A 144,179-nucleotide genomic window follows, 5' to 3' on the forward strand; every position below is an offset into this window, starting at 1 on the left:
CTTCGGCGTACCGGAGGAGCTCTCGAGCGACGGTGGTCCGGAATTCAAGGCGAGCCACACTGAGGATTTCCTCCGCTTATGGCACGTCAAACACCGTGTGTCGTCCGTTAGCTTCCCGCAGTCTAATGGGAGGGCAGAAGTTGCGGTTAAGACCGCTAAGCGCCTCCTTATGTCCAACACCGGCCCGTCGGGCGGCCTTGATCAGGACCGCTTCCTGCGTGCTATGCTGCAGCTGCGAAACACGCCTGACCCCGACTGCAACCTCTCGCCAGCGCAGATCATCTTCGGCCGCCCCCTTCGTGGCTCGCTCTCCTTCGTGAACCGCCTCGAGAAGTTCTCGAACCCGCACATCCGCCTGCTATGGCGCGAGGCATGGGCGGCGAAGGAGGACGCCCTTTGGACCCGTATGTCCCGTACCACCGAGTCTCTGGGGACTCACTCAAGACCGCTCCGCCCATTGGCACTCGGCGAAAGGGTATTCCTCCAGAACCAGCAAGGCCCAAGCCCCCATAAATGGGACAGGTCAGGGATCGTGGTGGAGTCGCCGGGCCACGACCAGTATCGGATCAGGGTTGACGGTTCGGGACGTTTGACACTGCGCAACCGGCGCTTCCTCCGTGCCTATACGCCGGCCACACCCTGCGCCCGTGAGCAGCCGGCTGCGCCCTTGCCGCCGCCCGCTGCTCTGGACCATCAGCCCCCACCTATCCACCCGGGCTGGGCGACGCCCCAGGGGATCGCTCAGCGGCCGGCTGTTGGACCCCGCGACTCGGCTATGGGCGCTTCCCCACCGGCACCTGCCGGTGAGGCGTCCTCTGACCTCACCGTTCCTACGGGTGCCTTCCTGGGCGCACCGGTGCCGCAGTCGCCGCCGATGCTGCCCCAGCCTACTCGGCCAGGCCGCGTGAGGAGGCCGCCTGCACGTTACGAGCCCGAGTCCGGCAGCTGGATTTAGACCGTTAACCTATTCCGTCCCATAGCTTTCCGGTCTGGGGGGGGATGAAGAGTTTATCGCCGGCCACAAGAGGGCAGCGTCACTGCTGTCGCTGCCCGGATATGCCGTGCTTTGACCCGGTAGTGCTTAGCGGCCATTTTAGTTCACATGTTGTTCATTCACTCCGCCTCGAGTTGAGACGTTCATGTAATTTAATATATGTGTATTGGTCATGACATGCATGTATGTAATACTTTGTCAGCTTATCCTGCGGCATTGCTCTGTTTCAGGGTGTCGTCATCTTTGTCAATAAAGTACCAAGACTGACATTGAGGAGTGTGTTTCTTCAAACTCAAATAAAACTCCAAACATCTTTCATTGTGTTTCAAAGCTCTTTTAGTTTTAAACCTGATGTTTAAGCTTCTTGGTTTTTGCAACGGTCTGTAAATATACACAACTTTATAATAAAATGCACACAGTTACCTTTTTCTAGACTAAACACAGGTATGATCCTAAGTTAAAAACATATGAGGTTATCATGAGGTTGTTAACATCGCAATTTATCAGTGGATGTTTGCTGGAACTACTTGTAAACAGCGTGTTTCCTGACGGACACACACAGCGTGAGGGAGGAGACCGGTCTCAAGTCAGCACCGCTGCAGACTGCTGTTTGAGGGCTTGATAGCCCACTCCCCCTCCACACTCGTTGCTTTGGAACAGCCCTCAATATGGCGGACCCTCCGCGTGAACGCGCAAACGGAGGGGTAGGGTGTAGGGCAGGGATCACCAACTACATTTGTCCAAGGGCCGAAATGTAACCAATAGACACTATCGCGGGCCAGCGATTTTTATATAGCCCAGAATTTTATAAATAGTATTCAGATTACTTTTGGAATACTTTCTTTTTCCATAACAGATGGGTATGTTTTGGTGCACAGGAGACACTTATTTTACTGTTTTCATGGCTTATCAAGAACTCAAACACAACATCTTGGTGTCATTCTGGACAGCTCTCTCATCAGCACCACACATAAAAAACATCACTCGGACTGCGTTCTTTGTACTGTCTTAAAACCTTTCCTTAGAATATGTTATGAATTGTAAGGTGTCCTTGGGTGCTTTGAAAGGCGCCCATAAATAGAATGAATTATCATTATTATTTATTATCTGAAACGATGTAATAACTTTTAAAACTTGTTCCAGTCACTTGCCCCATGCATTCAGCAGCAGCAGCAGCAGGCCATTCACTTTGATTTCATCCCGTTATGAAATGTCATAATTTCGACAATAAAGAAATGATACATAAACGTTATCTTGCACATTTTATCTAACCATCTCCGTTTCTAACTTTCAATATATTTTAAAAGATCTCTCTCTCTCATCTGCGTGCGGGGGCGGGGCCTCACAGACACGCTGCATCTCTCTCTCGCTCACAGACATGCTGCAGCGCTGTGCTTGTGCAGTGTGCACACAGTTCTGCTGGTAATGAATATTACATTTTGAGAGGAAACTTTTCCTCCAATAAGTATTCCAAAATGTATTCACTTCAGGTTTACGAAAGTAACTGCAATCAGATTACTCGTTTTTCAAATGTAACGCCAGCTGATACAGTTAGCCTACTTGATTTTTGTATTCTGATTACGTAACGCCGTTATGTATTCCGTTACAACCCAACCCTGCTTCTAGGCTACTGTCCCGCAGCTCCAGCCTCTCTGTTGGACTGTGTCGCAGCGGGGCTACTGCTGTGGTGCGGAGCGCATTAACCAGACTCTTCACAACAAGGATCACTTCTTCTTCAGGGGAGGGAAGGTCTCGCAGTATGCAGTCTACTGTCCCGCAGCTGCTGCCTCTCTGTTGGACTCCGGTACTGCTGTTGGACTCCGGTACCTTACTCACGAGACGTTGTAAACAAAGAAATGGGTGGGGGGCGAACGCAGTAACCTCTCCGCCAACGCCACAGTCACCCGCGTCGTGCGGGCCGGATGAGAATGTCTGGCGGGCCGGAGGTGGCCCGCGGGCCGCCAGTTGGTGGTCACTGGTGTAGGGGTAGGGTGTAGGGGGCGGTTTGGGAATGGGCCTGTCTGATGGATATAACATAGGTAGCCTATCAAAACGGCCAATCCCAGCCCAGTGGGGTGTGGACCACACCCCTCCAGGGAGTGGCCGGAACACTTACAAATGTGGGCCGGTAGGATTTAGGCAAACAAATACATTATTATTATTATTATTTATTTATTTTTTGTTGTTTTTTTGGCCCTCCGGCCCACGCACAGCACCGGCCCACCGGGGAAACTCCCGGTATTCACAATGGCTAGTCCGCCCCTGCCTGTGCCTTCGAGGCGCCTCGAATAAAGAACCAGAAAGACAACTCTGTTTTACCAGTTTATTGATTGATCATTCTAATTGTATATCTCCACAGTATTGACTATAGGTAAAAGATTTCCATAACATCACACTAAAATGTTTGATTTAAAGATATATCACAATACAACGGCCCTCGTTGATATTCTAAAACAGCATGTTTTCTGAAATGTAAGAATGTTTATGGTTCGTCAACCAAATACCGTAATGTAATGTAAAGGATGTATTTATGTATGAAAACGAGGCATTATCTTACAAAATAATTATATATCAAGGAACAGAAATCTGAATTTTAGATTAAATGGACATACATGTAAGGTTCTGTTGCTGGAGTGGATATTTCTGCCTCAGAGTATGACGAAAAACAAAGCAGGCCTTTAAAGATATGTATTGTACATTTTGCAGGACAGTACAATAGGGTAAAAAAAGGAATAATATATATGTCTCACCAAAAAACTCCCACAGTCATGAAGCCATTATCTTATGCTAAATGAACACGTAAAGCTATAGTCACAATAGACAAAGGTTTGCAAAATTCACACCTTAATGTTTATTTTGTATATTTCTTTCCACTATTCTTAATGAAGACACGTTATAGAAGCAAACTTGCGCAAACTCTGCTGGAGTCAAGCTGGAGTAAATTTTCTTTTACAAATTCTGTAATATGCACATAAATATGAAGTATGAGGTGACTACAGGAAAGCAAGGAGAAAGAGCAAGGCTCACATTTAAGGATGTTTTTAGCTTTCATTTGAAACACAAGGTGGCAGCACTGTACATTCACCCATATAGAGTCAATCCATTTTTAAAAACAGTTGTTCAATGTCTTCTTTGGATTTGGAGAATGTTTGTCAGGTCCAAAAAAGAACGTCATATTGATGTCGTCATGGTAACCTCACCTTTCTAATACAGGGAGAATCTTATGAAAAACAGGTGCATAATAAGGTAGTATTGAGATAGACCAATATGAGGACCCGAAACTCAGAATATCTCAATCCCTTCATGGATTTAGACCAATTTTTGTATGAACATCCTAAAGTCTGCCAACTTGATATTTTTAAGTGGAAGACCCCTTCAAGACCTTTTTTCAATATGTAGACTCAACTAATATGAGTGCAGAAAAGTGAAGCAATATTCAATAACAATCATATTACCAATTAATAATATATCAATATAAGTTAGGTTGTGGTCACTTGAAAGTGCAGTATTATGAACTGTTATTCAAAGTGAGACATTGTGAATCCTGTTAAAGCAGATACATAAAGAGTTTGTTGGGATAGCTTATCGTCTACAGTTGCAGACTAATTTGATTCTGGGAGGCACAAGAGAGGACCCAGAGAGGTGAAGTGAACACCCAAAGCTGGTCACATACCATTTTAAATTGAAATTTTGGGAAGTCTACACAAACACAATGCAGAACCAAGGCGATGCTCAACACCTTGATGTTACATCCTCTGGGTGTTAGTCAAATAAACCATTCCAAACAAACGAAATAATCAAATTTTTACAGGAACTATAAACAGAAAAAAAGTAAATCCAAGAAACACAATCTATTAAATAGAACATGGCTTGTCCTATCTAAATGTGACAATTTTTTCTCATGCTATTATGTCGTGATTGTGTTTGAGAATTTCATTTAAGCTCCTTCCCTTTTCATGCCTCCAGCCTTTAATTTAAACAATAATTTCTGGTGTGATCAAGTTACCTTTTGAAAATAAAAAGCTAACTTGAAAAACAATGTCTTCATATGTGATACATGTGGCCTACACATCACGGACCCCTTTTAGTCTTCATGTGTTTTCTGTGGTCGGTGCCTAGAAAAACATGGCATGGATGGCATGTGTTTGAAAGCACTTTGTATTTCTCTTTTTCTCCTTGAAATTTGGGAGAAGTATTTATCTTTGGACTGTTTTGAATTTGACGAATTTTGTATAATAAGGGGCGTTGCAATACACTGGTACAGTAACACTGGTACATGTGTACAGTGATAGTGGGACTCTCTTTCGAACAGGCATGTGCACTCGTATTTGAGTGTAATTCATTTGTCAATAAAGAGACCAAATATAAAATAATTAAAATAATTAAGATACATTGCACTTATGGCATTATTTCTATCTTTTCTAAGGATAGGAATCCACATATCTTAAATACTTTGGTAAAACACACTTTAATGTGTTGATGTAGCTTGACAGTCAATCCACAATCTGGAATAGTCTTTCATTTATATGCAGATTGCAATTACATCTAAATATATTTTTTTGCAGTTGAATATTCAAACATTCAAGGTTGAAAGGTATTAAATTGACGGGAAGCCTGATGATTCAAAACTCAATTCAATTTATAGACAGTCATGCTGGTCCAGTGGCCTCGCCTTCAATAATGAGTTTAAATTAAATTAAGTTCACATGATTCTGTTAATAAAGCAAACAGCCAACATGTGTGTCCTTCACTAACCTTAAGTAACGCTGATGGTTTTATTTATAGAGTAATGGTCTTTATTTATAGTGTAATGGAGATTAGCTGTTTCAAAGCACTGGATCAAAGTTCATGGGACTCAAAGTGTAGGAAAAGGAGCGTTGAAGTTAGCCCGCCTGCTCAGATTCATTTTCAGGGGCTACCAGCGAGGTCCCAGCAGACTGGCTGAAGCCGGACCAGCGAGCTGTTTACTGGTCTCTCTCTGCCCAAAGGTTATTCACTCAATGTTCTCTTTAGGAAACTGTTTTTAGCACCAGGGCTGGAAAGCAGTTGGTGAAGCACCTCACTTCCTCTTCTGGACCAGTGCATTGAAGACCAGAGCTGGGATGTTGGGGAGTACAAATACTTCGTTACTGTACTTAAGTAAATGTTTCTGGTATCAGTACTTTACTCCACTACTTATTTTTCTGACAACTTTTTACTTTTACTTCTTACAATTTTAACACAAATAACTGTACTTTTAAATCTTACATTTTCAAAACAGGTTCGTTACTTTAGTTTTAATCTGCGTTTGGTGTCTAATCATTATTATTTACAGTCATTGCGATCCGTGTATCCATAATTTCCTGGTCTTCTCTAAAGAAGAGGGACCAATGAAAACGTTGTCATTTTGCCGTTGCTCAGCATGGAAACATTCATTAGCTAACAATGACGTTATTGTTCTATTAATATAAAGGGAGGTCAGTTACTCTTTAAAACAGATGGTAGTTATGGGCACTTTTTACTTAAGTACATTTCGAAGCCCATACTTCTTTACTTTGACTTGAGTAAAGAAATTTAGTCAGTACTTTTTTTTACCAGAGTATTTTTAAACACGAGTATCTGTACTACTTGAGTAAAGGATATGTGTACTTTTGCCATCTCTGTTGAGGACACAGTGTAAACATTTTTGTATTTTGTACTACTACTACTGATAATACCTCCGATTTGAGTTGTATATCACCAAAACATTTAAAGATATTACAACTACTACTACCGGTAATAATAATAAAAATTATAATAATAATAATAATAAAAAATAATGTTAATAGTAATAAGGACAATTATAAAAATTACAATAATGAAATAATAATAATAAATAGGGTATACTACCATGTGCATCTCAGAATCATGTTAGTGGAGCTAAAACAATTACAGTAATAGTTTGCAATACTGTAAATAATGGAGTATGTGTCAAAGGTGCAAGTAATTTGCAGAGGCCTTTACTTCAGTTTTGTATACAAATCCACGGTAACACTTTATTTTGATAATCCATATTTAACACTCTATAGGTCATCAGTTGACATTTAGTAGCATGTCAACAGCGTATTAACCAATATTCAACCTTACTATCTGTATATTGTGTCAACATCTTCAAAATTGACAATCAACTACTCAAAATCAGTCAGTTGAAAGTCAACAGGGTCATGTTGACTATCTGTTGATAATCTGTTGAGAGCCAAGATGTCAACTAAAGATTACATTAAGCATTAGTTGATGATCAACAGATAAGCAACTTTAGAGTTTAGTTGACTATCTGTTGATCGTCAACTAATCTAGAGTTGACTATCAGTATACTTTTAGTAGGCATTCTCCACTAAGCGTTTGTAGGCATGTGTTAGGACTATCCAATTAAAGTGAAAAACAGTTGAGAACAGTAGAAAGTCTATAACCTATCAACAGAACACATACATTAATCCACTAATGATATGCAACAGACATGGGAATAAAGTGAAATGTTTTGCACAACTGATCACAAACTTTATTTATTCATTATGTATGTAATGTTTGAGTTAGAAACACCTGTTCCTGTTTTATTTGACTAATATATAAGATAAATACAGAAGCCTAATGCATTCACTTGAGAAAAAAAGGTTTTTCACAAGAACTCACAATCTACAGATAGTAAGGTTGAATATCGGTTAATAACCTGTTGCAAAAAACATGTTGACAGTCAACAGACACTTTTTGTAAAATCTATAGATCAACACTTGAGATGTACCTTGTATTCTACTGGCAGTTAGTTAAATGCATGTTACTTGTCTGTTGAAACAGTGTTGTTGAATGTCAACTGATGACTTGTAGAGTGTTAACGATGGACTATCAAAATAAAGTGTTACCAAATCCACTTCAGAGGTGTTAAGGAACATGTCATATAATATGAAAATGATTTTATCTGTACAGTACTGAAGTACTCAGACACAGACAAACGGATAAAGCGGTATTATGCTGTGAACACATGGTGTCCTGTCAAAACACATAGAGCAAGCGGTGCAGTTCTGGGAATAGAACAAATCTTGGCCCATGAAGCAGCAGGTGAAACTCTAGATATGAGGAGACCGTTTTGCACAGTCAACCTCATGATGTGACGTCAGCCTGCTGTCCAGGACACCCTGAACTGGAGCTGCTGTGGAAAGTCACATGTGTAGAGGAATGCACACACAGGACTCGACGACTGAAGTGTGTACCCTGTCTAACACTTTCCATACAATATCCAGCCCTCTCTTTTTTGTTCTGGTAGTTTGCATGAACGGATAAATTACACGCAGATGCTTTGTGCATATAGTTAAATGCCCCATAAAAACATTTAAGGAATCCAGACAGGCCTCTCTTTCTTATTGGCCGCATATGAACCAATAGAAAGACATGGTAAGCTCATTGATGTCAGTGTAGTAACATGAGCTGGCATCCTGTTAAACCTCAAGTATTGGGTTGAAAACTTAAATATATTCATGTAACAGCCAGAATGTTTTACTGTAAAATTATCTTTTCAATGTTCCTATGCACTGATTACATGAGTCCCTGCCAGGCTTCCATAATGACACTGTCAGGGCTGGATCAACAAGTGCTCAAATATCCGGCTGCGTGTCACAGGCTGGTAAACATGAGATATGCATAACAGGTGTGCACAGTCTTGTCACGCTGCCCAGCAGTCATGTGCATAAGGTGTCTATAAATTCAGCAGCTTCAACAGAAAGCAAACAGAATGAGACAAGGACACAGAGGAGACTAACCGCCTGAAGGATTGTTTATTCCTACCTCTGTGCTGGACTATAACTTTCCGAGAAAACTAATTAGGTAAACCTTTACATGAAGATAACAGTTGTTTTTTTTAAAAGCATGCACCTTTTTATAAATTCAGACTCAACTGAAGTCACTTGATATTTAAGTATTAGATAAACAACTAACCCAAATGAAAAAAAATATTTTTGATACCTTTTTTACCTCTGAACATATGTATCACTCATTAATGAATGACTGACTTGTATGTAATGGCAATACAAATTGTCCTTTACAAGACAAATGATTGATACGTGCCTGTATTTGCAGTAAGTGGTGGTATGCTGGCTGACACGTCAAATTGAGTTTATGGCCGGAGGCATTTCCACAGCAGAACCACTTCAAAACACTTGACACATTTCTTTCACCTGTGCTTACAGGTATGAACAATGTTAAGCATGGAAATCATGTTATAGCCTGCTGTGTCCTCAGATGGACTTTCCTTGGTGTGTGTGTGGTGTGATATCTTTTCCATTTCTGTCATCGTATCTAGAAATGGTTGGCATCAAACCCAAAGACGCAGTGCCCTCTGGGCCAGTTAAGTTCTTCGGAGCAGGCACGGCGGGCTGCATTGCTGACCTCATCACCTTTCCATTAGATACCGCCAAAGTCAGACTTCAGGTTAGGAGCAGGAGGCTGGACACATTTCAACTACAGATTTTGTTCTAAAAATATCTTAACTGCGTCTAACAATCCTTGCGTTTCATCCTGTTGCCCAGATTCAGGGAGAGTCTATTAAAGGTGAAGGTGCAGTGAAATATCGGGGGGTGTATGGCACCATCACCACCATGGTGCGCACAGAGGGGGCCAGGAGTCTTTACAATGGGCTGGTGGCAGGACTCCAGAGGCAGATGAGCTTTGCCTCTGTTCGAATTGGCCTGTACGACTCCATGAAGCAATTCTACACTCGTGGCACTGAGAGTGAGTTGCATAACATTATTGTGTCATTCAAACGAGATGGTTTCACTCCTCAGTGCTACATTGTGACTGACACACTCATGCTGCACAGGTGCTGGGATTGTTGTTCGTCTCATGGCGGGCTGTACCACAGGAGCCATGGCCGTGGCTTTTGCACAGCCAACAGATGTGGTGAAGGTGCGTTTCCAAGCCCAGGTACGACTACCTGGCGGTGGCAGGAGATACAACAGCACGCTGGACGCCTACAGGACGATAGCCCGAGACGAGGGAGTACGAGGCCTTTGGAAAGGTGCTTGCCATGTTACTTCAAATATCTAACTTTTGCTGGGGGTCTCTATCTACTTGAGCTATTATGATTGACAACCGTTCATCCCAACTACTTCACACCTGCTGAGGAAGTGCAGTGTGAAGTGTGAAGTGGTTTGAATGAGTTTTTCTAAAGAACCTAAGGCACGGCAGTCAGCCTTGTTTTTGAGTTCCAAAGAAATTCATTTATTTCACTCACTCATCTATTGGTTGTGTATCACTAGTTTGATTGATACATTGAGTCTTTAAAGACTTTAAAATAGTTGCTGATATCACAAAGATTTTTCATTTGATTAAATTGGTGGGGCCCTTGATAGATAAACGTCAACATGATAATTGACTTACATTGATGTAATCAGATCTATTACCAGGCTCTTTCAGACATTTAAATAAAAATGATTAAATTATATGTATTGGTATTTTTACTTGGCAATAATGGTATTGAATCGCTGATCATTGAATCGATATATCTATCCAGATCAATTGACCCCTAATATCTAGTTTTTATTATAAAAAATCCATCCCCTGGTTTTGAAGTAACCACCCTCTCCTTTCTCTTAGGTTGTATGCCCAACATCACCCGTAATGCCATTGTAAACTGTGCGGAGCTGGTGACCTATGACCTGATCAAAGAACTCATCCTGAAGTACGATCTAATGACAGGTGAGTGGGTTATTGCAGACACTGGAGACGATAAGCTAATGTCTTTTACATCAAAGTAATATATATTGTGGAACGATGTGACTCAGCCTCTGTCCTCCTACAGACAACCTGCCGTGCCACTTCACTGCTGCCTTTGGGGCAGGCTTCTGCACAACAGTAGTGGCTTCTCCTGTGGATGTAGTCAAAACAAGGTTCATGAACTCAACAGATGGCAAGTACAGGAGCGCCATCAACTGTGCTATCATCATGGTGAGAAATGAAGGACCCTTAGCCTTCTATAAAGGGTAAGCACATGCTAACAGACAACCAAACAACAATAATACAGCCTGTTATGGGGACATTTCTTTACTTTGCTTTCCTTTTTTCGTCCTTCAGGTTCATGCCTTCTTTCCTGCGACTGGGGTCGTGGAATATTGTGATGTTTGTGACGTATGAACAAATCAAAAGACATATGACCAGGACACAGCAGTACTGGGAGACGCCGTGACCTCAGCTTGTCAGACTGGTTATTCACACACAGAACTGCACAGAACGTCTTACACCGCGATGGAGCAGTGGTTATGCGGGAAGAGAGAAGGATGTGATCAGGGTATATGGCAGGAAGCTGTAGCTCTTCAACTTCCTAAATGAACACATAGTTAGTGGGCATTGTTGCAATACAATACAAAAAAGAGACATTTAATGCATTGTAATGGTGTGTGCTTCCATTACAAAAATGCGTATTCAGGTGTAAAAGAGGCTATGAAGCAGTAATTCCAGAAGGTTCCTGTATGTGTTATCCATGTAACCTTGATAGGCTGTCTGTAACGAAGCTTTAAAGATTAATTCCTGTGTTTACAAATACTGTGAGATTATATAGACAACTTTAAGGCATTTCATGTGTTATTTAAAGTCGATTCTTAGACAGATTGAGTCTCACAACACAGACCTTAACAGTGACCATTTCTATGTTTTTCTCCGTACGTTTCATTCTGTTTCATGGTTTACAATGTTTACCATAGTTTGTGGATGTGGTCAGGAGTTTATATATAGGGTAATTCAATGTGCGGCTTGCTGTAAATAGCATGATTTATTGCTGGTCGATAAGTCATAAATGTGATTGTGAAATGATAAATTAAGTGACTTTCTTTGAATTGTCTATTATTGCATTTTTGTTTGTTGTCTCACATCCAACTACCCTGGAATATACAGTTTAAAATTGCAATTTAAAAAGAAAAAATATCATAGATTAAAAGATTTAAGTGGAATAGTATGTACGTTTCCTTGTTGTAAAAAAACGATTATATTCACCATTTGTCAAATCAGGATTGCGTAAAGATGGGGAATCCAGTTTATCCACCATTACAATACTTTATTCATAATGACATTTTTTTTTTTTTTTTGGGAAAGACAGCAGGTAGCAATTTTTTTTTTCTTCAAGCAAATCTAATACATTTTTATTCTGACATTCAGATAGAGGTATGATAGTACAACATGTACCCACACACACCAATATTAAACAATACATGTGACGTTCAATTACTAGAAATGATGTGATGGAACCAAACAGTAGTCGTAACATCAAAGGTAAAACTGGCTGTAACTATCACAAACAAGGTTTATTGTAGAATTTTGATTATAATAGCTCCAAGAGAACAAATCAAGATTTCAATCATGAAGGCGAGATTGAACAAGAATCACCTGAAAATTGTGAATGAAATGACGAATAATTACTTTTTAAATTTAGCATTTAAAAATAAGAATAAGAATAAGAAATGTCGATGGTACTTTGAATGGGTAAAATACATTAAGAAATACATACACTCAGTATTTTGGCCTATTGGCCTGCAATCAAAGATATTTCGAATGTATTATAATAACATATTGTCAGATAAAATGGTTGACGCTTAGCCTAAGAATGTTTATTTTCAGTAATTCATATCTTGTGTTTCTTATCAATGGAAAAACATTCATAGCATTTCCATTTGCAGTCCATTTATTATGACAATTTTCTTTTAAAATGTCAACTACCTTTTAACTAATAACAGAGTGTTGTATTGCTTTACAGAGCCCTGTTTAGATGTAGATTAATAAAGACACTTCGATAAACATAATACTGTATTTTGATCACTGTACATTAGAAGTAGTTTTCAATCGTCAATCATTGCAGGAACCACTGGTCACGGATCACGTTTTAAACAGAAGAAGCTGTGGTTGGATGTTAAATGGTCTCAACATAAGGATCCAATTTGTTGGTCTGTGAGTTCTTGTGTTTTCAGCATGACTCAGCTTTTACCCTCTTTCTGTGCTATAATGTGATGTGCAGGCCTTCACACAGATAACTGACTTATCTTGAATTCCAGTAGGTCTATCAATTTTCTAATGCAACTGTTACGGTGAGTGAAGCAAGCAGGACCCAAACGCAGATAACACTGAAAAATCCTTTATTTCTAAACGTCAAAAACCAGAACACTCCCCGGTGAACACAGTCACAGACAAACCACGAACCGACAATGACAGACAGGAAAAACAGAACTTAAATACACACAAGACTAATCAACGAAACAAGAGACAGGTGAGGAGGGAGGAGAAAACACAGGGGCAACAGGTGAACACAATCAAGTAAACAGGTAGGAGGGAACACACACACACACAGGAAACCAAAGACAGATCTAAACAAGACAAAACACAACACAGACGGATCGTAACAGCAACATTTTATTTTGGCAAAAATATTCTCAACATATTGAGGTCGTCCAATCAATTCCAACTTTGCTTTTTTTTATTATTGTTGTGTTGTTGCTAGTATGTGGACACAAAATGGGAGAAATAAAGAAAAATAGGTATTAACATATTCGCTTTAAGACAAAAACACCCTCAGGCTGTTTGTCACTCAGGCAGGTTTATAGTCCTCCATCCATTTGACCAGCAGGCAGCTCCTATACAGTAGATGTGCTGGGGGTGGGGCCTTGGGAAAACACATGCCATGATGTAACAGGAACAAGGCAGTATTTAAGGGGGCGGCTCTTGTGTGCACAGTCACACTACTGCTTGTTTGACGGTTTCATTTGGCTATTGTCACTTGGAGAGGCATTTCACCAGGGATTCCTCCAGGGATTTCACCAGGGATTCCACCAGGGATTCCAACTTTCTCAATTCAAATCAAGGTAAAATATATTTCCTGACCAAATATGTTGTTCTTAATACTGTTCCCCCTGCTTTTGTTTTCTATTTTACCTCATTTGTGTTCACTCCAGGATTTGGAGTATGATTTTAAGGTTCAACAATTCTGAAAAACCTTCTATGGAAAAACAAGGAAACCTATTTAAAGCTGGGACAACGTTCAGCCAGAGAGACACCTTTAGAGAATCCTGATCTCTAATGTCCAAACAGCTCCATTAAAGGTAAGACACATCCAAATTGAGAGTGGAAAATTAGGTGTACTATATTTTTAGCTCATGTGAGGTCAGCATGTTGTCTGCACATAATGTACTGAACAGCTTTCTTTCCTTTTAACATCAACAACTGCTCAACTTTAGCTATTGTGTTGCTTAATGGAGCTGTAACAAGCCAGCTGAGGGAATTCCTTCACTAAATAATCATTTAAATGGAATGTGTTTCTCTTCTCCTTGTCCTATCGGCATTAATACAGTAGGTCCCTCTTCATATTGATTGCAATCATTCTGGAAAATGGTTGGATTTGGACCTGCAGATGTGCCTCCATCGGCAGCTGTGAAGTTTGTGGGAGCAGGAACTGCAGGATGCTTCGCTGACCTGCTCACCTTCCCTCTGGACACAGCCAAAGTGCGGCTGCAGGTAAGCTTCTTTTCTTCCCATCAACACGTGAAATTCTCATAATGCGTGTGAGTTTGCAAATATTGTGTAAAAGTCCCTTATTGTTTCTTCTTAATCTCACCTCTCGGTACTGTTTATCCCTCACAGATACAAGGGGAGGCCTCAGCAGGGAAGGAGTCTGCAGTGAGGTATCGGGGGGTGTTTGGCACCATCACCACCATGGTGCGTACAGAGGGGCCCCGGAGCCTTTACAGTGGACTGGTGGCAGGACTCCAGAGGCAGATGAGCTTCGCCTCTGTCCGCATTGGTCTCTACGACTCTGTTAAACAGTTCTACACTAAAGGCTCTGATCGTGAGTATCTATGAACATATTTATCTAGTTTAATAAATTCCTGCAACAATCAGGCCTGACCCCTATCTCCCCTCTGCTCCAGATGTGGGTATCGGCAGTCGGCTGCTGGCAGGATGTACCACTGGTGCCATGGCAGTTGCTTTAGCTCAGCCTACAGATGTGGTGAAGGTTCGCTTCCAGGCTCAGGCCAGGACTGCTGGGCAGGCCAGGCGCTACCGTGGCACCATTGATGCTTACAAGACCATTGCTAAGGAAGAAGGCATTCGTGGTCTGTGGAAAGGTAGCTTGAATTTACAGATAAAAGATTTAAGAAATCTGCATCGAATTGTACAAAAAGGACTAGACTTGTGTTACCTATTTTTTTTTTTTTTTTAGATGTGTTCTTTTATTACCTTGAATTATAATTTTTTTTAATATTTAAAGTAACAGCACGCTTTATTCTCATTCTCTGCATTGGCTACTACTCCATCTCTGCCAGCATTTGTTATATTTTGACTTTTTTTCGGTTTAAAGCCTGAATTTTAAGGTGAAAAAATCCTGATCACTCCTACTATTTTGAAGGATTTGAGTTAGTTCTCAGAAAAACAACCTGAGCAAAGATTAACGGTTGGGTCGCAGAACCTCCTATATCTGATGGATAGTGGAGGAAACAGTGATTTTTAAGGTGAGACTCTTGTATTCAGTGTATATTACTGATTCAATCATCGGGTCCTTTTGTTTTGGAGCTAAGGAAACCTCTAAGGTAAATCTGTCTCCTGATAAAAAAACTCCTTGACAATGAACAATGAAAGAATTCTAACAGACAGAAACTGACTGCAGTCAATTTGTAAAACAGCTATCAATGATCCCACACTACTTCACAATGTCACTGACACCTTTTTCTTTTAAATCACGAGACCCCTATTAGCATTGTGCCTTTTTTAAAAGGATCATTTTAAACCATAACCTTTTGTCTCTGACGATAAATCTTTTCTATTCTCTCACACAGGTACAGCTCCAAACATTGCTCGAAATGCAATTGTGAACTGCACTGAACTGGTGACGTACGATTACATCAAGGACACACTCCTTAAGTCCACTCCGCTCACAGGTTAAACAAAGACTGCAGTACAACATAATGCCCCATTGTTCTTCTGTATGGAGAGGTAACGTTCGGTCTTCTCCTCAGATAATCTGCCCTGCCACTTTGTATCGGCCTTCGGAGCAGGACTGTGCACAACAGTGATTGCCTCTCCAGTTGATGTGGTCAAAACAAGATATATGAACTCTCCACCCGGCCACTACAACAGCGTCCTCAAGTGTGCTGCTGCCATGATGAGCAAAGAGGGACCACGTGCTTTTTACAAGGGGTATGCTCTGACTGCGAGGTCAATATTGAGAGGATTAATGAAGATCTAAATCAAGCGTTTATGAAGGAAGGAGGAAAGAAAAGTGGTTGTTAACTGAACAGCTATTCTTATTGCAATCAATAATGTTGTTTTTCTTTTTTCTCTTGAGGTTCATGCCATCTTTCTTACGCCTTGGCTCCTGGAACGTGGTGATGTTTGTGACGTACGAGCAGCTGAAGCGAGCCATGATGGCAGCGAATCACAACTACACCACTCGAGCGTAACCGTTATTGTCTGTCAGATGTTGTAGCACAGCTGTGTTGTCTACACGTTTTTTAACTTTTTGTTGCCTCCAAGTGCATATTTCAACCTGAAGTGTTGTACAAATGATGATACTTGATATTTCTCTCTCTTATGACCACTTTTATCAGACACAGCATAGCAACACATGTACTAGATAGGATCAGTCTTTCAAAGTTAGAGCTTGTCTGATTAGGTGCTTCCTCTCGGCGGAGAGCTTCTCAGGAAACTGGATTTCAAAAGTAATGATGAGGTTCCCTCTCTGAGAAGGATCCTGGGACCGAGGCATTCCCTCTCCACTCACCACTTTGTTGTACGAAGGGCTGATGTGTATGAAATAAAATCACAGAAAGGAAGATGGTTATTTATGCACATGACGCACAAACCAGAAACATATCCTTCAAAAACCTCTCTGTTTGAGTTTTATATAAAGTGCTTGAATTTCTTACAATCATCTTCCCTGTATTCATTCATTCAGCCATCAATATGGTAACAAAATACAGACTGATGAATGTTATTTAGTGCTACTTACTGTACAATGTCATTGATGGGAATAGTAATTAGCCTGCTGTCTAGAGTCTCCACATCCACAGAGAACCCAGTTAAAGCCTGTGGGAAAAGGTCCAGTGTTTATTTGACTTCATCTTAAGTATGACTCATGCTGAAAATGATTATTTACATGACTCACCATCTCCAGGGTGATCTGGGCCTTGTAGATGAGGTCATTGTGTTGTCTCACAAACAGAAGATGGCTCTTCTGTCGCACTATGAACACGATATCAGCAGGGATGCTGTTTGGTCCCTAAGGGTAAAATACAGCAAACTGCTTACCATGCATATCAGGCTCTTTCCCTAAAATACAGTTACTGTTACACAAAAGATTTTTACACATAATTTATTTGGACCAAATGTAATCAAATCATATCTAGCAAAACAGAAAAGCTAAGGCAGAGTAAGAGCAAGAATGAGTCCCTGTATTATGTGGCTTTTATTCATATAATGCAAAGAGATCAATGACGCCACCTACTGGCGGCAATGAAACAGATCTAGTGGATATCATAACCCTACAACTGAGTTATTATGCACTCTAAATCTTGCCCATTCATATTTAACCATAACTGCCACTGTTAACTTCCCATGATTCAAAGCTGTCAGTCACGCATTCTGTGGTCAACAGCTTGAGCAAGTTTCCATTCATCAGTATCATCTTAAATACATATTCATCAAACATAATGTCAATAAGCATCCAAACTTTCTAGAAGAATACATTCACTACAAAGCAAACGAATAATGCTTTTATGTTTGATCTATATATCCCAATCAGTTACAAACACATACTTATCTCACTATTCTTTATTCATATCATATTCAAATACACAGTTTCACTAAGTGGCACCAATAAGGTTACTGCAAAAATGTGTGAGACCCTGATGAAACCCCCTCCCCAAACGAAACCCTTTTTCTCAGATTTGCGTACACGTTATTTATTTTCATATAAAATGATACATGTTGGCGCTGTGGTCACTTGCAGGGCTTTCCTCTAAAGCCTGCCGCACACCAAAAGCTATGTAATGAAGTTGCAATACCTCGACCATCATTACAACTGTATTCGTGTCAATGTGTGTATTGTTATATTACCTGATCTCCTTCTTTAGCAAAAATGATCCTCATGCCTTCTTTCCATCCAGGCCTCACATCAATAGTCAGGATCTTGTCTTTGATACTGGAAGTGCATCCATCTTCATTCATAACCTGTTAAACAAATGAATAGAACATTCATTTATATTTGAAATAGCTGTGGAATGACAATAGATAGTCTCTCACGCACAGAAGCTCTTACCCTGCGAGATATCTTTATCTTTTTTGTGCAGCCGTGGTAGAGGTCATCCAGGGACAGATGCATGTCTCTCTCGATGTGAGAGTCTTGTGTCTTCAACACTACTGACCGCAGGCCGCCAAACTGAAGTGGCTCATCGTTTGTAAAGAAGTCTAACGAAAGAAGTGTAATGTAATTGGTATGATATTTGAATAAGAACATTCACCATATGGTCTGATTTTCTCACCTGCAAATGGGTTGTCGCTTCCAAAAAACTCCTTGAAGGTTTTGCCTGGGTTCCCATGGTAGGCATATTTAGATGACCAAGCCCCGCTGCAGCCAAACTCAGGTGGGATGCCCCCTTTGAGACCCTCCTCACCAAACTTGTCATAGGTTGCCTTTTTCCGAGCTGTCACAGACAACATCTTTATTTTCATAGACACACACTGCAGCACATATTGGTTAAAATATGGTAACTTTATAAAAGGTTTTCAAAAGCACTTAATTATAGGGATTTGTGTAGCATTACAAAAGTGAAGCTATTGAATATTTTACACAATAAAAAATCTCCAAAATGATTCAAATTGGTATTTCTTGACAATAAGTGTTGAAGTATAACCAGTAGGAATATTAAAGTGTGAAGTGACATTGTTAACACCACACTATATAGCCTAAAAGTAAAGATTGAATATTATACACCAGATATATTCACCTTTTTTTTCTTAATTTTTAGTGTAGTCTCAGTCTGTAGTGTAACCAACATACCATAAATGTGTTGGTTTATATTTCAACTTTACTTACGGTCGCTCAGCACATCGTAGGCTTCACCCAGCTGAAGGAACGTCTCACTGCTTCCTTTTTCTCTGTTTCTGCTCGGATGAAACTTCAATGCCAGTCCTCGAAATCTAGTAATAAAAAAAGCAAAACGTTGACAATAAACACATACAACTTCAATTGTTAACGTCTGTAAAGCAACTTCCGGAAACAAAAACGTACGCCTTCTTTATATCTGCATCTGTTGCATTTCTGTTTATTTCCAGAGTCTCGTAGTATTCGCTACCCATTATGGAATTCAATACTTTAAATTAAGTATAAAATAATCAAAGGACAGCTCAATATGCAGCGTTGGTGTTAAAAAACAAAGGTTTGATATAATAAATACTGAGTGCAGCGGTTGTTTCGCTTGGTTTCCAGGGTAACAGATTCCCGGTAAACTCTCGCGTGACTTGCAAAAACGGCTCAGCCAATCACGAACAAGGATCCGCTGCACACGTTGTTCAATCTGAGAAATTGACAACATTTGAATGTGTTCATGTAAGAAAAAGCATCATACAATTCTAATTTGGTCTTTTCGTAGGATGTTATAAAACAGAAGTAGCCTATAGTTATTATTTTCAGCGTCTCAGTTGCCTGTAAACTTAAGCTATTAAAACGGCTATACAAATACATTTTATTTGATTTAATTCCTTTTATTTGTTTTGTGATGACCAATGATCAGGATTAATCTAATTTTGGGTTTCGTAGGGGTATAATTCACCCCATTACAGACAGTAAAATTTATTTTTATTTTATTCAGCCTTACAACTACCACTTTGACACAGGATCCCTCCAAAACACAGGGCCACAAGACATTGAGGTACAATTCTACTTCATATTTAAATTTAATTTTCCTAATTCTAATTGAAATTGGTAGTTTATCAGATTATGTGAAACTAAAGTTGGGGCCCAATATAGCATGCTTTGCAATAGTGAACAACAGGTGGCTATATATGGCCTCATACATCCCTAAATGAAATAGCCTCCCCATGATTACGTTTGTCAAACCACACATTTAGGCATGAAAAACAGCAGCATTGTGTTTGATGGAGCAGTTATTAAGTTAATATGTTGTTGATAATGCTGGCTCAGTGGCATGGCATACTTTGGAGTCGTAGCCACATGGGCTTTTCCTGCCAGGTCAAAATGTCTCCTGTGAAATAAGCCTATTAGTGCCCATTAGTTCTGCTCCTGCAGGACAGCTTATTACTGTCAGGCCTTCGGTTCTCATGAGGGAGCAACACTGTTCAGGCCTTGCTCTTAATAACAGACTCTGCTGTTCTGTTCCTGCGCTTAACCCTTTGCTGCCACTGCTGACGATCTGCAGGTCAACAATACTCTTTTATCTTTGATTTGTAATTTAGATTAGAGCTGTCAGATCAGGTTCAAACATTATTACAGCCACACTTATTTCATGGCACAAAACCATCATTGGCACGTTATCTGTTGTATATGCAATTTTTTTCTTTTCCTTTAAATATTTGTAATAAGTGTGGGGCATTCGAGTAGGGAGAACACTACATTTTATTATTACTATTTTAATTACCAGCTTAATGCCTAATTCAAGTGTAACAAATGGTTCAAGGAAAATATTAAAGCTTGGACATTGAAAAATTCCAGTCACATTGACAAGTGTATTTTTTATTCTTTCATTTAAAATCATTCCAGACACAAACGTTAAGGACTACTTTGCTATACATACCAGACTCTCAAAAATTGCACTGTATTATCAGTAAGATCAAACTGCCATCTAGCTCTCTGCTGATTCAGTTAAAGGTGTTTCAGACGGATACATAATTCATTAGTGATTCACCAGAAGTGTAGATATTAACAGCCATAAAAAAAGAAACATGAATCCAATACAAATAAATAAAGTCATTGTGGATTAAATACACATGTAGAATAATCACTAACAAAAGATCAATGCCAACAGAATAAAAACAAAAAAAAGTATTTAAAGTGTTCATAAAACCACATACCAAACTAGTTTAACCCAAAAACCAAGGAAGCCCTCTACAATTAAACTCCAAAAAGCATATATATCTAAATGTTTACAGTGGGTTTTCATGATTATGACTCTTATAATATATGAGAAAACACTTCTCAAGCACTATCTTTAAAGCAGTAGTTTTAATCTATGATAGCTGTAGTCTTTAGAAAAAATAATTAGAGATCTATTCAAATAAAAAGGTAATAGAAAATGGAAGCCAAGGTAAAAATAACCAATCTCAAGGGACAAGTGTGGGAAGAGCGGAAGGACGGTAATGGGGATGACGTAGTTAGTGTTGCTCTTAGAGTTAGTGTGTTTGTGCTGGTGTGTGACCGCGTCCAGACATTGAAACAACAAAAAGAACAGTGTTATTGTTGTGCTTATTAAACTTAAAGCAATATTTAACAATGTTGAACAATATTCTCAATCTTGATCAGATACTTTAATGCATAAACACACATGTTCCTTCTTTCAGTTTGGTTCAAAGGGTCATCTTTAGACACTCATTACTCTTAAGCCCCCCATCTCGGTCTGTTTGAAATGACAGGCAACAGCTGTGGATACCGTTTCAACATGTGTGTTACAGTGCAAATATTCAATGTAAGAGATGTATGACTTTCAGAGCATCCACATCCAAAAGCAGCTTTCCACAGAGCGGAGGAGTAACGGCTGTAGTGTTCTCTCTTAGGCTGGGGAACAGGCGGTGCAGTTTAGGGTACAGACACACAAATTATTGAAAAAAAAGCAGGTAAGAGAAGTATTTAGCTTTATGTCATTATGACATAAGCCGGCATTAGCAGGAACAGCCGCCTTCGCTGGCCGGTAGCTCCGGTTGCTCCTTTAGTTTAATGTCAATCACTGAAGGGTTTAGGAGTTAGGGAACGTCACAGAACTGGAATAAAACAACTGGAAAATGTTCACGAATAAACTAAACTCCACAACTGCTGTCCATGCTTAGGTTATTGTTTAAAATGTGTTATATATAAAAATGTTATCTCATTTGTTTTCTACTGCAGGACATGCCAGGCTTGAATAAGTTAAATATGTTTTCCATACAAACCCAACAGCCACTGTGCGAGCTCAGTTTTAGGGAAGATTCCACACTGCATTTCAAATCAGATTCCATTCTAGAGAAAATAAATCATGTTTGATGTTCCTCTCATGTGACATTTAACCCCACAGGGAGTTAGGGCTATAATTAAGGTAGTTTATCTTTTTAACATTGAAAGCTTCTAAACTACCGGTAACCAATTTTCTTTATAATTATAACTTTTGGAATTCATGGAAAAGCAGATTATTTCCTAAAAACCTGGGGTAAACTTTGGAAATGGTGACATCGGTATCTTCAAAAAATGTTGACCGTTGGACTTCACAATGCTCGAGTTATTGGAAACGTTTGGAACGCACGAGTAAGAAACAATACTACGAAGTCAGTGCCAGAATCAAAAACGACAACTAATATTAGTCTGTATCTGTGCAGGGATACCAGGTAAGAAGATTGAATACACGGAAGTCAATGTTATAAAGGATGCCGAGCAAACTATGTGCTACAGTCCTAACTGCAGCTGGTGGTGAGTACTTCTCTCTGTTCTCACATTACGTGTCCTCACTGGTCAAATAAATCAAAAAGAGACACAAAGATCAAACAACATCTGTCTGTCCCAGTGCTGCGCTACATTCTCCCTCTGGCAGGAGCTATCCATATGACACAACATTAGAGACCCTCTGACACGCACACAAAGGATACTCTCCTCTCGGCTCTTGTCCTGTGTGGTGTCCATGCCGGGGAGGGCGGCTGCCACGCGACGGAAGAGCTGCAGGGAGAGACAACCAGATGTGTTCTGTCAGAGCAGGAAGTAGGCTCCCATCAGGACAAACGCACAAGATGAAGGAAAGATAGCGCATTCCCATTACATGATTTAGCTTGAAGCTCGCACAGAGGAAGACGGCCACCAGAGCTTTCACCAAATTAGATTTGTAATTTAGCAGCAAGGCTATATTTCTGTGGATTGGTGCCTTACTTTAACATTCATTGATGGAGCTGTAAAGTGATTTATGAGTTTTAAAAAGGGACCCCCGCACTAAAGAACATCACATAGAACTACACTTCATACACATGCAATTCAAATACTGCTAATGTGCTAATGAGCGTTTTGGTTTGCAGACCCCGACCCACCTGCACGACCAAAGGTTTGCCAATCAAAAATAATGACTTCTTTCAGGTGGGAGAGAGCTTCAAAAACAAATCCACACACCTCACTTTCAACCAGAGCAAGCCGACATTTGAAGCACACCTTAATGCACACATGGGTGTGTGAAACAGAAGCCAACCAGAAGAGAGAATGAGCACTATGAGCCCACACACACACGAGAAGGTGCACACGCTCTACCTGCTTGGCATTGTAGGCTGTCTTTGCACTCGTTTCAATAAACAGAACATTCATCTCTTTCGCTCTCTGCTCTCCCTCCTCTGTGGTTATCTGTCTGCGATGAGTCACAACACACACACAGGGGACACACACACATATCGCCACAGACAACACAAAAACACAAGGGGAAAGAAAATACAGAGTGTGAACAAGTTGCAGTGGAATAACAAGTCGTGCCCCTTCCTGATGCTGCGGCCACCTGGGATCTAGACCAAAAGACGGCTCGTAGAACTTCAGCTGAAAAAAAGGGGTGAAGGATTCAGCTGGTACGTTTTAGAAAGGCCAATGTGAGGATGTCTCAATAAATCCAGAATAACTCTTTACAGATATTAGATTTAAAATCCAACCCTGCCTGAAGCTCTGACCTTGATTTGGTCCGGCGATCTTTAGTTGTGGAGCGCAGGCAGCAGCTTCTGCATCAGGAGTACAGAGCACGACTCACACACACCCTCACCTGCTTTACGTTGTAGCCCGCTTTCGCACTAGTCTCAATAAACATCACATTTAGCTCTTTGGCTTTGCGCTCACCCTCTTCAATAGATACTTGCCTGCGGTAGATAAAGGGGGTTAGGAGATGCAGAGAAAACATGGCACAGCTGACTTCATTAATCAGGTGGATTGAGAAGATCACAGCACGTGGTCTTTCAGATCAAATAATATCAAACATCACAGCGGACAACTATCAATTTCTTTATGAGGTTGATTTGTTAAATAATCAATATCTTCAAACAATGTAGTTTGAAACAAAGTGTAAAAAAGGTCAATGGGGGCTTTGACATCCACGAAGGGCAGAGATGAGCTGCTCTGCCTGAGTATCGACAGCCAGCAGCACCGATCAATGACTTTATTAGTATGCTCTAAATGGAGAGGAGCCACTTACAGAGGCAGGAGGAAGGAAGATCAGATTACCTTTTGTCTGCAAGGTCCGTCTTGTTTCCCACCAACATGATAATGACATCACTTCCTCTCTCCGTCCTCACATCATCAATCCATTTTGTGGTTTGCTGGAAGGAGTTGACGTCTGAAAGAAAAGTGGGGTGAGGAAAAGACAGCGGGGCATCAGTATTCAGGGGATGTGAGAACGGTTTGTGACGGGAAGGAAGTGGAATTACATGTCCAGCACGTCATCTTCACCAAGTCTGATGTCTATTATTTGAATTAAAGGACTGTAATGTGTTAAAGGTCACCTATTATGCAAAATCCACTTTTTCATGTCTTTTATACATCACCATGTATCCTCCCCTCTGTGCAAAGAGATTCTGAAACTTTCAGGAAAAAAGATTCACTCACTTTTTGTCCTGATCCATTCATAAAAACCTGTCTGAAAATGAGCTGATCAGATTTAGGCCACTTTATGATGTCATAACGATTTTTTGGCTGGTGTAACCATTGTGTAACCCCCCCCCCCCCCCCCTTATCACCTGAATCTCCTCCTAGAGCACCATTATGTTATTTTTAACCAAATGTCTCTCAGAGGGGCGTGGGGAGGGACTCCTTGTTTTCATCTAAAGTAACAGACAGAGAATCAGCCCTTTTGAAACAGGGCTGAAACAGAGGGGATTATGGGTAATGCTGCCATGATCTGTTTGGTATTTGGAGCCAAACCCTTCAGAGACATGTTTTGTATATATCTGAGACCTATAATATATTGATGAAAACCAGTATGATATGGGACCTTTAAATAAGACAGAGTATGAGGTTAATGTGGCATGTTTATATAACGTGCACAGGTAATCCACGTACTTGTGATGTCGTACACTACGACTGCAGCAGCTGAGTCTCTGATGTAACTCGGGATCAGGCTACGAAACCTCTCCTGCCCCGCCGTGTCCCACAACTGCAACCTGATCTGAGGGGGGGGGGGGCAGGAAGGGGATGAGGGAGAAACAGAAGAAGAGAAAAACAAAGAAACAAAACAAAAAGGGATGAAAATAAAACGAGACAAAACCGATGTCAGAAATAAGGTACGTTATGGTGACAACGAGCACATGGAAAGAAAACTGAATGAAGTCAGATGGAAGGAAGTGACCGACAGAGTTAGCAAGCTGTCTGGGCCCGGTGTGGGGGGTGTGGGGGGGATAACTAAATAATCAGCCTTCACTTGTCATCAACCCTCCTCCTTTGATCAAGTAAGGTGTTCGATTGCAAAACAGGAATGATGAGAATAGATGGAGGGGTAGGAAGGAGGGGAAGAAACTTGTGTTGAGGGGAGAAACAAACAAAGGAAGGGAGGACAGTCTGTGTGTGTGCGTGTGCGTGTGTGTGTGTGTGTGTGTGTGTGTGTGTGTGTGTGGGGGTGCACTTGGAAGGCAAAAAAGCTGTGTGTGCTTGTTAGAAACAACCAAACTAAACTACTATAAAAAATGGTGTCTGCAATAAATAGTTAAATAGAATAGCAACAAACACTAGTTGTCAAAAATGTTTTACTCACTGTTCGGTCTTCAAGGTACATGGTTTTCGACAGGAAATCTATTCCTATTGTGGCCTGAAAATTAATGACAAGTAGTAAATAAACAAGCATAACCTTCTTTCAACTCATCAATGTCTGGTGATGAATGAACTTTTCATGAGTGATGAAATCAGGTGGAGGTGTTGGTCTCACTTGGTAAGTGTTGTCGAAGCTGTCATACATGAACCTGGTGATCAGAGAAGTCTTTCCCACTGAAAAACAAACAGACACAAAGAAAATGCCCTGATTACACTTTTATTGTGTAGCTTAAACAGCTCTTATTTGGAATGGCTAAAATAATGTGTGGCTAAAGCAAGTAGGGCTACGAGTCTTTGACTAACTGACTAATTATCCATCTCATCTATCCATTATCTTCTATTTTTTAGAGCCCAATGTGAGATCTTGAAATTACTCTACTTATATGCGAAACATTCCAAAACAAATGTATTTATAATGATACAAAACACAGACAATAATTATTCTCACATTTTAAATTGACAATGATCAAACAAATAACCTAAATGATTGCAGAACACTTTTCTGATAATTGACTTGGTCAGGTTAACCAACTATTCATTTAGTTCTTGTTGAAAATAAACAACATTGAGGACCAAAACAGAAACGCTAAATGATAATAACTTTAGGGAGAGAAATAATAATAATAATAATAATAATAATAAAGGAGGGGGGGTTAAGTGAAAAGTATATAGCGTCACGAGCCTCTCTCATTATGTAAGGTGCAGCCTGATTTGGTGACAATTTGAAATGTAAGAAAATATCATAAATAAAAGAGGGATTATAATGAACTGGTGGGTAACAGAGTTGAAATAAGAACTAACATCAAAGTGGTGTACAGTCCACGAGCCACAGATGAAGAACCCTCTAACTCAGTGTTTCTCAAAGTGTGGGGCAGAGATGTGATAGGTGGGTCGCGGGAAAAAAAAAAAATTATTTAAAAAAAAAAAAAAATAAATCTTTTTTTTTCACACTGGTGGAATATCAAAACCCCGGCCCGCCCGGAGTGCAAAACGCATCTACTACACAAAACAACAAACAAAACAACACCTGTAGATAACCCAATTTGTGTTCTTTGAAATTGAAAAGGATATTGCATTGTGTTTGTTACTTTCGTTGCAGTTGTATGTCTTAAGTGTAATTTGGCATGCTTTTATTTTGAAGGCGAGTTTACGCTGTTGACAGTTGTTGTTTCTATGGAAACAAGAAACGTTTCACAGCGGGCGGAACTTGTCATAAAGTCCGGGATAATAAAGCCCACCCATTTAGAGGGAAGATATGATTGGTCAATTGTACTGTCATTTGACATTACTCTCTCGTTCAGTTTAAATTGCATACATTTTATTTGAGTAAACACTGAAAACGGGTCCCACAGACCCAAACAGCACTCAAAGGTTAAAGGTAGCATATAATAATGTTAATATGTGCTAAATATATACACTGCAAAAAAACAAAAAAGAGGAGTAAAAGTAGCTCACGATTTGTTTTATTTTTTGAAAGTAGCTCTCATCCTAAAAAAAGTTGGAGACCCCTGTTATAGAACGGTACATTTGAGAATTTTAAGCTTGGCCTACCATTTTATTGGAGCGATGAGGAACAGGTGGGGCTTGAAAAGGCCCACCTGTTCAAAGTGGGGAATGACAGAAAAAGTTTGAGAACCACTGCTCTAACTGGACTGAAGCTGAGAGCAGCATGTCATGAGACTCTGCCCTCTGAGGGATCTGGTCCATTATTAAAGGGTGTGGTGCACAGCCCTTTGTAGGAGACATTTAAGGGTTGAGGAATGTTGAGAGACTAGTAGGGTTGGGAAACCTGGCTCCCCATTTATTAAGTTTCTAAAAAAGGTTTTGCCTAGCTCTTTAAAGGCCTAACTGATTGAGGAAGTTAGGTACTCCACGTCTATGCTTCTCTATACCTTCTCTAAACATGGCCCCGTTTCATAACATTTACTTCAACCTTGCTGATTTTCACCTGTAAAACTTTACGTGTACAACACTACAGAGAAATAGACACGGTTGCTATGAGCGCCCACATTCAGCTCCCCAGCCTCAGACTGTTTTTCTGAGCTAGAGTTACACTATCTGTTACACTGCACCTCAAGTGATGATGACATGGCCAAAGCCAACACTGCTGTGAACAACAGCTGATCACACAACGTCTGACAAACACCAAGTCTGTTTTATCTTGATGAAAGGCGAGAGTAATAAACCAGGCGACAAAACCTAGAGTAATAATCCCTGAAGAAATACTTAACGTCTCTACACTTTGAACACACCATTCAGATGGATCTGTATCGTACTGCCTTATTCAACCAAATAGATATTGTCAGACCAAAATGATGAATCCACATAAACTATAGCTTCTTAATTACTGTCATCAAATTCAGTGTTACCAATATCAGTTTTATTTCAGCAGGTCATACTTCCATCAGACAGAAATAATCCTATGCTGTGAAGTACACAGATTTTAAACTCAGGATTATATGTGTACTTGCCATCAGCAGATACCCAAGCTCAGAAACGGTATCAGGAGGAGGAGAACAAGTTCAATCAGTTCATCCCAATTCTAAATAAAACCCCAAAGTTCAGCTTCCACTATGTGCTTTGTGTTGGCATGCTAGACACACAGCTTTGGAAAGAGTAGAAAGACGTGGAAGTACAGTGCTGGAATATATAATGAACAACCAAACACCTTAACCTTTGAGAACAGACACCTGATTGTCAAGTATGGAACTATACAGAACCCTTCCAGTACAAGTACACCCTGTGTTACTCAGAGTTGCAGGAAAAAGGGAAAATGACTAGGGAGAGTGTAGGAATGCCACTGAGCAGGTTCAGTAATTGGGATTCATCCCCCTCAGCAGAAAAGCACCTAGGGTGGTCAAACTGATTTGACTGTGTAATCATACACATATTATTTGTGGACTTTGAGATTGATATTATTCCTTGGAACACAGCACCAGATACAATAAATCACATGTAACACACTTAGCGTGTAGCCTCTACTTAGGAAGTAACATTAATGCAAAGACAATATACAACCAATGTTTTTATCATATAGGATATAAAGTAGCCAATAGCACTGTATTTCACTACTTAATTGATACTTCTAACTTCGTAGTAGCGGCCACTGACTCCGCTAATAGCATGTTATTACAGCTCACAGCGGAAGTTAGCCAACAAGTCAATTTCCACACACATTACTCAACCTATCAGGAAAAGCAACGAAACGCACCCCATAAAGCTAGGGTGGATACCTTTAGAAACAAATTACTCTGTTGCAATACTTTTACTGTGCCAAGTGATACGCAGCAATGTTAGCTAAGCTAACTGGTTAACGTTAATCGCCCACCAAACTCTAGTGTTAGTGTTACGAACATTACGCATATTCGACATACAAACAACATCCGACGTTAGCATCACACTTACCACTCTGTTCCCCCAGAAAGACCAGTTTAAACTTTCTTAAAGGGTTTCCAAAGTCCCCGGCCGAAGACATGACTGAAAACTGACGATACTTCTCTTCACAGCTAGCCAGTAGCTAATGCTAGCTAACCAGCGGTTGTCAGATATCAACGATAATCAAGATGCCGGGTTGTCAACCCTCTACACAGGCCACCTGGTGATGTGTCGTGCTCCAAAATTCTTATTTTCAGCTTTCAGGAACGTTTTTGATAACTCACTAACTACTGCGGCCAAGTTACCATTCCTGTCAGTTGTCTGTCATGTCTGGAGCAGCTACCCACCCTGGGCTACTTTCTTCTTCTTCATACACAAAGTTGACTGTGTTCCGCATGTCAGCCTTATTGTTCTGCTGCCCTCTAGTGGTGGAGGATACATCAGGGAAAAGGTGAAACTCTTTAGCTGAACAACGCACTGAAGAATGCAACAAGAAATTACAAGCTTTTAAATCATAAACCACCTGTTTCCATTTACGCATGTATAGTGTACAGACATTAGGACCGAGGCATAACCAAAAGAAGCAGCCTGAAAATTAAGCGTGTTGTTTCTCGAAATTTCCACCAGGGGGCGGACCCACCCCACCACCTAACAACCTTTATATTAATCGCATAGATGATTTATTCAATTGATCCTTTATTTAATTTATATTTGATGAAAAACGTTTCCTCAGAATGGCCTTTTAATTATTACATTGACTTGAAACTGTTATGCGGTGTATCCTTGCCCTGTATACGTCTAGCACTTATAATAGTAAAGCATTTGCATATCAATTATATTATTCTATTATTGTTCAAACCTGGTATTAGACAGGAATGTTTATGTATTGACACTCCCCATTTGAAAATATTGAGCAACACCATCTGGTGTTGAAAGACTGCTGCCTCTTTTTTTCATAGCATGATTTGGAGACATTCCTGCAATAATGTGCACATACATTCTTGTAGCCGCTCTATTATTGCCAGGTTTGACTTGCAATGCTCTGAACACCATCCAACTGGCATGATTATCTTTGTGATTTAAAATAATAATCACAGTTGTGGGTAGCAGTGTGTAGGTGTGAAAGTGGAAGTCTTACTTGTCAGACACTTTTTAAAATTGGATCTTGCTGTGATGTTTACAGGAGCTCACATTCGATTGCTTATGACATTCAGCTGCTGTCCAGAAGGTGAAAGCCCTCAATATACAAGGTGACTTCATTTACCTGCTTCAGCCAGAGACAAACCAACAAATTAACAACTTATATTGACTCTATTCATGATCAATATAGTACTAATTTTATTTGACTGATAACAACTTGGTAGAACAATTACCTTAAAATGGTGTAACACATGTTTCGAGTGATGTTTTTCACATATTTAGAAATATATTAATATTTTTAATAATAATAATAGTTGCCTACTAATCCAAAGGAGTCAAATTGAATTTTTCTAATTTTCTTTCACTATTGATGTTTATTCAGCACAAGTTAGAACAAATGCATGGTGATATATCAAGGATGTTGCTGAGGCATTTACAGGGTCTGCTCTTTCATTCACACAAAACCATACTTGATCGTAATCATACTCACATTTATTAATAATCACCTCTGGTTTTCATAATTCATCAAGTGTCCTTGTCGTGACGATAATGCCACTCTTGCATAACTTTTAATTAACATTGCATGTATTTAAATATTGATTATTCCGAAAAGATACACATATGGGACACACAGAGTACTGTATGTTTACTTGGCAATCTTTAAGAGATCAAACTAAAATTATATATATATATATATATATATAAATATATATATTGGTTCCTTGCAGAATATGGTAAGCATGTCAGATTTTACATTTGCAGTTTTTAGAATGCCCTGAAGAAACCCAAATATAAAAATATATATATTAAAGTACCACTTATTTTTCCATTGATGTTATTAATCATGCTGCTGCTTTACAATTGTTTGAGTACAGTATGTGTGTTTTTTGCATGCTAGACGCTGGCTGTTCTAGGTCAATGCCGACACACCTGCGCTTCTTTCTCTCACTCATGTGCTATCTAGCTCTGAACTCTCCTCTCCAAGAGCTGGCTGGCTGATGCGAGTGCTTCAGCTGCTCTGCTGGTGAACCCAAGCCTCGCCAAACGAGAGCCCTCACACTCCACTCCACTGCACCGCCCCCCCCTCCCTGCTCTCCCCAACAGCACTCCTACCATATGTCCTTGGTGAGGGAAAGACCCCAAGTCCCCTCGCAGAAGATGCTGAACTAACAAAATCCTCTTTCACTCTGTCTCCCCCACTCAGTCCTTTTATCCCACACACACAGATGCAGAGGGATTTTGCATTTCTTCATGCAAACACAACTAGATAGATCGATTACACACTAATGCACAGTAGAGGTTGTTGTGTAGAGCTGTGAGTGTGAATTTGCCCACCTTGATGCTTGTTGTTTTCAGAAATAACACAGCACATCTTTGAGGATGTTGAATTTGTATCAAATGTTTCCAAATCGCCCCACAGGCATTCATCTTATTCAGCAACAAAAAAACTGTCAGCTAAAAAAGCACGTCATGCACAATCAAAGGAGTATGACGAAAAGAAATTGCAGCACAAATGAATTTAATTTGTCACCCCAAGCCATGACTTCATGCTAGTGTGCTGGTCTCATGTCATGCCACTGCATCATTTACTTGACTCAGTCTTCTAGATGGGGAAACCTTGCTGTGACTCACAACCTGGAGGGGAACAAAACCCTGTTCCCGTTCGTGTATTTCCTGGTGTCTTAGATGGAGACGCACATTAATTCGTCTAGGTGTGTGAGCATGTTACTAACACTCCATACATCTGCCTTTATCTCTCTGTGTAATGGAGGGAGACCATCCCGCTTCCACATCACCTTAATATAAATCTAATGAATGCAGCTTTCAATGTCATAGCAAAGTACAATACAGCGCTCATCTCTCCTGAGAGGGGAGAGGGAGCACGGGGGCTGTAATGGAGGATGGGGGAAATGGACAGAATGAGGCACTGATATAGAAGATGAGGAGAGGAAAAACAGGACGGGCGTGAGGGTTAGGTCAGGGTAAAATAGGTGTGTTGTCCTCCCTTATACATTGAGATGGAGAAAGGGAGGAGACAGATGGGGGGTGGGGTGGAGCAAAGCCACAATTCCCCGGTAACCCTCCTCCTGGAAGCATGGGCCGGATGGTCTATGACAATGAGTGGGGAAAGAGGGGAAGAGGTTTATTGAGTACGGGAAACACCACCAGGCTTACAGACTGAAATCAAAGGATTGAAGGGGAGACGGGGCATGAAGCACGCTTAGATCTCAAATGCCCTTTTTTCTGTGCAACATCAGGCAGGAACAGACACAGCAGTACGGTGGGAGGCATTCTTGCAAGCATAAGTAAAGCAGCGAGCAGGGTAGCAATCCAAGCACATTTGCCAGAGGAGGGAGGGAGGGAGGGAGGGAGGGAGGAAAGCAGGGAGGGAGGAAAGCAGGGAGAGAGAGCAGATCTATGAGAAGAAGAGGGGGGGTGTTGCATGCTCGCAGAGTGTGACAGAGATAGAGCGATTCCATGAGCGAGAAAGAGACACAGAGAAAGAGAGGGAGAGCACAAAGCAGAGATGGGGACCGAGCACTGAGATAGGGGGAGTTGGTAGGACTGAGATCTGCACACAAACGTGAGTAAAGGAGAGGAAGGAGGAAGAGCGGGGAGGTTGAAGGAGAGCAGGAGGAGGAGGGAAGAGAGGGATGCAAGATGATGGAGCCCAGAAATAGTCATCACAGGACAGCTTTTCATCCCCGCTCTCTGCGGCAGACATGACTCTGGGCACTGGACTGTGCAGACATTAGCCAGGGGGACAACACAGGACAGCAGGTCTGCAGCACACTGCCTTGGTTCAGCCTCGCTGGATGCAGCAAGGCAGCTGATTTATTACTGAGAGGCTGGGTGGCAGTGTGTGTGTGTGTGGTGTGTGTGTGTGTGTGTGTGTGTGTATGCAGGTTTTTATGGGTCCTTGTAGCGCTCAGGGCTGTGGAAGCGACCATTCCTCCAGTCGTAAAATGACATTCAGCAGGCAGGAGCTTCGTGTGCTGGTGTGGATCTACAGTCCTCAGTAGGAAGTGGAAGAGTGGGATTCCTAGCGGTCCTGGAGTGTGTGTGTGTTTACAGTGCTGTTCACTGAGGTGAGCCAAGGAGGATCAGCTGTATGCAGCGTGTGTGTGTGTGTGTGTTTAGGTTAGAGTAGCAAGGCTGCAGCAAAGGCAAATCTCCTACACAATGCAAGGACAAGCACAGAGCAACACTGATGGCAGGGAGTGCAGGTAGAGCACAAGGAGCGCCCTGGGGGTAGGGTGGAGGACGAAGGCAGGGACAGACGAGGAAGAGGAGAAAAGAGCAAGGGGACGGGCAGAGGCCAGTGGAAAAGAGAGGGTGATCATGGCTGTCATACAGTGAGCTATAGCATATGCTGTAGCGCAGAACAGAGCGGTGCGGCAGGGGGAGGACAAGCATCACCGCGCAGGGGAGGGGGAGAAGGGAAGGAAGAGACTGAGGGAAAGAGGAGGGGGAGGCAATCAGCTCAGCACCTCTCCTCCACCAGGAGGAGAAGCACAGCGGGACAGGCCCAGGAAAAGACACTCATTCTCACACACACAGTCAAAGACAAGCGGCCAGGTCAACGTGTAGAGGTCAAAAAGGAGCTGGTCCTGGGACGGGGGTCAGGTGCACCCCCGCTGGTCCGGAAGGTCCACAAGAGCGCAGGCTGGTCCTGAGAAGAAGTAGAAGTCCTTCAGAGGAAGAGGGGTTGGCTCCCCAGATCCTGTTTCTTCTGAGAGCCCTGCCACCTCTCCATCACCATGGGGGAATGGACCATTTTGGAGAGGCTGCTGGAGGCGGCTGTCCAGCAGCACTCTACCATGATCGGAAGGTAAGGCTCTGATGAGTTTTGTGTGTAAAGGTTATATTGTCTGGTTCTGTTTATACTGATAAGCTGGGAGTCTTAATGTATGTTTTCTGTATCAGTTGATGAATCCCCCTCCTCAGGCTTGTCCCAGTGCTCTCCTCTGTTCTACAGTCCCCCACAGTCATCACTGCCTCCCCCGTCCTTTCCTCCCCCATGCTCTCCTCACCGTTACCCCCCACAACCATCATTAGTTAAGAGATAAACTAATTGCATATAATCGATATCAGGCTTTACTGGGCATTATGGTTAATTCTGAGAGGTTCTTGTGCTGATACTACCTAATAGCCCAGCTATTGATGGATAACGCTTGATGCTGTTGGCCACAGACCAATAGGACAGAAGGAGGAGAGGGGAGTGGGGGGGAGGAGAGCAGAGGTGCAGAAGATGAAAGGATGATGAGCAAGCAGGTGTGGAAGGCAGAATCAAAGGGGAAGTAAATGGCTCTGAACTCTGTATGAACTTGGGACAAAAAACACAAGTTCATTCGATTTGTTCTTAACAGCAGACAATTATTTGCATCGTATAGTAAAAAAAGTCTGATTTGATCTTTTCTCATATTTTGTGTGAGAATGGTTTGTGGCGGAGGGTTGAACAGATGAGCTTTTAGTTTGATTAGCAGTGGAGACAGGCCATGGAGACATGCTGTACAATCTGTGTGAAAAATGTGTACCACATCATCTCTGTGTGATAATTAATTGCAAACGTGGATTTTTTCCACCCATTAAGCACAATTCAAATGTCATGCTGGGATGCTCATTTGGTTGATAAGTGTTTAAGCCTGTGAAACCCGGATGTATAGATTTGTAATTAGAAAATAACTGATCAGAACAAAAATCATGAAATGAAAGCATATCAATTTGACTGCACTGCTGTGCTCATTAACCCGACCCAGGTAGTTCGCAACAAGGGCATGGCCTAACCTTCTCTCTGCTCCAGCGGATTGGTGTGTGTGTGTGCGCGTGTGGGTTTGTTGCTCTTTGTGTAGATTATTTGGCTCATGCCTTTATTGACTACATTAGCACTGTGTGCACAAAACTATTAAACTATGTCTATATAGAGACATTGTAACTGCATCAGAGCAACAGAGATGATGTGAGCCGCATTATAGCAAAACGTTTGTTGATCAGGGATCTAAAGCCTTTTGTGATGGAGATTTTCCTTCCATTCAAACACTATACCAAGTAATTTCAATGGGTTCTTCTTCTGTGGTTGAAAATGCCTTATACAATGAAATCACCTGGTTTAGTCCTCATGTGGAATGAAAACCTGCGTACAGTCGAGCATGTTGACTTGATTTAAAGATGCATTAAGCAATATTTTGTGCCATTAATTATACGACTCCCTCCTGCTTATGGTGTTGGTAGTATTGCCGGTATCCTTGGGAATCAACATCTCACCAGGAAGCTACACAGCTTTCGACCCTTTTCCACTCATTGTTTTGGTTTCTGGAACGACATACAAAACTACGTTGGCTCTGACTTGGCTACGACTGTGGGCAGCTGCTCCCAACACAGGCCTAAAACAAGCTAATTGTATGCTAACTGCCCAGCGCTAAAAGGCAAAGAGCCGAAGTAACTTGTGAAGAAACTAGAACATATAGCAATCCAAAAAGAGACAGATATATATCTCATGCGCCGGAAGACCAAACAAGGGCTAAACGGCAGTGAATATTGGAATTACATTCAACAGGTGGCCAGAAAAAGGAGACCAAAGGGATGTTCGTGTTGCTCTGTTTCTGCTGGATTTGTAAGTAGGCAACTGTTTGCTAACATGTTAGCCATAACAACTTCATAAGCTAATTGCTAACTGTTGTGAACTTGTTCTGGAGTCTTTCCGCCCCCGAGTGGTCAAAAATTACTTAATGCAGCTTTAAAATCAATTCCTGGCAGCTAAATCAGTAAAACCCTGGGCACAGGGTAAAACGAATGCTGACAATCAATCTTTGGGTGATTCAATGATGTAAGCCACCTACAATTTTTCAGAGGCACAGAAGCAACTCTCAATTTGTCTGCTACCTCTCTCAAAAGTCATAAACACTCTGATGATGTAATGGCTTCCTCTTATATGCTTAATTTGAGCTATTGGTTGATCATACACGTCACTGGTTGAAGACTAAAAAGGGTTCCTTGAATACCTAAAACATATTAACTCCAATTAGCAGTCATTTGTTTTAGATTAATCCTTTGTGCACCCGTTTTTCATAGCCTACAATATGATCTTCTAGATTATTAACCTGCTGAGTCCAACTTCCAAATTCACATTACATTAAATGGTAATTTGATATTATGAACCAGTAAAGTAGTTCCCTCATATAGTCATTTGTTTTTGTGATGCCCAGGACACCAGCTACAAGCTCCTTTGCTGAATACAGTGAACTGCTCTGTAAATGATACCTTTGTGTTTTGGCTTCCCTCAGACTGTGTTTGTCCTACAAGGATCGGTAGTTGACCCTAGGGCATTAGCTGTAACATTAGCTTCTTTCCAATGAGGTTCCCTCTTTCTACTCTGCTTGTCTGTTGTATGCGAGTCAAGAAGCATTGTCTATACAACCACTTTGTACAGTTTTATGTGAGTATTTCAGGCTGTAGATCCCTTAATTTGTTTTACCATTGTCAAGCAGATCTTTATGTTATCCCAGTAAGCTAACTTGTTTGCAGGAAACATCAATAGCCTACAAGTATACAAGAATTCTTATGCAGTTTGGTGGATTAGGGTGTAGCAGTTTTTTTTTTTTTTTAAATGGTGTTTTCGATCTTGGCTTTTTTACCTGGAGCTAGACATTTTTAAACATAAGACATTCTTAGCAATAACACAAAAAACTACTAAAGATAAAGACTTGATTCCTAATCCTAAGCATGTGTCTGCATGGTCAGGAAATTAATGACACATTTAAATGATCAGAATGATGTTTTTGGATGTACCAGCAAGTTGGAGAATTGTTCACCACTGGCACAGTTTTGTGCTGTAAAGATGCCTCCTAGATTGTTAATGAGCAACTCCACACTAAATCATGTATGGAGCCAAAACTGTTGCACTGACCTCTATGGGTTGAAAGGTTCAAGTCTGTTGCACCACTGACCACACCCAACAACCCAGTTGGGTGTGGTCAGGTGTGGTCTGTTGCACTTGTGAACACAACCAACTGCGATGTAAAGTTGCACTGTTGTGCATTGTGAAGTCCTGCACTTCACAGGTTGTGGCCGGAGCATGCAGCAAACGCTAGATGGCATCACATGTACTACGTTTCAGCCTGTGTTTAGTTTCTTTGAAAGAGATGCATGTGTGCGCTTGCAACAATGCCGTTCCAAAGATCAGAACAGTGATGTCTCCCCATGGCTGAAAGGTCTCCCCTGCATTACAACTTTGGAACATGGTTGCATGTCAGTCATCTGTTTGAGTGACTACTCTCTTATAACATGAGGAGGTTGGAGCTCCACCATTAGACTCTGTCAGATCGCATTGTTGGATGTCTAGACTGTCTAATCCAGCTACAATTAAGCTGTTTCTTAATTGTAGGTTTTAAGCTAACCTATGCCCTGCCATAGGATAGATAATTATGCTAGGCATACGTAACAGTGTTAAAAATAGAGACGGCCGGTCTCTAAGCAGTGGCATAGGTTAGCTTAATTATGGTCTTTGAAAGAGACAAAGAAATTGAGAGTTGCTTCTGTGCTTCTGACTAACACAGGTGGCTTGCATATTATGACTCATTCAATGTGTGTGTATTGTGATTTTCATACGCCTGACTTCTAACTGGACAATGTACAGCGTGTGCATGGATAACCAATGACTGTAATAAAGAAATCATTGTCAAGGCTGCATTAACCTCTCTCTCCAGCCCAAACTAAATGTGTATATCACAGTTATAACGGCCTTTGGGCCTTGAGCATTAAATTACTAACACTTCAGTTTGGCCTGTAAAGTGTCTCAATGTAGATCACTAGGTGTGATAATAATAAATACAAAAAATAAGTTTCTGCTTTTGATCAACAGAGGTAGTAACCTGCTAAATGGTGAGGACACACGCAGGTTAAAGATATACTTGCATTTTATAAAAACAACTTCAAAACGATGTGTGGGTTTATTCTAGCAGAACTTGAAGTGGACCATACTCTTGCTTGCATATTTCTGCACATTTTCATCCGCATAGACTGTGTGTTGACTGAGTTTCAAAGCAGCATGTTGCTTCAACTTCAGATGAATACACTTTTTATAAACATCTATTTACCGATCTGTGTTACCAAAGTGAATAAAGGACTTATTGATGTGCTGAAGATACACTGATATACGTGTTTAATATATAACACCAGCAGCCTTGATAATGTTTGCAGTTTATTTGATGTTGTTCACATTATGACTTATTTAGTACGGCAAATACATTCAACAACAGGTTTGAAACAATAGGGTAGGTCTGGTGTGGCATTTTGGATAGGAGTCTTGTATAAATAGGCAAGTCTTGATTCTTCAATTCAATTGTGCAATTCCTTTTTACATTACATTGCTTATTAGACTGGTATTTAAAAGAACATGACATCATGAATGGACTTGTTTAATCCAATGGGATAAAACCGACTGCTTGTATATTTTGTCGACCCGCCAGATACAGAAACGTTTTTTCACACATCAATGCAAACAACTCAATGATAAGGTCATTCGTTTGGCTTCTAGGATAATCGAACCAGGTAGACTTGAGATGATTTTTTTTTCTTACATACATGGTTATTGATCTTTAAGGACTACCCTAAATACTGTGTATACAAATCTGATATGTGACATCATTCTGTGATGCATATTTCTTATTCATGGCGATAAAATGTATTATACACAACCCATTACATATTTGCTTCTTCACATGCCGTGCTCAGGTGTTCTGCAGACATCACGTGTGCTCTTGTGTGTGTTCTACCACGAGGTGACGAGGCCTTTGGGTTTGAGTTAAACACATTGCAGGTAGGATGAAAGGAAGAAAGGAAGGAAGTGTGTTGTGCATCTTCCTCTATACTGCAATGCTGTAGTGAGGCCAGTGCCAAAGACAAGTAGAGCGCAGAAAAAAAAGACAAGAGGCAGAGATAATGTAGCACCAGAGTGATCTAAGGAAGATCAAATACTAAAGCCTGCCGGATGGAAGGATCGAGAGGACAGGATTTGAGCTGTAGAACAAAAAAGGATACAGAGGAGGGGGTAGGGAGGGGAGTAGGAGCCGGAGAAAGGAAGAGACGTTTTTCCTCTGCAGAGGTTCAATGCTGCAAATCTGTGTCAGAGCTCCTTTCGCTGACTGACCCTGCTGCTGAGGAAACGGTCTGCACTCAATATGTGTCCTCTGCATTGATGAGGGCTTTTAAAAATACACAAGACCTTAGTGTCATTTTAATCTCACATGTATCTTAATGTAACGCTCTAACTGTAGCTCTTATAACAGTTCAGCACAATGAGAAATGACATGCAATGTTCAGCATCCTTGCAAACACAGCAGTGCAGCATTGGCTGAATAAACACCACCTGTAAGGTCTGCTGTTAAAGGTGTAATGAGCTCATCCTGTATGTGGCATTACCCTCGTGTCTATGGCAATAGTTTCAATCAGACATTGGGTCATATTTAATTCATTTACTCAATAATAATCTGTATCCATTTACCTGTTATTTGTTGTTCCTGCGGAGAGAGACAGATCTATTATTCACCATCTATCACTCCTCACCCTAGCATTATAAGCACTTCATAAAATCGTAATACATGTTATGAGGCCCATTGTTGCAACTGATGTCAAGTCATTCATTAATAATGTATTCAGATTTGTCCAGCCTTTTAATGTAATGGATAAAGTGGTGTACAAAGTACTTTGGTAAAAACAACAGGACTTGAATTGACAGTCTGAAAGGTTTGATACAACCAAATATATCTTCATCCTTGTGTTCCATCTCTAAAAGCAAAATAAAGACAACAGCCTGCCTAAAAGTGGTTCACTCCTGTAGTGCCTGTGCACATATTTGTATTCTCTCTCCACTTTGCCTAAATAGGTCAGGATACCCACAAGAAGGAGGTACCCTGCTTTGAGAAGGGCACCATACAAAAAGAATGTAAAATGTAGGAACGCTCTGCTTTAATTCAGGGCATCATCCTGTCTGAACCAGAATATATTTCATGTTTCATTAATGATAAACCTCCTGGAGGAAATCTATTCTGTCTTTGTGTTGCAAAGCAGACAAATGTGGAAGCAATACTTCAGCTTTTGAAGAAAGGATTAGTTATCCATCATCCTCGGGCGAGGAGCGGCACTGTCTCTCAAATTAAACCATTTCTCTGCACATCTAGTTGTCATTAGTTTATTTGTGTAGAAATCCCTGCTGTTGAATGTTATTGATTGTTCCGTTCGACAGGGGGATTTTTGCCGGTAAAGCTGAGCTCAGCTCTCATTCAGCGCAGGCTATTATTCATCTCAGCACCATATTGATGGTGTGTGTATGAGCTTTACCGGGCGTGTAATGCTTTCCTATACATAGCTTAAATGTCCTTTATTGCAACGATTTCCCAACGTGTTGAATTCACTTAATTAGGTATAGAAACACATATACCCAGATGTACAGTACCATGTGTTTGAGAATAATGTATGGCTCTATTTGACTATTTTCTCTACAGAGATATGGTCAGATATTGTAAAGCTCTGCAGGTTTGTAGTAATGAACAACACATAATTAATGTAGTCCAATGAAGACCAATCCTTGTGTCAGAGAATCAAATGCAATGATAGATTTTGTATTTATTTAGACAAAATAAATGTCAATTTGAAATGTAAAGAGAATGTAAGGGAATCTGAACAACTTCTTTATGTTGCATTCACAATGAAAAAATATATTTTCAATGTACAGTATGTAGCAGTTCATTAAGATTTAGAATGGGATTTAATTACAATAAGATATCTTCATAATGTAAGTACATAGTACATCAAGGAATTACAGTATCAAAAAGTGTCCCAATGGGTTTATTTATCAATGAGACCTCTTTTCTTTACATTTATATTGTATACTCAACTTTAGATCAGGATAGGTGGAAAATCAATAAAGGAATGATGGAATTAAACATATCTAACTCAATGTATGTTGCAACTCAGAAAAAAGCTCTAGCAACAATTATGAGCCACAACCAGGTTGCATAAATATGAAGAATTTTCCAAAAGTTGACCAAAGCCCAGAGAAGCAGGTGATGAAACACATAATTCAGCTTTATTCAGAACAAGAACAATTGTAAACCTTTCACATTAATGTCAAGTGGGATTTCCTTTCTTGATGTATCCACCCATGGCTTTTCTTCACAAGCCCACATTGGGGAATGCCTTTCATGACTTTCAGCCTCACATTCACACCACACAGTATTAACCACAACTCTTAGAAGCCTGCATCACCTGACCTGTAACCGTGTTAATAAATCATGACGACGCCTCCGCCCGACATGATACATGGACTGTGAGGTTAGCCATGTAAATTCCAGTTAACCACAACTGAACTTTTACCAGAGAAGCATTTTGCATTCACATCATCTATCGGGTGTGATGTATGTGGGTCCTATAGGGTTAACTAACATAATTCAAATAAATCGGCTCTGGTTGGTTACTTGTAATTGCAGGAGGATAGCAATTCCTTTTCAAGTGGTGAATACATGTTAAAGGCCTCAGGAATGATACATTTAAATCAGAATACAGCTCCATTGAAATATTTAAAATGTAAACTGTATTAACAGGAAACATCTTAACATGTTTCCTTGTGAGTCTGTTAGAATCCAAGAGAGAGGGATTTTCTCTTGTCTCATTGTTTCCTGTTAACTACAGACTATGAGTCACTGCAGGTCCGTCCTCAGCAGAGCATAATGCAATGCAGCAACAAGAGGATTACATTTTCTTGAAACATAATGCTTTACTGCAGCTTTAGCTACAACAAAAGTGCCTATAATAATTCCAGCCCTGTTCAAAGAAAAAATAAGTTTGAGGAAAATACTTTAATGAGTTTAATTTTTATTTAAGGCCCTGACACACCAAGCAGTCACCAGAGGACTAGCCGACGCTGAAGTCGGCTGTTGCCTGGCCGTGTTCTCCTGCGTTTTGGCCATGTGTCGCAGGGGAACACACCGCACCGACTTCAGTGCGTGAGTGGCAATAACTCTCCTTACCAGCAGGCGGCGGTAGTGTGTATTCGTCATTCAAAAGAGGCAACAACCGGAAGACAGAGAAGAAGAAGAGTATCTTTTCTCCGTAATATCATACAGAGCTGGCCTCTCCTGGATCAAGGTGATGAGCAGGTCTTCGTTTGCATCATTCCAGATCGCCATTATGAGATGAAAATGAATAGCAGTCTGTGTGTGCCTTCTTAAATCGTTTGTTTACGTCCCTCATTTCCGCTTCGCTTCTCATGCACTGATTTGCTAGCTGAACAGCCAATCAGAGTGATTATTTGGTCCGACTGCCAGACCCGATGCATGGCCGATTCAACATGTTGAATCGGCCATGCATCGGGTCTGGCAGTCCAAATAAGGCGTTTCACGGTTGACGGTGCGGGACACACCAACCTGACTACGGCGCCGCGAATGCCCGACAGCCTCTGACGGCCTCTGACTCCCAAAATCGGGTTGGTGTGTCAGGGCCTTAAAGATGCATGCAGATTAAACTTGGTTTTCATAAAACTTAGATTGTGAGTTAAATGGTTTTACAAACATAAAAAGAGTGGGTTGAATGAAAAAAAACATAATCTGCTTTTTGTCGTGCTGCAAAACAAATGATTTTCTCTGGGATGAAGCTTAGTCCTCCATCAAAAGCCCAATTAAGTCATAATTTTACGGCACCATTTTTTGCGCATCTCTGCAGAACCTTTCTGCAGATAAATATGGTCTAATATTTGACATCGGGGTGAACCTCTTCCTCTGCTTTTATTTTTAAATGTGCGATGCTCATGTAGCTGTCATTGCTGTGAATACTGAACAGCAGCGAAGTGATTTATGGAATATCCTGGAAACGCATATTGATGCAATCAGCAAAAATGTGCTGGTTAGGAAGCAAAGAGGAGTTGCTGATATCATGCATTTGATGGTTTACAAGCTATTCTAGATAGAAAGAATTTAACATAATGTTTGCTCCTTAGCTAGAATTGAGATGAAAGGCTAATTTTAAGTGGCATCGAGACAAATGGGAAAAGGGAAGGATGCATCTGGTTTACACTGACATCATTAACACGCACGGTTAGGCTGTGCAGTGAGTTGATTAAAAAGTTGGGTTTGGAATTTCTTCAAACACGATATCCTCCGGCCTTGGGCGATGGTTGTGTTATCTATTTGTTTCAACAAAGGAGTTCTGCTTTAAAAAAAAAAAAAAGGAAACAGAAGATTTGAGCACTTTAAGGTTTTATCATAACTCAAAACAGCCAAGGTATAATTTAGGCAGTTACCTGTAGCGTCTCCCCCAATTAACTTTCTTTGTCTCCTCCTTTATTCCTGAAAAACAGCTAGAAGTCATTTCCCTCAGAGTTGTTTGAATGAGCAAGTGGGATAATTGCTTTCTGCATTTTCTTCAGGCATTTACAGTTAAAAGGCCTTTATGATTGTTCAAAAACATCAGAACGGGCCTCTTTATACACGAGTAATGATTATTTAACTCTCAATTAAATATTGCTGATGAGTATTTAGTGACGTAAGTTAACCACCACACTAATGTCTCCGTCAAGACTCTTTGAGGCACCTCGGGCGGTCGTGCCTGATACGTGGTCAAGACCTGAAACTATTAAAACAGTTTGAGAGAGGAACAGTAGATGAGGGGGGGGGGGGGGGGTGAAATGTCTGCACTCTGATAATTAAGCTGCACAATTTCTATGTCTGGTTAGGTCTTTATTCATCATGTGCTGCCATCGGCAATCAGTGGAGCTTATTATTGAGACCTGAAGAATATTTGTACTGCAGATAACACCGCACTTAGCCAGTCAGAATCCTGTCCGTGTACCTATATGTGCAGACGTGTGTTTGTTGACTCAGTAAAGGGTCATTTATATTCACACTGTGTGCATGTGTGTGTTTGTTTCCCAATGCTGTCCTCGAAGCATTGTTGTCTCTGGAGGCTGGCGACAACAGCTGCTGTATGAATGAACGTACAGTATGTGTGTGTGTGTGTGTGTGTGTGTGTGTGTATAAAGCCTCTGGTCCAGTTGACACACCAGCAGCTAGCCTTACACTATACTCACAATCTCGCAGGTCAATCGGCTACGGATCACTTTGTATAGTCACACCGCAGCCGAGTATCATGTCCTTATCTGTATACTTACTTCCTCTCTGCACCCTATGGAAATAGCAGCTGTGACTGATGCAGCACAAGGAAATTGTGAACATTAGACAAATAACTTTCAAATGTGAGCCCAATCCAGGGATGCAGACTGGATTAATGCTCTTCCGAATCTTATTAAATCTCTGGCGCAGTGTGAGGGATTGAAAAAGTCTCTAAAAATGTGATTAGTCTCAGCTGAAGGGAGAGTAGGCGGATAAATGAGGTGATGAGTGGAGACTGATGTGGGAGATCCCTTACTGGAATTAAATGAACTCTAAGGAACCAAAGCACTGTAGTGCCTGCGTCTTTTTTACGTTTTCTTTTTTAAGTTAAATAAGCTAAGCTTGTTTTTATATTCTGCCCTAGGATATGATATGCTAAATTTCTTGGTATCTTTTTCATCATTTTTTGATGGTGGTTATTGAATATTCTGCAGCTTCAGGCTGTCCTGTCCCAATCTGCTCTATTGGCTCGTTACTCCGCAGGACTTAAAACACTGATGTTTGCAGATAACCTTCGTCCACTGCTTTCTGCTAATGCAGCAATCTGCCCCGTGCTGATTATCCTGTTATCCAGCAGTATAGCACACACACACACACACACACACACACACACACACACACACACACACACACACACACACACACACACACACACACACACACACACACACACACACACACACACACACACACACACACACACACACACACACACACACACACACACACACACACACACACACACACACAATACTTGCACCGTCTTGGAATTTTTAAACGACATAGATCTGACCAACAAACAAGTATAGACAAATAACTGCAGTACAGTGCTTAAGAAAAGTTTTATATCTGAGGGAAGTAAATCTTTAAACTCTTACTGCTGAGGGAGCCGCAGTGGAAACATTGTATGAAATGCAGAGTTGCAGCAATGAGAGAAGGGAGACGGCTGTAAGCTGTTTTGTTGCTAATCCCCACAGTCACAATCATTTACATACATTAGGATGGAGAGTTGGGAGTTACATCTTTATCAATTACCAAGTACACTGGTTGTTTTCCATGTGATGAGGCCGTGATAAACTAGGACATTTTTACTTTTGGTTTATGTTAACTTAAGCAGGTTCAGCTGCACTCAATTAAAAGGCTATGCATTTGTAGGTGGTGTCTCTCTGTGGGTGAATACACGGAGCATGTTTTATTTATAGCACCAGCATCTTTATTTTAATGTCATGTAGGGACAAGCAGAGAAAACTGCTTCAAAGTGCTGATGAGGGGTATTTAAACACTGTCTTATTTATATCTTTAGAGCCAAAGACCTTTTTCAGTACATCTTTACAACGTGGATTAGATATATTCAGTGATTAAGAGGTCTTTATCGACCTGGAGTTTGGATAAAGTCTCTAATAGACTGCATTATGGTTTTACTTCTTATATTTATATATCAAAGTTGTGTATAAATAGTGCAACGATATTTATTAGCGGCATAAACTGTGTATTTTCCCTTTTTTTGGGGTTCCTGGCAGCTTTATACTTTGACAAAATATAGCTGAAATGTGGTGAAAAAAAGGATACCATGCATGTGGACTATGGAGTTAAAAAGGTGCTACACAAAAACAAAAATGGCTGCTTAGAGAGTCACTAAAGCAAGCTTCAGATAAAGCAGTCTTGTGTGGGAATCAGGAAAGGACAGTGTCCACTGGTAATGAGGAAGTCACTGGTCTGCAAACTGCTTTCCATTCCAGTCCATAAACACATGTGTAAATAACAACACAAGCCATCTGTTATGTATGTATTTCAAAGAAAGTGATCACTAGTAGTGGATATATTACTATGACGTGTCCAGTCTCTGAGCCTGTGTCACCGTACTGAGATGTGGAGAGCAGGCAGACTTAGTGACATTTAGGTAATGCTATTATGATGTAGTAATTATCACTGGCACGAGAAGAAGCAGACCCTGAGTAGAAACAGACAAGGGAATGCAGATGTAAACGCTTTCTATTCTATGACTTTTGAATCAGCATCCGGAGCCGCTCTAAACATGAGCTATTTCCGTACAATCCAAACAAGTATTTGCATATACATGAGCAGTGTGGATTGCCGATTTCTATCTAATTGAGCAGCATGCGTCAGATGATTCCTTGTGGAGCAGAACACTATCAGTGTCAGCCCTTTGGTCAAATCCTCTGCTGTCAAACCACCAGTGAAGGCAGATACATCACAGCAAGGGATCAGAGAGTGACTGGATGTAAATTGCATACATGACCTGTTTTTAACTTCTGGAAAACCAAATTAGCAGGGAGGTTTTGTGTTGTTCTCTGAAACATACTGAAAGCCAGCGTAGCGTATGCGCTCACAGCTGCTCCAAGCAGTGACGAGCGGACATGTTTGTCATTTTGCACAAGTCACACACATGACTGACTCTCCCTCTTTGTCCTCGCGTGTCTGTCATGCTTATACACAAAAATAAACACACACACAAGTAGGCTCTCGCAGGTGAAGCAGGAATAGTCCTGCAGCGGCGCAATGCTCTATTTTAAGTCGCTAACACGTGTTTCTTTGCTAAACCTCTCACCTTTAAAGAGCTGCCTCCTTAATCGCGTCAATGGAAGACATTTCTTTTTTTACCCCCCAAGGAATAACATCTCTTCCTCCCCTCGTCTACAGATCCTCACCTTTCATTATAATCCGCTGGTTGCTGTGGTAACTGGCCATGGAAATAGGGCGTGGGCATATTAAATGCTACATTATGGAGTCTCATTTGACACAACAACATGAAGAACACTGACCAACTTTTCATCTTTCTGAAAAGCACTACATTACATCGCCTGTTTAAATGCCATTGCCATATATATATGCCGTACCACAGTGGCTGTAACCCACCTGGGGGCCGCCTCCCATCTTTCTCTGTCCCTCGGTTTGCCCTGGGTGGCCCTCATGTCCTCAGAAACAAGTGTGTTCTAAGTAATTGGCTCCTCCACACAGGGGGCATACACATCCACTGCATTGTGGCATAAATACCAGGGAGCCCCATGATGTGCAGGCTTTCCTCGCTCATTATAAAGAGCTGACAGTGCAGCCCTAAAGCCCCAGTCCTCCTCCGCAGTGCTCACGCTGGATCGACACCAGGAGATAACAGTACAGCACACCAGTCTCTCAGAGGCCTCTAAAAAGCAGCCGCACTGATCCTCTCTGGACGCTCCAGCCCCTGCAGCACTGCACTAATGAGCCTCAATGGGAAGATGACACCTGTATGGGTCAGCATTAAGTTGCTAATAATAAGCCTAGCTGTTATTCTATAATCATGGGAACAGCAGCCGCCTCTGTATTTTGCCAGATTTGAGGATTCTTTTGGTTTCCGATCTCTTTAAGCGGAAACACCCCTAAGACACTGTTTGGCCCACACATAATATGATACCAGCGAAAAAGAGGTCAAAAAAAGAGTTTATGTGTACAGCGGTTGAATGTTTGATAAATAGCTCTTCAGTAATGATAAGATTCATGATATCATGAGAGGCAGGAATTGATATTATTGAAAAAGTACTTACACTATTCCTTAAAGGGATAACTAAAGATTGTTTAAAGTGGGGTTTTAGGAGGTAGGTTTTCAGAGTAAGTGTATAACCTAAAATAGATGACGGTCGGCATGCCTTCAATTTGAAGCAAAGTACTGCTGTGGAAAGGGGCTGCAGCAAAACCTATTTTAGCATCCTAAAAGAAAAGCAGACGAAAATAATCCATATCAGTTTAATTGTATACTCTACCTAGAACCTTTTACTGATTTCACTGAATCCTTTATATCCAGCTGTGGTCTTATCAAAGCTACCAGCTGTGTCCATGGGAATAAAAACCCTGTAATTTTACCTTGAGGAGTTGTTGCGCTGCTTGATTGGTTAGTAAGTGTGTGTTATTGAGTCTGCAGGCATAGGTAAGATTGTAGATAACGGCTTCCTGTCGGCAAGGTCAAACAACTAAAGATATTCTTAATAAAGCTTACACAGATCGAGAATTTTTCACATGGCAAAAAAAAGTTTGCATCTGCCCCTCTCCACAACAGTTCTTTGCTTAGCTCATGTGTCCTAACTCATATCTGTTTCTCCAAACTGGGTGCATGCCGACCGCAATCTACTATAGGTCATACAACCTCACTTCAAACAATCCAAACTATCCTTTAAAATCAATGAATAGCATGTTCAAGCATGTATGTGCAGACACACACACACAGAAGTGTGCTGATGCTGTACCATTTTAACTCAGCCGTGAAGAGTTAGTATGAAATCCCCTTTTTCTTCTGACAACCCCTCCTGTTTTGTTCTCTTTTGTTTAGCGAGCTCATGTGTGCATGCCATCTAGAGCGCATCTCTACCATACTGTGGTGTTGTTTGTCACAGCAGCTGAGTGATAACTCGGGCAAACACACACACTCACACACGCATGAACATGCACACACACCCAGGAACAAAGTAAGTTACAACACCAGCCCCAAAACGGTTGATTTAGGGTACAACATGATCATAAACAAAGCAGTATCCAATAAGTTGAACCAAGACTTGCAAACAATTGTCAAAATTATACCCAGAAATCTCCTGAATCTCTGTTCATTTGGTCATTACTAACTGACATTGCCTTTCTCCCTTTCACCCCCTCCCCCTTTCTGCCCTTTCCTTCTCCTTCTGTCTCTCTGCAGGATCCTGCTGACTGTGGTGGTGATTTTCCGTATCCTGATCGTTGGCATTGTGGGGGAGAAGGTGTACGAGGATGAGCAAATCATGTTCATCTGCAACACCATGCAGCCCGGCTGCAACCAGGCCTGTTACGACAAGGCCTTCCCCATCTCGCACATCCGGTACTGGGTCTTCCAGATCATCCTGGTGTGCACGCCGAGCTTGTGCTTCATCACGTATTCTGTCCACCAGTCAGCCAAAGCACGTGACCGAAGCTACGCTCTCCTCCACCCCTACATGGATCATCACGGTCACAGCGGTCACCATGGACGCCATGACCATCACTCCCGCAAACTTCACTCACGCAACATCAACGGCATCCTGATGCACCCTGACAGCGGCAAGGAGGATCACGACTGCCTGGAGGTCAAAGAGATTCCCAACGGACCCCGAGGACTCCCCCAAACACACAAGAGTTCCAAAGTGCGACGGCAGGAGGGCATCTCCCGTTTCTACGTCATCCAGGTGGTGTTCCGCAACTTGCTGGAGATCGGCTTCTTGGCCGGCCAGTACTTCCTGTACGGCTTCAACGTGCCGGGGATGTTTGAGTGTGACCGCTACCCGTGCGTGAAAGAGGTGGAGTGTTACGTGTCTCGTCCCACAGAAAAGACCGTGTTTCTGATCTTTATGTTCGCGGTGAGTGGCGTATGTGTGCTGCTCAACCTGGCTGAGCTCAACCACCTTGGCTGGAGGAAGATAAAGACGGCCATGCGAGGGGTTCAGGCCCGAAGAAAGTCCATCTGTGAAGTGCGGAAGAAGGATGTTTCACACCTGTCCCAGACCCCAAACCTGGGCAGGACCCAGTCTAGTGAGTCAGCCTACGTCTGACAGAGGCCTTTCTGCCTGGGGGCTCAAGGACCTCTTACATTTTGGAGAAGAGCTTTTCCCTGGCCCAGGACCCCCGATCATTGGGCACAAAACTCACCTCTTCATTATTATTCAGGAGCACACACAGACTCAGTGCAGTCATGATGAAGCATCAATTCACAAAGTAGAGTCTTTGACACTTCAGGAGGGAAGAATCCCCTTCCTAAAAAGGTGACTGCCTCGCTGTATCAAAGCTTACACCTAAAGCTTACACCTAAAGCTTACATGATGTAGAGTTCTGCTCTTCCTAGGTGACACTAGGAGCCTTCAAAGAACCCAACAGCTAGAACTGAGCAATTACTAATTATAATAAAATACTGTAAAGATAGCCTGAGGTTGAGTTATCTGAAGTTCTTCATTATTTGCCTTTGCTGTAGGTCAGAAATAATCCCCTCATTTTCCAATGATGTGTGCATATGCAAAGGCTTACGCGTGTGCATGCATACGCATGTGTGTGGGGGGGGAAAAAGCCAATGTCTGACTTAAGTCAGAAAAATGAATGCTAAGCTAATCAGAGCTACTGAGAGAAATATATTGTTATTTCGCATTGTCCATGATTTTTCGAGTAAAGTCACTCAGCGGACAAAAAAGCACCTTTTTAAACATGTTCTAAGAAATGTACACAAAAACCAACAGCACTAGCAGAAACTGGAACACAATAGTTGTTTTCAGTGTGCCAGGCTTTTTCTTACATATTGTCACTCTTACTCATATTCTTTGTATCACTGGGTGCCAATCAGACAGCAGACTGACATTGCCCGGGAGCTTTTGTTCAAAGTGAGACACATGGTGCTTTGAAGATGAGTTAGATTTACTTTCCAACACTGTGTCACGCACCGCAATGCTCCCAATGCCCGCAAGGCATGCTGTTTACTCTAAGAATACCACTGAAAACAGTCAAGAAAAAGCGTGCCATTGTTTCCACTTTGCTCCTGAAGTGTGATCGCTGTCTAAGGGGCTGAATAGAGTTATATAAAGAGTTTTTCAGCTAAAAAGGAAAAAGTATTGTATTCACAAATATTTTAACGTGTAACCTCAAGCTTTTTTTCACAAGCAGATTTGGTGCCATATTTCAAAGTTACTGTACATAGATGAAATGTAATAGTTACACTTAGCCTTTTCCCTATGCGCTGTAGATGGGCTTCACACGGATGGGGGAGCAGGGGTTCGGGTGGTAATGAAGATTAATCATAGATTGCCAGCTTTAACAATATGTATTATTAATGTGCCCTTTGTTAAGCCCTCGCCCTCTAATGGAGACTATACTTTCCGAAAAAGTCCCCCTCCCTTCCCTCCCTTATGGACTTTGAAAAAGGCATGTTATCGAAGCATTAATAGAATGGATAGATTATGACATGTAACTTAAAAAGAGACTGTTTTATTTATTTGCATCCTGCTCCTGTGAAATGTTATACTCAGCATGCATGAAGATGAAAAATATAAAGAGATATGAACATAGAATCCCGTTGTGGGAATATTGAAGGTGAATACCTGAAAGGCTCCAGAACTGCAGCAATAATAATATATAGTATGTGAAAAAAATGATGTGAATAAATTATTATGCAAACAGAGATTTTGGCTGTGCTGTGTTTAACAAACAATCGGGAATTAACGTGTAATGCTGCCATTAAGCTTTCATCAGGATGTTGTGAATGTTAAATTACTATACACGCAGTTACAAATACCGAAATCTGACCACTGCTGCCGCTAAACTATGAACACAGTGAGAAAATACAAGCAAAAGTCTTTCAAAAGTGTAATCAGCTAAATGTTGTTGAAGTATCAAAAGTGAAAGAATGTGTTAATAGGAAAACATTTCCCTGTGAGTGTATGATTTTATATAATGTTATCTTTAATACAAATGCAATGTTTTATAATTATCCTTTTATTGCTGTTCTAATGAACAGGCAATCGGGTAGTAAGAATTCCTCCTACATTTCATATTTCCTTTCAAGTAAAGTGGACAAAAATTCAGCATTACACACCAAGTTGAGGCAGAGTGGGATAATTAGGTGAGCTCCTTTTTGGGTCTTAAAACACTATTTGGTGTGAGGAAAAATCCCCAAAGATTTGTTATTATTAGTCGAGAGTATTTCAATCTGGTATAGTCATACTTTGGGCTTGAAGCCTATCCATACTCTAATAACAGCACATTTAGATCACTTGTAAAATCAGAGTTAAACAACAGTCAAAGGCAGGACTAATAAACTACAAAAGACACTTTAATTGTGTCTATTAAACCTAAAAGTCTACCATATGATTTAAAAAAAATTGTAAATATCTTTAATAATTATCCTGTTAAAAGTTCATTGATAAGAAATACTTGATTGTGCTTCTTGTAGTTTCTCAGATAGACCAATGTACTATTTTTACTTTTTGGACATTTTTAAAAATAATATAATGAGATGAAAATCAGTAGTCCCAGGTGTCCGAGGGCATAAGGGTTAGTATTCATATTTGTGCTTAGACCCAGATAACACTTTAAGCAAAGGATATTTTATATTTCAGTGGTGGCACAGATGGGTTATACTGTAACAGTACTCGGTCAAAGCTACTTCTTTACGTTTGGTGTACATGGCAGTGTGGTGTTACTGCAATATAAAATATACAGAGGCTTTTCAATGCCGTATATCATACATAGGTATATTCAACACAGAGTGCAGCTGCACAGATTGAAAACCCGTTTAAACATTTATTATTCAACGCTGAGAAATGATACATCTCTGAGAGCGGCATTAGTCGACTCTCTCAGATTCAGTTTATAAAATATAGATATTTAACATAGTTCCATAATATAAGGGGGGAGATGTGTGGGGCGGTGAACCTTTTAGTGTTATTAAACCGTGGGCCGTGTCCTGGGGATCACTGAGAGCGTGTGGTGGGATATAGAAGAGGGACCGAAGTGATGGAGATGCATGTTAATAAAGCTGATTGTCTGATAGGATGGAGAGTAATGAATTTCGTCATTGTTCATTCACTTAAAGGCCAAGCTGTGTTCTTATTGACATGTGGGTAGCCGTGATCGACTCTCTGCTGGGTCTGATATACAATCACAACAACAAGCACACACAATGCTCAGTCACACAAGTCAATAAATGCCTAAACAAAAGCATTTTCTGAGGATGAAGTCAGGTCGGTTGCTGTGGTGACAGGAGGACAGTAATGACATTAAGCACCACAGAGACTACAGTATGAAGAGCAGAAACAGCAGCTCTGCACCATCTCTCAGCCCGTCGCTCCACAGCAGCTCCTCGACCCACAGAGCAATTACAGACTCACTCATGGTGAAAGTTAGACTTATAGCCCACTGTGCTCTTTCTGCTGCTGCAGTACATTAAGCTAACATACTGTATAGGTAAGTACAGTTATTACCTGCTAAACTGTACTTTTGTTTTAAGGAAGGTTCATCTGCACTATTAGTAGACTGGTCTTACAACATACCCTTCAGTATTTTATTCTAATCTATCCTACTGTTTCATTTTGCTATTTTCTTTTAGTTGCATTGTTGGAGGTGCTAAGGACTCAAGATTTTCATTGCCATAACTACACTGTAGCTACTGTGCATGTGACAATAACACCCTTGAATCTTGAATTAGTTGTAAAGTATGGATGAACAGAGCAGAAATAAAATAAAAACTAACATTTAAAAATATTTACCATTTAAAATGTAAAAGCTTGAGCTAGTTCAAGTTTTCAACATGCAGATTACTGTATTGAAAGTTATATTTTTTTAAATAAATATTGTAAAATGGATCATCTTGATGAAGTCACAGTTAAATTAATTTAATGCAGGGTAAACTGTTTGCATTTCACACATTTAGAAATGCATTTTTAATAACCTATGTACATTAAATGTAAACACCTCATGTTCTTCCATCTGGTGCTCAGTACAGCGTAGTTCAAATAACAAACAATAGCTGCCGCCTCCCTCCGCCTTCAGCATAATGACAATACAAGACAGTGTATTGTACTTGTGATCTGGAGGAGATATGCATGTGTTTCTATATGCTCAGATCACGGTTATTAACAGAGCTGTCACTCAACACCCACATGTGTGCGCTCGGTACATTTAGCACAGATTCATAACTACAACTTAAGAGTTCATCTGCTTACTCATGCGTTAAAGCTTGCAAATAAGCTTTCAACCCGCACCGTGTAATTACAGTGAAGGTAGAGGGCGGAATACAAAGTTTAAAATTAGCAGCGGGTCGATGCGAATAAGAAAAAGAACAAAATGTGAAGAAAAACTAGAGACCATCTTGGGGTTGGATCACAAGTGGTGCCAGGGGTGTGAAGTGAGTGGGCCTCTCCCCCACTTCCTACTCTCCTACTCTATTGCTCACATCAGACCCATCTTCAAACTAAACCTTAGATAGGATCTAAACTAAATACCTGTAAAGTTTCATGACTGCAAGTGGCACGGTTGAATTGCTATTGCGGTGACAAAATTGTCCACAAGCACATAAACAATACAACAACAATAGAATATGGATGGGCAAGCAGGTGCATCCCAACCAATGAGCCGTGTGCTGGACTCAGACCAAAATCATTTCTGCTGTAGTGGATAAGGAAACCTATTCAACCCAGTTATGAGCTATGAGATAATCAACGTTCAACCATCCTTTATACTTTTTCAATTTGCTTTAAATTAGAGTGCCTAAACCCAAAGGTATTTTCTTTTTCTACTAAAGTGGCTGAAATGAAACAGCAACATGTTAAACCCCTGTATGTTTGGTTATGCAGTACATTTCTGTATTTCTTTGCTTAGGGATATTGATGTAACACTGACATACTTCATTGCTAAACAAATTGTTTTCCAACATTAGTAAAAACAGTACCCATATGAATCAGTTTTTTAAATTTACAAAATCAAACAAAAGCTGAAATGCATTCATGAGCAACTACACTTCATCAGTTTCACCTTTGTTCACTTTAGTTTTTGTATCTTGATCAGATCAAGCAGCTCTGAAATGTCTTTTTGTTTCACTCTATCAGTTTGATCATTTTTTAATTATCATGTTCGTTTTCCCAAGGTGCACTTAGGAAGTCTGCACATAAGCTTCTTGAAATCGCTTATTTTGGATTGTAGATATAGAAAAGTCTCTCTTCGATTCATGCCATAGTCTATTACAAGACATTGTTTTGTCATCCTTAACAAATGAATTTCCTCCATGTTTAAGCCTTTTAATTTAATGAGAGGTGCAGCGATGTTTTCCTTTTATCCCACTGTCTTTTGTTGACCTTGACCATACCGCTAATAAGTGCATTCACGAAAGTAAATATATACTTTTTTCCCATGTAAGGACAATCAAATAGATTTCCGATCCCTTCGCAGACATTTCCTCCTTTTTCATTTTCATCTGCTGTGTGACCTACTCTCCTCAGCTGATTCATTACTACCCCTGTGATAAGACGGCAATAAGCGAGGAATCATTTCATTATTCATCTCCCTTGTTCCCTCCAAATTTCCCTCTCTGCCTCTTCACTCATTCATAAAGATGAAATTGGAGTTGGCTTATTCCTCTCCAGAGCCTGCTCCACTTCTACCCCCTTAATGTCTTGGCCCATCAATTTGTGTCAGTCTCCATTCGGCTCTCTGCAGGGCCTCGCTCTCTTTGCGTGATGTGGCCTCTCTCTCTGTCTCCATCTGCTCCTCTCCTCCACCTGACTCATTCGTCTCTCTTTCCACAGCTTCCTCCACCTCCACGTTTTATTCTGCCCTCCTGCCTTCTTCTGACCTTCTCTGTCCTCTTTCATGCAGGCTGGCTTTGTCTTTTCCACCTGGGTCTCACTCCCTTTTTCCTCCTTGTTTATATGTGTCAAAGCTGAAGCTGAAGCACTTCAGGAAAGCTCTTATTCACTCTCTGCACTCCTAAACCGTCTTTGACCCCAATTCCTTCCCCTTTTTCTCCCACCACAAAGGATTTTGTCTCCTCTCTCAAAGGGAACGCTGACAAAAAGCTGAGAGATCTTCTCCCGACAGCTCAGCAGCTATCATTAACTCCTTTTATAACTTGATGTCTGCACCTCTCTCATCTCCTTGGAAATCCTGAAAGCACGATGTGTGTGGAGCGGATAATGTGCAAGTTCTGTCTGATGTTATTATTTAAAGCTGTGACTTCCAGATCCAGTCGAGACTATTTTGACATCTTACTGGGTTAATCCATCTCTGGGGCTTGCTGTTAGTGAGAAAGATTTGAGTTTCATCTTTAAATTCCCACCTCCACGAAGTCCCTTTTACACTCTGCACAAATCTGTCTTTAACGTGGTTACTCTAGTCATTTTGTTGCGTTACATGGATGTCAAAATGATCACTGTATTGTGCTTTATTCAGATTGATGTTTCTAATTTGGTATATTTGTGATGACTGGGAGTTTTTAGCGGAAAGAAAAGTGGTGTGGAAATAAACATAATCTTTTGGATATTGCCCCTGCAAGTGGTCATCAATAATCCAGGATACCAAGGAAAAGGATTGCCAGTGTAAGAAGGTTGGTAAACTGGAATTTTCTACATGCAACCTGTGCATCTTGAAGGCAAATTATCCTTCTTCAGCTGAAGATTATATGTTAAAATCCATGTACCTACTTGCTGACATTCAGTTTGACAGCTCCCAACATATCTTTAAAGACCCTCTTAAAAGTATGTAATCCCGCACTAGGAGCACATAAACCTACATCACATGAAACTTCATTTGGATTATTACTGTCAAACTACTGCAACTAATACCTTGTTTTACAAGCATATTTTGAGTGATACCGTACAGCGGTAATGTATTTCAAATAAACTCCTCTTCCTGAGCTGAGGCGATGTCTGCATCTATATCATACACAAATCTCAACATACAGTAAAACTCATACTGCATCTGTTCTCCAAGACACACAGAGCAAGACTTACCCAGCATCCCAGAGATGTTTTAAGAAACCTTAAGCCACACAAAGAGGAAGGATATTTCATTTTAGTCGGTGCAATGCTGGAATTTAAGGAAGGAAGGAGCTGGATGTGACAGAAAAGCATTTGTCCAAACAAATATCCAAAAAAACAGGGTTACCCACGAATCTTAAACTCACAATTTGCCGCCTCTGCACCCATCCCCCACACATACACCTCTGCCTCCTGGATCAATAAACAGAGGTCATCAATTAAGAGGAAGTCTAATCTTATTTTTTGTAATTGCCTTAGATAGCATGTTGTTGGCAAAGAGCAGCGTTGTGAACTGAAGTCACAGAGAATGCAGATGTTCTCACTGCAGGTGGGACACTGCTTTAAATGTTTTTACAAAAAGCCTTAGCACACAGTCTCATTTCTAGAGGGAACAGTCATCAGATTTGGGCTTGAATGTAAACAAGTACTTACATGATTACTGTTTTGATTGACACACGCTCCACCTTGAACATGTGATTTGCACTGTAGATGTTTTTTTCTGCACAGCTGGTTCCTGTGTGAAAGCATTATTAGAGGGGGGGTGTGAAAAGCAGAAGATTGATATGGACATTTAGGGGTCACAGTTTAGAGGCTGAGTGTCAGCAGTGTGAACATTGTGTTTAGTGGTGCCGATCACACTGAGACACATCGCCTCCAAGAGGACCAAGCTGCACACTACAGCGCTCTTGTAAGAAAACATGCAAAAGACGTGTGTTTATAGGCAAGGCAAGTTTATTTATAGAGCACTTTTCAGCACCAGGCAATTCAAGGTGCTTTACAAAAATGAAAGACATTCAGACAAAGGCATTTAAAAACAGTAAAAGATAATAAAAGAAACATTAAAAGAAAAACAAAAAATGAAAGACATTAAGAAAATGGCATTTAAAATCAGTCCTTAAAAAGAAAAGCTAATAACATAAACATTAAAAGTTACAGTGCAGTCTAAGATATGAATAGTTCAATTATTTCGGTTCTTGATTTTTTATTTATTCACAGAACCTCCCTTTGGAAATCCGAACATTTCCGTCCCGATTGTTCATTTAGACTGATTGTTTTCACCATGTTTTGCTCGCATGACATCCACAATCGGACCCTCAGGAGGGTGTACTAGCCCCCTACTCTGCTTTGCGTTCCATAACAAAGTCTTTAAGTGTTACCTGAACACCCCGTGTTACCAAAACACTATTTTTCACCCGTCGGTGATGTGATACTTGTTCCTCAGTACAAATCACCCAAACACTGATCGTAAACCCTGGCTACGACGGATATCCCAAATATCCTACTTTCGAGCAGTCCCTCTCATAAATGTCATGGAGTTTAATTACGTTTAACTTTAAACAATTTAGACACTGTACATCTCACCAAGCATTGAAAGCCTTCTTTATTTGTACCCTTCATTCCATCTTCATGTTCTTGTAATTTATTCTTTAGGTTCTTGATTTTTAATTTACTCAAAGAACCTCCCTTTGGAAATCCGAACATTTCCGTCCAGATTTTTTATTTAGACAGACGGTTTTCACCATGTTTTGCTCGCATGACATCCACAATCGGACCCTCAGGAGGGTGTACTAGCCCCCTACTCTGCTTATAAGGTCAAATATGAAATCTAACTCAGAACTTAACCATGAAATCATGAGTTCTTATGTCCTTTTACAGCAGTAAAAGGACATAATGTTGTGGTAGAATTCTTCCAATCACAGTGGCCAGTGTACTTTTAACTTTTTAAAACAGTGTTACTGTCATATTCAGTATATTCTATCAAGCAAAAAAGTGTTCCATTTCCTTCTCTATATCTGAGGTCATACTATACAGATGTTATTCATCCAACTTCTAAAACTGTACAATATTTTCTTGGTTGAAACTGCTGCATTCACAAGAACAAAAGACTGTAAATAATTGTATAGTGGGCACCTGGCACAGATTCACAGACTGAAAGTGGAGAGAAGGTTGGGAATAAATGAGGAATCCCTGCTGCGTCTGACTGGTATTTTGTCCTAAAGGATCAGGCACTGCTGGACCACCTGTGGTCTTAATAGGCTTTTCTATTCATCCACATATCTCATCATCCGGTTCAAAACTTGTTCTGTTTATTAATACAACATTGACAGTGCGCAAGATCCGTTCTTTATCATTTCCCTTAGGGTTGCTTTTCAAACAAGGACATGAAATATTAAATGTATGATTTCCTTTCAGCTGACACGCTGCTCAGTTTGTGGAAACCCAGTTTCAAGGACCTACAGCACACAATCACCTTAGCATTTAGCTTCAAGCTGGCTTTTGGCCACAGGAGCTTTTACAGAAATATGCAAACATAATCAAGGCCTGCAGTCCCATGTCTAATACAATGTATGAAGGCAATACATTAACAGAGGTTAAAAGTATAAGAAGCATCCTGGGCTTGCCTCCAACATTTAAGATGTAATGATTTTACTCTCTTGATAATCTTATTCTTCAACTAAAAGGTTAAACATGGGCATGTTTTGGTTTTTCACATTAGCATCATGACATTTTAGGATGAAGGACAAAATAGACTGCCTTTGCATACAAATCACATATACTTAATATGTCTGTTAAGTGTTGGTCTCCACAGCAGATAAATATAATACATATTTATTTTATGATGGTGATCCCTTTGTTTAGCCAGTAAAAACACGTGTCAGCAGCTATGCTAGCAGCTCTGTGAGCTAAATGCTAAAACCCTCACAATGCTAACATGCTAAGGTTTAGAAGTTATGTATACCATTCAATTTGGTTATTAGTTCTGAAACAAAGTCCATCTGAGGCTGATGGGAATGTCATTAGTTTTGCATGTAAGGAACATTTTAAAAATGTTATCTGATGAAGGCAAAAGATGAAACGTTTTGGTAGAGGCATTAATGGTTGCATCCAATTTTGTGTCAATCTATCTCACATTACAGTCTGTTCCAAAGTAGTGGACCAGCCTAATAGCCGACCATTAGTATTGTCCAGACATTGTAATGTTTATTTTTGTCCACATAAAGCATACACCACTTAGAGTATTAACAACGCTCTAAAAGTCAAAAACCACATGACCCATGTGATGAAGCATCTAAATAGAGCATCCACATTTTGGGGGGTTTTATACCCAAAATAGGCTTGTACTTTAATAATTCAGGCTTAAAAACAAACAACAAAAACCTTCACTTTTCTCTGACTATCCCCCTTAGTGCTCAGTTACTCTCCTCCATGTGTTTATTTTCTATTTACGTGAAACAGCTTCAGATTTCACACCCTGATGACATTATAGTGTTGCGTCCACCATGCAGCACTTTTTCAATTAGCAGCTCTCAGCATGGGTATCAACACCCAGCAGTGCGTACCTGAAAATAAAAGTATTGTGTTCAAAGGACAAGGTTGATTCTAGAGGATTAAACGTGAAATAGTCCTTTTGATAAACAAAATCACATTTAAAGAATAGCTTGCTGAGCGTGGAATATAATGCTACATTTGGCTGTGTACACCCCTGCAGTGGAGTTAAGTGCACACCACAGAGGAAGAGGCAAAGTGTGGATGTCTGCGTTCTGCCCCCCTGAGCCACCAGATGTTGCTGTAGTGCAGGAGCAGCCTGTAGAGACTCAGGAGGGCTGCTAAGCATCTGGAAAGGAAAGCTGCAAAACAAGCTGTAATTCATATTTCCTGCAAAGGCAGCATTTTGTGGATGAAAAGGTTTGAGTGATTTTAGGTATATGGCAGGACGCCATCAAGTGCAGAAACAGGTACGTCTGTGGGATAAATACAAAACCAGAAGGAGGGAATTGCTCCTACTTCAAATTAGGGGGTAGGGTGGGTGTAAGTTTACACTTCGCCCAGAACTCAACCACATGTGGAATTTCTCATCTGCGTGTATTTCACCTTTTTACAAGTTTGCTGGATCATTTCCCCATGTTCTCACAGACACAGCTATCACAGGTTGAACATGAACAGTCCTCTTAGTAACAGCACCAGTGTCAACAGGTTCACTGTATTCACTATAATGGGTTGCCAGGGAAGAAGAACTGAGATCATTTAGTAATGCCTGAATGTAACAATAATCCACTACAGTTAAAAGTCAGATTCCAAATGAAAGTTACCAAAGTATTATTGACAAAATGTATCCAAATTAAAAGTGCTTACTATGGAGAACGAGCCCTTACTAGTATGCTATTTTAGCCTTCAATTATATTAAAACAATCAATGATGAAAATAGTTGTTCATCGCAGCCCTTTACTGTATCAAAACTGACCCTTAAGTGAAATCCACATAAAAGCACTAATGTCCTTATTTTAATAAAAATGGTAAATGCTGAAATATTGAAGATCAAAAATTCCTTAATGTAAAATAAAGCAATGAATGTATGATCAAATTAAATATTATTGTCAAATGACTTACCTTTTTTAAGCATGCATTTACTGCGTCATAATGACATGTCAAATGTCTATTAGAAGGACAGTTATCTAGCTTTTCGGCTGTAAGAAAGCGTTACATTTAGAAAAAGGGCATTCGAAGATCACAGACCTCAAGAGAAGAATACTGTGTGCATCTGATCCAAAATGTAATGGGTTCTTCTTTGGCCCGTGCTCCACTCTTCCACACAGTTTCATGACAAATTGCTCCTTGTTTTTTATTATAATCCTGCTGACAAACCAACAAAACGAACCAAAAACATAACCTCCTTGGCAGGGGTCAGAGGAAGGTGTGTTACACTGTAGTGTTGTATAACAGAGGGCAGCACGACTTCTTTCTTTGTTTGATTTGTGTTTTAACGAAGGCATTTTAAGGCTTCATAAGAGGCTGCTTCTGATTAACTGTATCTACAAAATATAAATCAAAAATCAAAATGTCATCACATGTTCATGATCACTTTGAGTTCTTTTTAAGTTCACTTGATAAAAAAAACATCCTAAACCCTCGTGTGATCGCAGTTTGTTCGCAGGAAAGAGGAAATGTTTTTCTGCAACGAAACCCCACTCAGGTAGTGAGAATGATTAACTCTTTAAAGCCCTGGTGGTTACACATTAGCCTGTAGTCCTGCAGTTGAATAACACTAAACAAAGCTGACATGGCCTGTCTCAGCTACATGACTTCACACATGCCAGCTCCTCACATTGTTATCACGTCTGATGTTTTATCTCGGAGCCCCGCCAAGTCCTGACATGCCTCTGAGGGAGTGTCTCTCCCTGTTGTCATGGAAACCGCCTAGATTTTCCCCTCTGTGCAAAAATGAATGACAAAGGGACAAGAGTCACTTCCAGATGTCTGTGTTTACATCTCCAACTATTAGGCAAAGAAATGCTGTGACGTGTCAAGACCTGTTTATTCCTCCTCTTTGTGTCTCAGCATGAAACTCAACAGAGAAGAAGAGATTTGCATTCAACAGCTGCCTGTTTATTTCAGACAAACAAACAACACCAGTTTGAATTAAGGCAATACATAAACTCCTACTCGTGCCTCACTGCTCTCTAATTACTGTAACTCCCTTCCTGGGCAATATTCTCCAGGATTTTTATCATCCCTCCCTCTTAATCCTGTCTCATTCTTTAGTGGTGGAGGGAGACATTTGGAGAATTCTTTTCAGTGACCACACCAAACTCCCCGGTCACATGCCCACTTTTTCCTTCCCGGCCTTCTCCTAAATAAGGAATTACAATCTGAGTGAGGAACAGGGAGAAAGAGCAAAGGGGCGGGCCCTAGAGTGAAATAAGAGGATGTGAGGCATCTCTCTCTCTCTCTCTCTTGAAGTCATATATTACAGACGAGGGTGTTTGCTGTATTTGTGTTGGCCGTCCTGAGTGGTGCACTCTGTACTGTGTATAAGGAAGAAGAAGAAGAAGCGCGAGAACACACCTATTCACCTGAAAGCTACTACACAACGTAAGTAAACGCTTCTTGTTGTTTTTTCTCAGCCTCATTCAACAATCTCAGCTTTCTGGTTTCTCGCTTCTTTGTTAGGCTAACTCAAAGCAGGAAACAAGAAAAAAACGAGTGTAATCTATCACACACCCTCCCCTCGCTCCCTGTCTCCTTCCCTCTTACTCTTGTTTGATCTTTGTTCTTTTTTTGTGTGTTTCTGTGTGGATCAGATGATTTCTGAACAGCCCACTAGTTTGTACATTCCTGTGTTATATAATCCTGTTTCTTATCTACCTTTAGTTTCAGCACTTACAGTGAGGCCTCATAGCTTCATGGGTTCAGGCTGTAGTTGAATCTCTAATAAGAGAGCTTTCAACATGTAACCAGTATGCTCTAATAATATGTCATTTTCAAGTTTAATGTATGCTGTGAGCACCAGGCTGCTGGTTCAGGATATGGCAGTTAAACTGCGTATGTGTGCATCACATATGTTGTTCCTTTATGGTTCATGGTACAGTTGTATGTGTAGGCGAGCACTCTCTGCATGTGACATAACTTGAAGGCTGTGACTGTTCTCACTATCTTCAGTGATAAACTGATAGATACAGAGATGAATTCACAGTCAGCAGCTGCTGCTCAAGTATCGTTAATCCATTGTGTTCACATCACAAAACTTGCCAAATGCCCTTTAGCCTTTAGCGAAAAGCAAATATGATGAGTTTTGATGCTATTGAGTTGACTCAGAAAAGAACTGCGATGATGCAGTTTTACGCAGCCCTGTCGCAATAACAAGAATCTTGTGAAACATCTTGAACGGATGACTGCGAGTTACTATGATACAAAGTGGAGAATTTGGGCGGGGTGGGATACGAGTTGCATCTGAGTACAACACTTAACCCTCTAATGACCCACAGGAGCAGATGAGTGTAATGAGGGAAGAGGATTTGTGAAAGTCATTCACATCAGTATGCAGCGGTTTTTTATTTCACTGTTGTTTCGAGTAAGGACACCAAAAAGAAAAGATAAAAAAGAAAACCTATCAGTGTGGTTTGCAGCGTATAGGCGGACTGTTTGACTTTTCTTCAGTTAAGTTGTTAATGCAGCTGGTGTATAGTAAGCTTTATATATAGACTTCCAGAATTTAACTGTGTGGCAATTATAATAAACTCTTTACTGTATACAGTAATACACATTATAATAGTCAAACAGTAACACTTTGTAAGCCATGTGATGACAGGTCGAGCGCTGAAGCATTGAAGTACGCAGATCAAAAGTGTATGTTGTAGAATAATTCATTACAACATATTAAGACACATTCATTTATATGTGGAAACTAAAGACACTCATTTAAAGAAATGTGGGTAGGAAATGAAAACGTGTAACTTTAGTTACTCTTTGCCAGAGCATGTTTGAGCAAGTTTAATAACAACACACATCTCTGTTTAATGACGCAGTGGTTTTTGTGGGGTGTTGTAGCTGCTACTCTATGATTACAAGATGTTCCTATTGAGTACTCTGCCACTCCTAGTTCAGTTCTAAAGTCTACATGTCTACACAATCTTCCAAAACATGCACTCAAACCCCTTTACACACTCGCCTTTGAATGGCTGTGCTATTATGCTAGTTCGCACCTTAAAAGTCACTTTAAAAGTACAAATCTGTCCCACAAATGGTAGATATCAGTGCAGAGTTACAGAGTTATGATCCAATCGGCAGTTGACATGTATCGTTCAGAGATCAGAGTGCAGGTTACACCTAATCCAAAAGAACAAATACTTTGACTTCATGAAACTCCCAGAAATAAATCTGGATGTTTGCAGCTGCTGGATGTTCTCTGGGCGTGCCAGGACAAAACAGATGGCAGTCCTCATGCAATTGAGAAAGAGGATATTGAGTATTAGATATTTACTTTACTCATGTTGTTGTCGTAAACTGGTTTTGGAGTCACTCAGCGGACAGGAAGTAGCTTCTTCTCCATTTAACCACTGCAACCTTAGACAATGAACAGAGCCACCCACAAGTGTGATCTATGGCAGCACAGGCTCCAGTGTGGGACTGTTAGACACAAGGAAGATTTGTCATACCATTACCACATATTGTTTAAAACTGAGAAGCCTCTGTTTTGCAAGATATGTAATAGATGAACATCTATATAATAAATCTGAGATTTTTGAACAATCTAACATGAATGAATAAAATGTAACAAACTAGTACAGTTTCCCTGAAGGGCAGATATACAGTACCATACATGTGTTTGTATATTTGGCAGAAAGAAAAGGCAATCAAGATGATTTTCCTATCAGCTAAAAACATCTCCATATTTTAATACACTTCCCTAGTTCTTCGGAAATGTGAGTGAATTGCATAACTCTAATAATCAGATCTGCAATAGCTGCAGCATGGTGGTTAACACGTACGTCTTGAACTTTCATGTTTTAACAGGCTTCGTGTTTTTTTTTCCTGCTTAAAGATTGTTCCCATAGTGATCAGCAGTGTGTTGTTTTGTTTAGAGTCATGTACACACACATTCTGTAGCCACCTTTGTCAGGGAGGGAGGAAGGAAGTGACAGCCGAATGAGCAAACAGGATGCAGGGTGCGAGGCAGTTCTGCTGAAGCCAACAGACTTCAGACTGCATTAATACGTGAGATAGGCCAACCATAATGACTAACAGCAGGGTAGTAATTCTTCAAGACATTAAGCATTGTTCAACATCCATGGTACAAAATGTCTTTGTTAAATAGAGACACTGACATGGTGAGGATAATGCCATTTCAAAGCTTCAATCTGTGGATGTTTACTTCACAAGGTAGTTATTAAATGTGCACATTGTAGCGTCATGATAAATAAAGAAGATGACGGACTCCATTATAATTAAATACCCTAATGTATTATAAAAGGCACACTCACTTGTGTATGTCCTTGTTCTGTCCTTTACCGTTATTTGGATTATTTCCCTATTGCCTTCACTTTCACGTGGAGAGTTGGATGAAAAGATCATTACCACCTGAAGGTTAGCTTAGCTTGGCATAAGAAATGGAAGCAGGTAAAAAAAACGGTGGTTTGGATCCAAAGGTTAATTTGCCTTCTAGCACCTCTTTAGCTCATACAAAAAAAAGAATTGAATGATTACAATCTAGTGTTTTCTGAGGGCTTATGTGCTATTGTTTGATTTGGAGCAGTACATTAGAGTTAACTGTACACTTTAGGCTTTTCCTGTGATTGAACAAACAATGTGTTTAGTGACCCTTGGAGGTTCTGGTTAGCAAACTTCAGACAAAGCTAGGCTAGCTGTTTCCCCTTTCTTCAGTCTTAATGCTAGGCTAAGCTAACCAGCCTTTGACTTTAGCTTCATATTGAACTCACAAATATAACAATGGTATCAATGTTCTCATATAACTCAATGACAAAGTGAAGGATTGTATTTTTATTAAATATTTTTAAATAATAGTTCAACCATGAGCACTAATTCCCTGATTTCACACTTACACCCTTAAAGGTGGGGTAGGTAAGTTTCAGAAACCAGCTCGAGATACACTTTTTGTTATATTCCATGGAATGCTCTTAACATCCCGATAGCAATGAATATCTTAAGTGCTTTGACAAAAAATCCATAAAAAAACATCATCTGTGGAAGCCGTAATACTGTAGAAAGTACAACCAATCCGTTTAGCCGCCTTCCATCTCGTGCACGCACAAATGTATCTCGTGCCCTCATTGGGCGTGCCCTCATTGGGCGTGCCGTCATTGGGCGTGCATTGCAGCAGTACTTCAATGACTCGCCAGCAACAGGCGGCCACTTTCACCAGTCTGCTGACGTCATGTGCGCGTTCATGTGTGTTGGAGGAGGTGCTCTGTAAGGAAGTCTGAAGGAAGGGGCGGATTCTTTTCGGCTGTGTACTTTCAAATTTTAGTGCACTCGAGCCGGTTTCTGAAACTTACCTACCCCACCTTTCATATATAAATATTATTAACCTAAGCTAACCTAACAGTTTGAACAGTAAAATTGCTCTTGGAACATGTGAGGACAAGTTAAACAAAAACAGAAAAACATATTCTGAACATTTTAAATCAATACGTTCCCAAAGAACAAGGTCTAACTCACAATAGATAATCATTAACACACGCATTAGGCACTATTTGTTCTGACCGCAGGCCAGGACTGTGGGTCTGGATAGGGCAGGGACTTCACTCTGAACGGTGTGTCATCTAATAAATATCCATTTTGAAAGGACAGAATTTGCTGCCAAGGAGTAGTTTGCTCAGCTACCTGTGTATCTAACAAAAATCTTCCCTCCCAACAGGGTCAACATGTCCAACAAAGGTCCTCAATTTGGTTTGTCCCGGGAGGTGCAGAACAAGATTGATAAGAAGTATGACCAGGAGCTGGAGGAGAGGTTGGTGGAGTGGATCATGGCCCAGTGTGGCTCGGGCGTGGAAAGGCCTGAGCCAGGGAGGACCGGATTCCAAAACTGGCTGAAGGATGGATGTGTGAGTGTTCAGTTTGCATATGTGTAAACATAGATCTGCATTGTGTACTGTATGTTTACAGAGATCTACAAAGAGGCTCAATTGTCAAAAAGACTCAAAAGACAACAAGACACAAAATCACTGCAAAGAATCTCAAAAGGACTCCAAAAAGATTCAAAATGACTACAAAGAGATTCAACGTTACAACTACTAAGGGACACAAAATGACTACAAAAATAAACAAATTGAAAACAATGACACAAAAATGGACTTTAAAGAGACACAAAATGACAACAGTAAAAAAAACAACTATTATCACTTTGTGTCTTCCTCGTTTGTAGGAAAAGTGGTGGGGCATTTACACATCATGAACCCATTGTCTAATAATGCACCTTTGCTTCATCTAGCTGCTGTGTGAATTCATTAATACCCTGTTTGGAGCCAAAAAGCCCATCAGGGCCATCAAGAAGTCCACCATGGTGTTCAAGCAGATGGAACAAATATCCATGTTTCTCAAAGCTGCAGAAGACTATGGAATCACCAAAACGGACATATTTCAGACTGTTGACCTCTTTGAAGGTAAGACATCCCGCAGCACTTCAGAGTAATTAGAGATATAACTGTTTAGGGTAAACATTCTGTATAGTAGATATCAATATGAAGAAGACATGTTTTGTATGACAAGTTCCCTGAAATGTTATGTTTTAAAATATAAATTGAGAATTATATTAAAGGTGGGGTAGGTAAATTTCAGAAACCGGCTCGAGTGCACTAACATTTGAAAGTACACAGCCGAAAAGAATCCGCCCCTTCCTTCAGACTTCCTTACAGAGCACCTCCTCCAACACACATGAACGCGCAATGCACGCCCAATGAGGGCACGAGATACATGTGTGCGTGCACGAGATGGAAGGCTGACAGACAGGGCGGCAATCCAATCGATTGGTCGTGCTTTTTACAGTATTACGGCTTCCACGGATGACATTTTTTTATGGATTTTTTGTCAAAGCACTTAAGATATTCATTCGTATCGGGATGTTAAGAGCATTCAATGGAATATAACAAAAAGTGTATCTCGAGCCGGTTTCTGAAACTTACCTACCCCACCTTTAAGGTTACTTTTGCATAAATGTTAAGACATATACAGAAAACTGAAGCAAAATTAACTTTAATGTCTTTTTTTCTTTCCACTTGTCATAAAGAAGACATGCTAAAGGCTCAGAATAGCCAATACTCAAAATGAACCATTGCATTAAAAAACCATGTTTTATTGCCTGTAGTGTCACACTTTAATGGTGTGGCAGATTGACCTTATATATATATATAATATATAATATTCCTATAAGCAAGGGAAATTAGCTTTATTCAGTGGTGTACAGCACAGGCCACTGCCCCCTTCCTTGTATTTGGTGTGTGCTCTGTTCATGTGGGACTGTTGCATGTCTTCAGGCAAGGACCTGGCTGCCGTGCAGAGGACCCTGATGGCTCTGGGCTGTTTGGCCATCACAAAGGACGATGGGTGTTACAAAGGAGACCCCAGCTGGTTCCACAGGTGAGATTCCTCAATAGAAGAAATGTGTCTCTTCTCTCTTTGTTGGTAAAACAAAAGAGGTTTTATTCCGGTGCTAAGGAGTGAGATTATGGACTGAGATATGTCTGTATGTGTGCAGGAAAGCCCAAGAGAACAGGAGAGATTTCTCAGAGGAACAGCTGACCGAAGGCAAGTGTGTTATCGGCCTGCAAATGGGCACAAATAAGGGAGCATCACAAGCTGGAATGACAGGCTACGGACAAGCCAGGCAGATCATCAACAACAACCCCTAAACCCTCCTCCAAGAAACTCCTTCTCCTGACTCCTACCTTGGCCATCTGGAGAAATGTAACCTGACTGTTTTCAAACATAACTGGACCAAAACCGGGACCAATGCACATTAATCATGTTTGGCACACATACATAGATCGATACCGTTAACAGTGCAAGTGAACAAGTAGACGGAGCATTTAACACAGTGAATTGTAAAGGATTTTCCTAAAGGATCATTCCAGTTGTTTTGCATGTTTTAACCCACTACCTAAAAAAGGAATGTGCTTTAGTTTTCTGAAAAACTTTTCACCAGATACGCAAAGGTTTCAGTTATTTTCAGTTCACTATAAAAAAGCACCTTGCAGAGACCTATGACTTGCTTGAGACACATTCACATTTAACCTAGTGTGCTTCAGTTTTAATTTCAACACCTACATTATTGCAGCAGGCAATTTCAAAAATCTGCCCGTTGGTGCATTCAAGGACACTCTGATATCTGACAAGGTTTAATGTTTAACTATGTCCATAGTTGCTTGGTTGCAATTATAGCACAAATGAATGCATCACTAAGGAGAGATTTGAAGAAGTCTGAACAAAACTGATATATAGCTAAAACCAAAAAATGTGCCAAAGGGAAAATGATACACTGGTTAAGTGAATAGTGATAATGTTATCAGAAGCAAGTTTGTCTCATTTGTTGTGTACTGGACTGGATTAAATTGCAACGTGGAAGGTAACGAGTGTAGTGTTGTGGTTTACAATCATTTTAAGCACACCATTTAAAATTATTAGGTTACAACAAACAAATCCACCGGTCTGGACAAGTGTTATCGTTAAATACAGTTGTGTGTGTTTGACCTGCTCCATAACACAACCTGCAGTTAGTTAATTCATTTCCAACTCATCAAGATGTCAGTCCTTCTTTTTACAGTTTAATCTTATATAAAGGCTTGGTTTTGAAATAAACTTAGATTTTCCTTTTAAGAAGACTCTTGTGTTGAAAAGGCAGTAGCAGGATTTGTCCACGTATTACTATTGATCACACAAATCACGGTGCTTAGTGAGGCATCAGGTAACCGTAAAAGTAATGTACTCACTAATGTACATAGCAACCAAAAATGTGAGTTTCTCCAGGTAACATAACACTGCCTTGTTTGCTTTAAACCTGAGCTGTACTCTATAAAGAGATACACAGATGTAATAATGCCTGTTAAAAAAGACAATCTGTCCCAAAGGAAGGAGAAAAGAGAACATGAAGCCTGGATTTTTCCGGGCCGGGCTTGCCTGGTTGGATGGATTGAGAGAAACAAAGGGGATTCAGAGGAGGGCTATCACTATATCCTGCCAAGGTTTTGTTTATACTGTACTTTGATTTTTAAGCTGTTCAGCATGAACTGACTCTGGAGAGGCCGGAGATGGAGAGGAAAAGCAGGAAGGAGACGACACAAAGAGAATTAAATCAGGTTTGTGGAGAGAAACAGATTACAATGAAACAAACAGGAAGAATTTAAAGAAGATATTTCGTACGATCAAGGTGACCGTCAGGAGAGCAAAGGACCTATCAAGTCAGATAGGAGTGATCATTGCAGAGGAAGGGCAAACAAAACATTTCCTTTTCCTCTTCCTTCCATGTCTGTTAACAGGATGCTGTGTGGATAACAGTTTGACACAAAGGGGTCAATTGTAAAATCAGGAGAAACAAGTATGAATTTGAAAAAAGTAGAAACAATACAGTAGACAGGTCTTGCTTAGTTAATCTGTTATTTTCACTATAAAAGCTTTAGAAAAAATGCTTCTTCACTGCAGTCACACTTATCCAACAGTTCATGAATATTTGTTCTAGTCTTTAATGGATGAAGACCCCTTAAAGCTGTTCTCAACACTATATAATATTTTAGTGTTGATGCTACAGGACATTAGTGTCTGTGGGACGGCGGCTCTGCTCAGCTCTAGATTAAATAATTAGAATTGTGAAACCGTGTTTATTATTTCAACACTAATATTTATTTCCACACTAGCGCTTTCAACACTAACTAATGTTCTTAGCATAAGTGAGCACTTTGAGTCTCACAATGCTAAACACAAATTTATCTCAGAGGTCCAATCAAATATCGTGCCAGCTTTTTGTCCCTAAAAGACCCTTCTACACTCTCTACTGTTTCTCTGTCTGCAGCAAACACACTGCGTAGGTCTGGTGATTCTACTGTATGTGGATAAAATGGTTTTAAACTGACATTTTCAACCTTTTATTTGTTATATTTTAGTTTTTTTATTACTGTTTGATTGCCATTAGGAACTTTGCAATCATAGGAGAAGCAGGATCTTCCATTCATGTAATCAGAAACAATGCTATACCTAGTCGTCCTTTATTGACTTACTGAGCTAACAACCTTTAGCATATAATCCACTCCCTCACAATACAATCTTATCAGCTATTGTTAGTTACACTGTAATAACACATTTATGAAACAAGTGAATCATGATAAGTGAAAGATTTGTTAAAGAGTAATAAATCATGAGCTATCCAGCCATGAGATAATGTAATACTTTGAGCTAGGTAAAGCACTGTGGTTTTGTAAAACTGCCTCAATTCTACCTCAAATATGTTCAGGTAAAACTGATAAATTCATATGATGGACTCATAATTCCCTTTTTACCTGAAGAAATGTAGAACATAATGTTCTTCAGATATTTTTCAGACATCAGACACATTTTCAGACACATCACTCACTGCCTCCATGTAGTATCTTTATCTCACAGTCGCAATGAATTAAACATTCCTACAGCTAGTTTTTTTTTTTTTTAACTGGCGCCCGGCCTTTTTGACACAGGAGCTATTTTTTCACATTCCATCAGGGTTTTAATAAAAGTGTGGAAGCACTAACACACCGCCGGCCTCACAGCAGAGGAATGCACTTTGCTGCCATACAGGGGCGACGATTAGACATGAGGTTAAAGAAATGGCCTTGTGACTGGAGAGATGCCCGTCTGATCCTTAGACTGTTGGAGAAAATGTGAATGGGGGAGCTGATGTAACACATACTCCTAACACTAGGCTTTAAACAAGACAAAGGAGAGGGGCTCCAGCAGACAGCTGAATGAATTAACACAAAGGAAGTACAACAGAGTATTAGGGACATTGTAGGTAAAATAAATAGCAAAGCTGGATGAGGGCGGTAAGATGTAGAGTTTAAAGTCTGTGGTGTATTGAGGTTGATCCAAACTTGTGTAAAGCAATGTGGGTTAGGGTTACGGTTAGTTCCTTTGCAATATAACAGACAAAACATTTATCTTTTTCCTGTACATTTGGTAAATGTTATACATTGTGTTTTTTTAATTTATTTTTTAATACTACCTTAATGTTAATCTTTATCCCAAGTTTCTTTCTCATATATGTTCTACTTTTATCTCTATGTAGTTTTTTTAACGTATTACACCCCTCACCTGGCTACATAATGTATTTATATTCAACATACAATGGCCTCATTAACACGTGCGTAACACAAAGGTCATTGAAGGTCAGAAATAGCTTTCAGCTGTGTCTCAATAGGAAGAACACAAGGTTAACCAGATGTTTACAGCAATTCTAGTCACGTATGTACAATAACAAGCACATAATAGGTCCCTAATGTGTCACTCTTAAACCACCATACCAAGTAATGGGGTACAGTTTAAGGTAAACATTTAAACCAGTTTAAATGAATGAAAGTAAAGGGCCTTTCAGTCTGATTATCAGGCTAGAACTAATGCTTCAGATGAAGTCACTAAAGTAGGACACTGATCAAGGCTTCTGAGTGATGTGATGGAAAAAGTTGTCGCCCGGGCAGCTTTCATTCTGGCTTGACCCGCAACACAACCTCTGAGACCGTGCCCCATGCAAATCCAGTCATTTCAGCAAGGGCCACATAAGGACAAAGTCAAATGGCATATCATGGTTTATGTGCAGTTCTAGATAGCATGAATTTACTTTGATTAATTTTGAGGATTTGTTGTGTATCTTTTACCAAGGAAAGACCTATTGCACTTTTAAATTGATAGTTTTTAGGTTTGAATTCACACATCTCAAAATAAATCTATTTAATTTTGAAAATTCTTATCTTGTTTTACAATAGCTGTCTTTCCATAAACAAGAAAGTACTTCAATTCAAATGTTCTTTATAGGCATGTTCTGTTTGTATAAATTGTAAGGAAGAGATGTCAGGCCTTAGGTTCTACTTTCTCAAAAAGTCATCATTTTTGTTGAAACATTCAAATGACAAGGGAGGACAAGAGGGACGTGAGAAAACCAGATGTGTAGCAGTTTAAATTCTGCTGAGGGAGAAAGGTTAAGACAGTTCTTGGAGCAAGAGAATTCCAAAGGGCAGCTTGTCCTACAGATTATTCTGCGCGGAACCACATTTTAACACGGAAAATAAGAAATGAATTGACAGCAAAAGCCATGTCAGGCTGCTTTGGTTTCTACTCAGCAAGGAGATGTCAGTCAGAAGTCATTAAGTGGTGCTAGTTAAGACAATATTGCCCGGGGGAAGTAAATAGGACAGCCTGACCTGAGACCTGCTGAATTAGCTTTGGGACAAACACAATTACTGTGAAGTGCAGAAATCAATGAGTATTCATGCATTTTGATGACCTAGTCAAGGAGTAGTAAGGCCCTCTGGAATCCTTCAGCACTGTGCGAGTGAGGTAAAGACACTCTTACACAAACCTCTCTGCGGGTAAAAAAAGCAGGGCCAACAATGAGCCAGATTGGTTATTTTCTGGACTGTACAGCCTTTGAATGCAGTTTAATTCAGGTGACATTTGCATTGGAGATCCCCAACGCATGAAGCGTTTTTGAAATGTGGAAAAGCAACTTGTTTGTGAAACATAGAAAAAGGATTTGAAACAACACTACGCAACACATACAATAAACATCGCCTCTGAATATGTGTGAATGACTCAGAGGCTTTTGTGGCTGATCCAGAAAATCACAGAGGAAGGTGCAGCAGTGTGGCAGCATGCGCCTGAAGCTCTCTGTGGCTGCATTGAATGACAAGAGGGTGAAAAGGTAGGTCACAGGAGTATCAGGTGGGTAATCTGAGTCAGGAATATGACTAGAAAAGGTTGTTTTAGAGGCCAAATATTCTGAGACCTGAAAGGTGAACAGTTCATTTAGACGCCATTAGAGGAGGACAAAGCTGTTAAGGCAGCGTGACAAGATGGAAGCTCAGAACGACAGGTAAATATCCACTGAAATCGCTCAAAGCTCACTTTGAAGAAATGCTGATCAGGTTTTTCTTAAACTTGCCAAAAACCCACATTTCATTTATGCTACAATTTATCGCCTTGTCAACCAATTATTACTGTCTGTATGCGGCATTGAAGCTGAAAAGCATTTGGCGTTCCTCAGGGAATGTGATGAGGCCTTTAGTCTGTTTATGAATCCCAAGAGGCGCAGTCATGTCAAATCATGTGCCAGATAACGTCCTTTCTGTTGACATAGGAACATGCTTTGGTCATGAACACGTACAAATAAATATACTCTATACTCTGAATATAGGGGGGGATGTGTGCATGAGAGTGTGATTGCATGCTCATTGTTTATATCATCTTTTAAAAAATTACTTAGTCACAGGCTGTATATTTAAAACTCAAAATGAAATGACTAAAGATATCAAATACCAATACTCCTCAACCTCCGCACTACGGCATTACACTTACTACAGTACGCTAATGAGAGCCCTCCCCTGGCTGGTACTGGTTACTACCTCAGGTAAGCCCATTACACATTTTCAAACTTGTTTTCATGACGACAACAATTTCTGTATTTAATTTCTTCTTAAATGATATGATCTGATTATGCAATTAAAACTTGTGATGGGCTTATTTTATTTTAACAAATAATTACTTCATCACAAGGGTTACATCACATGGGCCTTGGCACAAGTCTGCACTTATATTGGTTATTAGTTATGAAATGAGGACATCTGAGAGAAACAAAATTGCATGGACTTCAAAGACACTGAAACCCATGAGAAAGATTTGACTAATTTAAACTGTAGAGCTTCTTCTTTTCAAGTAAATTAATTAGATTAGACATCTTCAATTTAAAAATAACCAATTCCACAGTACACTTGCAATGCGAATAGCTTTTGAAATTCCGCGCATAATACATAACTTATGTTATACCGGGGCTCTTTTATATAGTTTTCATACTATACTGTAGGTCTCAAATGCATTTTCGTCCATGTATCACTTTTGCCAGTATATTGCACACCATGATCCCACAGGTTGTTCATTAAAGTAGCCCCCTGGTAGGTGAGAACGTATATATCTAATCAGAATGTAATGTTTCCCTTCTTGCCTTCTCAGTTCATTCAGGCCCTTGAGATGTCGTGTTACAGACACACCAACATTGCCCGGCTTGTTAATACTGAAGTCCAGCCAAATCTCAAACCGGTCGATAAAGCAGGAACGACAAACGGAGCCAGATATAGATTTTATCAGGGTGTAGTCTCAGCCTCTAATGCCTGTTGGGAATTGGAAAGTTATCATTTTACATTTTCAAACTGTGTGGTGATAGACCAAGCGGGCACATATTTATCTAGAGAGAACATGTGTGGCTTTAAGACTATTGAGAACATTAAGTACATCATTAGATTTGAATCTCTCGCAGTCTAAACATATACTGTGTTGCTGGAAATGTACAAGCCGTGGACTAAGTGTATACCATTATCTCTCTAAATAAAAAGGCACAGGAAAGTGCGTTGCAACGTTTTACCATTTCATTATGTGACATATGTAATGTTTTGTTTTTTTATTGTTAAAATAGCAGCTTCAATAGGTCAGTAAATCCAGCATTGAATAGATTAGTTTTGGGCTGAGCTTGGTGTGTTAACAGAGCCTCAAACTTCAGACTTAGTCGACAGTACGGGCCTATTAATGAACCAAATGTTTTAGCTACACCGGAGAAGCTTTGACTCAGTTACAATTAATGAGTGTAACATTTAACATGAACAAATGGTTTAATAACTACGCATTTTACAGCTTGCAACAATAATCATATACACTCCAGCACGGATAACTACATGTTAGCACAAGTCTACATTGCTTCTAAAGGGCTGTTTGTGAATAATTACATTAGAGATGAATGGATAACGTAATCTAATCAGGCATTAAGGAACTCTCTGGGAGGCTTGTTATTGTCTGCTTAAATGAGTTGTCTGATGAAATGGTTCCCTCTGCTGGTGAGCGTAACACACAGCGCTGAAGATCACTAGCCTTTATTTCAGAACCACAAGGAGAATAGAGAATCTTCCGTTTTTCTGAAACATTCAAACATCCCTAAAGAAGCCCTGAGAGGCAAGTGGGGGGGGGACCACATACATTTCCTAAATAAAAAAAGAAATAAAGGAAAATAAAAAGAACATCCGAGCAAAACCTCTTTCCTTGTCAGTTTGTTTGTCTTAAAATCACATACAATTATTTAGATGTTTTTTTTTTCTTTTCACTTTTTACCACTCAGGGCTTCCGTAGCCCACTCTTCAAAGCTATTGATAACAGGCAGAAATCGAAAAGACCACTCCCAACACATGATCAGATCCTTGTTTTCTTTATTGGAATGCTTTACCTCAACATGACATGAGCAAAACAGTGCACATGTTGTATTGCACCAAACACAGACTCCCACAATCTGAACCCCCTTCAAACATCATTTCCTCAAGCTTCACGTCTTATATACAGCGGGGGTCACAGTTAAGACACTCATATGTCCAACTTACACAATCCAGTACCAGACATACTGTACACAACCATCCCTAGGAACACTTAAGGCACACACACATACACCATTTATATATCACACAGCACGCAGGCGTGCAGAGCTTAAGACAGCAACATCGGATCATTTGACTCATGAAGAAACAGCTACAGCAGAAGCTAACAGACGTCATGTTTTTTTTAAGGTGAATTGTATTTGCTTATTAGCATTTCGCGCGACAATGATCAGCATAGCCGTGTTCAGGAGATTAAGCATGTGGCTACTTTTTATTCCTAAAAAGATTCAGTAACTACAGATGTCAGGGCCGAGGGGGAGAGTTGACTATAAATACAACAGGGAGAGAAGAGGAGGCGAGAAGCAGAATAAAGAGGTTCTTTTTAGAGAAAATACTGAATATCCATGTATTTAGGAGGGAGAAGGAGAGAGAGCATGTGCTTGTCAGTGTTAGGCTGCTAGTGTTTTAACATTAGTGTGAGATACAGACAGAGAAGATTTTCCAAATCCATCAGTATTTTCATATGGAATAACACGAGGACTGGAGCTGAAGCGAGAATCCCCATTTGTTTTACTTCATTTTGAAAAATTAAAATAAAATCAAGTGCTCGGTTGCACTGCAAAGCTTATGAAACAGTACGATCACAATTTTAAAAAGCCGGCAGGTCTCGGTTTTGGCAACACAAAACGTTTGAAACGCTAGCTTTAAGACATCAACTGTCACAGTAGATGTATCTGTAAAATGTACAAGTAAAATGTAATCACACGTTTTACACAAGGGTGTTTGTGTTAGTGATCAGGGATCATCATTAATGAGTAAATAGGACGACATGATTTTCACTTGATGTTCAATCACTTAAGACAGAAGCGTGGTGAATGTGTGGTTTGTCGGGAAGCAGTTATCTCCCCGGATATACACGGATATATCTGATATTGATAGGTTAAAAATGACTTCCAAGTATTGACTTAATTCAAAAGCAAACATTTAGAGTGCTCTTGTCTTGCTGAGTAAATGAAGTAATAAACATGAAGAGCTGGACAGACAAAACGATATCAAAGTAAATGTATATAATTTGTATGACTTTTGCTAGACTGGATTATTAAAGCAAAATCATCTAATAGTGAGATTTTTTTTTAAATAGTGCGATACCTAATTGTATAAAGACAGTGATTCCCGACCCTTGGACCAGGCGACCTTAAAAGGTTACTTTACTTCTCAGATTGTTTCAATTTGGCTGAAGAGGTAAGTGTATTTTCCCATCTTAACTCTTAACTATCTTTTGACCTTTAACATTTGTGGTGCCACCTTAGGGGGCCTTGACCCTCGGGTTGGGAACCACTGCTCTGCATCACACAGGTCAGACTCATAACATTGTTCAATGTTTTTTAACGTTCTCGTTCTGTATGTGTGGAGCAGTGCACTTCTTATGTATTAACATAAAGTTCACACAGCTAACTGTTTTGCAGTCGAATCACAGAAGAAGAAATGTCATATTTTTTCTGTTTTGCATCATACCTCAGATGGAAACACACTTTTATTGACTAATTAATGTGTGTGTTCCACTGCAGTCCTGCGTGAGCTCGGTATATCCGTCTATAATTCATAGTAGGCTGACATTGGTAAACCTTTTGCATTCAGGGTGTGTACGTCTGTAGTGAGGTCACTCTCCCTCTCCACACCCATCCCTCATGTATGTGATCCCACACTCCCTCAGGGCCCACTCACATCGGTGTGCCTCCCCTCCACCCTATGAGTGAGCCCTTCCTCCTCCAGATACCAGGGACATGTCTCCCACAGCAGCGAGTGAGACATACCTCTGGATAAATGTGGTGCTGGGCCGGGGCCCCTCAAACCAGGGGGGCCCGCCGCTCCCCTGGCTTCTCTTCCAGGATCTGCAGCAGCAGGTCACTGAGGGGCTTGGACAGCGTGCGGTAGCCTGTGGGCGTCAGGTGGAGGAAGTCAAACATGTCCTGCGGGCTGATGGCGCCGTCAGAGTGAACAAACTCCCGGCTCACGTCCAGGAGCTGAGCCCGGCCCAGCCGCGGCAGCGAGTCGCACAGAATTTCGTTAACCGCCGCGTTTTTCTCCCTCAGGGGGTTGGGTCGCTCTCCTCGAGGCAACAGACCCTGAGTCAAGACAAATATTTTTAACCCATTTATTCAAATCCATGTGTGTCAAACGTTGATATATATATGTTTTTATTTCAGTTGTTTGTTTATATAAAAAAGAGGGGTAAGATAGCATTTGATACCCAAGGGCAAGGATAGCCTTCCACATTATAAACCAACACACAAAAATTGAGGATCCTTGTATGTTCATTTGTACTACTACTCCAAGTATCATTCATTATTGCACACTAGCCTTTTAGCGGAGCATCAACAGTATTCCAAACTGCAATTTACCGAAAATATTGAAATCAAACCCCTTTGAATCTTAAACTAATATATTTGTTCATTATGGAAACCAATTCAGCTTCTTTTTCATTCCTGCATTTTTAAGATGGCAACTTGTGAGGGAATCTAGTTATGTTATTGTTTTTCTTTATCATGCAATGTTCATCATAAAAGGACCAATCGTTTGTGTCGATTTTAATAACAATGCTAAATCTTTACAAAATATTGAATCAAAGTTAAATTGGAAATGTAATGTTTTCTCAATGTGATAAGTGCAGAGAGAAGACCACAAAGGAAACTAAATAGCCAGTTTAAACGTGCCTCTTAAAAACAAATTGGAGCACTTACCAGAACAACTATCTTCGCCTTGGGTAGGCGGGAGGTGAGCAGTTGCGCAATAGCATGAACTCCTCCTGCAACTTGCTCTGCTGTGTGTTGGTGGTTATTGGTTCCTACCCACAACACCACCACCTGGACAAGGCCACAGACAGACAAATTGTTCATGTTTACTGAACACAGTTATGTAGCTGACGCTCAAAGTGCCCTTGTTTATTGTTTTGTATTTTTTGAAGAGTGCCTAATGTATGATTGAACTTTGTTAAAAATGATAAGAGTTTTCTTTCCGGAAGTCAAGTGACCTCTAGCCCGGATGTTTACTTTGTGTTTGTGAGAGAGTAAAGGGCGCTAAAAGTGTAAACGATGTATAATGTAATTCTACTGCTGGTCTACTAGGCGAAGACGTTTTCATGGTGTTTCATGATTGTACAAAGAAGAAAATAAACGTGATTGTGGACATCAGTTCGATGCGTAACGTTCTTTCAAGACCAGAGTAGTTACAAGTTAAATTGACAGAAGTGTGATCAAAGCATTGCATACAGTAATGCTAACATCCTGTTAGTTTTGACTGTAGGAATGAGTTGTCTTGGCTTTATATCTGGGTGATGGGTGAGCAATGCAAGCTGTTCCCTATGTCTATATCATCAGCACCACCATAAGCACTGTGAGGGGGATACAAGAGACTGTTGCCTCTGCTCCTCCTAAAAGGGATCCTCCAAATCTGGTATGTCACAATACCAGAAATGTGTTTATTGCTAGGAATACCAGTGAAATGTGCTATTCTTGATACCAATTAATTGTAAAAATCAATAAAACCCTGGCTCAACTTAATTATTACCGTTGGCATACTGCTTTTTGTCAGGAAGTTAACTATGTCATAATTCCCAGTCTTTTATCTCTTTTATATTGTAATAACTTGTTTTTTATTTGTTTCTTGCCAAAAATTATTTTTCACTATAATATAATTGAGCACATCATGGAAAGGTTATAATTAACCTTAGCCCATGTAGGTTTTTACTAAACAGAGCATGAACACATCATTTGGACTTGATCAACTTGGAGGAACCTTGCTACACCGACTGCTAACAGCTAAAGTTAACTAGCTCTCCTGCCGACTTAAACTAAGATTTGTTTTTCACAGTGTTACAATATAAAAGGAAACCGTAGGATGCATTCCCTGGATGTGTTGTGAGTGCCAAACCAAAACCTTCTCTTTTGCCTACAGGAGGATGATTAGAAATGATAAAGAGGGCAGGGAAGATCACATGCAAGATTTTTGTAAAAGGACCTAACTGATTTCTGAGTCGAAGAGACAAAAGAAGTGTATGCACATGGATAACGGAAATGAAATGTGTATGCAGAGTAGAGTCCTTCAATCGGGTCGGGTACCCGCGGGTAGAGATGTCCCGATCCGATCACGTGATCGGGGATCGGAGCCGATCACGTGATTTTCAAAAAATCGGGGATCAGGATTTAAATTTTTTTTTTTTATATAAAATATTTTTTTTTTATTTAATGTTACAAAACAAAAATGACCATGTTCACGTCTTAAAGTCATCCTGAGGACTTAGTTTTGGTTTAAAATTACACAACATCATGTATGTGTTGCTTTCTTTGGGCTTGTTTTCATAGACCTGGTTGCTCATTTCTCTCAAAGCTGGCAACAGAGTGGGCGCAGTGTCTAATAGTAGCAGTAAGCTAACGAGAGGCTACGTTCAGCTGGTGACTCGGGACGGAGAAAATGTCAGGAGTTTGGAAGTATTATAACATTGAAAGCGAAGGCAGTGTAACAGCCAGATGCAATGTTTGCAAGGCAGAGGTTCCGCGTGGTGGAAAGAACAGAGCTACGTTCAACACGACCAATCTAATACGCTACTTGAGAAACAAACACCAACAACAACACGACGAGTACACAGCGGCCACTCAGGTAACGGCACTGAAACAACCAACACTTTCAGAGACTTTCAAAAGGAAAGAGAAACTGCCCCAGAACAGTGAAAAGGCCAAACAAATAACAGCCAAGATAGCTGAATTCATCGCGTTGGATGACCAGCCGTTATCTGTTACCCTTTTTTTCTCTTAATGCATTGCATAAAGATCGGATCGGGAAAAATCGGTATCGGCAGATTGTCAAAATCAAATGATCGGAATCGGATCGGGAGCAAAAAAAGGTGATCGGGACATCCCTACCAACACAAAAAAAGTGATTCGCGGGTGGTATTTTTTTTAAACGCTTTTCCCCTGGTTCGGTTCTGGGTAAAACAAAGATAATGCGGGTCGGGTCGCGGGTGTTGCATAAAAAATATATTAAAATTATAATTATTTTGTTTAATGTTTAAATCCTCAGACCTCTCCCCCGCAGGACCGCGCATAATCATAACCTCTGCAGCGCATCAATCTGCTGCTGAGCGCGCCACATTCGAAATGGCTGAGGTGAAGCTCTAGCGGAGAATACAGCATTTTCAATAACACTTCCTCAAGAGCGAAATCCAACGTCTGGGAGGCTTTTGGTGTCATCCTAGAATCTAGATGGAGAAAATAACCAACATCCCACACTTTTTGAGACAAATATGCGTTTTCACTGCTCATATATATGCGGGTTCGGGTCGGGTTGTGGATCTTGTGCCGACGGGTCGGGTCGGGGAACTAATTGGCAATATATGCGGGTAGATATATGCGGGTAGCAGGGCGGGTTCGGTATTGCATGTTTTGCGGGGCGGGAGCGGGTCTTGAAAATCAGACCCGTGCAGGACTCTAATGCAGAGTATAGAGTGGCGAAGTCATACCCATCTACTTCCGGTCCATGGGACCTTATTTCGGAAAAATAATGTATTGAAGTCAATAGAGAGAGAAAGATTATCTTTTGATTCCGTTTGAATTGTGCCACGAATTACACATATGATGTTTGTCTATTTAAAAGATAATTTTGCAAGTCACATTTTTTAAAATGTGTCGTAAAACTGTGAAGTAACACATTTGTTTGTGTGAAGCGCTCAATGAACTACAACTCTGGTCTTGCATACGTCACCAATACCAAGATGGCCGTCACGTTAGCACATTCCACCTCTTTCTTTCAGAATGAAGTGAAAAGTATTAAAAGAGGTGAACATCACTACAAGTCTGGCCATGTTGAGAACTGTACATACACAAGGGGAGTTAGTCGGTTCCGTAAGAGCCAGCATGCGGACCGGCTATACAAGGTTTCAGTGAGTAACACAAGTGTAATGTGTAACGTTAATGTACGCGACTCTGGGATTTGTAGTCTTTCTAGTTGCGTATTTTCCATAGTCTTATATTTCAACAGTTTTAAGACAAACTGTGACTTTTTTGACATGGAAATGATTTTTTAAGATTGACAAACATCATATGTGTAATTCGTGGCACAATTCAAACAGGATCGAAAGATAATCTCTCTCTCCATTGACTTCAATACATAATTTTTTCAAAATAAGGTCCCGTGGAGGTCCACCGGAAGGGGAGGGACTTCGCCACTATTTGTTGTGCATGTGAGATGTAGAAGAGTGAACTGTATGCTGGAGGTCTAGGCAGGTGTTTCTCACCTTGGGACGGATGTTATCCAGCTCTCCATTCTGCAGCCTCCACAGCACATTACAGGTGTTGTCCCCTCCAATGCCAAAGTTGAGCGCATGAAGAGGAGAGAATAACTCCCTCCAGACCTGTGCGGAGGAAAACAAAAATCTACAATTCATATGAACATTTCTGAACTTTGGTGACTTTTATCAAGCAACTCACTGAGGCGGAGTAAATGTCAAGAGAGTAGCCATTACAAATGTACATTTACATTAGAGTTCTGATTGAAAATAATATGATTTAGTAAAAAACTACAATGAGCCTGTTTAGAAAGATAATGATCTTGTCTCACCTCATACTGCTTCATTAGTTGTATCATAGAATCTCCTACAAAAAGCACGTCTGGTTCAGCATCCTTACACTCCTGCACAAATCTTATGTGCTGTAAAAAACACCCAAAAACAACACAGCCTCGTCACAACAGAGTATGAGATGCAGTCAATAATCATGATCATAAAATACACTTTAAAGAAAACCATGCCATTTAAATCAGTTGCTTACTATGCATTTCAATCTGAATTAAGGCCTCAGTTTTCTAAACGTTTAGATAATTGTCCTTCCGAGTGAAACAAAATAATGCAACCTTATCGCACGACAAGGCTAACTGTAGCTTTTGAAAACTACATTTGAAAAGACAGACCAGAAGGTGCCACTAAAAAACTACATAAAGTGATGCTCTGAAAGAAAAACATCCATCTTGGGAATGGTTACTTCAATCTTTGCCCCACATTTGTAAATTATATAATTGAAAGTACTGTCAAAGCATTATCTCATGAGAATGTGTTTTTCTCGCCTCTAGCTGTGGGATCAACGGACAATATTGAAAATGAATGGTGGATATTTAACACAATATTAAATGTGTTGTTGCTGCATTATAAAATGTGTTTTGTATTTGTGGCAGATTAAATAATAAGATTTCCAAGAATATACATTCTAACAGATTCAAGAGACACATGAGAAAAAATATATTAGATAACATACGTTTTATAGTTATTGTGCATGTGTTTTAGTGGGAAGGGTCAGAAAGAGTTGCAGTGGTTTGTCGTTTAGACTGAGCAGAAAACAACAAACCACTGAGACAACACTAATATAAAGCATGCATAATAAAGACAATGCCCAATCAAATGTTCCATCTGATCAAGAATGGAAAAAGACAAACCGTTCAATGAAATAATGCCAAATCCTCCAGATGGTAATAATGCATTGTAAATAATGAATACATTTAGTCATTTTTATATGATATAGCTATTAAAAAAACAAACCTGAGACATCCACCGGTCATCTCCTTGCGCATCCTCTACTGGCTTTGCCACTGCAGCTGGGTTCACTTCATCACCACTCATCCTGCAGGAGAAACCACCACTTATTCACACGTAAAAAACAACATATAGCTCTAAATTAACAGAGACACGAGGCGTATATGAAAGAGGACGGGTTCATGTTGTGGTAGGTTGGTGGGGCTGCGTTGAAAATGGAAAGCATCAGCACTAGCAAGCAGAAACCTATGCTGTGATGCAGACGCTTAACATATCAGCAGCAGAGACACTGGCCTAATAGAGATACAGGCAAACGTGCTTTCGCTTTCCAGGCTTATGGATCACAGAGCAGGTGGCGATACACTTGCTGTGTGACAGTTTATATGACGTTAGCTTGCTAGCCAGCTAGCTATCCTGCTAATGACTGGAACCTGTTATGGCTGCACCTCTGATACTCAACGTTTGACAAGACTGTCATAAATATAACAACGTAAAAACATATTTCGTCCTTAATTTAAAAGATAAACTACCTGGCAGGGTGTCAGCCGTCACGTGTCGACTCCCTCGGCTTCCGAGTTGCTGTTTTGCCCTAACTAAACTTCACCGCTGGCGGGTGATGTTCGCTAGCTAGCAACGGTTAGCCAACTCTAGCTAGTAGCTAGACGAGACAACAAAAGGTGTGTCAAGAAGGCAAACTACAGAGAGTGTAATGCGAGAAGAGCGCCCATTTGATACCACTAGCCGTAACCATTCAGTCTGGCCGTTCGGGAGCACTGCAGTGAGCTAATGCTAGATGATGCAGTTTGTTCCCTGAGTATTGTCTGACAGGCAGGCATTTGTGACTGGCTGCATACATCACCAGAACAAAACTCTTATTTTCATGGCAATATCAATCAATCAATGTTTATTTATATAGCCCAATATCACAAATGTTACATTTGTCTCAGTGGTCTTCACAGTGTGTACAGAATATCAGTATGACAATACGACACCCTCTGTCCTTAGACCCTCACATCGTACAAGGAAAAACTTCCAAAGAAAACCCAGTTTAAAGGGAAAAATGGGAGAAACCTCAGGGAGAGCAACAGAGGAGGGATCCCTCTCCCAGGACGGACAGACGTGCAATAGATGCCGTGTGTAAATTGAAAAGATAATACATTTGCAACATAGGTAGTCCAAATGTTTGGAAATGCATGCAATACAAAGCTTATGTAGCTTAAACCAAACATGCTGCTACATTATGTAAACTGTGGAGGTTGTTGAGGTCGACACACAGCTTAAAGAGGCTCTTTCCTGACAGGTCATTCTCAGGGGAAGAAAAAAACCAAAACAACTGGTCCCGCAATGTATCATGGGTGTGTCGCTGGCATACAAATGCTGCATTAAAACCATAGACTCGAACTTTATAACCCTTAATAGAGTTTACTTCCGATTCACATATTAATCCGCGGTTAGACACTAAGGAGGAAATTAATTCGAAGTGTGAGGGTATGACTCTCTTACTTCCACTGTTGGCCCATTTTAACACCAGAGACCGTATGTTTAGAGAGCATCTTTGTTAATACACCATCTCTGATCTCAGCCCTGCCTGTCAGATTATCGCAATGCATCATGGTCACGTTTGATAAAATACTGCATTCCTGTGCAGTATGAAATACAGGAAATGTCATGAAACTATTATTTTTAGCAGTTGTTGGAAATCATGCTTTAAACACAACCAGCATTAATTACACAATTTCATGAATTAATCACTATAGATATAAACAATTGTGTCATGGCCTCTTTAGATCTTTTACCCTAAATTACAGTGACCATTTGAACATGGTTGTTGATGTCACATCAAATCTGAACTAACACATGATCAACCAGATCAGCACTCCATCCAGACTGTTGAGTTCCTCTTTATGCCATACACAGCCACCTCTGAGAGCGGTAACACCACAGTTCTTTGTGTAACTACTCAACCACTGTAACTATCTCTTCAGTTTATTTTGTAGCTTTGGTGGCTATATATCTTGTCTTGCTCGAGCAATCAATCTTTCTATATCTGATTTATAATGCCCCAACATCACAGGAAGGTATTGTTTTATATATCATGCACAGTACTGAGATGCATTTAGACTCTGAAACAAAAACAACATACTGTACTGTGCAACAAAATGTGTACAGACTCCTAGAAATGTGTCTTGCTTTGCCTAATCATCATTTGTGTTATGCAAGCGCATAAGGAGAGGTGTCAATATTCATCATGAGATAATCATGATAACCTCCTACGTCCTTTTAGGCTAATTTTACTCCGCCCATCAGAAACTACCAAACATTTTCACCACCAATATTTAGTCCTCCCCAGTTTGCTGTGAAGAACATCCATGACTGACAGCATGTCTAATACCATGAATCCGATGATTCTGCTTTGTGTTTTCGTGGGAGGGTTGTTGCTGCCTGGTAAGTTTAAATAACCCTCATCTTTCCTAAAGGCTGTAAACACTAGTTCTGATTAATACTTGGATACTATATAAATGTAGAACCTGAATTCAGTTCATCACCACAAGCATGTATATTTCATTCACAGAAAGGTTTGCTTTTTTTATTTGTACTAAATTATTACTTACACATTATTTGAGAGTGTTATACAACATATATATATTTCGATATTAATTCATTTTAAGTTAGGGTATTTATTATTTCTTCCTATTATTCTAATTATACCTTACCTATGCAGACTAAGTCCACTTAAAGGTGGTTGTTTGATACCATTAGATATAAACGTATTCTACTCCACATGAAGTGATGGTTTGGCAGTTAGTAATATTAAGCTGTAAATGCAGAAATGTCCTGTTACACATATTTGTGCAAATAAAACGTGTACCCAGTCTGGTCAGTGTTATTTGTCAAACACATGCAGTATCCAGTCAAAACCCTGAACTCTACACACCCTTACAATCATTAACCAGTTGTGAAATTAGAGCATTGACCAGAATGCATTACAGGCAATAAACAAGTCCTCTTGTTTTTGTTGATTTATAAACCTAATTAATATATCAATAGGTACAAAAACTGTTTATTTTACAATTTATATCTACAGACACAAGACACTCTTCTATAATTAGACAACCCATTCGAATCGAGAGCATTTGTTCTAACATCGTTTTTCCTTCTTTAGGGATGCAAGTTTATACTGCATGGGAGGTGGAAACATTGAACGGGACGGATGTGAAACTGAGGTGCATCTTCAGTTCCACATATCCTGTCACGTTTTTGTCAGTGATTTGGATGTTCAAACCCCTGCACGGAAGACCTGAGGCGGTGTGTGGCACTGGATGTTTTACGCTGATGCTCTAAAGATATTGAAGTTGTGTTTCAATGTCATTTTGTGTGTTTCGGGTGATGTACTGTGAGGCCGTATCCTCCGCCTGAAGGGCGTTTTAGAAACCAGGTTGTGTGGTCAGGGGATGTCGTGAAAAAAGACGCCTCCATCACCTTGCTGCAAGTGTCCCAGACTTTCAGTGGTACCTACACCTGCACGGTGTGCAACCCGCCTGATATACATGGAAGAGATGGAGAGGTTGTCCTCAGAGTGGCCAACAAGACAACAAGTAAGCCCTGTTTCATCCCTTGTTCACAAAGCCATGTTTCATTCTGGAGTCCCAGATTTGATACCTACTATTACATGCAAAATCCTCATGTTAACATTATTTTTCTTTTTATAATCAGGAATTAGCTGTAGGCCACTACACCTATTATCATCATGCAAAATAAAAAATGTTAGAAGCTTTTTCTACTATTTCCCATGATACTCGAATATAACACTGTCTTCTGCTTAAGTGAACAATGACTATTTGTGATATGACCCAGTTGCCACAAGTCAGCAGAAACTCCTTTAATCATTAAAACCTTAAGTTGTCCCTCAGCCACAGCAGTGGTGTAAGTAGATTTACTCGAGTAACGTACCCAAGTACAATTTTGAGGTACTTGACTATTTGAATATGTACTACTTCTACTACAGATTATTGATATAATCAACACTATAAGACTTTAGTTACAGCTTTGATAAACACAATAATACATCTATAGTTATAATCAAAACATATCAATTATATTATTCTGAAATAGGCCAATTTGCATAAAGAGTATAGGCCTACTTTTACTTTTGTACCTTTAAGTATATTTTGATGCCAGTACTTTTGTACTTTTACTTGTAACAGAATAGCCTATTCCTACACTCTGGTTTGCACTTTTACTTAAGTACAATATCTGAGTACTTTTCCCACCTCTGCCTATTTCTCATGACACTTTATACCACTGTCTAAAGTTGTGATACGACACTGTGGCCACAAGATGGTACCAGTCAGCAATTCTAACCTAATTCAAACTTTAAGTTGACCCTCGGTAAAGCTTTGACTTATAAAGCATACACCGAGTGCTCCTGCCCATACATCCACACTACACGCTCCGTGAGAGGCTATCAACGAGCCTGAACAGGAAGCGTACTGGCAGGTCGTGTGTGTCGGTATGTTAACAGGTTTTTACCAGAGGATAGGTGAGGCAGTAGACGCCGCCCCTCAGGTGTGTGCGCGCACAGTGACTCACTGTTTCACTACCGACACACGGCTCTTTCACTCCGACACTCCGCGGAGACGTTTGCGTTCATGCCTCCGTTCAACAAATGTGCACGAAGAGACTTTTAACAGAGTAACTAACCTGCCGGAGGTGACGCAGTTTACATGTTTTATCCCATGTTTCGGATATGGCCTCTGCTTCTGCTGGGAGGACTCGTGCTGCCAGGTGAGTTTCAACAACTTCCGGTAGAGGGTACCGTAGGCCACTTATTATGCAACCAAAAACAAAGTTAAAGAATGTATTTTTAGGCTCGTAACTATTTACTTCAATATCCTGCCGGAATGTAGGAGCTGTTTGGACAGGCAGGTTTAGACACACCTGTCTTGTATTGTGTTGTTGTGTGTTGTGTGCTTTTCTGGAAATGAGTCTTTGGCAGACATGGTAGACTTTTTACTCTTGTTGTTGAGTTGTTAGAATATCCACCATGAGAATGCTCCATACCTGATTTTAGTGACATTGTGAGGCTGTCTGTTTGATAAGCACTCTCATGGCCTCACAATAAATAGATAACATGGAGCAGGATTTGTAACACTCCTTATGTTCCCAGGCTTTTTCGATTGAGGGCAAAGGAACAACTGAAACTAAACTGCTCTTGCAAGTAGCACAGACCTCTTTTATTGGCAACACTCACCTGCAAAGCTATGCAATTGGAAAGTCTTTCATTTGAACTGTCATTGATATTTATTTGGAAAATTGCAAGTGTTAAATGTTTTTTATATTGTATTTCTACATCCAGTTGTGATTCTGCTTTTCGAATTTATTCCTCTTTCTTGTTCCTGATGATAGGCTGTAATTGGCTCAGTTTTATTGCTCAATGTGTGCCAGGCAAATACTGTTCTGATCTGTCTTAGTAAAAGGAGCTTCCATTACAGTGTCCACTGAATGCAAACTCCATAAACATCAAAATATTAAACACTTAATCACAACAAAACATTTGGTTGGAAATTGAAAGTGTTAAGGGGAATTTGGTAATATTAACAACGTACTTAAAAAATAATCAGTTTCCATTTTTTTTTATTCTGTGGAAAATATGTGCTTATCCTCTATGGATCTAACTTGCGGTATCTGATGAACTTGCGCTCTCCCATAACTATATCCTGCACGACCACACCCCTATGATTAAACTGTAAGGATTCAAAAATAAAGCTTGCACATTTTCCTGTCAGTCTTGGTCCAAGCAAATTGTATTCAAATGTTATTTCCATCTATGGCTGGCAATGGGCACGAAAACAAATGTCAAAAAGGTTGCTCTGGTCTATCCAGGTGCAAAGACATCGATAAGAGGAAGTGATAATGTTAAGAATATCAAGTTATCAGGAATTAAACAAAGAAACCCTTTCTTAATAGAAACTATACTGACTTCCAAACCTATAAATAGCTTTGGATAAATAATCCATCAAATCATTGAATAAAGTGACAAATAGGGTCTCTCATTGGCTTAAATGTGTATTTAATTAATGTGTGAAAAATATTCAGTATTTTTTATTTGTAAGTTCATTTGTATCTTCTTTTATTTTTCAATGTCAGTATAGGTAGGTCTTATTACAAGTCCCTGTAAGATTACCATACAGAGACACTGACCATGTCCTAAAGACTAGGGCTGGGTGAACTGGGAGAAATAAAATATCACAATATTTGACAAATTGCATCTATATTGATAGAGAAGACTTGTGCTATATCAAAATCAAAATAATATATCTAGTCTTATTTCAAAAAATGGATTTTAGTATCTATATCACGACCATCAATGTAAGGTTTCATTTTGGTATATAGAGGATTACAGAACATTCTTTCTTCTTCTTCTTCTTCTTCTTCTTCTTCTTCTTCTTCTTCTTCTTCTTCTTCTTCTTCTTCTTCTTCTTCTTCTTCTTCTTCTTGTCCTGGAATCATTGGGAGGAATGCTTTAATCCTCAGGTCTGCTCATCACTTTTTTTTAAAGGTTTTCCTTTTTTGTCATGTAAATATTATGTATTATTGAGCAGGTGTTAAATAAAACAAACATCCAAACCTGTTTTAGATATTTTCATACCCCCTGGGTTTCTGAAGGCACCTGTAAATGCTGTTTCTACCTAACCCTCTGTACTTGCACACACATGCAATCATTAACCAATAGGCGTATCAGCTTTTAGACTAGTTGAATTATTTGCTCTCTTGTTTGCTGTACCGAAGCCCTGAAGTAAAGTCATAGAGGAAAGAGAGAACCCAGCTCTTACAATTTCAAGAAGTGGCTGTGGAATAGCGGGCAGTTTGTGTCCCAATAAAGTACAAAACAATAAACACCAGATATCTGAGACTTTCTCTGTTCCTGTGCTCTCAACTTTCAAGGACATTTTGTTTGTTAAATACGCAGCGATAACTGTTTGCACCTAAGGAATGAAAAAAGTGTGTTCATTATTGTCGAGGAGTATTTATTCTTACTTGCTTGTCTTTATTACAGGGATGCAACATGTCAGTGGAATAATTATTTACACGGAGAAAGAGGTGGAAGTGGCCAACGGGACGAATGTGAAACTGAAGTGCACGTTTTCTTCCAATAGCCCAGTGTCAGCTAAGTCTGTCAGCGTGTCCTGGAATTTCAGAGCCCTGAACTCAAATTCAGATGAGTCGGTGTGTACAAACTGTTTGAATGTGTTTTTATTAATGTAATTATTTTTGAAACCTTCTCATTATTTAGTTAGGTCCTGAAAAGTTGTAATTGTTAAGATTAGTAATATGGCTTCTCCATTTTTGTAAAAACAGCCTTTCAATATATTTGCTGTAATTGAACAGATCTTGGTTAGGAATGTAAGAAAATATCAATACACTTGAGTATCACAACATAATGTTGTATGATAACCCATATATATATATATATATAAAAAAAATAGACATTTTTAGTTAATAGACAATATTACTAGCATTTTTATTAAATAAATGGGTTTTTCTTTGCAGAATAATCTCATGCTTTCTGATGTTAATGGACTTCTACATAATTTATGAATTGTGTGTGTGTTTATGTTCCAGGTCTTTTACTACCAGGAGCAATCATACCCTCCCATGGGAGGGCGTTTTAAAGGCCGCGCGGTGTGGTCGGGAGATATTATGAGAAATGACGTTTCCATCACCCTGCATGAGGTGCCTCCGACCTTTAATGGCACCTTCACCTGCCAGGTGCGCAACCCTCCAGATGTGCACGGCAGCAGCGGAGAGCTCACCCTCAGAGTCGTCAACAAAGGTTAGACTGGAGGCACGGCAATGTTCTACAGAAAAATAATATTTAAAAGATGTTAAACGGTTTATTTGTACAATGTATTACTCAGGCGTTTCTACAGGGAGGTCAGGGCTCAAGGTCTTCAATGGGACAGGTAGGGGTTCAGTGTCTGGCTCAAGAGCACTTTGACTGACCACGGCATCGTGTAAAAAACAAAAAATTAGCATTTTTACATATCAATTACTTAACCTGTGTTACCTTGAATTCTTTAACACTTAGGACTGGATCAGTAGCGTGAACTGTTGAGGCTTTAGACTGTATGTGGAAGTGGTATTATACATGCCCCCATTCACTTAAATTCATCACCAATTTTTCTGCATTTTTGTATTCTTCGTCCCTATGGAGACATGCAAGAAGAACAACGTTTTCTTTAAGAATTCAAGATAACACGGGGGTATGATTAATAAAGAAATCAATTTTTATGGGGGTGAAGTATTGCTTAAATCACTCAGCCAGCGTGTTTTTTTATTTCATTCTTATGGTATTTTGTCAAATTTCCCATTAGGTTGCACCCAGCTTTCACCCGTTGTGATCCCTGATTTGAGCTTATTGTTGCTTCTAGTTTCCCTCTCTGAGATCAGCATCCTGGCAGCAGCAGTTGGTGGCGCCTGTGGTGTCATCCTCATCCTCCTCTCTATCTTCATGGTGGTGAGGTTCTGCAGGAGAAAAAATGTGGAGTCCGACCCTGAGATGCAAGTGCGGGAACACGAGTGGAAGGACCCGACCGTGTGGTGAGGGCCGGAGAGGCAGAGCTCCTCTTCTTCTCGGGACTGGTGTCCAGCCTGATTGGCTGCTTGGGTCCAATCTGCTGGAAAAGACAAATGAATGTTGAGGGTGGGGATGCATCTTTTTTTCTTCCATGTTTGCTCCTCCTATGTGAACCTCCTCAGATATTATTATAGTTTGCCTCCTTCAGTATTAGAGCTTTAATATCCGATTTGTAGTAACGCCAAATTACCGTATACACTTTCATATGTTTTTTACCAAAAGTTTGCCAGTGATTGTAATTACTTGCTTAATTTTATTGAGAGTTTTATAAACTGTTGAGGAGGAGATGTACATATGGAGATTTGTCTTCCTTCCTAGTGCATGCTGTTCTTGGAGCTTGTTAATTGACCTCAATTCACTCCAGCAGTGCACTAGTTTACATTATTCTCTATTGATTATTTTAGCATATTACCGTGTGATTTTAAAAAAGATCATTAGTTGAATTATGTGTTTTATAGAATTACACTTAAATTAACTAATGACTTTAAACATATCATTGATCACATCCCTAAATTGCAGAAAGAGCATTTCAAACATGATACTGCTGCAGTGAATTGAATCTTATCTTCTCGACTGCCTGCTGTTTACGTTTTGAAGCTATGGAAGATAAGCTGAACAACTTTTTCCTGGCAAAATATTTCCTTCTAACTGTGAGCGGTAGCTGCAACAACAACTGGTGCTTCACAGTTTGTGCCACTTTGATTTGTGACGACAGGTGAACACTTTGAGACCCAGAGAACCATGAACTGGATTTGTTGGAGAAATGTTCACAAATTCATGTTATGGTCCTCTTTGTCCATGGAAAGAAGCAGTTCATCAATTCTCCGCGGTACTCTGGGTTTGGTTAAAGGCTAGGATTTTGGGTATTGTATTCTATAAAGCCTTTTTTACACTTTCCCTGCTGCCGGATACCCATGAATAGTCTGTTTCATTGTTATCGTGTGTGATTTTTTTTTTTGCGGGGTTGCGTCAGTTCACCTGAAGAGGCCATTCATCTAACCGTTTTCAAGGAGAAAGAACCTGTTAGCTCAGATGATGAAGCATCTGAACCCAGCAGTGGAGATGATGATGAGGAAGAGGATGGCCTTGACGACGATGACGACGACGATGACGATGATGACGATGACGATGATGATGATGATGATGATGATTAAATGGACACACTCAAACGATTATAATCGTCTTTCCCAGTATAACGTCTCAGCCTCTCATGAACATGATTTAAATGGTTGTGTAATTTATTGTACAATTTTCAGAGTATCGTGCATTATAGTCACCGAATTACAGTATAAATAAGAGTAGATGTTAAAGTAATGCCCACCTTAAAATTGCTGTTTTTCTAACAATAACTCACCCCGTACCTTCAATTCGTAAAGAAAAAGTAGTTCTTTATTGCATGCCTCAAGTGTGGATTAAGAACTCAAAATCTTAGAAAAGTTATGATGAATTAAAGCAAACAACAGCAATACTTTGTACAAACTAAATTGTTTACAAACCCTCAAACAACTATAAGCAGACTTTGACATGTACAATTGGCAGAGTTCCCCTTTTAAGTTCTGTGTGATGTACTCTATGGATGTGGATTGATTGAAGTGAGTTTGTTGTTGTTCATGTAACTTCGCTTATTTGTTGTGTTTTTTTTCTTACTAGATTTCCATACAACTGCTGCTGGAATTCTATTGCCTCAGATCAATTTAGTGAAAACTCATGAATTTTCATGTCAAATAAATGGTCTATGGATTTTCCAGAGAGAAGATCCAGTTTAATTTGGCTCATTGCTTAAACTTCCACTTGCTCGTGGATACATTGTTTTTTCCAACCTAGTTATGAATGTTTCTCCGGTTTAATCTTTAAAAGCATCAGCCGAGGGTACACAAATCCTCATTTCAGAGAGAAACGGTTTACCTGTGTTACCCATTTGAGTGATGAACAAAGCGTAAATGTGTTTAAGTGATTTTGTATTTAGATTTTGTACATAGTGTAAAATAAGCAGAACTTTACACTTTTTTTAAATATTAACCCTAGAACTGTTGTCATGTCTATCTATTTTTAACCTATGGAATAAAGAAATGTTTTTAAGATTATTGAGCAGTATGAAGTGTATTTTGATTATATACTTTTTAAAGAGTGTGTGTGTGGGGGGGCGGGGCGGGTCTGTAGGCTTACAGATTGGGTGGGTGAGTGTGAAATTCCATCAGCCACTCCTGTACTGTACGTGTGTCACACAGGAGAATGAGTAATAACACTCACACTTCCTGGCCTTTAAACAGCTGAGTGAATCTCAGTTTATTCACCTTTGGATCTTGCAGTGCAAACATGGAGCTGCCTGTGACTTGGAATTACTTTGTTTTCTACACAGGCCGAATGATTCTCACTATTTAAAAGGTTGAGGGATCTTTTAACACATTTTAACACCTACTGAACAAATATATAAATACCAGGCATTGATGTTTTGACACTTGCATTATAACTCACTGGAACATGAGCGTGTTTTTCCAGTGCAGGGATTTGAGCACTGAGTCATAAAAACAACAGTAGGGTCATGTAAAACACTCGCCCCCTGGTGGTAACATAACCTCCCCTTTTCATTGTCCTTAATATAAGGGGTGTTTTACTTAGTATTATTTGTTTACTTTGGACACAATCCATGCTTTCATATCCGTCCTACTAAAACAAAAAAACAGTGCAGTCAATATAGTTATTCAAGTCATGTTAGAAATGGACTCTGGCTGGGGCATGTGGGAACCTGCCTGGAATTACACAAATTCTCCTCACGGATTATTTAGTTCAGTCTGCATTGCACATAATACTTTGTATGAGATGCCGTGCTAACAAATTAAAAGAAGCAGTAGTTTACTCACTTTTTTCTTTATAGTACTCTAACAACTACTGAATAACAAAAATGGGTTTGGGTTTATCAAGCTGTGTGTGCCTTTATACTGTAGCTATAGTAGGCATAGGCCTATGTACAGAAAGGAAATACATATATTCTGCTATTTATCATTCTGGGTGTTTTTTGTAATTTGTGTAGCCTAGAGGTAGAATGTAACAGCACATCTGCTCAAGTGCCATCCTTGAGTACAATGTATGCTACTTGTATTAGGCTATACTTCAGTATTAATTCTTCTGAATAGCCTCCGTTTCACTTAAAAGTGCAATGCCTGTGTTAGCAGTTCCACCAAAGAGTAATTCCTCGTAACTGCTCAAATGTAATTATCTTGAGGGCAGCATAAAGAAGATGGGAACAGAACACTAACAGCTCTTCAAATTCTGAGTTAATATTTCGAGCTTCTTGGCACACGTTGCTTATTTAGCAGCATTAGTGTTTATAGCTATCTGATCAAGGTAAGTCCAATATTAACTCTCTTTTTAGCTCTATTAGTAGGCCTACCAGTAGGATTACCTACTTGCCCTAGAGTAGCACCAAATGAAGCCTCTCGTGTATCAAATGTTTTGTTTTCCTTTAGAGAAAAAAACATGCTGCTAACTGTCACCCCTAATGTAGGCTGATTCACAAACGGGGGCTAGTTCAGTTACTAAACATTTAGCTACTTACGAACTTGCTAGGATTTCGGAACTTTTTCTTTGCCTTTTGAAGATGACGCTATGGGTGACGGTTTGTTTGTTTGTTCGAAGTTATGTTTTGGATGAAGCCTTGAAGTGGTAACACATAATATAACATTTGGGGAGAGGTTTGTTTTTGCCGTTTCTGGGCACAAGCAGGTCACAGTTTGTGGTAATACCATAGACTGTATACGGGTAATACTGGATTTTAATGTTGGTTTCCCCCCAGGCAAAGATGCTTTCATAACAGATTCTAAACACATGGGCAATCTCTGAAACACCTTTGAAGAACTAATTGGTGCCAGATAACAGGTTCAAAACAACTATTTATGGTTATTGTAGTCTATGGTAAATGTGGTAAGAACCATTTTTACATTTTATTTATACCCATTATAGTCAAACTCGACCCCTAACCGTAAAATCCAATATTACCACAGCTGGCAGATTATTTTTAACAGCTTCTTTTTTCTTTTTTTTACAGTAATGCAGTTACTGTTAAATTATGCAATACAATTATAGTAGCCTACAAGTAGCAGAAACCTTGTGAATACTATTTCCACCACTGAATTGATATTTTCATTATGTTTTGCTCCAACACTCCAACGCACAGAGCGCTGACACGTGTGTCCTTGTCTCTTTCCTTTGGAGCAGCACACATTTTGCTGCAGTAAGAGCAAGTGACACCGACGTGCATTTAAATGCTGAGGTTGCACCTACATGGCATCTATTAATAATATAGGACACATGATAATTCATATATGTTTACTACATACCAAGTGGTTATGTTTGTGTGACTGTACATGAGCACTCTGTGTTGTCCTGCACAGGTCTGCAGCAGCACCCTGTCTTTCTGCAGCAAAATGCTTTTTCTTTTTTCCTTTGCAGTTCTGGAAGAGTTCCCACTGCTGCTGCATTAAAACTCCAGTGGAGGGGCCTGCAGAGGAGAGCGGTGAGCCTGCAGCCCGGTCACATGATCTCTCACTTTACAGTTTCACATACGTCAAACCACTTCCCACTCTATCTTTACTGTCACCCAGCACCACACCTACTTCTATATACTTAATATGAACCATATTAGTTATTATTGGTGTTTGTAATTTACAGCTTATTAATCGTGTTCAGGCCCAGGTTCCAGCCTCGATTAAATCTATTACTGTTTAATTAAACACAGATTTATTTTGTGCACTCATCAGCCAATTACACACATTCATTTCTTCTAGTTTTGCTTAGTGAGTTGTGTCAATACCCTCTTTTCCCCTCACAATCCACTACAACTTGCTTATGATATTGAATGCAATAGTATAACAGCTGACATCTGAATTAGATGTGTTTCACAAAATCTAAACAAATAATAGGTATTTCAAATGTTGCATGAGCCAAAGAAACAAGATGCCATTCTTAAACATCTGCATATTTGCATTATGACTTTCTCAATGAAAAACAGATTGCAGTGTAAGTATTTTCAAAGTATTTTACAGTATACTGTGTGACCAATACCTGCATCTATCTTTGAAACTGAAGTTAAATATAGCAAATTAATTCCATTTGCATCCTCTTACGAGTTGCAAACGTTACCTTTTCTTCTCATGTTAAGGAAAAAGCATTTCTGTAAGCTGAGAAAAATACATCAGGAGGTTAAGTCCAAAATGGATGTGTAGCTGTCCTCTTGTCCTCTGCCTGTGTAACTGTACCTCGGCTCAGATGGCAAGTCACATGGTCTCAGTTGCATCCAGTTAACACTCACAATTCTCAATTTTTCCCAATATGAAACTGATTAACCAGTCACCAACCTTTTTTCTTCTACTGAACTCATAAGACACCATTACTGTGTAGTCACCTTCTATTTCCAGTAATAGATGGAGTTAGACAGGCATATGAACTTAAGTGTATGAATGCAACGTTAGCCAGTTCTAACCTCAACTAATCAAATCTCTGAGCTAAGCACTTCCTGCGCCATGTCCTGCAGTGAATAGTGCAGACAGACGCTATTGGTCAGCTGTCGATGACTGATGCGTGGTTACATTTATGGGAAAGGAGCTGTCCCATTGTGAAATGACTACACACACAGCCTTGTATCATAATGTATGTGCTGCTGCATCACACTGATCACACTAGAGTAATGAAAGCCTCATGATGTACAGGACAGTTTGACCTTCGAGGCATTGAATGGGACACATATGCACACATCACCAGGGGACGTTGAGCCAGGAGAATATGAGTCCCAGCAGGGGCATGCCTTTCAGGGGAAGGGGGGAGGAGAGGAAAGTGCAATCATAAGCAAACGTCTCCCACTATCAATAATATAGAAGACAAAAAAAAAAGGGTAACAGCTTTCAGAGGTTCATCCCATTTGAATAGAGAGTAGCAACTGCATGGTTTATCCTGCTACTTGTAATTCTGTAAGTTTGTTCCTCGAAGCTGATGTTATCAGAGAGAGAACATGCCTATTTATGAATGGAGAGTTTTGGTGTGGGACTGTGTGTCTGGCCCCGGCCCTGTGGCTGCATCACTCCTCCTCCTGCTCAACCTGCACTGCAGAACTTTTCTCTGATCTTCACAAACACTCTGACAAAAGTGCCTGAGTCTGCATTCACGCCCCGAGTCAGGAGATGGGGAGGAGGGTGAGGCAGGGAGGGGAGCAGAGAGAGGAGGAGGAGGAGGAGAGAATAAGATGGTGCGGGGGGGGCAGGTGAAGGAGGGGAGACGGAGAGATGGGTGCGGGAGAGAGAGGTGGCATGCAGCCAACAGAGAGGAAGGGGAAAAGTTGTGAGGGAGCTGGGGGGACGGGGCAGGGAGAGGAGTCGGCGTCATTGATGCTCTGCTGAGGGGAAATGAGAGCAGCGGCTTTTCCTCCTGTCCGTCTGTCTCCCTACGTTTGTGTTTTTCTCCCCCCTCTCCTCTCTAATTGTCTCCCGTCCTGGCTGCCGCTGCAATGTGGCTGGCTCTGCAGTGAAAGTGCTGGCTGGCTGGATTCTCCTTGACTGAACTCTGACTGTGCGCAGTGTGTGTAACTCCGCCGCTGTCCTATCCACACTGACTCAGCTGTGCAGCCTGCCGGCCTCTGAGAGAGCACCGGCTGCAGGAGCAGGTAACATGACAAAACGTAATCTCTGCATGTGTTTTTTCCTTGAGTTTACCCATTTTACATGGGGTAAAGAGTAGTTTCTAGCATGCAGGAAACACACACAGACCTGTACCTTTACCTGTCCCGAATGTGCTTTTATAGGGACTTTATATCCTATGTCAGTTGATCAACTTTTTATTTCCTCCCTGCTCTCTCTCTCTGTCCCTTTCTTCTTCTTTGCCCTCTGTCTAACCTACAGTCTCTTTCACAGGAGTGTAGTGGGGGCTGGCGGGCAGGCTCCTCACCCCCAGCTGCTGCAGGGGCACAGCTTGGACTTGTTTGGGCTGAAGACACCCAGACAGCAGCTTCCAGATTTAAGTCCAGTATACCAGAGAGGATAAGTTGCTGTAAAGGATATTTTACAAGTTCTCTGGAGCCCGCTGGATTCTGCTGCAGCAATTCTTTTGGAGCTGATCTTGCTGCCATGGAGGTCCAGTGGGCCGGGGTTAAAGTCCCGAGGATGGGCCCTCAACACACAGCTGTCGGCCTGATCTTCTCTCTGCTGCTTGGTAATGTCTGGCTCTCACTTTACATCACCCCTCTTTACTTGCTATGGGATGCCACAGCTCATGTGCACCATGCCTCTTGTCTCTCACCTTTATTTTCCTTTAAACTTGAGTCAACATGAGCATGTGTTTGTATTGTTATGCCGAGTTAGATCTGACATTGACCTTCATCAGCTCCTGACATACGCAGGTGTTTTTTGTATTTTTATTTAGTCCATGTGTCGGTACACTAGGATTTACAAAAGAGGATTGTTTTGTTGATAGGACTAGTTTAAAAGCTGTGTGAGTAGTTTATGGGTTTCATTACATCAGTGCTGCTGGGTCTGCCTGGAAACAGAAAGGACACAGACCATGACGGGTTCATAAAATGCAGTTGTTTGGAGTCTTTGAGCGGCTGCACACTGATCTGTGATCCGAATTGCTATGGATTGGGATTGTATGTCCACAAAAGTATATGTCAGTAGAATAGATGCTCTTGTAAATGGAAAGCTGACAGACTATAGGCCCTGCCATGCACTGTTTATTGTGCTGGGCCAGAGGTGCATCTGCAGTGAAGTGCAGTAGGGCCACTTTAAGCAGTGTCTTGTAAAACATCAGGAGTGCTTTTGCAGTGCACAGACAGTAGGTAACTATGGGTGTGGGTTATCAACGCAGTAATAGTTCAGCGAACACATACTTAATAGATAAACATCCATCAGACCATGCGTGGTCACTGACATTATTGTCAGCTCTAAAACATCCATTCAACATGACCAGTCTTTCAAAGTCGATCACATTACAAATCAATAATACATTTAAACTATTACTGTCCCATTTACACATGTGACCTTCATTGTCAGTGGTGATGTGCTGCCAGGTTTACATTGTAATGGTATTTCCAGGATTTGTTGTTTGCAGGTGTTATCTTTATTTAGAATGAACACCAAACAAGATGGCGGCCTATAAGTTAAACTGCATGGTAGACTAACTAGCAGATGCAGGTGGCTAAGGAGCAGAAAGAAAGATGCTACAGCGGTTTCGTCAAAGCTTCAGCATTTGACAGGGCTGTAATGATATGTAGTGATCTTATGTCTTAGTATGTTTGGCTTCCAACAGGCTGTTCACGTTGAATTATGTTCCACTTTTAGAGACAATTTTTTTTTTCTTCGAAATCCTCATAATTCAAAGCAAATCACCTTTTACCTCAAATAAGATTGTTTTAGGACCCCCCTTGCGAAAATCTCAGTTTCAATGATGTGGGTAGCATAGTGATAGCATTACAAAAACAAGGTTTGTTCTTGTTGACATATTTAGGCTAGAAACTAGAGCATTGCTGTTCTACTTTTATCTGAATCACCATATCTTTACCTAGCAAAACAAAACTTGATTGGATACCTAAAACACAAATTCAAAACAGAGCCCTTACTGATTTAAGGGGGAGTAATGTTTTAATGTTTAGACACAATACAAAAGAAATGCAGGCTCATTGAAAGGAGAACAGATCAAGAAATTAGACTTGTTTTGTTCTTGGTCTCTTATCAACAGCTTCAGTACCTAGAGTAATGGTAGCATCATTATATTGTATCTTCATTGAAAATAAATATTTAAGTACACACAAAGAAACACAAGTTGTAAAGAATGCAGAATGCACATCTTGCATAAGGCTGATCAAAAAGCCAGCGTGACACTAAACATTTTCTCAAGGATCTAGACGGGAGGGGTTGTTTCTATTAAAAAAAATGTGCAAGCTCACTGTGCTGCATTGGACCAGCTGAAGAAAAGGGTTGGAGTGAGTGAGGTTTGTGAGATAGCCGTGGTGAGAGATGAGAATGAATCAATATCGTTTCCACATACAGTACGCCACAGCTCCGCATGGATGGAGCCGTATCTGCTGTTACGTTACTCCTCTTTGCTGCAGTGGTGCTTGTCAGACGTTGACCTTGACCGTGTTATGAGCCAGGCGTAACACACTGTGCCCAAAACAGAGGGCACAATCCTGGGAATGTTAGAAACAGCACCGAAAATACAGCTGCTCCTAAAACCATTTATCTTATCCTGGTGTCAGGTTTTTTTGTATTACCTCTGCACATGTGCACTAGTTCTGCACAGCATCTTTTGGGCATGCAGTTTACAAGTCACACACTAGATGGAAGCATTAAGCACTAGGAGCCTTAGTGGTGTGAGCATTCAGAGAATTGTAACAGCTGGTTAAATGCTAAGGTGAACCTATTTGTTACCTGTGATCTTGACACAAAACTAGGTGGCTAAATGAGAAGGTGAAACACCTGCTAAGTCGAGAACAAATAAGGAATAAGGCAAAAACATCTAATAAAAAAGACATGGCAGTTTTCTCTTTTGAATGGTGGAAGTCAAATGTAATTACAGGGACTTCCTGTCTGTGGTCCCTGGTGTACAGTAACAGTTCTTACTCTGGGCACAGCAGAGTTTCTCTTCTCTTATTTACATAAATGTCACAGGTTTTTGGTGTCATGTCACTGTGGGTTTGACTAGCCTAGTGCCTTAGTATATGTTTACCTAAAATAAGATTAAACTGGTTTCCAACAGAAACGTTCAAAGTGGGAGGCTGGAAAATGTGAATTTGTTCTAACGTTAGCTAAAAGAAGATCATACAGCCTAAATGTGGGTGATTTGTTTAAAGAGCAGGAGCCGGAAGTAATGACTATTTAAATGTTCAATGAATCTGCTTTAGCCAATTAAAGATAATGTATGTTCAGGATTTCTTGCTGTTCTGAAATTGTATTCTGATGGTTAATTGCACCTTTTGTTAGTCGGATTTGATAAATTGTCAGCTAAATGAAATGCAATGTAATGGTAAATGACTGCATTTGCGTAACACTTAATCCAGTCTTTACGACTCCCAAAGCGCTTCGACACTCAGAAGTGATCATTCACCCATTCATACTGATAGAAAGCCCACCACACTTCCTCACAGCCACATCACAGTAATCTGTTGATTGTTTCTCAATTAATTGTTTATTTTGAGTAATCTCAAATCTGTGAACATCTTGCTACAGCAAGCAAATGATTAACTTAGCTTAGCACAAAAACTAAAGAAAGTATCTGAGTGACAGCCACAATAAGAGCTGTTCAAATTCTCTAATTGCTAAGGAAAAGTGCTTAAATGCCTTCTTTCTCATCACCTTAAGCATAAGTAACCCTATATAGACCATCCTTAATGAAAAGAAAGAAGGAAATGCTATCCCACACTTCATTTATAGTGATGGCAGACCCACAATAAGATCCACATTCACATAGTTGGGTAGCCTATAGGTGCAGTCCAATTATCTTAGCGCTGTAGTTTTCTTTTCTTAGTCCTTTCCGGTTAGGAAAACAATTATATTATAGTATAATTTTTACTCTTCAACCGCACAGAAGACTTTCTCTTTACCCCAGGAAAACTTCAGGAAGTACTTTCTCATGATAATGACAAGACTTCTCAAACATGCACGAACACACAGGAACATCTTTGTTCAAAGCTTTAAAACAGTCTAGGACATAACCCCCTGTAAAATTGTATAAAGAAGCACATGATACCCATTTCTCAAAATGTTGAAAGCTTGCTTTAAAGTAGACTGACACTGCTGCACTGTAAAATGTAATTCTATTCCCGTTCATCCTCAGGCGCGTGGTATGTCCAGGGCCTGGAAATGTCTGTGGGGAAGATTCCCTTCCTGCAGGCGGTGAATGGCAGCACAGTCTTGTTGCCTTGCACGTACTTGAGCTGTATCGGCATTAAAGACCTCTACTTCAGCTGGTCGTTTAATGAAAATGGCACCATGCAGAAGGTAAGATCCCTCTAGTTGAGAGGAATGTTCAGGTAACTAACTGTTTGGAAGTTTTTAGATGATTGACTGCTTGTTGCTTCCGTCAGGTGTGCGATTCCTATATAGTGTCAGAGGAGTCGAAGCCAGATGTGAGTATATATCGAGAGCGGGTGGAGTTTATTGGGAAGAACATTGACCGCAACGTCTCCATCTTGCTGTGGAACATCACCTTCGAGGACGCAGGCGAGTGGACTTGTTTTGGACGCAACCCCAAAGAAAAGGGCCGGAACCACAGCACCATCTTCACCCTCATCGTGGTGGACGAGTGTGAGTGGTCTTAGCTGGTAATGTGCGTCATATATGTGAAGGAGGGATATGGTTTGTTTTCCTTTCATCATATGAATGGGTTCTAAGGTGAAATTGTATTCTTATTAATTTGTATTTACATTTAGTAACTGCCCAAATGATCTTAAACCAGTCCAACATAATCTCACCTTGAACAAATATTTGTCCCTTTCAGCAACAAAAGTGGACCTAATTAAGTGGAAAATGTGCCAATCTGACAACACATCCCCTTAGATTTGACTAGTTTAACTATGTGCCCTGACATACTGTATATTGGCCAATCACAATGTAGGACAACTCATTGGGGCTAGCTTGATAGCCCCATAAGGTGCATGCTGAAGTGCAAATAAACTAGAACATGCATTAATTGGTATGCTAATTAGATAAATCAGGCCACATATATATATATATATATATATATATAAGGCATATAAGGCATGTACTGCTGAGTAAAATAATGAAAATTACCGAAAATGATCAGATAAAGAATGTACATCTAACTTGTGTATTTCTCTAACAAATGTTTGAATGTAGTTGAAATTAATTATTTGGTTACGACCTCCGAACAAAAACAAAATTCAAAAGAGCTTATATTCCTTATGTTAAAAGTTGGAGAAAATGTTTATTTTTTGGAACCTCTCATTAAACGGATTATATATACATTTGTTCCCCCAATCATCATTCCTCTGGTGTTCTGTCCATGTCTGCAGTAAGGGTGGTGGACAACACACTGACCATCATCATAGCCTCTGCTGTGGGCGGAGGAATCGCAGGGCTAATGGCCTTCATGTTGCTCAAGAACTTCACTCTTTTTGTTCTTGCCAAGCTTGAGGAGAAAAAGTGAGTTATCACCACCACCTGCGCGTTTACCAGCTATGTCACTTTTTCAGACTGTTTGATCAGAGCCCACTTTTAGAGGATGTACAGTTCTAACTTTGTCTTCTTTTCCCCCTGACGCCACTGCAGTAAGGAGTGCCTTGTAACTTCATCAGGGATCGACAACACAGAAAATGGCCTCTCAGGATCCAAAGCTGATTCAAAACCAACACCAAAAAGGAAATGAGAAAGTGCACGTATATAACAGCATATAAGTACTTATAATGATGTACTGTTGCATATATTTGTATATGCACACGTGTTTGCACACAAGCAAATTCATTATGTTTAGGTAGGTTCTTAAAAACTGCCTGGCTGTGGCCTTCAAAGGTGAATACATACATGTGCACACAATGCTACTGCATGTGCACGGAAAGGTAGCTGTGCAGATGATATACAACTATAACTTGTGCAAGTCAATGCACACATAATTATTTAAAATGTGCTCATAACTTTAAAGAAAACAATATTTAAAGGATAATGTCACCTACCATAAACACGTATCCTCTATATACTGTATATAGGATTCATATGTACTGCCCACCTTCCACCTGGAATCCCAAAGACCCTTTGCCAAAACATTACCAGAAAAAACAACTGAAAGGTGTCTTTGTTTTTCTTTTGTGTGTGGTTTGCTGTATCTTATGAAATGTCCCAATTAAAGTTAATGTGCACTTTTACTTAATGAAATGTGACCTGGTGGCGCACAGAGCCTGTATATCAGGTCCAAAAAGCAACTAGGAAAAACACTGTTACCAAGTTGCCTCTGGTTAGTTAACAACTTAACTATTAAAAAAAGAATAGTCTGGAAATTCTTCAACTGATCGATTCCCCACTGTTCGGCAGGCTCTGTAAAATATAAACACATCAACATTGTATTCGATTTGTTGATTTATTTCTGGATTTTTGGTCTTTTTAAAGATTCCCAGTGGTCATCATCTGATACCTCCGCACCTAAAAGCATGCTTGTTAATGAGCATTAAGCTACGTGTCCCTGGTTGGTGGTTTCTTGTTGAATTGATTACATTAAAACCAAAGTACGCACACATTTTATTAGATTATGGGAATGTGTGTGTGAATGGTATTTAATTGTGTGTGTGTAGGTTTATTCAAGTACAAATACCTGCAGTTGTATATCATTTTGCACATATCAAAATATGTGGCCACAGTCAGAGTACATACACATTTAAACTTTGACTGTTTTCATCCAAAGTCAAAACAATATATTTTTTTCTTGAGACAGGATAAAATGCAATGTAGTTATAGCTGGGCTGAATCCCTCTTTAACAAAAACCAAATTCAAAGTATCCCTTTGAAGAGATGGACATCTGAGTCAACATCAAATTATATGATGTGATATGATGTCTGATTTATTCAAACAACTAACAAAACAAAGTGTTCTTTGTGACAGAATATTATAGGACTCAGCCCAGCTCTTCATCCTGTACCTTTCTGCTTGATATAAAACACAGGTGCCTGTTAGTGCTTCTATGCTCCTCTGCCAGCGGGGACAACTACATATTGCAAAACAATTTAAAGCTCAGCAAAGAAGTAATAATACAATAAGCTTCTGAACTGACATGATAGACAATCCCTTAAAAACAACCCCACCCCTAGAAAATGAATGACCCTCTGATGATGCTGCTTTTAAGACAAATAACCAATGCATTTTAAGCATGTGCAACACAAGCCAGATTTTAGATACAATGCTTGAAAACAAAAACACTTCCTTTTTGGAGAGGAAACATGCTCCGATGTACTAAGACTGATAGAGTCAGCTCTGAGGTTAACTGTAAATCCCATTGTATGCCATGCTAATTTCATTGTGCTAACCCTTGCTAAGGCTAAGCACTTTTTGGTGACGTCGCCCTGGACACTGTATGCCTTGATCAAACTCAACATATATTAGTACGGGCCACCTTGTAAAACATGACTTGTTTCTTCTTAAACAGAGACAAATCAGTCTGTGTTTTGCAATAAATTCACAGCAGTGAAAAGATGATCCTGCCCATGCATTCAGTAAATGAACACCCATTTCAAATGTTATCAACCCATTAAATGGCCGTTTATCAGTTGTTATCACTGCCATTGAATTGTAATGCTGTGAAATGGTCGCGATTTTAAACTATGTAAAATGTAACAAAAACACTTTGTTAGGTTTAGAAGATAATGGTTTGAGTTCAACTATGTACATTAGTCACATAAGTTAAGTTATACGTAAGTAAAGTGTGTTACCGCTGTTAAGGACAAAGCAGTATGTTCACTTTCCTTTATTATTAAATATAGATCAAGATTTGATTCAACAGAGGACTCAAATAGTAAGCCCTTGATTACAGTTGCAGACATTGTTGCTTTTAAAAAATGTTTAGTCCTACACATTGGCTCCTGTCATTATTACTATGGCTACTACGTGTTGCAACCTAACGATTTTTGAATGTCCCAGCGTTGGTCCAACTCATCAATAGATAAAAAAGGTCTACTGAGCCAACTATGAGGTAAATTAGAGCCATACCACCTCAGATAATTGCTTTGATGACAACTGGTACAAGGCATTTATTCGGCTAATAAGATTTGAAGCAGGTGCATAAACATCCGTTCAGCCAGCCACTACTTTTTGCAATAAATCATCTTTAGCAACTGCACTGCAGTGAAAAATAATTAACATGGTTGCGCTGACCATGCATACAGTAAATAACCCATACATTCATACTCTAAATGATCATGGGATGAGGCCTCAGAAAGCTGGCACGGTATGGGGGCTGTAGTTCAATCAGGAAATAAAACATGCCAAACGGGGATGATTCCTACTGAGCATCATGTTAGGAGATGAATGTATCTGCATCACATACTAAAGGTGAATACAATTTCACCTACATTTACTGTTGCACATTTAAGACACTGAATGTCTGACTTTAAAATAATTACCTCTGGAGAGTGGGACAAATGTGTGTGTGAGCTCTGGGTCAGATATGATTGTGCCTCCCCAGTTTCAGCAGGTGCTAGCTCAGCGTACTCACACTATGAGTTTCTGGTGGTGCCTGAAGCTAATTTTTATGTTGACAATAATGTGCCTCCACATTAAAGAGACTACAGCCTTTAGTCACTGGCTTGAAGCAATATTGTTAAATGGATGTGTGTGACATTTTTTTTGTACATGATTATCCAATGATGAGATCATACATGTGACATCGTGAGTACAAAGCTACAGCTAATATCTGCTTAGCTTAGCATAAATACTGGAAATGGGGAAACAGCTAGCCTGGCTCTTTACAAAGGAAACAATCCGCCTACAAACACCTTTAAATCTCACTAAGCATGACATATCTCATTTGTTTAATCTTAAGTGGCACTTAGAGGTGTTGGAAGTTAGATTTCATTTTTCAAAAGTGTTTGACAGGGCAAGGCTAGCTGTATCCCCTGCTGTCTTTAAAGCTATGCTCAGTTATCATTTCAAAAAATATCCCATTAATTAAGTTATAAACCAGTGGACTATTTGCTATAAAATGTTGAATTATTATTTAGAAATAATTATCAATTTTGGGCCTATTTGATGACACTGATGGAAAGGAAAAATTGCAGAAAAAGCTGAGGTCACTTCATTGTCCCAATTATTGGGATCTTTAAAAAAACAACAACAAGGTCATTACAGGTAGAAGGTGCAACGTGTAATATATACATGTATCATATTCCTTTACAATGTTAGACTCAAGAGAGAAAATCCACCTTGGCGAAGAACTGTATGAATTGGGTTTTCAAGATATCAGGTCTTAACCTCCGGCTGTTGCTTTAAAAAATGAATACAATGTTTAGCAAATTATTTTATGGCAATCATTTTTTTTAACTGTTGAAAAGTGGGTTTTCTTTGACTGGCTAATCTCTGTCAGTTGTTGTCCTGTTAGACTTCAATATGTGAATAAATTGAGAACGTTTTTGGGCAGTGATTGTGTCAGTGAGGGCAAATGATGACAAGCAACTCTATGCAAATCACAAAAGTGACAGTTTGTCACACTGCACCTTTGAGTTACTGTGACAGTTCTGTGAGCAATACAACAGTATGAGATGTCCTGGATTAGTGGAACATCCAGAGAGGAGTTTGGAGTGGACTGGAGCCCCTGTACTCGATCAGACCCTGCAGAGCGTACAGACTCACCAAGTCATGCTCCACCGCTGCTCTCTGCACGCTGTACATCTTTAATGCTCTTGCTCACCCTTAAATTATGTCTCCATTTTCAACCTTTCATCTGTCCATGAGCTCTTAATGTATTTATTATAGAAACACAAAATCTAATAAAGTTTTTAATCAAATCTGTTCTGTGCTGTTTGACTATAAAGATTACAACATCTATTTTGTTTGCACTTTTATTGTCATTACATAGTACAGGTAGTATGTAACAAAATGGTTTCTCTGCATTTGACCCATCCTAGTGTAGGAGTGGTGGGCTGCCATTATGAACGGCGCCCAGGGAGCAGTGTAGGGAACAGTGCCTTGCTCAGGGACACCTCGGTAGCACTTGGTCTTGCCGGAACTTGAACTGGTGACCTTCCAGTTGCCAAGCCAAGTCCCTATGGACTTGTTTTTTATATTTCGCATTATTAATCCATAGGCTATCTGTAAAGTAACTAAAGGTATGTAGTGATCACTGATTGACATAATTCACTCATGGAACTACGGGTTGGGGGTATTGTTCCGCACGGAGACATATGTTGACTATGTACTGTGTGCCCTCCTTTTCTTCTTCCCTTCTCTTCCCGGGCTTCAAGCCGACAACATGTGTCTTTCTGATGCTCATTAAAGCTAACTTTGTACCTTCGATGCACCGCCTCCGACTCCTGTCTCTCGGCACTACATTGGTGACCCTGACATAAGTCTCGCAGAAGTATCCGAGACTGAACCGAACATGGCAAAAAACGCAGTTTTTCTCGAACTGCCGGAGTTTTTGGGAGCCGTCTGCGGCTGCTTTGTTCGCACCAACTGAGCCTCGTTTCGCCCTCCGCGGAATGACCGATGACAACGCACGCTATTTCCACATAGTTTCGGCACTGGGGGACAGCAAGCCTTCCGACCACATGGAGATGATGCACGACCTGCTAGGTACGGAAGAACCCGACTTCTTTTTCATGGAACTGTTTCTTCGGGACATGCGGCCGCATGTCCAGTGTTGGAGCAATAAGGACGGTGGTCTGAAGCTCCGCGCGTCCCTTGATGAGCTGGTCAAATTGTAAAAGAAGGAATTCGAAACACCAGGATAAAGGATAAACAATCATCTGTTTTAATGGTAAAAGAACAACAATACAAAATAAGGAGTACTCCTGCTCGGTTCCTAGTGCTGGGAGATCTTACTATCTTGGCAGCAGGAGGAAAAAGAGACCGGACCAAGAACACAACAGGGCTACAAGTTAGAAAGGGAGGAGTTATACCCGTTGCTCCTCCCACAGGGGTCATCCATTGGGAGATACACAAACGATGGCCTGTCGCAACGAATCAGCGCGAGCCAGCCGAGGCGACCCTGAAACAAGAGTCTCTTAAGTTTGAGGTATTTTGCATAGACTTCTTTCTCTCCGCCCCCCTCCCCCATCAGTTCAATACACACAGCTCCACACACCCTTGGCATTTTTAAGATATGTCTAAGATATAGTTGTTTATAGTTGGCTAATACAAGTAATACATGTAAGTTACTTTAATATCAATAATAATGAAGAAAACATTACCTCTGCTCTTAAGCAGTCCTACAGCAATGCGAGAAATAGTAAAACTTTACAGAAAACATATATATAGGACTCTTTGACAGAACGCACACACATTTTACTCTGCTGCCTTCCAGATGTTTGCCACGCGGTGTCCAAATAAGGATATCTCATCTCTCACATTTCCACTACTCTTTTTTTGTAATATTTTATTTATAGTTTTCAGGTTTATGTAACAGTTAAACATGACAACAACAACAACAACAAAAAACATGTAGCATAAAAACGCAAAGCATCCCCCCCTCCCCCCAAAATAACAATACAAAGACAAACAAAAACAAACAAAAGTCAGTGCATAAATCAAAACACAACGAGATACTACACATACAGTGTTACTGTATATCCAGAGGCCTGTTGGCTAACCAGATGATATACCTATGGTGGCGTCAGTGATGCATCTATAAATTCTAAATAAGGCTGCCAGATCTTCAGAAAGGTGTTATATCCTTTTCTAAGACTATATGTGATCTTTTCAAGAGGAATACAACTGTTCATTTCTGAAGACCATCTATCAATGAGGAGAGGAGAGTCAGATTTCCATGTTAGTGTTATGCATTTCCTAGCCACACATAAAGCAATTTCCATACATTTAATTTGGGATTTAGTTAAAGATCTATTGAGACTTGTGAAATCACCCAGTAAGCAAAGCTCAGGATCTAAAGGGAAGGTAGATCCTGTGATCTTGGTTAAGGTGTCACACAAATCGTACCAAAAGCACCTCACTTTTGTGCAAAGCCAGGTACAGTGTAGGAAGGAGCCGACCTCGATACCACACCTAAAGCACATCTCTGACAGCTCGGGCTTGGATCTATGTAGTTTCTGTGGGGTGAGGTACAGTTGATGGAGGAAACTATAGTGAACCAGTCTGTACCTGGCATTAATAGTAGCTGACAAACTGTCTTTACATAAATCTGACCAGAGCTGTTCATCAATTGCTACATCCAGATCTGACTCCCATCTCGCTCTAGATTTGTGTAAACCTGGCTTTGGGCCCTCATTCAGCAGTAAAGAGTACATTTTAGAAATACCTTTGTATACATTTCCCTCATGAAGCAGTTTCTCCACATCAGTCAACACAGGTAAAGTTATCTCAGGGCCCAGGTTGGCTCTTAGAAAGGACCTTAACTGAAGATAGCAGAAGAAGGTCTTGTTGGACAAGTCATATTTCCTCTTTAATTGTTCAAAGGACATGAGGAGTCTTTTTTCGTAGCAATCTTCCAAATGTTGGATCCCCTTATGATGCCAAGTTTCCAGAATCTTGTTATTGAGAGTCATGGGTAGTGCTGCGTACCGGCAAGCCGAACCGGTACTGGACTTGTAAAAAGTTTCGGTTCAAGTCCGGTTAAAACCGGAACGTCGGGAACCGGTACTTGGACTCGCAAAAAAACTAGCACTTACGTATATTCTGGTGTCCGTGGTTATTTAAACATTCCCTGATAAACGTTATTCAGCGTCAACACATGAGTGCTAATCCCAGTGTGCTCAGTGTACAACATCACATGTCATTTCACCTTCGATTCACGGTTTGAAAACGTAGCCTTTCGCCACATGCTAATGCTAACCGGAAGTGAAGAATTTTCAGAATAAAAGTATTAGTTAAGTTAATAGTGTGAACTTCCGTTTTATTCAGAATAAAACTGATTTAAATTAAATAGTGTATTTAATTCAAAATTACGCCATATCAACATTGATTTTAATTTCTAACAGTATGTATGTACATCACTATGTATGTAGTATGTACTGTATAATGTACACATGTAGAGTTGTAGAAAATGTACAGACAGTACACTCTGCCTGTACAGTCAGTCACTACAGTGTAGCCTATACTGTATAGTAGGTGTGTAACAGTGTAATGCGTATAGTCTACTCTACACTCTACCTTTCAGCAACGTTTTAGGGATGTAGGCTCAGTCAGCTCAGGGACTGGTTGGTTACTTTAGTTTGGTGAATGAAATAAATGTTTGAACTTTGTAGTAGTTCACTGTAGTTGCTGTCATAAGTCATTTGTAGACTAAGTGGCAAAAAGTGTTTTTTCTACATTTGTACTTTGTAGAGAAATGTAGACACAAGTTGGAAGGGAGCGCAATAAACCTGACGAGTTTGAATTTGAGTTGATTATTGTTAATTTTAAATTGATAATTAGCTCACAATAAGTTCACTTTAGTTACTCACACAACTTGACACAAGACATGGGTTCAGGTCCGGACTTATAAGTCCGGACCTGAACCTGAACCTCTGGACTTGAGTCCGGACCTGAACCTGAATGTGAGTCCAGGTACGCAGCACTAGTCATGGGTATGAGTTCATTTTGTCTCAGAGGTGACTTTGGTGACAGTCCAACTTTCAGTCCCAGACTTCTATGAGTCTCACACCACATTTTAATCAAATGCCTTAAAATAGGGTTGTCTGTCTTCTTGGATATAGTCCTGGGGTTCCATTTATAAATAAAATCGCTGAACACTTTTTCTTTCAGGGGGTGCAATCCAATTTGTATCCAGGATGGGGCACCATCGCCCTCAAAAAAGGCTGAAACAAATCGCATTTGAGCCGCCAAATAATACTTTTTTAAAACATGGTAATCGAAGGCCCCCTGATCTGTAATCCCACGTTAATTTCTCCATAGATACCCTGGCCACCTTACAGTTCCATATAAACTGTCTAACATGTTTATTGAGGGTTTTAAAAAAAGTTTGAAGCAGTTGAATGGGTAAGGACCGGAAAAGATACTGTAGCCTTGGTAGTATATTCATTTTTACAGTTAACTCTGCCAATTAGAGTAATGGGTAAACTCATCCACCTTTGTAGATCACTTTCAATTCTACTGAGCAATGGGAGGTAGTTCAGTTTGTATATATTTGTAAGGTCATTATCTATAGTTATCCCAAGATATTTTATATTATTAACCCACTTAAATGGGCTTGTACTGTGATACTCAGTGTAATCAAAGTTAGTTAGTGGAATGATTTCACTTTTCTCTTGGTTTACCTTATATCCTGAGATAACACCATAAGCATTTAGCAGGGTCTGTAGTTTGGTGAGGGAGTTACCAGGGTCTGTCAAGTACAAAAGTACATCATCTGCCAGGAGATTAATTTTATGATTTGTCTGATCCACTCTAAAACCCTTTATATCAGGATCCTGTCTAATTGCTTGAGCTAGGGGCTCAATAGCCAAGACAAAAAGCCCTGGAGACAGAGGGCAGCCCTGTCGGCTTGATCTACTCAGGGGAAACGCAGCAGAGATCTGACCATTAGTACTAATTTTGGTTGATGATAAAGAGTTTTATCCCAATTAATAAACAACTGACCAAACCCAAACTTGGCCAAGACTTTAAATAAATATGGCCACTCCAGCCGGTCGAAGGCCTTTTCAGCGTCTAAAGCAGGGGTCTGAAACCTTTTTGACCAAAAGAGCCATTTTGCTCCTTTTTTCAAAACATTTTTTTGTCTGGAGCCGCAAAACATATTTCATAGTTTTTTATTGTTATATCAGACAAAAACTACATTTTTTTTGCATTTATTATGCTATTTATTACATGATATAAAACTGTTAACCTCTAATAAGAAACAAAGAACTCTTATAAGGAGAATTAAAAATAATACACAGGCCTACTTTAAAATAAATTAAACACAGCACTTGGGGAGTCCTCTGCACATTTGAAGGGGAAACAAATATTATTAAAATGGGTCCACTTTGAAATAAATAAAACATATAGCTGCACCCTAAAAAGAGTTAAAGGTAGGGTAGGTAAGAATGGAGAAACCAGCTCGAGTGCGCTAGAATTTGAAAATACACAACCGGAAAAAATATGCCTCTTCCTTCAGACTTTCTTACAGAGTCCCTCCTCCAACACACACGAACGCGCACATGACCAATGAGGGCACAAGATAAATTTGTGCACAGATGGAAGGCTGCAGGCAGGTAGAGAAGCCCCTTGTGTTTGAGACACATTGCGGCTCGCCTCGAAAGTAGACGAGAGTAGCCGATCGCAGCCGGGGGAGGTGTCAAAAAGCTCGTCTTAAGTCGGACAGCTCGGACTCGGAGTCGGCTTGACTGGCTGGGTTTGCAATGGCGGAAATTCCATTTTACCCACTGTAGACAAAGGTGATCTCCATTGCTTTATATAGGTTTGTTAATTCAGTCATGATGATGAACCACACCAGTGACTGGGTTCCATAAATAGAAATGCTCCTCCCTCTTAATGTTTGCAAAACTGATAGGTGGACAGGCTACAAATGATCAGTCCCTTCAGATCCGCACACATAAAGCTTAATGAGCATGAATTGAACAGACCTGCTGCTGTGTTAATTCTTTAGCTGCCACTTTAAGCTTTATGTTGTGTACAACATGGATGTAATTTGATTTAATCTTGCCATTTTAAATGATGTATTCAATAAATAAGGTTAAACCAAATCATTACATTACAATAGATTTTATTTTAATGATTTGGTTTAACTTAAAGAGAAACTTTATTGTTATTGCACATATTACAGGTACTGAGACAACGAAATGCAGTTTAGCTTCTAACCAGGTGCAACAAGCAGTGAAGTGGAAAGTAATGTACACAATCTACAGAATAACATATAGAATGAATTGAATGATGAATAAACAGTGGGGTATGAATACACTAGATATCAGCCTGTGAGCAGTATGAACAGTGTGTATGAATATGCTAAGATATATAAAGTATGAAAACGGTAAGCAGTATAGTATAAAATATATAGATATTAATTTCATGATGATAAACATTGTGGAACAATGATGAAAAATGGGAATGGATGTGGCGACGTAAAACTGACACAAAACAACAACAAACTTTTGCCAGCCAATTGGAGAGTTTCATCAGCAGCACGTGGTAAAAACCACCAATGAGCGCTCAGCTCGAGATACCAGCGAGGTTTCCCATCAAGCATTTCGCTTCCGCAGCTCGTGGAGAGCAACTGCGCCAACTCGCCTCGCCTCGCTCTCAAGGCTGCGGGCGTCTTTGTCCCGCGAGATTTCAAAGTCTCATGTGGGCGAGCCTCCAGAGCAAGTCGGACAAAATGACTAACCATCATGCAACGCACTAGCAAGACGTTGATCGCAACTGCGCAGGTCTGCGCAGGTCTTGCTTGTCTCAAACAAGCCTCCTCACTGCAGTGCACAGTACCTCAAGCCCCTCCTTCTCAACCTTTGAGGCACGTGACTAACGGCCCCTCCTGCTCAACCTAAGCCCCTCCTTCTCAACCTTTGAGGCACGTGACTAACGGCCCCTCCTTCTCAACCTTTGAGGCACGTGACTAACGGCCCCTCCTGACTAACGGCCCCTCCTTCTCAACCTTTGAGGCACGTGACTAACGGCCCCTCCTTCTCAACCTTTGAGGCACGTGACGAGCTTCACAGTTCTGTTCTGTTAATCATAGCGTCAGAGTATTAACTATTTTAACATATTAATATAAATATATATATATATACCTTTGAGACACGTGACGAGCTTCACAGTTCTGTTCTGTTAATCATAGCGTCAGAGTATTAACTATTTTAACATATTAATATCAGGGTTGCCAACTTTGGGTACCTGGCACACTCTATTTTGGCCTAGTAGAACAATAAGCAGCAGACTTTTACTTTTTTTATCATTTCTACTGGATCTTAGATCTGCGCTTGCGCAATACGGGTTGGCAGTTGCCAGAGAGTAGGGCTGCAGTCGGATAGTTTAAAAATCAGCTCCTAAATTCTAACCCTATCGTCTATTCCTTGACCTCTGAGTGAAACGTCACGGGGTTAAGGGATAGTGGATAGGAGAATTCAAAAGGACTTAGGAGAAGAGACTGCGGTACTTTAGAGAATCCGAATGCACTTTCACTATCCGACGTGTTTATGATGCGCCAGCGGACGTCATTTTCTGCGTCTGCTGCTGTGGGGAAACTATGGAAACCACAGTTTTCTATACAGCGGACTACAACATGGATGTTTAATAAGAACGAGGGACTGATGTAAACTCATCTAGAGACTCTGCACCGTGCTCTGATGCTGCTGCTTTGCTTTATGAACGTGGACAACAGAGAAACATATTCTTCATGACCAAAGTTGGAATTGAAATAAAAAAGGAAAGTGAAACTTATGCTCGTCACCCTCTCCCTCCGGTCCACATTAATACAAATGATCCCAATACGACGTATGATTGTATGAACTAAAGATCTAAAAATCAATACAGATGTATTTATTATAAACGTTAGTCCTTAACATCTATCACTGTGTATATCACCATTCAAGCATCTTTTAAAAGTTGAACAAACCCCACACAGCCCAGTAAAGACTGAAATGTTGACTTTATTTGATAATTTCAGTGAAAACTAACGTTCATATTTCTCTTTTTGAGTATAATACTGATGAACGTTCAAAACAAAGCACTTTGGCAACTTACCACCTATGTTTTAAAAAGCTTAATAAGCACCGTAACTCTCATGATATCATTTCTCGGTCATAATCGGTTGTTTCCGTGAACGGCCGACTGTTGAGTGACGGCAAATGCTGCGGCTGCAAGGCATTGTGGGGCAGCATTTTCGCTTCTCCTGTCGGTTAGGGAGGTCCAGTGGTTCCTAAGCTAAAGAAGGTTATAAAGGAAGTTTGAAACCTCCTTTCCTATCATTCTCATCATTCTAGAGAATTCGAACGGCACTTATCATGGCTGCCACTGAGGGACTTCCGGGTCATTTCACTCCTTTAGGAAGGTTCCTAAGCTAAATGGACTATTCGACTTCAGCCTAGGCTTGTTTGAGACACATTGCGGCTCGCCTCGAAAGTAGACGAGAGTAGCCGATCGCAGCCGGGGGAGGTGTCAAAAAGCTCGTCTTAAGTCGGACAGCTCGGACTCGGAGTCGGCTTGACTGGCTGGGTTTGCAATGGCGGAGATTGCGTTGGCGTTTTTCGTTGCAGATGAAGTGGATGCAATAGAAATGCTCCTCCCTCTTAATGTTTGCAAAACTGATAGGTGGACAGGCTACAAATGATCAGTCCCTTCAGATCCGCACACATGAAGCTTCATGAGCATGAATTGAACAGACATGCTGCTGTGTTAATTCTTTAGCTGCCACTTTAAGCTTTATGATGTGTACAACATGGATGTAATTTGATTTAATCTTGCCATTTTAAATGATGTATTCAATAAATAAGGTTAAACCAAATCATTACATTACAATAGATTTTATTTTAATGATTTGGTTTAACTTAAAGAGAAACTTTATTGTTATTGCACAGATTACAGGTACTGAGACAACGAAATGCAGTTTAGCTTCTAACCAGGTGCAACAAGCAGTGAAGTGGAAAGTAATGTCCACAATCTACAGAATAACATATAGAATGAATTGAATGATGAATAAACAGTGGGGTATGAATACACTAGATATCAGCCTGTGAGCAGTATGAACAGTGTGTATGAATATGCTAAGATATATAAAGTATGAAAACGGTAAGCAGTATAGTATAAAAATATATAGATATTAATTTCATGATGATAAACATTGTGGAACAATGATGACAAATGGGAATGGATGTGGCGACGTAAAACTGACACAAAACAACAACACACTTTTGCCAGCCAATGAGAGAGTTTCATCAGCAGCACGTGGTAAAAACCACCAATGAGCGCTCAGCTCGAGATACCAGCGAGGTTTCCCATTGTCACAATCCAGCTGAGGACCAAAGTGCAGAACACGGGAAACCAGGGATAGTCGGTAATCAGCTTTATTGATGGCAATAGGCTGGTAGGAGACAAAACGGCAGATAGTAGGCAAAGGGCTGGTCGGGGACAGGCGAGGGTTCCAGGAGAAAGCAGGACGGGAGTCGCAGGTACAGCACGGGTCAGGGAGCAGGCGAGGCAGGCTGGTCAGGGACAGGCAGGGTCGAAACCGGGAGAGCAATCTGAAGGGTAATGCGGGAAAGACTGGCATGCTGCAAAGTACGATCTGGCACTGAGGTGAAAGTGAAGTGGGCCTAAATACTAATGGAGCTGATGGGTGCAACAGAGTGAGAGAGAGACAGGGTGTGACTACCAGGTGACTAAGGAAAGTTAATGCAGAAAATAGGTGAGTGAGAAAACAAACTGTGAACCCCCCCCTTAATGGACGGCTCCTGACGTCTAAGAAAATGTCTAGGAGAAAAAGAGAAAAAAAAAGGAAAAACTATATATATATATATATATATATCTAAGAAGAATAGACAAAAACCCTACAGACAAAGGGTGGAAGGTGGAGGTATGGGGAAAGGCTAATACTCATCTGAGAATGCTCTCTCGGTTTCTCCCTCCTGGAAATCCTCGTCCTCCTCGACTGATGACGCTTCCCCCTCCCCCTCGACGAAGCCTCTGGTCTGTAGCGGACGAATGCCCCCTGGCTTAACGCCTGGTTGAGCGTGGGTCCTAGAAGGCTGCTCCGGGTAACGCAGGTGGAAGTCTCGGATGAGTTGAGGGTTGAGGATATGGCGAGCAGGAATCCACTGCCTTTCCTCGGGACCATAGCCCTCCCAGTCCACCAAATATTGAACTCCTCTTCCTCTGCGACGGGAACGGAGTAGACGACGAAGGGTGTAGGTAGGGCCCCCATCGATCATCCTAGGGGGTGGTGGTGGAGGGGCGGCGGGAATCATAGGACTCTCCCGGACCGGTTTAATCCTGGAAACGTGGAAGGTGGGATGGATCTTCATGTTCCGGGGCAAACTCAGTCGAACTGCTGCAGGGTTAATGACCTTGACAATCTCGAAGGGTCCAATAAACCTGGGTGCTAACTTTTTAGACTCCACCCGAAGGGGAATGTTCTGAGTGGAAAGCCACACACTCTGGCCTACCTGGTACACAGGTGCCTTGGTGCGTCGGTGGTTCGCTGATGTGGCGTACCGGTTAGCAGACTGAAGCAGAGTTGTTCGAGCCTGCCTCCAAGTCCTCCGACAACGTCTGATGAAAGCCTGGACAGACGGGCAGGTAACCTCCTTCTCCAATGCAGAGAACAATGGGGGTTGAAAACCGTATGCACACTGAAAAGGGGAAAGACCAGTAGCGGAACTGATGAGGGTGTTGTGGGCATACTCCACCCACAGGAGTTGTTTTGACCAGGTTGTGGGATGATCGGAAGCCATGCAGCGGAGAGTGGTCTCCATCTCCTGATTCTTCCGTTCGGTCTGGCCATTGGCCTGTGGGTGGAACCCGGAGGTGAGACTGACCGTCGCCCCGATCAGTTCACAAAACTCCCTCCAAAACACAGAGGTGAACTGGGGCCCCCGGTCAGAAACCACATCAGTCGCCAGTCCGTGAATGCGAAAAACGTGGATAAGAATCAGTTCTGCCGTCTCCTTAGCTGACGGGATCTTAGGCAGGGGTACGAAATGAGCCATCTTACTAAACCGATCTACCACCGTCAAGATGGCAGTATGTCCGTGGGACGGTGGTAGACCAGTCACAAAGTCCAATGAAATATGTGACCAAGGGCGACGTGGGACCGGTAATGGATGAAGTAGTCCCGTTGGCGCTTGATGCGATGGTTTGTGCCGATTGCACACAGGACAGGCCTTCACAAACTCCAGAGTGTCAGCCTCCAGCGTGGCCCACCAGAACCGTTCTAGAACCCTCCCCTTGGTACGTTTAATTCCAGGGTGGCAGGAAAGTCTGGATCTGTGAGCCCACTGAAGCACCTCAGCCCTCAAAACCTGAGGCACAAACAAACGCTTGAGAGGACAAGAACTCGGACCGGATTGGTCCACCAAAGCGGTCTTAACCCTCTCCTCAATCTCCCAAGTGAGGACGCCGATCACCCGAGGAGCAGGGAGAATAGTGTCCGGAATACCCCAGTTGTCTCCCCCCCTCTCGAACTGCCGGGACAAAGCGTCGGCCTTAACGTTGCGGGAGCCCGGGCGGTAGGAGAGGAAAAAATTAAACCGGGTAAAAAATAACGACCACCTGGCTTGTCGGGGATTCAGTCTTTGGGCCGACCTGATGTATTCCAGGTTCTTATGGTCGGTCCAAACCTGAAATGGTTGTTCTGTCCCCTCAAGCCAGTGTCGCCACTCCTCCAACGCCAACTTGACTGCTAGAAGCTCCCGATTCCCCACGTCATAGTTCCTCTCCGCCGGACTCAATCTCCTCGAAAAGAAAGCACAGGGATGGAGCCTCTGGTTCTCCCCAGAACGTTGCGACAGGATGGCCCCCACCCCAACGTCAGAAGCATCCACCTCCACCACCAACTGACCAGCAGGATCTGGTACCTGCAGGATAGGAGCCGATGTAAACCGGCCCTTGAGGTCCTGAAAAGCCTCCTCGGCTGCAGGGGACCATCGGAACGTCACCTTGGACGAGGTCAGGGCGGTGAGCGGGGCGGCCACGGTGCTGTAGCCACGGATGAACCGTCTGTAAAAGTTGGCGAATCCCAGGAAACGCTGCAGCTCCTTCCGGGAATCAGGGACCCGCCACGAAGTAACCGCAGAAACCTTAGAAGGATCCATCTCCACACTTCCTTGACCCACGATGTAGCCGAGAAAGGCGACCGAGGAAGTGTGAAACTCGCACTTCTCCGTCTGGACGAACAGCGAGTTCTCCAGAAGTCTCTGGAGGACCGTCTGGACATGATGGACGTGTTCCTTGAGGTTCCTTGAAAAGATCAAAATGTCATCCAGATAAACAAAAACATAACGATCCCACATGTCCCGGAGTACGTCGTTCACAATGCTTGGAAAACTGCAGGGGCATTGGTAAGTCCAAATGGCATCACCAGGTACTCGTAATGTCCTGAAGAGGTGTTGAAGGCGGTCTTCCATTCGTCCCCCTCACGGATTCGTACCAGGTGATACGCGTTTCGTAGATCCAGCTTAGTGAAGATTGTAGCCCCCTGTAGTAACTCGAATGCTGACGAGATGAGTGGCAAGGGATAACGATTCTTCACCGTGACGTCGTTCAGGCCCTGATAGTCAATGCAGGGTCTCAGGGTCTTGTCCTTCTTCGCCACAAAAAAAAAACCTGCTCCTGCGGGTGATGTGGAAGGACGAATAATTCCTGCAGCCAGAGAGTCATTGATGTAAGTCTCCATGGACTTCCTCTCTGGTGCCGAAAGCGAGTACAACCGGGCCTTGGGTGGATCTGCTCCTGGATGTAGCTCAATGGCGCAGTCATAGGGCCGATGAGGTGGGAGAGATGTCGCCTTAGCCTTGCTAAAAACCTCCTTAAAGTCCAAATATTCTGCCGGAACCCCAGTAACATCCGGCACCAGGTTCATATCCACAGATAGTTGAGGTGCGGAAGCCTGCTTGAGGCAAACCTGATGACAGGAGGAACTCCAACCTAAGATAGACCCAGTTGCCCAGTCAATGTTTGGGTTGTGGCGGCGGAGCCACGGATAGCCCAAAATCAGAGGGATTTGGGGGGACCGTAGCACATGAAACTGGATTGTCTCATGGTGGTTCCCCGACATGAGCATATGTACCGGCGTCGTCTGGTGTGTCACTGTTCCCAGTAGGTGACCATCCAAAGCATTAGCCGGTACCGGCTGGAGCAACCGAACCTGTTGGATGCCCAGCTGTAGTGCGAGCTCCTCGTCAATGATGCTGACATCTGATCCGGAGTCGATAAAAACAGCCAGAGCCTGAGATTTGCCTGTCAGGAGGAGTTGAGCATGGCACAAGGGTCTTAGATTGGGGATCAGCTCAGAGGTTTGGCCCACCAGTATACTCCCCATTACTGATGAGCTCTGCCTTTTACCGGACAACGGGAAACCATATGTCCAACCTGACCACAGTAAAGGCAAAGATTACCTCTTCGACGTAACTCCCTCTCCTCAGAGGTAAGACTGGTACGACCCACTTGCATGGGCTTGGCCTCCCTGTACCGTGAGTCAGAGTAGGAATGGGAATTCTCCGCCGAAACCGGAAGTCGAAATCTCCCAGAAACCGGAAGTTGTTGTCGGCGGGCCGCTGCTCGCGTCTGTTGCTCTCCTCTCCGGGTCTGGATTCGTCTGTCAATCCGAGAGGTGAGCTCAATCAACCCATCCAAGGAAGCAGGGAGATCATAGGAAACCAGCTCATCTCTCATATAATCCGCTAATCCTCTCAGAAATGCGTCACACTGCGCCGGCTCGTTCCAGCTGCTGCGGCGGCTGCTGGTGCGGAAGTCAAGAGCGTAATCCACCACCGTGCCGGAACCCTGGCTCAAACTCAGCAGACCCCCGGCAGCGTCGGGACCCAGACGAACGGAACCGAACACCTTCCGCATCTCCGCGGAAAATGCAGCAAAAGAGGCGCAGGCTGACGTCTGCTGCTCCCACTCTGCAGTTCCCCATAACCGGGCTCTTCCCGTCAGATGATTAACGGTGAAAGCTACACGAGCCGCCTCGGAGGCGAAGGTGTGGGGCTGCAGTGAAAACAATATGGAACAGTTTGTGAGAAAAGGACTGCATCCCTCCGGCTCACCAGCGTAGCGTTCCGGCGTTCCCACACGAGGCTCCGGAGCGTATCCCGTCGGGCCCGGAGCTGGAGCGGGCATCGGAGCTGCGGGCGGAGGGGCGGTAGCAACCATGGTAGCAGTTAGCTGTTGTACCGTGGCGCCCATCTGTTGCATCTGGGAGGTAAGGTAATCCAGCATTTGTCCCTGGGTTGAGGTTGTCTGGTGGGTCTCGGTAGCTAAGGTAGCTATCGTGACCTCCTGTCTTTGGATGGCATCCTCAACCCTTTCAAAGCGGTCTCTAGGAGACCCGGTGTTTGCTTGGTCCATTTCTGGCCAGATCGTTCTGTCACAATCGAGCTGAGGACCAAAGTGCAGAACACGGGAAACCAGGGATAGTCGGTAATCAGCTTTATTGATGGCAATAGGCTGGTAGGAGACAAAACGACAGATAGTAGGCAAAGGGCTGGTCGGGGACAGGCGAGGGTTCCAGGAGAAAGCAGGACGGGAGTCGCAGGTACAGCACGGGTCAGGGAGCAGGCGAGGCAGGCTGGTCAGGGACAGGCAGGGTCGAAACCGGGAGAGCAATCTGAAGGGTAATGCGGGAAAGACTGGCATGCTGCAAAGTACGATCTGGCACTGAGGTGAAAGTGAAGTGGGCCTAAATACTAATGGAGCTGATGGGTGCAACAGAGTGAGAGAGAGACAGGGTGTGACTACCAGGTGACTAAGGAAAGTTAATGCAGAAAATAGGTGAGTGAGAAAGCAAACTGTGACACCCATCAAGCATTTCGCTTCCGCAGCTCGTGGAGAGCAACTGCGCCAACTCGCCTCGCCTCGCTCTCAAGGCTGCGGGCGTCTTTGTCCCGCGAGATTTCAAAGTCTCATGTGGGCGAGCCTCCAGAGCAAGTCGGACAAAATGACTAACCATCATGCAACGCACTAGCAAGACGTTGATCGCAACTGCGCAGGTCTGCGCAGGTCTGCGCAGGTCTGCGCAGGTCTGCGCAGGTCTTGCTTGTCTCAAACAAGCCTAGTATTTTTGTTGGGTAATCTATGGTAGGGCTAACCCATACAGTGGTGGGGTGAAGTCAGTATTTGCAATGTAATTACATACACGCTCCCCCTTCACAGTGAAACGCCACGCGTGAGGTTTAGATTATTTCCCTGTCTCAATCCAAATTGAACTGTATGAAATAAAAAGGCACATTTGTCTTGTAGTAAATAAAAAGGGCGACCTGGAGCCAATCCTGCAATTTACCCACAGGTGAAAGAGTTGACATGCTGAAAGCCCAACCCCTGTAGGGGGGTCTGGGGGGATTCTCCCCCACGAGATTTTTTGAAATACTAACATAAAATACACATTCTGGTACTCTCTTGAGAAGAAAAATAAATACATCTATTACTACACGACATATTTAAACAAATGAATGCCATTTTAGTTTTTTGTTACTTTGTTCTGAAAGCTGAACCTGCTGCTCCTCACAGAGAGAGAAGAGGGAAGAAGCTGTGTTAATTACTTTACATTGTGGTTAAGGGTTGATAGCCCCCATTGTTCTGTGTGTCTACATGAAAGGCGTGAGAATAGTTTGGGCAGCGTGAGAGCGTGAGATTGAGAGTGAAAGCGTGTGTCACACGCCAGATGCGTGAGAGTTGGCAACCCTGTAATATATATTAATATATATATATATATATAATGATACCAATGATGATGGCGAGTGATCTGTCGCCATGGCAACGGCATTTAAAAATGTAAAACTCAAATTAAACACATTAACAGCCTTCAAAGCATATTTTAATGTCTATTTGAATGTTAATTGCATCAATTATTTCAGTTATGACTTCAAGAAAGGGCCTTCATTTGTTTTTTAACTTTAATTTTATTTTACATGCCTCAAAGGTTGAGAAGGAGGGGCTGTTAGTCACGTGCCTCTAAGGTTGAGAAGGAGGGGCCGTTAGTCACGTGCCTCAAAGGTTGAGAAGGAGGGGCCGTTAGTCACGTGCCTCAAAGGTTGAGAAGGAGGGGCTTGAGGTACTGCGCACTGCAGTGAGGGGTACTACGGCAGGTAGGCCATCCAGTTATTTTAGCCGGGCCGAGGCAGATGATTGGTCGTGCTTTTTACAGCGCTACGGCTTCCACAGATTAATTTTTGTATGTATTTATTGTCAAAGCATTTAATATATTCATTGCTATCGGGACGTTAAGAGCATTCCATGGAATATAACAAAAAGTGTTTTCTGAAATAAATTACATACCCCATTGAATTATGACTGAAGATCGTCAGCTGGCTTCCTCTCCCTTGTTGTTCCTCGATACGTAAAGGCTGCACCACCGTTGACAACTTCTCTCTACATATCAAACATACCGGTAAACCAGCATCGTTTGCTGTGAAAGCAGATAACTCTGTCCACGCAGAATTAAATCCTGTGTTCCTCCGGTACTTTTCTTTCGTTCATCGAGCCGGAGGTCAGGTTATTCGCCTCCAAGAAAAGGCGCTCGCGCGGGACCGTAGCAGGATGTGACGCATATTTTAGTTGACCTAATTAAAACCGTTTTGTTTTTTATTTATGTGTCACAGTATCACCTCAAAATACAAGATACGAAACATTTTCAACCATGCAACAAAATATAAATAGTCCTACAAAAAAATACTTTTATTTTATTTCCTTCTTATTTTTGTCTAACCTCAAGGGAGCCAGAGCAGAGGGCTTAAAGGGCCGCATGCGGCCCGTCGGCCGCGGGTTGCCGACCCCTGGTCTAAAGCTACAGCTATACTGGGCTCAGTCTTTGACTTTGTTAGGTGGATAATATTAAAGAGCCTACATAAGTTATCAGCTGATGAACGTTTAGAAATAAAACCACTCTGGTCCGGATTAATTAATTGTGGCAAATATTGGCCAAGCCTGTTAGCCAGGGCCTTAGATATTAATTTATAGTCCGAATTCAATAATGAAATAGGTCGAAATGAAGAGCACTTTAATGGATCTTTATTTTGTTTGTGGATCACAGTGATTATGGCAGTAGAGAATGATTCAGGCAGAGTTTGAGTTTTTGATGCTAAGTTAATTACATCCATGATGAGTGGGGTGAGTAAATCCTTAAATTCTGGTGGGAAACCATCTTCCCCCGGCGATTTATTAGATTGCAATGAGCACAAAGCCTTTTCAATTTCTGTGTAGGGAAGATCAAGTTAATTTTGGTCTTCCTGATCAAGCTTTGGCAAGTCAATAGTGGACAGGAATTCATCAATTTTAGTCAGATCTTCTGGTGATTCCGATGTGTATACATTTGCAACACACTCTCACTCCCTAAGCGTCCAATAGCGACGTTTGGTCAGTGTCCGTGGCGTCCAATTGTGACGCTCCTAGGCTCCTTCAGCGTCATAAAGAGACGCAAATAGCTTTCAACTCATTGCAATGTATTCCCATCTGCGTCGGGATTTGACGCTCATGGAAGCACGGCATTCGTTTATGTCGGCTGCCCTTAAAGGTAATGTGAGCATCCATTCCCAGGAGTAAAGGATGGCAGAAGACACTACACTACCCAGAATCCCCAGCTATCGTTTGGACTACACCATGTGCTCTTGACAAACCCCGTGATAGTCCTCAAGCTCTGTGATTGGAGAGGGTGCTCCGAGGGTTAAGCCGATTCTCGAACAGCACTTGAAATGGGATGGAACCACGGAAGACTGTCCAAAAGTGGATTTGAACGGGTCCACCGCGTCCCCCCTCCCCCACCCCGTCCCCAGAACTACACATGCTGGCTATTCTGTTTCGCAACATGTTCTCTATGGCACGTCTCTACTGGGAGTTGTAGTTTTAAAAGACGTTTTCGTATTTCCCATAATAAGAAGTTGCCAGTATTAAACTGTGTACATCCCTGGAGGTTTAGGGGAAAGGAAACACTCACATTTAAAACATATAATTAATAAATGGGTGAAAATTGCTTGTGCCCATTATGGGCAGTATTACTATATATACCCACATGCCAGCTAAGGTCAGAAGAGCTTTATTTAACAGCTGGTCTTATGTGTGTGACCTGAAGGATAAAAATAAGGCAAAAGTAACTGTGAATATAAGATATAGTAAATTCTGTAATGGAAACGCTAAAAACATTGAGCTGTCTGAGTGGAAAAATAACGTGTTAAAGTTTACTGTTGAGATGCCTTAGCAGTTTGGCCGGCTACATCCTGCTATCTTCAAGGACGAGAACACCATGGTACGGTATGTGGGGCCCTGATCTTCACCAGGCGCAACTGTCTTGTGAGAAAACCAGTTAAAACAGGTAATTAGAAAAAAAAAGGGAGTATGGCCCTTGCCTGACCTTAGCTAAAACTGGGTGTTGCTGGGCAGAAAAGGCAGACTGCAGCACAGAGAGCACCAACGGTGGGGGCTTCACAGCAAATACTATAAAGAACAAGATATATTCAGAATTCGAGGCTCACTTCAACTGGGATCTCACACTGACGAGCTTGTCACGGTGGGAACTCAAGAAGGGGTCCAAGGCGCTGGCGTTTTGTGGTATAGTATGGATTGATATATCTTTGTTGAACTGTGTAATAAAGTGCTTATTTGAAGAAACAATTCATTGGAGTGCAAAGTCTAGTATTTGTACAGCTAACAGAGAATAGTGTCGAAGGACACAATTCCTTTCCCCTCAGAACTAAGAAAGGTCATCGGCAGATCCGGACGGCGACCCCGCTCTGGCCATATCCAAACGATCTGCGCGGAGGACGGACCTGGTCCGGTAGACTCCAACAGCTTGGTGACCTCGAGACGTGATGGTCTAGAGCGGGAAGTCCGGACACCGATGACTTTCTGAGAGGACACCAAAAAAAACATTGAGTTTACGGCTTTTACAAGAAACCATCTCACACAATCAAAAACCCGGGTAACTTAGAATCAAGGTAAGCATCTGCCTGTTACAACAAATAGATGTGTTTGAAATACCACTAAATTTTAGGATTGTGTGAAAATGGCAGAAATAATTGTCTCAGCTAAAAAGTAAAGATAAAACGTAAATAAAATTGTGTGCACTAAATAGATCAACAAGGGTATAAACAAATATGTGATGAGAAGCGGGTGAAACCCGTAATTTATGAGGATCCGCCGCGGTCCAAAGGGAAGGTGTCAAACTAGTAAAACTAGTAGCCAATAGTACAGTGTAAAACTAGGGGAGACTCTAGTATCTAAAGGGAAGGTGTCAAACTAGTAAAACTAGTAGCCAATAGTACAGTGTAAAGCTAGGGGAGACTCTAGTATCTAAAGGGAAGGTGTAAAACTAGTAAAACTAGTCGCCAATAGTACAGTGTAAAACTAGGGGAGACTCTAGTATCTAAAGGGAAGGTGTAAAACTAGTAAAACTAGTAGCCAATAGTACAGTGTAAAACTAGGGGAGACTCTAGTATCTAAGGAAAGGTGTAAAACTGGTCGCCGTATCAGTAGCTAATATATCTGTGTAGGCCTACAATGTTTGATTGTTTGAGAAAGAATAGTTTGTGGGAAACCTTCCCTGGGAACTTAAAGGAGTTGTATTGATCTATTTGTTGATTGTTCTGTCTGTTGGTTGTCATTGTTGATTCGTAAAAACCTTGTTTTATGTTGGTAAATGTTTTGGTATACCAATAGTTTGTTGTTAGTTGTTGAAAGAAGCCCCCCTTCTCTTGAAAAGGCTGAGAGCTCCAGCCGGAGCCGGGGTGTCAGTATTTGTCTGTGAAAGAATCTCCCCCCACTTTCGGATTCTGTAGAAGAGTACTCTTTGTTTCAATCAGAAAAAGAGCAAGCTATTCATCACAATTGTATTTTTAGGTTATGAATAAAACAAAAAGTAGTAGCCTAAGTGATAAGCAGGAGGGTTTTTGAACGCTTGTCAGTCAGAATAATGTTTATATAACAGGGGAAGCTCATTTGTGGTCAGCTGCCCTCTGTTCTTCAATATTCTGTGTTGCTCCACGGACATTCAAATAAATAAGAATAAGGACAATAAGAGAAACGACAAGATTTGGCCAGTGTATTAATAAATACAAGTGAACACATATTAACCTAGTCAGATAAATAGATACGAAGTCATTCTTATTTCAAGGAAGCCCCCCTCCTCCTGGAATGCCTGTTCCAGCCGGGGTGTCTGTGAGAGTACCCACACCCCCCTCCTTCTTTTTTCTCTTCTTAAATGCATGAAGAAAGAGCATTGAATTTAAAACAAGGAGTGAATAACATTGAAAATGAATAGATCAATGTGGGAGCTGAAGTAGTAGATATTGAAATAAATAAGAAACTATAATTTGCTGTTTTTAGCATAGTTTTTGTAGGATACAGTTACGTCACTTTGTGGTTTTATGAGGGGTTTTGAGAACTGATTGGTACCATTGCATTACATTGTGAATGTCATGGTATTTGTCATTAACTAAGGATTGTACTTAATTATATTTCAAGGAAAACAATTATATTACAGACAGTAACGTTAAGGGAAAGTAAAAAGTGGTTCACGTTAAAACAGAGCATTGGTGGCATTTTCAGTTCATTGCTTACTTCCACACGCCTTGCCCCCTCCTTGTCTCTTTCATGACTTTATTTAATGCATTAGAACGATTGTTATCGTAACTTTCCGTGTTTATAGAATTCAAACTCACTGTTCACATTACGGAGTATATTTCCGGAACGGCCTTTCAAAATAAAAGCCACAGGCCGCTGTTCACCAGAGATGCCTTCACAATAAAACAGTAATTAGATTAACAATATATTTAACTTATATTACGTCCTTAAACATTGATTTTAATTCATTACAGCTTTCAAATACGGCGCGGATTGAATACAGTTATTTGTATTATGTTACAACATCACCATGCTTGTAACACAACTTAGATAAACAATTTGAAAATGAATAGAATTAACCAAGTAGATAAAAGATTAGTATAGTGGTTAAGGAGGGTGTCTTTGTTTTGCCTATTAACTTAGAACTGAAGTAATAAAGAATAGGCAGACTACTATCATTAGTTTGTTTTAACACTCACATGTTTCAGCATTCCTGACCTCAGCCGTTTTATTTTGCAACCCGTTGGGAGAGAGATTTAAATTGAGTTTTTCTCAGTGGCTGGATGTGATTACAACAGCATTGGATAGTTCTGCACCACCTTTTGGGTTCTCTGAATCAGTGTGTTGGTGAAGAGTTGCTCACTGCGAACAGAAGAAGTGTGCAAAGAACGCATAGGAGATATTGACATTATGCTTGTGCCTCGTTGTCAAGGCAACAGTGGTGTGAAGAGGTACTGCGGTTTTGGGGGATTTCTGCTGTACAGCCGACAACGTGTGTCTGCCAAGTGATTCCTTCCCTCATCCCAAAGCCAGGGAGAGTTTCCTTGGAGCCCACTGACCAGGGCCGGTCCTAGCTTTTTGGGGACCCTGCCACTGACTACAGCTGCAGAGGACAACGTATGTCTGCTGATTGTAGCACATTGATCCAGAGGTTCCTTCCCCCTCAGGACATCCCAGTGCAAGAGTTTCATTGATCCTATTGACTACAGCTGCAGAGGACAACGCATCACTGACTGTGCTCATTATGACAAGATCTTGAGACATGCTTGTCTCAGATTGTTCTGGAGGAATGATGCAATGATTTTACAGCATAATTGTGCAAGAGTTTCCCAGGGGGTGGTGTAGAAACCTTAATGATTAGTGTTTAGATAAGAGGCTGCTTGTTTAAATGATGGTCTGGAATACTGAAAAGATTAAAGTTTAATATTCTTGTTTAGCAAACAAGACATCTGATTATTATGTCACACATAATAATCTTGTTATAGAAACTAGCTATGGGTAAAACGTGTGGTTGTTATACCATTGTTATCATGAACAAAAGATAAATAAGGAAATAGTATCTGCTTAAAGATGAACGGATTTCATACCCTAGAGAGGATTAGTTATTGTGAATACTCCACAAGGTATCTACTAATGTATTGTAAAGAACTTGAATTGACTTGATAAATAAGTGAAGATAAGAAGATGTATTAACCATGAATTAATCAATTGGTAAATAAAAAATAGCGGTAAAGAGAAAACTATTAAAGTGAAGTGAAAAATCATCCTAAAACACACTGAAAAAGGAGGGGGAGGGCATGATGGAGGTATGCACTAGACTTTAAGTAGTGGGTGTTTGGGAGTTAGGAGTACAGAGTAGAACCCTTTTCATCATGTTTACAAATTATTCTTTTAGAGTTTTTATTCGTGTGTGAATTTGGTAGTGTTTTAATTTGTTACAGTATTGATCAGTTCAAAGGGAGAGTTTTAGTAACAGCTCTATAAGATCAGACAAATATTTCTTTATATAGGTCATGTTGAAGGGAAAGCTAGTTCTAAACAAAATATAGTATTTCAATTTGAGGTACTGGTTTTACCATTGTGGCATAGTTATTACCATAGGAGGACTTTCGGATGGACATACGAAATGACTTCTGTTTTTAAATCCTTGATAAAGTAGGGAGTAATTGTTGCATGTTCGGACACCCAAGGTTCCACGCATTGTTAAAGAGGGTAACATTGTTCTTTAAGTGCACCAGAATTGAAGATAAATTAATATAATGAGTTATGAAATACATAGCAGAGCTTTACAGATCCTGATAATGTTTTGACTCAAGAAAATAATTATAGACACAAGTTTCTGAAGTGAGTTTTGTACCAAGTTGCAGGGAATTTGGGAAACAGCTGTCCCAATGAAAAGTTAGAGATATCTTGAAAAATATAGTTGTAATTGTGAATTAATAAATGATGGCGCTCCATATATGACATATTTGTGTAGACAAAGGATACTGGCCTATGCTGACATGTCAAAGTCTCTGCAGAGCACGACACATGGCCAAAAAGACTGAGACCAAATGACCTTTGACCCTGACCGACAGTGTAACTTGAGAAGGCACTGACAATGACTGACTCTGGGGTGAACCTGACCAAACTTGACTTTACAACCTGAAAGTGTGAGTGTATGTCTGCATGTGATCAGTGCAACTGCATGATTTAAAACAATGACTATCAAGCATGCTTTTGGACTAACACATTATTTTAGGGGCTACTGTGAGAGATGTAATTCCAGAATGGAATACTGAAGAAGTTGACCTGTGATAATGAAACCATTTTGTAATATTTCAACAGGTATTAAAGTAACTGAGGTTTGAAATGTAGAAAGAACATATTACAGTTAAAGCTAAAACATAGTAATGTAATGACACAGAATTTAATTTAGACAACATCATGTAACTAGCCTGGTAAAGAAGTAAAAGCCATAGACTTTATTGTTTAGGTCATTATGGGGATATACATTTCATCTAAATTCATAATAGAAAGACATTTGATGATAGTTTGTTGGAATTCTGTATTCATACGCAGTGGAGGATCAAAAAAGCTGAGGGCCCAGGAGCCCTGAGCGTAGGCTTGAGGGATTTGTATCAGATTTCTCCACACAGGTTGCTGGCGCCAAAAGGGGGACCCAGGAGGCCGACACAGCGGAGTTCGTCTGGCTGAAGGTCATCAGGACAAAGTGGCTCTCCGGCCCCGACCGAGTGACCCAGCGGACCTCTCAAGCCGTCTGCATAGGAGGAAAGGGGGACAGCTGGTGCCAGTGTGCGGCGGGGAAACCACCTGCTAGGACCAGGGACGACATCAGGACGGACGGGGCCCTCGCAGAGGAGGTCGACTCGGAAGGAGCCATCAGTGGACCGGAGAAGGAGGATCGTGAAGACATCTCTCCAGCATCGACCCGGAAGCCGCCATCAGCTCCTGGTCATCTACTTGACGATCCGAAGCTGTGTGCACTACTTGCTGGTCGTAACTGTCAGACCTTTTATTTTGTGTTTTAATATGTCTGTTTTTAAAGCACTCGCTGGAGCAGCAACCACGAATCTCGTTGTATATATGTACAATGACAATAAAAGCTTTTGAATTGAATTTTGAATTTGAGGATCTGAAAGACATCTCTCTAGCAGGCAGCCCAGAAGCCGCAGTAAGCGGATCGGGGGGACAAAGACACGGCAAGCCAGGACGGCCTAAAAGGGGCCTACGCTGTGAGTTCGCGGACGAATCCACAGCAGCCAGAGCCAAAGGACACACAGAGGAAGCTGAGGGCAGCAGGGACGCTGAATACGTCCGCCTGAAGACGTCCGCCTGAAGACGTCCGCCTGAAGACGTCCGCCTGAAGACGATCAAACCCAAGTGGTGTGCTCCAAGGTTCTCTGAACCACTCAAGGTAACCCAGCGAACAGATCATGCAGTCAGAGTAGACGAAAAAGGAGACACGTGGTACCACTGGAGCAGGTGTGTGGAAGCACCAGCACCTACCAGGACCCTCGCTGACACCATCCAGGACCTAGGCCAACTGAACATCAGGCAAACAACCGAAGCCCCCCAACCCCCAAATGTGGACATCGACTCAACTTCCGAGGAGGAGGAGACAACAGGAGAACCAACGACAGCCCAGGAGATAACAGCCGGCGAGGAGGCACAACAAGGGACCGCTCCCCCAAAGTAGGCGGTACACCACACGCATCACATACACACACCACACAAGAGACACTCACCTACACTGATACACCAAAGAACTTTTACAAGAAAAACGAAGATGAAGAAGAACTCAGGACCTAACCAACACCTCTATTGTTTGGCCTTAACACTTTGTTTTTTCATCATTGTTGGAATAATCATTATCATAGTGGGTGAAAGGGGGAGGCAAATCATTGACCAAAGTAATAATCCAAATTCCCCACAAAATGAAACTACACAAGATATCAATGGCCGTGTTTGCAGCAATTTTGACCTTGTGCGGGTGCTGCTGCATCCCATGTATCCGCTCAATGGTGGACAAAATAATTAGTACCGCCATAGCACCTTCTACTCCCCTGGGCCAACAACTCGCCTTGCTATCCTTAGAAAACAACCCAGACATTGAGGAAGGCGAAGAAGAAGCAGCAGCAATGGACACTTTCCCGACAGCACCATCAGTACCACCGTATGGCAGAATGTGGGAAAGAGAGACAGAAGCCTAAAACAGCTGACATAAATGTACATAAACAATAGCGTTGTTTTGTTGCCCCAATCATTAGAATGGGGCAAAAGGGGGATTGAAGGATAAAAATAAGGCAAAAGTAACTAAGGTAAGTAATATAAGATATAGTAAATTCTGTAATGGAAACGCTAAAAACATTGAGCTGTCTGAGTGGAAAAATAACGTGTTAAAGTTTACTGTTGAGATGCCTTAGCAGTTTGGCCGGCTACATCCTGCTATCTTCAAGGACGAGAACACCATGGTACGGTATGTGGGGCCCTGATCTTCACCAGGCGCAACTGTCTTGTGAGAAAACCAGTTAAAACAGGTAATTAGAAAAAAAAGGGAGTATGGCCCTGGCCTGACCTTAGCTAAAACTGGGTGTTGCTGGGCAGAAAAGGCAGACTGCAGCACAGAGAGCACCAAAGGTGGGGGCTTCACAGCAAATACTATAAAGAACAAGATATATTCAGAATTCGAGGCTCACTTCAACTGGGATCTCACACTGACGAGCTTGTCACGGTGGGAACTCAAGAAGGGGTCCAAGGCGCTGGCGTTTTGTGGTATAGTATGGATTGATATATCTTTGTTGAACTGTGTAATAAAGTGCTTATTTGAAGAAACAATTCATTGGAGTGCAAAGTCTAGTTTTTGTACAGCTAACAGAGAATAGTGTCGAAGGACACAATTCCTTTCCCCTCAGAACTAAGAAAGGTCATCGGCAGATCCGGACGGCGACCCCGCTCTGGCCATATCCAAACGATCTGCGCGGAGGACGGACCTGGTCCGGTAGACTCCAACAGACCCCTGTGATAACATTACAGTAAATTAATTGATAAGCCTGAAACATGCACTTGTCAAGGTTCAGAGGCACATTGTGCAAATATGGCAGTAGCCATCGATCAGCTTAAGATAAGATATACTTTATTGATCCCAAGTTGGAACATTTGCGTTACATCAGCATGTGTAACAGTTAAATATGCAGTTGTGTTTATTTGAAAATCATTTAGTATAATCACACAAATTCTGTGTTTTATATTCAACAATTCTGTGTTCTTTATTTATTGATTGTTCAATACCTGACAAGGCCGGAGATGAAATATCTACATACATCTATAAGAGTATAATACATTATGTATAATATCAGTTAAAATAAGTGCTTCAACATAGTTAACATTGCTGGAGGTATGCACAAATATTGATAGATGTCTTGTAATGCACTATTGAGGAACCTGCAACCCAAGTTTTTCATTCAGTGCAGAACTACACCACAGTTGTGTAGTCCTATATGATATGTCAATAAACCTTAGAAAATCTTGAAATCTTGAAAGGGATGTGCAAAATAGTCATTACATACAGTCTTTAATTAACAATTAGTAGAGAATAACGAGTAATGAATATACTTTATAGGGATCGTATTAATATCTAATAATAAAAATATTGAAATTCAATAACATGCTTTAACCACCAGGTGTCCCTTTATATCAACTGTGCACCTTTATGGTGTAAATACAGCCTATCTACCAATTGGATCAAATATAAAAGTGAGCCGAATTAGTGTTGATACTGCAAGGAGACGCATTGTGTGAAAAGAAATGTAAGATGTTGTTTAATTGCTGATATATTTATGATCCACGTCACGTTTTCAGTTCCTCATGTTTGTCTTCTCATCAGGGCTCTATAAATACAGAACTACGGCAGATATGTAATATGTAATGCAGCCGAACCGTGTATTACAATGCCGTTATGTGATGACTTTCAAAGAGAAAAGCAAGCACACTCGGAATAAGGTATTATTATTATTTCGGTCTGTTTCCGGTATTTGTTAATGACGGTGTGCTCTGAGATGTGAGACTGGAATTGCACAGGGGGGAAATAACGTAGGCTATCTTTAGATGCGGATTTTGTTAAACTAATATGTTTAGGCTGTGGACCAACACTATACATTGACGGGGAAGGGGGTAGCAATAAAGATAACACCATTAAACAGTTACACAACATAACAGAAATAATATCGATAGCAGCGTCCCTAGCAACCACCTTGGTAACAATGAAAACGTCGCGATTTCCTGAAGTAATCTTCGTAATAACTAGCAAACTAAAGATCATGTACATCCACTGCACACATAATCTGAAATAACAACTCATATTTCTCGCATCAAATGACATCAAAACGCATTTTAATGGCCAAACTAACTTTAAAATAGGCATTTTCCACCTAGAATAAAACGAAGTTCGGCCATGTTTTCTTTTTCTGCAGGGAGACATTTGAAGATCGTGACATAGACGCCAGCCATCGGAATGAATGGTGAAAAAAACGGGGTTTGTCAAACAGAGCACATGGTGTAGGCCAAACGATAGCTGGGGATTCTGGGTAGTGTAGTGTCTTCTGCCATCCTTTACTCAGAAAACATATTTGTTTCTCCGAATCGAAGGGGAAAAATACAAAAGCATTGTACACAATTTAAACCAATCAATGTTGTGTAATTAACAAGGATAATCTGGTGTTTTTTAGTCGATGAGTAGTGCAGATATCACTGTAAAATCAATCGACAGTAAGAGGAGTACTCACTTCCGGGTGTAAAATTCTCCGTTATCCAATGGGAATGGATGCTCACATTGCCTTTAAGCGCAGCCGGCATAAACGAATGCCGTGCTTCCATGAGCGTCATATCCCGACGCAGATGGGAATACATTGCAATCAGTTGAAAGCTATTTGCGTCCCTTTATGACGCTGAAGGAGCCTAGGAGCGTCACAATTGGACGCCACGGACACTGACCAAACGTCGCTATTGGACGCTTAGGGAGTGAGAGTGTGTTGACATTTGCATAAAACTGTTTAAATGTGTCATTAATTTCTACCGGGTTATGTGACACTGAACCCGCTTCAGTTTGAATTGCGTTAATTGTTCTTGAGCTTTCCTCTTTCCTCAGTTGCCAGGACAGAATTGTATGTGCCTTCTCTCCCAATTCATAATACCTTTGTTTAGTTCTTAAAATGGCTTTTTCAATTTTATAAGTGTGCAGCGTATTGTATTTGAGCTTCATGTTTAACAGCGATTGGTGTAATACCTTGGACCCAGATTGTTGAAACTCCTTTTCCAATTTCAAAATATCCATTTCCAGTTTTTCTATTTCTGCCATATATTTCTTTTTAATACCTTTTGTATAAGAGATTATTTGTCCCCTTAAATAAGCTTTAAGTGTGTCCCATAATATACAACTATTGGGGGAGGAAGGACAGTTAGTCTCGCAGAATAGCTTTATCTGGTCCCTAATAAACAAAAATCTGGTTTTTGAAGAAGGGTAGGGTTCAGTCGCCATCTATATTTCAATCAGGAGAGACATGATGTATGGAATACATATTTATTATCGGTCACATTATATCAATGAAACATAATGATGACAGTTCATCACAAATGAATGAATGTTGTTTTGGCGATTAGGCCCAGGTTTTAGTAGGATATCAATCGGGAAGGGAAGAACCGTTTCCGATGAACCCCCCTGGGTCTAGACACTGGTGGTGGTGATAAGTGGTTAGGTCCGGTTGGAAGGGAGAAGGTTAAGCTTGATCCTGAGTTCAATCAATCGATCAATCAATGTTTAGTCATATAGCCCAATATCACGAATGTTACATTTGTCTCAGTGGTCTTCACAGTTTGTACAGAATATCAGTATGACAATACGACACCCTCTGTCCTTAGACCCTCACATCGTACAAGGAAAAACTTCCGAAGAAAACCCAGTTTAAAGGGAAAAATGGGAGAAACCTCAGGGAGAGCAACAGAGGAGGGATCCCTCTCCCAGGACGGACAGACGTGCAATAGATGCCGTGTGTAAATTGAAAAGATAATACATTTGCAACATAGGTAGTCCAAATGTTTGGAAATGCATGTGTGTGCATGCATGGAGTAGAAAGCAGGAGGCGAAGGGGTGGAGGAGGGTTGCGCGTTGACACCTGGAAGACAGCTGATAGAACAGGGGAGAGCATATATAGAGAGATTAACAGGTGCAATCATTTAGGCTTGTAAATGGAGGGGCGTGATAGGTTTAGCTGAGGAGAGGCGCTCCCTGTCATTTAGATGCAGGGAGCAAGTATTGCCATGACGAGCAATACGGAGTGTTAGGTCTTCCTGTCTGAACTTGCGCTAAGCTTCATTTCAATCAGGAGAGACATGATGTATGGAATACATATTTATTATCGGTCACATTATATCAATGAAACATAATGATGACAGTTCATCACAAATGAATGAATGTTGTTTTGGCGATTAGGCCCAGGTTTTAGTAGGATATCAATCGGGAAGGGAAGAACCGTTTCCGATGAACCCCCAAAAGAATGAAGTATGAAGTACTGAATGTGAATAATCTTACCTTGTGGGATGCAGCGGAAATCTATGGATGGAAAGGAGAGGTTAATACATGTGAGGATTTAAGCGACTGATGCCTCCCGGGCATCCTTCCTGGAGGTACAGGACTTCCCGGACGTACGTGGGAATCCCGGACGTACGGGGCATCCCGGATGGGGCATCCAGGACGTACAGGGCGTCCTGGACGTACGGGGCATCCCGGAGGGGGCATCCTGGCCGTACAGGGCGTCCCGGACGTACGGGGCATCCCGGGTGAGCGGGGACTACCCGGACGCACCGAGCGACCCGACCAGCGCCCCGGGGCGCCCGGAACGTGCGAGGCTTCCCGAACGTGCGGGGCAACCTGCTTTAGCAGGGACACGTTATACAGACCCGAAGGTTTTACAGCCTGGACATACAGGTTTAGATATGCAGAAATAAACATGAGCCGCGGGGCGACATACGTGCTGACATGCTAAGAACCACCACCAGTTATATGCATACGTACCAATTTGTTAAGGTTTGGAGAGACCTTTGGATAGCCAGCACGGCATTGAGGTCGGGGCGAATGTAGGATGAGAAAGCGGAGGAGGACCACCGTCCGAGTTGTTGCAGGGATGAGGATGAGACACCTTGATTAGCAGCGGAAGTAGCTGCGCCTATTCTAAAGGAGTGCCCCGTGTATAGAAGGGTGATAACCCGGATTTAATGAGGACTTGTTTTAAATAGACATTGAACTGTCGTTGCGTTAAAGGAAAATTCCCTGAGATAAGGAATAATGGTGAGAGAGGATTAGAGGTAGGTCTAAGCCGTAGGAACTTGATCATGGCCTTATAAGGGCAGAACTGGGAGTCGATGCGGGCGGCGATGACGGAGCAGGCGTGTTTAAGATATAAACTAAAGTGGCTAGCGTGAAAGGATATGTCAGAAAGCTGACGTCTCGATTGGAATCGAAAATAAGGGAAGCTGTGGTAAATTCGCCTGGTCTGAGAAAGGCATAAAAAGCTAGGAGAAATAGAGCATCGAGTAGTGCATCGATATAAGGGGAGAATAACCCACTTCTAAGTTTGGAGAGCATGAGGCGTAAAGTGGAGAGTGTAATAGGGCGTCTCCGGTCTAAGACGGGGGAAAAGTTTAATGAGACCTTTGAGGATGAGTTTGACTGACTGGTTTGCAAACAGGCTGGGAAAGCCGGGATCGGAACGCGAACGTTAAACTGAACTCCTGCTAAGAGGCCCCGGATGTATTGGGGTTTGAGGTGGCGATCAGTGGCGCAGTAGCACATGAAGGCACGCACGGTGGAGATGAGAACAGGTTTAAGTGTGATGCCTACGGAAAAGCAAAACGTCGCAAACGTTCTCCGAGCGAAATCATATGTTTTGAGGGTGGACGCGCTAAGCCCTTCCTCATAAACCTGCTGATTCGAGGTGCCTTTCTAGGGGGCTTCTATTTAAGAGAGAGAGAGGAGATGCAGGGGAGGAATCCTGACGGGTTGAGCGCTGGCTCCTGGGCAGAGGTTCCGGAACGTCTTGTGGGCTGACTGCGGTGATCTATGGATGAAATGAGAGATTAACATGTGGATTAAACAATCGGCCGGAATCACTGCCGGGCTTACTGTACATCATAAGATGCTGACCCGAAGGTCGACGGCCGGAATCAGCGCCGGACTTACGAGAACACTACCACTAAACAACGGCCGGAATCGCTGCCGGGCTTACTGTTCTCTGCTGGGCTTACTGTACATCATAAGATGCTTGACCCGAGAGCCACAGGCCGGAATCAGGCCGGGCTTACGTATTACCACTAAACAACGGCCGGAATCGCTGCCGGGCTTACTGTACATCATAGGATGCTGACTTGGAAGTCGACGGCCGGAATCAGCGCCGGGCTTACGTGAACACTACCACTAAACCTTGCCGACACGATGGTCGATGACCTGCGATGCAGGGTTAAACATGCACAGATGAACACTACCACTAAATGTATAGATACCAGGAAAGAGAGATCTTGGATGGCCGTCTGGTTGTTGTAGGGATGAGGAATAATTGTGAGGGAAATATTTTGTTTGAGTGTTTGTACCAAAGAGCATTTTTAGTGTTTCACATAGGTCTGCCATAACTTAGAGCAGGGGTTTAAAGGTTAAAGGGTTAAAGGTTCCGCTTTCCTGTTGGGGGACTGTGACCAACTGCCAGAGGACTTTAACAGACTGTCTTTGTCTCTGAAGCCATGTGTTTGTGATTATTGATCAGAAGAAGCGCGAACAGAGGCTCCTCCTTGATTATCTGTGTAGATTTGCGCTGTGTTTCTGTGTAATCTTCAGTGTTGGCTGGGGAATTACATGATGAAGTCGTGTGAAAACCCTGCCAATGCTCCCGGCCGGGACTCTCAATAAACCCAGTGTTTGATATAAAGCGGACTCCAGCTTCCATTTCTTCCATCAACATTGCTGAAAAGAAAATCTCTCTCACAATAATTACCTTGATTGCGGCAGGGTTGCTGCACCTATCCTGGACGAAGCCCTGAAATGCTATTAAGACACCACCACCAGTTATATGCATGTTTACCATAGGTAAACTGAGAGATCTAGGATTGCCGGCAAGAGTCGATGTCCGGGGGAAGAGGGAGATGTAGACAATGTAATGCAGCTGTTAGCTTGAGTACAATGATACATGAATGTTATACCCTGGCTTATCGTAAGCCATGTGAGCATGAACCAATATAAATGAGACAATATGCGCAGCATAAAATGATGTATGCTTAGGTAAATACTGAAACATGACCCATGATATGGGACTAGCTTAATTAGCAGTTTAATTACGCCACGGTGAGACATAGATGCACTTGATGGGTGATTAGACTGTCTTCTATCATCTTACGTGAACTTCTCTTTCTCCCTGAAGAAACTCCCCAAAAACCCCACGGATGGGCAGCATCCGTGAATAAAAACGAAGACTCATTGAGTGTCTGAGTGAGTAGATACGGCCGCTGCTAATGTGTGGCGTTAATGTGGGTGGGGGGGGGTTTGAAAGATTATTTTCCATGTGGTTCCTGGCGCGAGGTACTGGCAAAGCTGCGGTTGCGCCTGGGGCATACAGACCTCGGATGAGCGTCCTTGCAGGACTGCAGATGTGGAGGAATGTACGATATGGGTGGTAGCAGACGTTTTCGTTAAAGTTATGACAAATCTTCTCGTCTTGCCTATGCTGCACCTGACGGCTTTGACTATTATTCCCGGAAAACAGCATGGGAAAGACTCGAGCCCAACAAAATAAAATACTCAGTTACCTCTAATCATTAACCCATGTTTGTATAATTTAGTGAACTCTGTGTGTTGCTGCCAGCATACATGACACCTGACGTGGAAACGTTACTCGTGGAAGGGGCTACAGAGCTGCTAGACAGTCGAAAACGGTGCATTCCTCTGTCTGAATGTGCTGCACTTTTGATAAATGTTTAGACAAAAGCTAAACTCTTATTGCACTTTTGGCAACGAGCATTCTCCACGTCGAGACGGGTAAAGTTTAACCACACCTCGGAGCGCGTTCTCTCCGCCACCTCCGCAGAGTGCTCCGCTGCATGTAGCAGCTGCGTGTGTGTAAACTGCCCCGCCCCCTCGCACGCAGACCGGGGAGAGAGCTCTCGTCTGATCGAAAATACATCATAGACGCATTTGTTTGTCTTTTGCATATTAGAAATGAGTTGGCGCCATTCATTTTAGGTAACGCTGTGTTGAAGCTTGAAACTGCGTTAGTTACTGAGCATTGTAATGGGTAGTAATTACCGCATTAGTAATGCAAGTAATACGTTACTGAAACTCCATACTGTAACGCGTTACACCCAACACTGCCTGGAACTCACCTTACCCCTCTTGCCAGCGCTACTCTGACACCTATTTTAGAGTGAGGCGCAGGAGGAAGTAGCTTCAATAGGATGTAGCTTGAGCCCTGCCTGCCTGCAGGAGGGGTTGTGGTTTGAAGCCCGAATGGGTAAAGCTTCGCATGCGATGAGGACCCGTTTCGCGTGAAGCCGGAAGCGCCGCATTTGAGCGGCCCTGAAGCCAGTGATACCCTCTTGAGAGACTGAAGGCGTACGTCAATTGTTTGGGTGAAGTAGCCCGTTTCCATTAAGCCGGAGGAACTTCCGTGGAGCCCGATTTCCTTGTCTTTTCCTCCCGCGTCCGGATTTGCGGGGCGGCCGGCTGGAACCGCTAGCCGACTGGGGTACGCCGCCTGTAGCTTAATCCGCTAGACTGCGGAGCTGATGAATAATGCCTGGAGCTGGGACGAAGCTCTGCTGCTGGTTGCGCGTTGACACCTGGAAGACAGCTGATAGAACAGGGGAGAGCATATATAGAGGGATTAACAGGTGCGATAATTAGGCTTGTAAATGGAGGGGCGTGATAGGTTTAGTTGAGGAGAGGCGCTCCCTGTCATTTAGATGCAGGGAGCAAGTATTGCCATGACGAGCAATACGGAGTGTTAGGTCTTCCTGTCTGAACTTGCGCTAAGCTTCATTAGTCTTTGCTTTGAGGGTGCATCCGTCTCCAAACATCTGTCAAATTTAGATCTTTCATAAATGCCAGGGTGGTTTTGGCAGCTTTTGATTTAGATACTGCCAAGGATGACTTTTCCAGAATAGGATCCAGGCAAAAATTAAAATCACCCCCTACCAGTATGTTTTGTCGTCCCCCTGACACCTTAAGAAATATATCTTATAAAGGATGCATCATCATGGTTGGGTGCATATAAGTGTCCAGGGTTCTGAGTAAATCTGACAATTAACTAATACATATCGGCCTGATGGATCAATAATAGTTTCTTCAATCGTCACTGGAATGTTTTTATTTATTAAAATAGCTACTCCCCTGGCTTTGGTGTTAAAGGATGATGAAACTACATGTCCTACCCAATCTCTCCTCAGTTTATTATGCTCCTGTGCGGTAAGATGGGTTTCTTGTAGGAAAGCAATATCAATTTTCAGTTTTTTCAGGTGTGTCAAGACTCTTTTCCTTTTAACCGCTCCGTTTAGTCCATTCACATTAAAGCAAACAAATTTCACTGCCCTGTTCATCAACAATAAGAACAATGATCATGGTATTACGGCCTCTTTGTGAAGTCACCATGTAAGTGTACATGTATCTCCCGCAGTAAAGTGGCAAAAAGTAGGATAATGCACTGACAATATATAAAAAAAATAATTAAAAAAAAAAAACCCATCTGCAGAT

General features: G+C 41.2%; 8 protein-coding genes across 14 annotated transcripts; 5 read left to right on the top strand and 3 right to left on the bottom strand.

Annotated features, from left to right (window-relative positions):
* Positions 1-8,719: 8,719 nt before the first annotated feature.
* On the top strand, positions 8,720-11,829 carry LOC117459081 (dicarboxylate carrier UCP2-like). Its single transcript, XM_034099926.2, has 8 exons — positions 8,720-8,827; positions 9,080-9,189; positions 9,303-9,430; positions 9,529-9,730; positions 9,819-10,016; positions 10,595-10,696; positions 10,800-10,980; positions 11,072-11,829. The coding sequence occupies exons 3-8, from the start codon at positions 9,305-9,307 to the stop codon at positions 11,181-11,183; spliced, it is 921 nt and encodes a 306-aa protein (XP_033955817.1). The 5' UTR covers positions 8,720-8,827; positions 9,080-9,189; positions 9,303-9,304; the 3' UTR covers positions 11,184-11,829.
* A 1,581-nt stretch (positions 11,830-13,410) lies between these two features.
* On the top strand, positions 13,411-16,450 carry LOC117459104 (dicarboxylate carrier UCP2-like). Of its 2 annotated transcripts, none has more exons than XM_034099961.2 (8): positions 13,411-13,842; positions 13,933-14,079; positions 14,331-14,491; positions 14,618-14,822; positions 14,905-15,102; positions 15,811-15,912; positions 15,991-16,171; positions 16,320-16,450. In XM_034099961.2, exons 3-8 carry the CDS (start codon positions 14,366-14,368, stop codon positions 16,432-16,434), a joined length of 927 nt encoding a protein of 308 aa, XP_033955852.1. In that variant the 5' UTR covers positions 13,411-13,842; positions 13,933-14,079; positions 14,331-14,365; the 3' UTR covers positions 16,435-16,450. The 2 variants fall into 2 exon arrangements, with proteins under 2 accessions (XP_033955852.1, XP_033955851.1); XM_034099960.2 differs by having other exon boundaries at positions 13,421-13,842; positions 14,328-14,491.
* Positions 16,451-16,552: 102 nt separating this feature from the next.
* Positions 16,553-19,477, bottom strand: dnajb13 (DnaJ heat shock protein family (Hsp40) member B13). Its single transcript, XM_034099959.2, has 8 exons — positions 19,263-19,477; positions 19,068-19,171; positions 18,514-18,675; positions 18,291-18,439; positions 18,089-18,202; positions 17,139-17,252; positions 16,983-17,059; positions 16,553-16,773 (listed from the first exon to the last, which is right to left on the bottom strand). Exons 1-8 carry the CDS (start codon positions 19,328-19,330, stop codon positions 16,614-16,616), a joined length of 948 nt encoding a protein of 315 aa, XP_033955850.1. The 5' UTR covers positions 19,331-19,477; the 3' UTR covers positions 16,553-16,613.
* Positions 19,478-20,707: 1,230 nt separating this feature from the next.
* rab6a (RAB6A, member RAS oncogene family) lies at positions 20,708-29,739 on the bottom strand. 3 transcript variants are annotated; one of them, XM_034099964.2, is made up of 8 exons: positions 29,394-29,739; positions 26,104-26,162; positions 25,933-25,986; positions 25,245-25,350; positions 24,411-24,522; positions 23,463-23,556; positions 22,820-22,886; positions 20,708-21,930 (listed from the first exon to the last, which is right to left on the bottom strand). In XM_034099964.2, exons 1-8 carry the CDS (start codon positions 29,461-29,463, stop codon positions 21,866-21,868), a joined length of 627 nt encoding a protein of 208 aa, XP_033955855.1. In that variant the 5' UTR covers positions 29,464-29,739; the 3' UTR covers positions 20,708-21,865. The 3 variants fall into 3 exon arrangements, with proteins under 3 accessions (XP_033955855.1, XP_033955853.1, XP_033955856.1); XM_034099962.2 differs by lacking the exon at positions 23,463-23,556 and adding an exon at positions 23,956-24,049 and having other exon boundaries at positions 29,394-29,736; XM_034099965.2 differs by lacking the exon at positions 23,463-23,556 and adding an exon at positions 23,956-24,049 and having other exon boundaries at positions 29,669-29,733.
* Positions 29,740-34,249: 4,510 nt separating this feature from the next.
* Positions 34,250-70,031, top strand: LOC117458495 (gap junction delta-2 protein-like). Its single transcript, XM_034099005.2, has 8 exons — positions 34,250-34,335; positions 36,061-36,117; positions 49,347-50,205; positions 62,924-63,042; positions 67,325-67,511; positions 67,898-68,069; positions 68,940-69,042; positions 69,161-70,031. Exons 1-8 carry the CDS (start codon positions 34,265-34,267, stop codon positions 69,312-69,314), a joined length of 1,722 nt encoding a protein of 573 aa, XP_033954896.2. The 5' UTR covers positions 34,250-34,264; the 3' UTR covers positions 69,315-70,031.
* A 6,838-nt stretch (positions 70,032-76,869) lies between these two features.
* Positions 76,870-89,408, bottom strand: pafah1b2 (platelet-activating factor acetylhydrolase 1b, catalytic subunit 2). 2 transcript variants are annotated; one of them, XM_034098530.1, is made up of 6 exons: positions 89,326-89,408; positions 84,631-84,712; positions 83,661-83,750; positions 83,338-83,454; positions 79,790-79,912; positions 76,870-79,174 (listed from the first exon to the last, which is right to left on the bottom strand). In XM_034098530.1, exons 2-6 carry the CDS (start codon positions 84,709-84,711, stop codon positions 78,896-78,898), a joined length of 690 nt encoding a protein of 229 aa, XP_033954421.1. In that variant the 5' UTR covers position 84,712; positions 89,326-89,408; the 3' UTR covers positions 76,870-78,895. The 2 variants fall into 2 exon arrangements, with proteins under 2 accessions (XP_033954421.1, XP_033954420.1); XM_034098529.2 differs by lacking the exon at positions 89,326-89,408 and adding an exon at positions 85,155-85,351.
* mpzl2b (myelin protein zero-like 2b) lies at positions 89,327-95,346 on the top strand. Its single transcript, XM_034098531.2, has 5 exons — positions 89,327-89,409; positions 91,682-91,851; positions 92,248-92,458; positions 93,057-93,225; positions 94,236-95,346. Exons 1-5 carry the CDS (start codon positions 89,349-89,351, stop codon positions 94,414-94,416), a joined length of 792 nt encoding a protein of 263 aa, XP_033954422.1. The 5' UTR covers positions 89,327-89,348; the 3' UTR covers positions 94,417-95,346.
* A 4,265-nt stretch (positions 95,347-99,611) lies between these two features.
* Positions 99,612-109,784, top strand: scn4bb (sodium channel, voltage-gated, type IV, beta b). Of its 3 annotated transcripts, none has more exons than XM_071205500.1 (6): positions 99,612-99,929; positions 100,162-100,459; positions 104,078-104,241; positions 104,328-104,547; positions 105,276-105,405; positions 105,532-109,784. In XM_071205500.1, the coding sequence occupies exons 2-6, from the start codon at positions 100,375-100,377 to the stop codon at positions 105,626-105,628; spliced, it is 696 nt and encodes a 231-aa protein (XP_071061601.1). In that variant the 5' UTR covers positions 99,612-99,929; positions 100,162-100,374; the 3' UTR covers positions 105,629-109,784. The 3 variants fall into 3 exon arrangements, with proteins under 3 accessions (XP_071061601.1, XP_033954282.1, XP_033954281.1); XM_034098391.2 differs by having other exon boundaries at positions 99,612-99,914; positions 100,150-100,459; XM_034098390.2 differs by having other exon boundaries at positions 99,612-99,914.
* Positions 109,785-144,179: the final 34,395 nt, after the last annotated feature.

Source organism: Pseudochaenichthys georgianus, chromosome 14 (assembly GCF_902827115.2).
Source record: "Pseudochaenichthys georgianus chromosome 14, fPseGeo1.2, whole genome shotgun sequence".
Classification (NCBI taxonomy): Eukaryota; Metazoa; Chordata; class Actinopteri; order Perciformes; family Channichthyidae; genus Pseudochaenichthys; species Pseudochaenichthys georgianus.

Coding starts and splice junctions, on each gene's coding strand:
- LOC117459081 (XM_034099926.2), top strand. CDS start 9,305: ATGGTTGGCATCAAACCCAAAGACGCAGTGCCCTCTGGGCCAGTTAAG. Junction 9,431..9,528: donor CCGCCAAAGTCAGACTTCAG/GTTAGGAGCAGG, acceptor CCTGTTGCCCAG/ATTCAGGGAGAGTCTATTAA. Junction 10,981..11,071: donor CCCTTAGCCTTCTATAAAGG/GTAAGCACATGC, acceptor TTCGTCCTTCAG/GTTCATGCCTTCTTTCCTGC.
- LOC117459104 (XM_034099961.2), top strand. CDS start 14,366: ATGGTTGGATTTGGACCTGCAGATGTGCCTCCATCGGCAGCTGTGAAG. Junction 14,823..14,904: donor CTACACTAAAGGCTCTGATC/GTGAGTATCTAT, acceptor CCTCTGCTCCAG/ATGTGGGTATCGGCAGTCGG. Junction 15,913..15,990: donor TAAGTCCACTCCGCTCACAG/GTTAAACAAAGA, acceptor TCTTCTCCTCAG/ATAATCTGCCCTGCCACTTT.
- dnajb13 (XM_034099959.2), bottom strand. CDS start 19,330: ATGGGTAGCGAATACTACGAGACTCTGGAAATAAACAGAAATGCAACA. Junction 18,203..18,290: donor AGATAAAGATATCTCGCAGG/GTAAGAGCTTCT, acceptor TTTGTTTAACAG/GTTATGAATGAAGATGGATG. Junction 17,060..17,138: donor CCCAGATCACCCTGGAGATG/GTGAGTCATGTA, acceptor CTTTTCCCACAG/GCTTTAACTGGGTTCTCTGT.
- rab6a (XM_034099964.2), bottom strand. CDS start 29,463: ATGTCTTCGGCCGGGGACTTTGGAAACCCTTTAAGAAAGTTTAAACTG. Junction 25,987..26,103: donor GCTTCGACAACACTTACCAA/GTGAGACCAACA, acceptor ATTAATTTTCAG/GCCACAATAGGAATAGATTT. Junction 25,351..25,932: donor TGTACCTTGAAGACCGAACA/GTGAGTAAAACA, acceptor CCCCCCCCTCAG/ATCAGGTTGCAGTTGTGGGA.
- LOC117458495 (XM_034099005.2), top strand. CDS start 34,265: ATGGGGGAATGGACCATTTTGGAGAGGCTGCTGGAGGCGGCTGTCCAG. Junction 67,512..67,897: donor ACTGGCTGAAGGATGGATGT/GTGAGTGTTCAG, acceptor TGCTTCATCTAG/CTGCTGTGTGAATTCATTAA. Junction 69,043..69,160: donor GACCCCAGCTGGTTCCACAG/GTGAGATTCCTC, acceptor GTATGTGTGCAG/GAAAGCCCAAGAGAACAGGA.
- pafah1b2 (XM_034098530.1), bottom strand. CDS start 84,711: ATGAGTGGTGATGAAGTGAACCCAGCTGCAGTGGCAAAGCCAGTAGAG. Junction 83,455..83,660: donor AACTAATGAAGCAGTATGAG/GTGAGACAAGAT, acceptor TCCTCCGCACAG/GTCTGGAGGGAGTTATTCTC. Junction 79,913..83,337: donor TGGATAACATCCGTCCCAAG/GTGAGAAACACC, acceptor GGCCTTGTCCAG/GTGGTGGTGTTGTGGGTAGG.
- mpzl2b (XM_034098531.2), top strand. CDS start 89,349: ATGTTTTATCCCATGTTTCGGATATGGCCTCTGCTTCTGCTGGGAGGA. Junction 89,410..91,681: donor GGGAGGACTCGTGCTGCCAG/GTGAGTTTCAAC, acceptor TCTTTATTACAG/GGATGCAACATGTCAGTGGA. Junction 91,852..92,247: donor ACTCAAATTCAGATGAGTCG/GTGTGTACAAAC, acceptor TTTATGTTCCAG/GTCTTTTACTACCAGGAGCA.
- scn4bb (XM_071205500.1), top strand. CDS start 100,375: ATGGAGGTCCAGTGGGCCGGGGTTAAAGTCCCGAGGATGGGCCCTCAA. Junction 100,460..104,077: donor GATCTTCTCTCTGCTGCTTG/GTAATGTCTGGC, acceptor GTTCATCCTCAG/GCGCGTGGTATGTCCAGGGC. Junction 104,548..105,275: donor CCTCATCGTGGTGGACGAGT/GTGAGTGGTCTT, acceptor CCATGTCTGCAG/TAAGGGTGGTGGACAACACA.